This window comes from Trifolium pratense, linkage group LG3 (assembly GCF_020283565.1).
Source record: "Trifolium pratense cultivar HEN17-A07 linkage group LG3, ARS_RC_1.1, whole genome shotgun sequence".
Classification (NCBI taxonomy): domain Eukaryota; kingdom Viridiplantae; phylum Streptophyta; class Magnoliopsida; order Fabales; family Fabaceae; genus Trifolium; species Trifolium pratense.
In genome coordinates, this window is record NC_060061.1 from 25,238,705 (window position 1) to 25,382,883 (window position 144,179).

Genomic DNA, 144,179 nt, shown 5'->3' on the forward strand with positions numbered 1-144,179 from the left:
GAGGCTTTGGCCGCACTCACCAACATAGTGGTTAGAGATCATCAACCTGGAAGAGAGGTAGAGATGAGGTTGGAAAGGTTCATGAAGCAGAAACCGCCAACATTTACCGGAGGTTACAACCCGGATGGAGCTCACAAGTGGCTGGAGGAACTTGAAATAATTTTTGAAGCAATGGATTGTTCCGAGGAAGGGAAGACAACCCTTGGAACATATGTGTTGCGTGAGGAAGCGAATGTGTGGTGGAAGAACGCCAAGTTGAGGCTAGGACCCGGTGGTATGGCTATACCATGGGCAATGTTTAAAAGAGAATTTTTGGTTAAGTATTTTCCTGTGGATGTGAAGAACAAGAAAGTGGTGGAATTCATGGAACTGAAACAGGGGAATATGACGGTAGCTGATTATGCCGTCAAGTTTGAGACTTTGTGTGCGTTTAGTCCGCACTACAACACTTTGGAAGCGGAGGACGACAAGTGCGTGAAGTTTGAAAGTGGTCTACGTCCAGACATTAAACATATGATTGGATTTTCACAGATAAGGGATTTTGCGACCCTTGTGAACAAGAGTAGGATTTGTGATGAAGATGGTAGGGCAAAGGTGAACTGCTACAAAGCTGTGAATGACCAAAAAGGGAAAGGACAAGAGCGCGGAAAACCTTATGACAACCGCGGTAAGGGGAATACAAGTGGTGGTAAGAAGCCGGTGAATGGGAATTGTTACAACTGTGGAGAAAGGGGTCATATGTCATATGATTGCCCGAAGAAGGGAGATAGGTGTAAGAATTGTGGAAAGCTGGGCCACAAGACCGAAGTGTGTAGGACAAAGGTGGTGTGTTTCAACTGTGGTGAGGAAGGTCACAAGAGTCCGACTTGTAAGAAGCCCAAGAAGGTGATGGGCAAGGTGTTTGCTTTGAGTGGAGAGGATGCTAGCCTTGAGGACAATCTCATTAGAGGTACGTGTTTCATCTATGACACTCCTTTAATTGCGATTATAGATACGGGAGCGACGCATTCTTTTATTTCTTTGGATTGTGCGAAGCGTCTTAGTATTCCTTTAACGGATATGATGGGTAGGATGGAAATAGAAACTCCTGCTAATGGTTCAGTGATTACCCGACAAGTATGTCGTAATTGCCCCGTAACCATTTTTGATAAGCACTTTGGTATGGATTTAGTGTGTATTCCACTTAGTAGTATGGATGTAATTTTTGGTATGAATTGGTTAATCTTCAACCGAATTCATATCAACTGTCGTGAGAAGGCCGTTGTTTTTCCGAAGCCGGAGGAGAACTTGCATTTGATGAGCGGGAAGGAAGTATCGGAAGCATTGAAAGAACATGCCGAGATGTTCATGATGTTTGCATCATTGAAACTCGAAGGAGGAGTTAAGACAGAAGAGTTACCGATCGTTTGTGAATTCCCAGATGTGTTTCCGGATGATATATCTGACGTGCCTCCAAAGCGAGAGGTAGAGTTTTCTATCGACCTAGTACCTGGAACTAGTCCGATATCGATGGCGCCGTATCGAATGTCAGCGTCTGAGTTGAATGAATTGAAGAAGCAACTTGAAGAGCTGCTTGAGAAGAGGTTTGTTCGACCGAGTGTTTCGCCATGGGGAGCGCCGGTGTTGCTTGTGAAGAAGAAAGATGGAAGCATGAGATTATGTATAGACTATCGTCAGTTGAACAAAGTGACGATCAAGAATAAATATCCACTTCCGAGGATAGATGATTTGATGGATCAACTAGTTGGAGCTTGCGTGTTTAGTAAGATCGATTTGAGATCTGGATACCATCAGATTAGAGTGAAGACGGAAGACATACCTAAGACTGCATTTAGGACGAGGTATGGGCACTACGAGTATTCAGTTATGCCGTTTGGTGTGACCAATGCACCTGGAGTTTTCATGGAGTATATGAACCGAATTTTCCATTCATTTTTGGATAGATTCGTGGTGGTGTTCATCGACGACATTTTGATTTACTCAAAATCCGAGGAAGAGCACGAAGAGCACTTGAGGATTGTTTTGCAAGTCTTGAAGGAGAAGAAGTTGTATGCCAAGTTGTCGAAGTGTGAATTTTGGATGAAAGAGGTGAGTTTCCTAGGGCATATAATTTCAAGTGGAGGAATCGCGGTAGATCCTGCGAAGGTTGACGCTGTGTCACAGTGGGGAACGCCGGAATCTGTTTCAGAGATTAGAAGTTTCCTTGGTTTAGCCGGTTATTATAGAAGATTCATCGAAGGTTTTTCGAAGTTGGCTTTGCCGTTAACCAAGTTGACGAGGAAAGATCAAGCGTTTGTTTGGGATGGTAATTGTGAGAAGAGTTTCCAAGAGCTCAAGAGAAGATTGACTACTGCACCCGTGTTGATTTTACCCGATGCCAAAGAGTCGTTCGTCGTGTATTGCGATGCTTCGAAGTTAGGACTTGGTGGAGTGCTTATGCAAGGGGGTAATGTGGTAGCATATGCTTCAAGGCAACTGAAGGTTCACGAGAGGAACTATCCAACGCATGATTTGGAGTTAGCCGCAGTGGTGTTTGCTTTGAAAGTGTGGAGACACTACTTGTATGGATCGAGGTTTGAAGTGTTTAGTGATCACAAGAGTCTGAGATACTTATTCGACCAGAAGGAGTTGAATATGAGGCAACGAAGATGGCTCGAATTCTTAAAGGACTACGATTTTGAATTGAGTTATCACCCCGGAAAAGCCAATGTGGTGGCCGATGCATTAAGTAGGAAAACTTTGCATATGTCATCATTGATGGTTGTAACACCCAAACCCATTATTTATATATTTCTACCTTAGTAAAATCATTTTCAAAATACGCAACGGAAAATCACATTTAATTTATTGAATGTCGGTTCGAGTATTACACTCCTCTATCAGAATAATACTAATGTAATTAATTAGTAAAAGTAGTGTTTATACAAATCTTTGAATCAAATAATGTATTTATTGATTATACAAAACAACCTAGACAATAGACTTTATATACAATATAAAACCCTTTCCCGTGTCACAATCAGAGCAGAGCTTCACCGACGACTCGACATCGAATACCACAAAATCCTGTAAAATCTGGACCCCCAACGGTCCAGCACATAACACATAAAAGAGAGTTAGATAACATACTCAAAATATAAGTGTAAGTAAATGGTACTTAAACACTTCTTCATAAAAACATGCATAATCATACATTATACATATACATCACCATCATTCATGCATATTCATATATCATGCATATACTTCATTTATCACCTAATCAATCATCCACAAAATACACCAAACATATAGTTTCACGTCGTCTCGGACAATACCAAAACATCAACAATTATCACATAACTCAATTACAAATAGGAATATACATAAAGTTCCTAATGTAATCTAACACCACAAATACATTGTTCAGATTATGGTCATGACGGACCCTGCGTTGTTCATTTTATAGTCATGACGGACTCTGCTCCTCTCATACGGATTAACAATCAACATTTACCAAGTATGTGTCAAACATCATTTATTATAAAATGCACACATAATCCCTAATGCAATCTAATGCTTCACATTCATGTTATGTCCTCTAGACACCTCTAATGCATGTGGTACCATCGTCTTTATCAGAGTATTTCACCTCCGATATCCGTCTTTATCAAACAAATATAGTTCGATATCCTTCTTTATTGGACAAGCCAATATCCCTAAATATTCATGATGCATGCACTCAAACTCATGAATATATTCATCAACAATTTTGGCATATAGCCCGTCAACAATAACGTGGAACACTATCCAACGTCCGTCTTTATTAAGATAATCAATACCTTAATATCCGTCTTTATTAGAATAACATAATTCTAATATCCTTCTTTATTAAGTTGATTAACACCTTAATATACTTCATTTATACTTCATACATGATTAACAATCAATTAACGATTAGCAATGAGCATTATAAGCGTCAACAAGTGCATAAGAACACAGTTAATCCATGTTATAAACAATCAATAGCATTTAAAACCATTAAACAACAGTTCAGGTAATACCCCTGCTAACACAGAGTACTCATACTATACCAGAGGACCCCTACTACAAATAACAGTTCAGGTAATACCCCTACTAACACATAAAACCCCTACTATCATGCAAGAACCCCTGCTAGCACATAGAACCCCTACTAGCACGTAGAACCCCTACTATCATGCAAGAACCCCTACTATCATGCAGATGACTCCTGCTAACACAGAGGAAAGAAATCTACTCAAAAAATCCAAGTTTGATGTTCTAAATCCCAAATAAGTTTGTTTTCAAGTGTAACAAACATGTGTAAACACAAAAGGACGGTTCATTTCATAGATCTACATCATAAACATCGAAAAAGTAAGAATTGAACACTTTTACTCAAAACACTCAAGAACACAAAGTTCTTGAGTTTAATCATCCATAAACTTCGTTTTTATCCAATAAATTCGTTCATACATCATGATAAAAGCATGTTAAACATGTTATGAACCTTAGAATCGATTTCCATTAAGAAAATCCATTCAAACTAAAACGAAAATGGGGTGGAGGAAGTTCGGGTGAGGAGAAATCGACATTCTCCCCTTCCTCGAGTCACCCACGAATATGAAATCTACTCTCTTACCTGGATTCGATGAAAACTCGAAGATTTGCTCTTGAATCCCTTCCTTTCTCTGAGCCCTAGCTCCTTGAGCTCTCCCTTCTCTCTAAGCTTCACAAGAACAAGAGAAAAATGATATTTCTCTCTCTACCCATGACTATATGGGCGCCCCCCACTAGTCCACAAGGCCCAATGGGCCTCAAGCCCAATAGCTTGGCCCAACTCGCGTTAACTCTCACTAACTCGCGCGTTAACTAAAACTCTCGATAAATAACATAAAGTTACTATCTTACTTAAAAACCACATCACCAAATAATTAAACACTTAAATAGTGAATAATAAATTTGGGTCGTTACAACTCTCCCCTACTTAAAAGATTTTCGCCCTCGAAAATTACGCAACTAAAACAACTCCGGATAACTCCTGTATCCGACCCTCCAACGAAACGTTCAAAACACTACACATTACTAAGTTTGACAAAATTAGTTTAACTCATCCAACACAATTTTTGTCCATTTATCAACAAGAGATCAAGGACGGCCAGTTCCTCAATTTGTCGATAAATATTCAACAATCATGATATCGGCACAAACCATTCTTATCAAACCGCTAAAACGTCAACTTCGCACGAAACATCCATAGACTCACATTCTACGACCTCACAACGTTACCCCCAAAATAGGTACAACCAATCGAACTCTCCGAAAGATACTTCCGTGGAATACTTCCACAACTCCATAATTCTCTGATTCCCTCATGAATCACTTAACTGTGCTACACCACTTATTCATATTCGAATCTTATTCCAACTTATCACTTGATAAATCAATTCCAACAATCACTTGATGACCAACATTCTCAATCTTCCTCGACACATCCTAGAAATTATCGTTTCTAACCGTCAAATTCATTTTCTCACATAACCCTAGTCATTGAGTCAAATCCCAATACGACTACTCCGTTCCCGAGTAATCTCTCATCCAACCTTTGCATTCCTTAACGCAAACATTCCCAATACCACTTCTCCTTAATCCCTTAGCAATTTTCTATTTCAAAATTATACCACCGCCTAAAATTGGTTCTCCAACAATCATCACTTCTATCTCATTGGTTCCAAAACGACATCTTCAATTCGCCCACAAATCATCTTGCATTGCAACAAGCATACTATTCTCTGTTTATTCACCCATCGGTTTCTTATTCACCTCCGACCTCTACCAATCATCATCTCTCTATGGATAGCTATCTTTAAACTCCTCCTTAGTACATTCGATACCAAAATCAAACTCTTGAATTAAGTCCACAAAGCTCCAAATACTCGTCATACGATCTAATCCCATCCATTAAATTTTAATCAACCTTTGTCTTAGTATTCTTACTAATGACTCCTTGTCTACTCTCAATATGACATTTATAGAAAATTTCCAAAAATTCTCGTCCAAAATACATCTTAAGTTATGCACCAAGTCACTACCGTTCCTTCATCCATGATGAAACAATTTAAAATCCTTTACTTCATTGTCACCGATTACGACCATACTACATCAACATCCACGATGCATCTAACAAAACTAGTCTCTACCGACTCTTCCATTCCACAAATCCAAATTCCTTAGCAAATACTTACTCACTCTTATCTTGTGGGCACTACCAAATGCTCTCTGACACTTACCTTAGGCATCACCTTCAACTCCTTACTATATGTGCTCAAACACAACATCTACTCACATGTGCGGTAATCCTTTTCGCAAACTCTCACCTAACACAAGTCACTTCCAACATGACCTCCTATACTCATTCTTCTCACGTCCCTCAACGGCTAACTTCCTTATTCTTCATCATTCAAAAATGATACCTCTCATTTAGCTTCGTCTCAACCTCTAAGACTCTACGTTCTCGTTCAACATGTGACACAATTTGTCCGGTCATTATCCAAATCCAATCACTCTTTCTTCGACAAGCCTCTCACAAAATCTTTCGAATTGTTATCCTACTTCCATCTTCGAATAAACTCAACTACTCATACAATCCTCACTTCCAACGATTCAACAAACATACCAATCCTATTATGATATTTCTCAATTCCATTCTCATCTCATTTGAGAATTCACTTCTTTTTCCTTGATTAATTAACACTAACGGTTCACTAATTTTAATATCTATTTCTCAAGCTTCTCAAACCTCTTCTAGAAATCACCTCACACACTAGGCTTAGAACCCCGAATTGTTCAACCAATTCAACCTACTACCAAATGCACGACTCACATAAAACTTCTTACTCAGGAATCCGGTACAACATCCGATCCACTTGGATGACAACTTACTTCAAAATCATCACCTCCTCAAGAATCTTAATCACTCCCTCTCCTTCATATTCGACTCATTTCGATCAAACAGGTACTTTAACTTTGGTCCACAAAACACGCCTCCATACTTTTAGTGCAACACACGATTTCCAATCATTCCGAATACTCTTCATCTCACTTAACCAATCTCACTAACGCCTCACGGCGAAACACTTAGTCTGACAACTTCACTTCTAGTAGTTTCTCACAACTTGTTGCTCCCATTCATTCCACTTCGAACAACGTCACCACTTCCTGAATATTCCGCTTCAAGAACATCTCTACTCATCTCATCTTCTCACGTTCGAAACATCTCGGAGGGACATAACCTTCTCCCCCACTTATCTCAAACCCACCTACACTCTTCCACTATAACTTCTGGTGCTCACACCTAACGGTTCTATCGTCTCTAAACATATTCTTCCTAAGAAGAAACTAGTATCGACATCGTTTACACGCATGTCGCATACAAGGGACAAAACCTAACCCACGATACCTAAACACTCACACAAAATCATGCAAGCATTCAAGTAACCTATACTTCCCTCACTTCTCAAAGTTAGGAAATCAAAACAACACAAGAAAAATGAACATTGCATAGCAATAATTCATACTCACATTCAATCAACTTAGGACAAGACATCAACAAAATAAATTTCTTGTCTGGCTCCCTCGCTTAGCAAAAGCTAGCGAGCTCCCGGCGAGACAAGTCAAAAACATTCACAGGATTTAGCAAGACTTAGCGAGACTCAGCGAGGTCCATTCTTCGCCTAGCGAGCACATCCAAAAATCTGGGTGCTCTGCTACGGTTTTGAACTTACGCTCACTAAACTCTCGTTTTCTCGACTCACTAATCCACAAAATCCAAAACATCAAGCATATAACATCATTATATACTTGAAAGTACAAATTAGAATCATGCATCACAATTACAACATAGGATTATGAGATCTTCATGTTTTTACTCATAAAACGCATAGCAATTCAAATGCCTAGTAATCATCTAGCACATGTTATAAACAAACATATAACAAACACATACCAGGACACATTAATATCCTACTCTTCTCACCATTTTGAAAATTAATTTTCACTTACCCAAAAGAAAATAACTATATATTTTCACCAAAATCTTCAAGAAATAATATTAGTTTTTAAAATTATTTCAAATCGTTACCACATGCAGTTTTATATCATGCCAGATCGTCACATGCAGTTTTACATCATGCCGGATCATCACATGCAGTTTTATATCATGCCGGATCGTCAACAATTAGCAAACAAGCATCAATCAACCAAGTTTAAACTACACAAAAAGGTTAAACTCTACGCATATACAACTATTATAAACATAGAAGTATAACACTCACACAACTACTCACAAAAAGAATGGATAATCTAATCCAATTCACATCACTCATAGTTCCTAAACGAACAACATGAATGATTTCACAAAACAAGCACAACAAAATTGTTAGACAAACACGACTGACACACAATACTCACTTGGTCTGACTGCACAGACCTGCTCTGATCGACACATAACCCACACAGTCCGAAGACAACGGGGCTCTGATACCAATTGTAACACCCAAACCCATTATTTATATATTTCTACCTTAGTAAAATCTTTTTCAAAATACGCAACGGAAAATCACATTTAATTTATTGAATGTCGGTTCGAGTATTACACTCCTCTATCAGAATAATACTAATGTAATTAATTAGTAAAAGTAGTGTTTATACAAATCTTTGAATCAAATAATGTATTTATTGATTATACAAAACAACCTAGACAATAGACTTTATATACAATATAAAACCCTTTCCCGTGTCACAATCAGAGCAGAGCTTCACCGACGACTCGACATCGAATACCACAAAATCCTGTAAAATCTGGACCCCCAACGGTCCAGCACATAACACATAAAAGAGAGTTAGATAACATACTCAAAATATAAGTGTAAGTAAATGGTACTTAAACACTTCTTCATAAAAACATGCATAATCATACATTATACATATACATCACCATCATTCATGCATATTCATATATCATGCATATACTTCATTTATCACCTAATCAATCATCCACAAAATACACCAAACATATAGTTTCACGTCGTCTCGGACAATACCAAAACATCAACAATTATCACATAACTCAATTACAAATAGGAATATACATAAAGTTCCTAATGTAATCTAACACCACAAATACATTGTTCAGATTATGGTCATGACGGACCCTGCGTTGTTCATTTTATAGTCATGACGGACTCTGCTCCTCTCATACGGATTAACAATCAACATTTACCAAGTATGTGTCAAACATCATTTATTATAAAATGCACACATAATCCCTAATGCAATCTAATGCTTCACATTCATGTTATGTCCTCTAGACACCTCTAATGCATGTGGTACCATCGTCTTTATCAGAGTATTTCACCTCCGATATCCGTCTTTATCAAACAAATATAGTTCGATATCCTTCTTTATTGGACAAGCCAATATCCCTAAATATTCATGATGCATGCACTCAAACTCATGAATATATTCATCAACAATTTTGGCATATAGCCCGTCAACAATAACGTGGAACACTATCCAACGTCCGTCTTTATTAAGATAATCAATACCTTAATATCCGTCTTTATTAGAATAACATAATTCTAATATCCTTCTTTATTAAGTTGATTAACACCTTAATATACTTCATTTATACTTCATACATGATTAACAATCAATTAACGATTAGCAATGAGCATTATAAGCGTCAACAAGTGCATAAGAACACAGTTAATCCATGTTATAAACAATCAATAGCATTTAAAACCATTAAACAACAGTTCAGGTAATACCCCTGCTAACACAGAGTACTCATACTATACCAGAGGACCCCTACTACAAATAACAGTTCAGGTAATACCCCTACTAACACATAAAACCCCTACTATCATGCAAGAACCCCTGCTAGCACATAGAACCCCTACTAGCACGTAGAACCCCTACTATCATGCAAGAACCCCTACTATCATGCAGATGACTCCTGCTAACACAGAGGAAAGAAATCTACTCAAAAAATCCAAGTTTGATGTTCTAAATCCCAAATAAGTTTGTTTTCAAGTGTAACAAACATGTGTAAACACAAAAGGACGGTTCATTTCATAGATCTACATCATAAACATCGAAAAAGTAAGAATTGAACACTTTTACTCAAAACACTCAAGAACACAAAGTTCTTGAGTTTAATCATCCATAAACTTCGTTTTTATCCAATAAATTCGTTCATACATCATGATAAAAGCATGTTAAACATGTTATGAACCTTAGAATCGATTTCCATTAAGAAAATCCATTCAAACTAAAACGAAAATGGGGTGGAGGAAGTTCGGGTGAGGAGAAATCGACATTCTCCCCTTCCTCGAGTCACCCACGAATATGAAATCTACTCTCTTACCTGGATTCGATGAAAACTCGAAGATTTGCTCTTGAATCCCTTCCTTTCTCTGAGCCCTAGCTCCTTGAGCTCTCCCTTCTCTCTAAGCTTCACAAGAACAAGAGAAAAATGATATTTCTCTCTCTACCCATGACTATATGGGCGCCCCCCACTAGTCCACAAGGCCCAATGGGCCTCAAGCCCAATAGCTTGGCCCAACTCGCGTTAACTCTCACTAACTCGCGCGTTAACTAAAACTCTCGATAAATAACATAAAGTTACTATCTTACTTAAAAACCACATCACCAAATAATTAAACACTTAAATAGTGAATAATAAATTTGGGTCGTTACAATGGTGAGAGAGTTGGAGTTGATTGAAGAATTCCGAGACTTGAGTCTTGTGTGTGAGGTTACTTCTTCAAGTGTGAAGCTTGGAATGTTAAGATTGACGAATCCTTTTCTCGAAGATATTAAAGAACGTCAGAAATCGGATAAGAGATTGATGGAGAAGATGGTACTCATTAATGAAGGCAAGGAGACCAATATCAGGATTGACGAAAGTGGAGTCATGAGATTTCACGGAAGAGTTTGTGTACCGGATGTACCCGAATTAAAGAGAATGATCATGGAAGAAGGTCACAGAAGTGGTTTGAGTATTCATCCTGGAGTAACCAAGATGTATCAGGATTTGAGGAAGTTGTTTTGGTGGCCGGGAATGAAGAGGCAAATTTCTGAATTTGTTTATTCATGCTTAACTTGTCAGAAATCGAAGATCAAACATCAGAAGCCGTTTGGTTTGTTGCAACCAATGTTTATACCCGAATGGAAATGGGATAGCATTGCGATGGATTTTGTGGGAGGTTTACCGAAGACCAAGAAAAGTAACGAGGTGATTTGGGTAGTGGTAGATCGTCTGACGAAGTGTGCTCACTTCATTGCTATCAGGAAAGGTACTTTGGTGCCTAAGTTGGCCGAGATTTATGTGGAGCAGATTGTGAAGCTACATGGTATTCCAACAAGTATTATTTCGGATAGAGATCCGAGATTTACTTCTAGATTTTGGGAAAGCTTGCAAGAAGCTTTAGGAACGAAGTTGAGGTTGAGTTCAGCGTATCACCCTCAGACAGATGGTCAGTCGGAGAGGACGATACAATCCTTAGAGGATTTGTTGAGGGCTTGTGTTTTGGAGCAAAACGTGAATTGGGATTCTTGTTTGCCGTTGGTAGAGTTTACATACAACAACAGTTACCATTCTAGTATCGGAATGGCACCGTTTGAGGCTTTGTATGGGAGAAGGTGTAGGACACCTCTGTGTTGGTATGAAACTGGAGAAGGTGCAATTCTTGGACCAGAGATTGTACAAGAGACAACAGAGAAGATTCGGATGATTCGTGAGAAGATGAAAGCGTCTCAGAGTCGACAGAAGAGTTATCATGATAAGAGGAGGAAGGACATTGAATTCCAAGAAGGGGATCATGTATTCCTACGAGTTACATCGACTACTGGAGTAGGACGTGCGTTGAAGTCAAGGAAGTTGACATCGAGGTTTATTGGACCGTTTGAGATTTTGAAGCGAGTTGGGAAAGTTGCGTATAGGATTGCATTACCGCCATCATTGGCGAATTTGCACGATGTTTTCCATGTATCACAGTTGCGCAAGTATGTGTCTGATCCGACACACGTGATTGAATCGGACGATGTTCAAGTGAGGGATGACTTGACCATCGAGACTGTGCCTTTGAGAATCGAAGGGAGAGAAGTGAAGAGGTTGAGAAACAAAGAGATTGCATCCGTGAAAGTCGTGTGGGGAGGACCGGCTGGTGAGAATGCAACGTGGGAGTTGGAAAGCAAGATGAGAGATTCGTATCCCGATCTGTTTCTAGGTAATTTCGAGGGCGAAATTCTTTTAAGGGGGGTAGGATTGTAACGACCCATTTTTCGTATTCGTATATTTTATTAAATGTATTTTATTTATTAATTGGCTTTTATTATTTTAGTGAGCGACGAATAATTATTTAGCCGAACGTAAGTTATTAGACGCGAGAACCATTGTTTTGGGCTTATGGGCGTGAGAGGCAATGGGCCTAAGCCAATTGGGCTTGGTTCATGACCATGGAAAGTAGTATAAGTAACAAGTCAAACACATGAATAGTTTCACAATTCATTTTCTTTGAACTTTGAGTGAGTAAGAGCAAGAGCAAAACCATAGAACAAGGGCTAGGGTTTGATCAAGAGAGAAAGCTTGAGCAAGAGAAGGCTTGGATCATCATCTTTGCTTAAGGTAAGAGATTAGAATTCATGATTCTTGAGTGACAAGGAGGGGGGAGATTGTCTATGTCTCCGTTCCCGAACTCTCCCACTCAATTTCTTTTAGACTTTTGATAAGCTTTTGTATGTGAGTGTGATGTTCTTCATCATCACTTTGTATGTGTTAATCACTAGCTTGATTTCATGATAAATATGTATGTGTTTGGATCATGTTGAAAAAGTTTATGAAAGTTACTTAAAACCCAAGAAATTGGCATGATTTTGATTATTTGAGGTGTTTGGATGTTTAGAAGGGATGATTAATGTTCCTTGATACCATATATGTTTGGAATGGCTGTTTATAAGAATTTATAACATGTTTGGATGAATTTTTGAGTTGATTTGAGGTTAAACCGCCTTAGATAACTCAAGAACAGATATTTCTGGTGTAGTTCGCTACGGGTTCGCTACGGCTTCGCTTAGCGAATAAGTTCGCTACCTGTTCGCTACGGCTTCGCTTAGCGAATAAGTTCGCTACCTGTTCGCCATGTACCTGTAACCCTCTGATGTAGTTCGCTACGGGTTCGCTACGGGTTCGCTACGGGTTCGCTACGGATTCGCTTAGCGAACAGCACTGTGACAGCAACTTTTTGATAATTGTTTTAAATGCAATTAGGCACTTGTAACATGGTTTAAGGGTATCCTTACATGATTGTTGATACATGTTGATACTGTTAATGCTTATTGTTAATCGTTATATGATTGATAAACGGGTATGCAATAAGTTGTAGCTTAAGTGAGCAATGTTGTGTTTTGGCATTAATTTGCAATGTTAAGTGAATGTGTTAGGATTGTGTTCCCGCATTCATAAAAGAGTAGCTTCGAGCTAGAGAATATCATATGGTTGATATGTGTATACATGCATGCATTCATGATTGTATGTGAACATTGGAAACTTGGGTTCCAATAACGAAAATGGATTATGTGTCCATAATGAAGCCGAGGATCGGATTAGATGAATCCATGAGTCCGGAGTTGCTATCCAACAGGATATAAAACTGTGTTGGCTTATCCAAGGGAGATAAGATGGTTCGGTAAGTTCCGACATATCCAGCATGATATAAAACTGTTCTTGGTCCACCGTTGGTGAGACATCTTGGTACCACATGCATTTAGTTATGTCTAGGGATGGCATGACAGTGAATTAATTGGCATTAGATACCTTAGGGTAAATGCGCATATATTTGATAAATGGTATGTGACATTATTTGGTTGAAATTGTGTTGAACCTTATTAATTGATAATCGTTTAGTGCGATGCTTTGGCGTGAGTTAGAATATGTATGATGTAGTTCGAAAGTGCAAGACCTTTCTTATGCTCGTATGATATGCGATTATGTTTTTCTAACTCTCTGCTTTGTGTTATTTGCTGGACCTTTGGGGGTTCAGATATTCAGGCTGAGGACTGTGCCGACGTTTAGACTGCTGTTGTAGCGTGGTGTGGAAATACCTTTTGGTGAGGAGACTTAGCATAGATTACTCCTCTTAGTACTAGCTTTTGACTAGAGTTTGTAAATAGTAAATGCTCTGGTAATGTAACATCGAGTCGGGGTTTACGCTTGGATTTCATCGTATATCGGTGTTACCTTTTTGATATGCTAGTTCTTGTATAAGTGACATCCTTAGGGATGAATATGGCTTATGTATATATATATATATATATATGTATATATATATATGCCTACTTGGTTTGTTATGATTCCGCTGTTGCTTTTCATGTTAAACTTCATGACGCTCTGTGTGTATGCTTGTGTTTTAATTACCGCGTGGCACTCTGCCTTTACACTTGTTGAAAAGTTTTTAAAATTACGTTTTTAAGGGTAGTATGGGTTAGGGTGTTACAGACTTAATGTATCCAAGATGGTGTAGTATTAAATTGGAACATGGTTTCTTAAATGTTGGTTCTCCCCAACTACTTTTGACATGTATTTTTTTAACAATCACTTTTGACATGTTATAACGTTTTAACAAAAAAAAATGTTATCATGGGAGATGAAATATCTTATAAAAAAAATAGGATTTGAAATATGTAAGAATTACGGTTTTAAATCATAATGAAACCTTTTTTGAATTTCTCTCACTCTTATGGTCTCTTTCTTAGTTAACTCACGACTATCTTTCCCGTGAAAAATTGGAAACTATATTTCACGAATCCATGAAATAATTTAATAAAAAAGTGACTAGACAAGTTCTTGAGGGAAACATGGCAAAAATGCATACAAAATGAATAAACTAATCATATTACTTTTGTATTCTCATGAGTAACAATCCAGTTCTTTGGCAAATTATGTGCGTTGTCCTTCCATAATCTGTAGTTGGCCCAAATGCAGTCCTAAAAACAGCACTACAAAGGTTTAACATTTTAATTTGGATCATATCTCAACCACTCAAACATTTATGGAAGAAGGACCACTCAAACCAAACTGCAAATTTACCAAGATTTAGAAGTCAGCTCATGAAAAACTTATAGTAATTACTGTTTATCGATGAAGTTGTTATTCATTGCATAATGACAATATTAAATAAAAAGATTTCCACTTTGATTTGTTAAAAAAATTCATAAGCTGTAACTGAAAATGATTTCACTTGAACTGAACTAGCAATGGAACAAAAAATGAGAACACTTGGTAGGTAGCATTTAAAAAAACATGCTTTCACTATAATTAAGATATTTGTCAAGCATACTGACTAGAAGACGAGCACTAGTATAGAAACACTATAAGCCATCAAGCTGATTATCAAAACAACTTTTGTTGTGAATATTTTTAAATACTGTTACATAAAAGTGTAGCTAACAGAACACTAGTACACAAGAAGTTATAGCATAAGAGTCCCACATCGCATAGTCGAAAGAACAACAGAGCCCATGTCAAATATAAAACCCACAGCAAGGATGTATTTCAACTCATACCTTTCTCGGCCTTTTGGCTAAGATCAAGTGTAGTATCTGTTCTTATCAGTTTAATATCTAATATGTGGGCCAATGGTCCACGCGATATTAAATTTATATCTTGAGGGGGAGGTTCCACTAAACTAGCTTGCTATTGGGACTCTCATGTGTCGCTTCTGTGTTGCACTATTGCAATTGCCTGGCGCACCCCACCAATTCAACATCAAAAATTTTCTCTTATTTTATTTATGCGCCTAATATTCCTTCATTTAACCTTACATGTGTTTGAAAATACACAAGTTTGTAAGGGTCGGTAGTCATGTCTAGTAAATGAAAGAAAATTAAATTGCGGGGACGATTTTCATATTTATGAGCGTAAATGATTTTACATGAAAGGTTCAACTCATTACCAAAAATAAATACTCATTTCAATACTCATATATGACATAGAATTTCTCCGCAAAGAGAGTATAAGATATTATAGTCAATAAGATATTACTTTTAATTATAAATAAAGTTTATTGCGGAGGCTTATCTTCCCTAAATGGCACCCCAGTAGGAACCCACAAAAAATGATGGTTCAAGGGGCTAGGCTCACCAGGTGTTGTGGGCTGGAGGTGCAGCGGCCTGTAATCCCTCCACTGTTAGGAGTAGGAGGTGTTCGCTGCTCTGTGAAACCAGCCTCACGCTGTACCCTCCTTTCTAAGACCCACAAGACTCGTGCCTTCGCTCAAGTCCCATGGCTCAACTCTCAACTTGGAGCGGGCAGGCCAGCATGGTGCACAAACCAGTCCAACCTGTTAAGCCTAAGCCATGTTCCATCACCTTGTTGCCCCCACTCGGGTCACAAGCTGTCGCTACTCAGCTCGGCGAACTTACTAGCATGTCAAGCCTTTATAAACACTTACTTGTGCCATATTCTAGCCGATGTGGGACTTAATGTATCCAAGATGGTGTAGTATTAAATTGGAACATGGTTTCTTAAATGTTGGTTCTCCCCAACTACTTTTGACATGTATTTTTTTAACAATCACTTTTGACATGTTATAACGTTTTAACAAAAAAAAAATGTTATCATGGGAGATGAAATATCTTATAAAAAAAATAGGATTTGAAATATGTAAGAATTACGGTTTTAAATCATAATGAAACCTTTTTTGAATTTCTCTCACTCTTATGGTCTCTTTTTTAGTTAACTCACGACTATCTTTCCCGTGAAAAATTGGAAACTATATTTCACGAATCCATGAAATAATTTAATAAAAAAGTGACTAGACAAGTTCTTGAGGGAAACATGGCAAAAATGCATACAAAATGAATAAACTAATCATATTACTTTTGTATTCTCATGAGTAACAATCCAGTTCTTTGGCAAATTATGTGCGTTGTCCTTCCATAATCTGTAGTTGGCCCAAATGCAGTCCTAAAAACAGCACTACAAAGGTTTAACATTTTAATTTGGATCATATCTCAACCACTCAAACATTTATGGAAGAAGGACCACTCAAACCAAACTGCAAATTTACCAAGATTTAGAAGCCAGCTCATGAAAAACTTATAGTAATTACTGTTTACCGATGAAGTTGTTATTCATTGCATAATGACAATATTAAATAAAAAGATTTCCACTTTGATTTGTTAAAAAAATTCATAAGCTGTAACTGAAAATGATTTCACTTGAACTGAACTAGCAATGGAACAAAAAATGAGAACACTTGGTAGGTAGCATTTAAAAAAACATGCTTTCACTATAATTAAGATATTTGTCAAGCATACTGACTAGAAGACGAGCACTAGTATAGAAACACTATAAGCCATCAAGCTGATTATCAAAACAACTTTTGTTGTGAATATTTTTAAATACTGTTACATAAAAGTGTAGCTAACAGAACACTAGTACACAAGAAGTTATAGCATAAGAGTCCCACATCGCATAGTCGAAAGAACAACAGAGCCCATGTCAAATATAAAACCCACAACAAGGATGTATTTCAACTCATACCTTTCTCGGCCTTTTGGCTAAGATCAAGTGTAGTATCTGTTCTTATCAGTTTAATATCTAATATGTGGGCCAATGGTCCACGCGATATTAAATATATATCTTGAGGGGGAGGTTCCACTAAACTAGCTTGCTATTGGGACTCTCATGTGTCGCTTCTGTGTTGCACTATTGCAATTGCCTGGCGCACTCCACCAATTCAACATCAAAAATTTTCTCTTATTTTATTTATGCGCCTAATATTCCTTCATTTAACCTTACATGTGTTTGAAAATACACAAGTTTGTAAGGGTCGGTAGTCATGTCTAGTAAATGAAAGAAAATTAAATTGCGGGGACGATTTTCATATTTATGAGCGTAAATGATTTTACATGAAAGGTTCAACTCATTACCAAAAATAAATACTCATTTCAATACTCATATATGACATAGAATTTCTCCGCAAAGAGAGTATAAGATATTATAGTCAATAAGATATTACTTTTAATTATAAATAAAGTTTATTGCGGGGGCTTATCTTCCCTAAATGGCACCCCCAGTAGGAACCCACAAAAAATGATGGTTCAAGGGGCTAGGCTCACCAGGTGTTGTGGGCTGGAGGTGCAGCGGCCTGTAATCCCTCCACTGTTAGGAGTAGGAGGTGTTCGCTGCTCTGTGAAACCAGCCTCACGCTGTACCCTCCTTTCTAAGACCCACAAGACTCGTGCCTTCGCTCAAGTCCCATGGCTCAACTCTCAACTTGGAGCGGGCAGGCCAGCATGGTGCACAAACCAGTCCAACCTGTTAAGCCTAAGCCATGTTCCATCACCTTGTTGCCCCCACTCGGGTCACAAGCTGTCGCTACTCAGCTCGGCGAACTTACTAGCATGTCAAGCCTTTATAAACACTTACTTGTGTCATATTCTAGCCGATGTGGGACTTAATGTATCCAAGATGGTGTAGTATTAAATTGGAACATGGTTTCTTAAATGTTGGTTCTCCCCAACTACTTTTGACATGTATTTTTTTAACAATCACTTTTGACATGTTATAACGTTTTAACAAAAAAAAAAGTTATCATGGGAGATGAAATATCTTATAAAAAAAATAGGATTTGAAATATGTAAGAATTACGGTTTTAAATCATAATGAAACCTTTTTTGAATTTCTCTCACTCTTATGGTCTCTTTTTTAGTTAACTCACGACTATCTTTCCCGTGAAAAATTGGAAACTATATTTCACGAATCCATGAAATAATTTAATAAAAAAGTGACTTGACAAGTTCTTGAGGGAAACATGGCAAAAATGCATACAAAATGAATAAACTAATCATATTACTTTTGTATTCTCATGAGTAACAATCCAGTTCTTTGGCAAATTATGTGCGTTGTCCTTCCATAATATGTAGTTGGCCCAAATGTAGTCCTAAAATCAGCACTACAAAGGTTTAACATTTTAATTTGGATCATATCTCAACCACTCAAACATTTATGGAAGAAGGACCACTCAAACCAAACTGCAAATTTACCAAGATTTAGAAGCCAGCTCATGAAAAACTTATAGTAATTACTGTTTACCGATGAAGTTGTTATTCATTGCATAATGACAATATTAAATAAAAAGATTTCCACTTTGATTTGTTAAAAAAATTCATAAGCTGTAACTGAAAATGATTTCACTTGAACTGAACTAGCAATGGAACAAAAAATGAGAACACTTGGTAGGTAGCATTTAAAAAAACATGCTTTCACTATAATTAAGATATTTGTCAAGCATACTGACTAGAAGACGAGCACTAGTATAGAAACACTATAAGCCATCAAGCTGATTATCAAAACAACTTTTGTTGTGAATATTTTTAAATACTGTTACATAAAAGTGTAGCTAACAGAACACTAGTACACAAGAAGTTATAGCATAAGAGTCCCACATCGCATAGTCGAAAGAACAACAGAGCCCATGTCAAATATAAAACCCACAGCAAGGATGTATTTCAACTCATACCTTTCTCGGCCTTTTGGCTAAGATCAAGTGTAGTATCTGTTCTTATCAGTTTAATATCTAATATGTGGGCCAATGGTCCACGCGATATTAAATATATATCTTGAGGGGGAGGTTCCACTAAACTAGCTTGCTATTGGGACTCTCATGTGTCGCTTCTGTGTTGCACTATTGCAATTGCCTGGCGCACTCCACCAATTCAACATCAAAAATTTTCTCTTATTTTATTTATGCGCCTAATATTCCTTCATTTAACCTTACATGTGTTTGAAAATACACAAGTTTGTAAGGGTCGGTAGTCATGTCTAGTAAATGAAAGAAAATTAAATTGCGGGGACGATTTTCATATTTATGAGCGTAAATGATTTTACATGAAAGGTTCAACTCATTACCAAAAATAAATACTCATTTCAATACTCATATATGACATAGAATTTCTCCGCAAAGAGAGTATAAGATATTATAGTCAATAAGATATTACTTTTAATTATAAATAAAGTTTATTGCGGAGGCTTATCTTCCCTAAATGGCACCCCAGTAGGAACCCACAAAAAATGATGGTTCAAGGGGCTAGGCTCACCAGGTGTTGTGGGCTGGAGGTGCAGCGGCCTGTAATCCCTCCACTGTTAGGAGTAGGAGGTGTTCGCTGCTCTGTGAAACCAGCCTCACGCTGTACCCTCCTTTCTAAGACCCACAAGACTCGTGCCTTCGCTCAAGTCCCATGGCTCAACTCTCAACTTGGAGCGGGCAGGCCAGCATGGTGCACAAACCAGTCCAACCTGTTAAGCCTAAGCCATGTTCCATCACCTTGTTGCCCCCACTCGGGTCACAAGCTGTCGCTACTCAGCTCGGCGAACTTACTAGCATGTCAAGCCTTTATAAACACTTACTTGTGCCATATTCTAGCCGATGTGGGACTTAATGTATCCAAGATGGTGTAGTATTAAATTGGAACATGGTTTCTTAAATGTTGGTTCTCCCCAACTACTTTTGACATGTATTTTTTTAACAATCACTTTTGACATGTTATAACGTTTTAACAAAAAAAAAATGTTATCATGGGAGATGAAATATCTTATAAAAAAAATAGGATTTGAAATATGTAAGAATTACGGTTTTAAATCATAATGAAACCTTTTTTGAATTTCTCTCACTCTTATGGTCTCTTTTTTAGTTAACTCACGACTATCTTTCCCGTGAAAAATTGGAAACTATATTTCACGAATCCATGAAATAATTTAATAAAAAAGTGACTAGACAAGTTCTTGAGGGAAACATGGCAAAAATGCATACAAAATGAATAAACTAATCATATTACTTTTGTATTCTCATGAGTAACAATCCAGTTCTTTGGCAAATTATGTGCGTTGTCCTTCCATAATCTGTAGTTGGCCCAAATGCAGTCCTAAAAACAGCACTACAAAGGTTTAACATTTTAATTTGGATCATATCTCAACCACTCAAACATTTATGGAAGAAGGACCACTCAAACCAAACTGCAAATTTACCAAGATTTAGAAGTCAGCTCATGAAAAACTTATAGTAATTACTGTTTACCGATGAAGTTGTTATTCATTGCATAATGACAATATTAAATAAAAAGATTTCCACTTTGATTTGTTAAAAAAATTCATAAGCTGTAACTGAAAATGATTTCACTTGAACTGAACTAGCAATGGAACAAAAAATGAGAACACTTGGTAGGTAGCATTTAAAAAAACATGCTTTCACTATAATTAAGATATTTGTCAAGCATACTGACTAGAAGACGAGCACTAGTATAGAAACACTATAAGCCATCAAGCTGATTATCAAAACAACTTTTGTTGTGAATATTTTTAAATACTGTTACATAAAAGTGTAGCTAACAGAACACTAGTACACAAGAAGTTATAGCATAAGAGTCCCACATCGCATAGTCGAAAGAACAACAGAGCCCATGTCAAATATAAAACCCACAACAAGGATGTATTTCAACTCATACCTTTCTCGGCCTTTTGGCTAAGATCAAGTGTAGTATCTGTTCTTATCAGTTTAATATCTAATATGTGGGCCAATGGTCCACGCGATATTAAATATATATCTTGAGGGGGAGGTTCCACTAAACTAGCTTGCTATTGGGACTCTCATGTGTCGCTTCTGTGTTGCACTATTGCAATTGCCTGGCGCACTCCACCAATTCAACATCAAAAATTTTCTCTTATTTTATTTATGCGCCTAATATTCCTTCATTTAACCTTACATGTGTTTGAAAATACACAAGTTTGTAAGGGTCGGTAGTCATGTCTAGTAAATGAAAGAAAATTAAATTGCGGGGACGATTTTCATATTTATGAGCGTAAATGATTTTACATGAAAGGTTCAACTCATTACCAAAAATAAATACTCATTTCAATACTCATATATGACATAGAATTTCTCCGCAAAGAGAGTATAAGATATTATAGTCAATAAGATATTACTTTTAATTATAAATAAAGTTTATTGCGGGGGCTTATCTTCCCTAAATGGCACCCCCAGTAGGAACCCACAAAAAATGATGGTTCAAGGGGCTAGGCTCACCAGGTGTTGTGGGCTGGAGGTGCAGCGGCCTGTAATCCCTCCACTGTTAGGAGTAGGAGGTGTTCGCTGCTCTGTGAAACCAGCCTCACGCTGTACCCTCCTTTCTAAGACCCACAAGACTCGTGCCTTCGCTCAAGTCCCATGGCTCAACTCTCAACTTGGAGCGGGCAGGCCAGCATGGTGCACAAACCAGTCCAACATGTTAAGCCTAAGCCATGTTCCATCACCTTGTTGCCCCCACTCGGGTCACAAGCTGTCGCTACTCAGCTCGGCGAACTTACTAGCATGTCAAGCCTTTATAAACACTTACTTGTGTCATATTCTAGCCGATGTGGGACTTAATGTATCCAAGATGGTGTAGTATTAAATTGGAACATGGTTTCTTAAATGTTGGTTCTCCCCAACTACTTTTGACATGTATTTTTTTAACAATCACTTTTGACATGTTATAACGTTTTAACAAAAAAAAAGTTATCATGGGAGATGAAATATCTTATAAAAAAAATAGGATTTGAAATATGTAAGAATTACGGTTTTAAATCATAATGAAACCTTTTTTGAATTTCTCTCACTCTTATGGTCTCTTTTTTAGTTAACTCACGACTATCTTTCCCGTGAAAAATTGGAAACTATATTTCACGAATCCATGAAATAATTTAATAAAAAAGTGACTAGACAAGTTCTTGAGGGAAACATGGCAAAAATGCATACAAAATGAATAAACTAATCATATTACTTTTGTATTCTCATGAGTAACAATCCAGTTCTTTGGCAAATTATGTGCGTTGTCCTTCCATAATATGTAGTTGGCCCAAATGTAGTCCTAAAATCAGCACTACAAAGGTTTAACATTTTAATTTGGATCATATCTCAACCACTCAAACATTTATGGAAGAAGGACCACTCAAACCAAACTGCAAATTTACCAAGATTTAGAAGCCAGCTCATGAAAAACTTATAGTAATTACTGTTTACCGATGAAGTTGTTATTCATTGCATAATGACAATATTAAATAAAAAGATTTCCACTTTGATTTGTTAAAAAAATTCATAAGCTGTAACTGAAAATGATTTCACTTGAACTGAACTAGCAATGGAACAAAAAATGAGAACACTTGGTAGGTAGCATTTAAAAAAACATGCTTTCACTATAATTAAGATATTTGTCAAGCATACTGACTAGAAGACGAGCACTAGTATAGAAACACTATAAGCCATCAAGCTGATTATCAAAACAACTTTTGTTGTGAATATTTTTAAATACTGTTACATAAAAGTGTAGCTAACAGAACACTAGTACACAAGAAGTTATAGCATAAGAGTCCCACATCGCATAGTCGAAAGAACAACAGAGCCCATGTCAAATATAAAACCCACAGCAAGGATGTATTTCAACTCATACCTTTCTCGGCCTTTTGGCTAAGATCAAGTGTAGTATCTGTTCTTATCAGTTTAATATCTAATATGTGGGCCAATGGTCCACGCGATATTAAATATATATCTTGAGGGGGAGGTTCCACTAAACTAGCTTGCTATTGGGACTCTCATGTGTCGCTTCTGTGTTGCACTATTGCAATTGCCTGGCGCACTCCACCAATTCAACATCAAAAATTTTCTCTTATTTTATTTATGCGCCTAATATTCCTTCATTTAACCTTACATGTGTTTGAAAATACACAAGTTTGTAAGGGTCGGTAGTCATGTCTAGTAAATGAAAGAAAATTAAATTGCGGGGACGATTTTCATATTTATGAGCGTAAATGATTTTACATGAAAGGTTCAACTCATTACCAAAAATAAATACTCATTTCAATACTCATATATGACATAGAATTTCTCCGCAAAGAGAGTATAAGATATTATAGTCAATAAGATATTACTTTTAATTATAAATAAAGTTTATTGCGGGGGCTTATCTTCCCTAAATGGCACCCCCAGTAGGAACCCACAAAAAATGATGGTTCAAGGGGCTAGGCTCACCAGGTGTTGTGGGCTGGAGGTGCAGCGGCCTGTAATCCCTCCACTGTTAGGAGTAGGAGGTGTTCGCTGCTCTGTGAAACCAGCCTCACGCTGTACCCTCCTTTCTAAGACCCACAAGACTCGTGCCTTCGCTCAAGTCCCATGGCTCAACTCTCAACTTGGAGCGGGCAGGCCAGCATGGTGCACAAACCAGTCCAACCTGTTAAGCCTAAGCCATGTTCCATCACCTTGTTGCCCCCACTCGGGTCACAAGCTGTCGCTACTCAGCTCGGCGAACTTACTAGCATGTCAAGCCTTTATAAACACTTACTTGTGTCATATTCTAGCCGATGTGGGACTTAATGTATCCAAGATGGTGTAGTATTAAATTGGAACATGGTTTCTTAAATGTTGGTTCTCCCCAACTACTTTTGACATGTATTTTTTTAACAATCACTTTTGACATGTTATAACGTTTTAACAAAAAAAAAAGTTATCATGGGAGATGAAATATCTTATAAAAAAAATAGGATTTGAAATATGTAAGAATTACGGTTTTAAATCATAATGAAACCTTTTTTGAATTTCTCTCACTCTTATGGTCTCTTTTTTAGTTAACTCACGACTATCTTTCCCGTGAAAAATTGGAAACTATATTTCACGAATCCATGAAATAATTTAATAAAAAAGTGACTTGACAAGTTCTTGAGGGAAACATGGCAAAAATGCATACAAAATGAATAAACTAATCATATTACTTTTGTATTCTCATGAGTAACAATCCAGTTCTTTGGCAAATTATGTGCGTTGTCCTTCCATAATATGTAGTTGGCCCAAATGTAGTCCTAAAATCAGCACTACAAAGGTTTAACATTTTAATTTGGATCATATCTCAACCACTCAAACATTTATGGAAGAAGGACCACTCAAACCAAACTGCAAATTTACCAAGATTTAGAAGCCAGCTCATGAAAAACTTATAGTAATTACTGTTTACCGATGAAGTTGTTATTCATTGCATAATGACAATATTAAATAAAAAGATTTCCACTTTGATTTGTTAAAAAAATTCATAAGCTGTAACTGAAAATGATTTCACTTGAACTGAACTAGCAATGGAACAAAAAATGAGAACACTTGGTAGGTAGCATTTAAAAAAACATGCTTTCACTATAATTAAGATATTTGTCAAGCATACTGACTAGAAGACGAGCACTAGTATAGAAACACTATAAGCCATCAAGCTGATTATCAAAACAACTTTTGTTGTGAATATTTTTAAATACTGTTACATAAAAGTGTAGCTAACAGAACACTAGTACACAAGAAGTTATAGCATAAGAGTCCCACATCGCATAGTCGAAAGAACAACAGAGCCCATGTCAAATATAAAACCCACAGCAAGGATGTATTTCAACTCATACCTTTCTCGGCCTTTTGGCTAAGATCAAGTGTAGTATCTGTTCTTATCAGTTTAATATCTAATATGTGGGCCAATGGTCCACGCGATATTAAATATATATCTTGAGGGGGAGGTTCCACTAAACTAGCTTGCTATTGGGACTCTCATGTGTCGCTTCTGTGTTGCACTATTGCAATTGCCTGGCGCACTCCACCAATTCAACATCAAAAATTTTCTCTTATTTTATTTATGCGCCTAATATTCCTTCATTTAACCTTACATGTGTTTGAAAATACACAAGTTTGTAAGGGTCGGTAGTCATGTCTAGTAAATGAAAGAAAATTAAATTGCGGGGACGATTTTCATATTTATGAGCGTAAATGATTTTACATGAAAGGTTCAACTCATTACCAAAAATAAATACTCATTTCAATACTCATATATGACATAGAATTTCTCCGCAAAGAGAGTATAAGATATTATAGTCAATAAGATATTACTTTTAATTATAAATAAAGTTTATTGCGGGGGCTTATCTTCCCTAAATGGCACCCCCAGTAGGAACCCACAAAAAATGATGGTTCAAGGGGCTAGGCTCACCAGGTGTTGTGGGCTGGAGGTGCAGCGGCCTGTAATCCCTCCACTGTTAGGAGTAGGAGGTGTTCGCTGCTCTGTGAAACCAGCCTCACGCTGTACCCTCCTTTCTAAGACCCACAAGACTCGTGCCTTCGCTCAAGTCCCATGGCTCAACTCTCAACTTGGAGCGGGCAGGCCAGCATGGTGCACAAACCAGTCCAACCTGTTAAGCCTAAGCCATGTTCCATCACCTTGTTGCCCCCACTCGGGTCACAAGCTGTCGCTACTCAGCTCGGCGAACTTACTAGCATGTCAAGCCTTTATAAACACTTACTTGTGTCATATTCTAGCCGATGTGGGACTTAATGTATCCAAGATGGTGTAGTATTAAATTGGAACATGGTTTCTTAAATGTTGGTTCTCCCCAACTACTTTTGACATGTATTTTTTTAACAATCACTTTTGACATGTTATAACGTTTTAACAAAAAAAAAAGTTATCATGGGAGATGAAATATCTTATAAAAAAAATAGGATTTGAAATATGTAAGAATTACGGTTTTAAATCATAATGAAACCTTTTTTGAATTTCTCTCACTCTTATGGTCTCTTTTTTAGTTAACTCACGACTATCTTTCCCGTGAAAAATTGGAAACTATATTTCACGAATCCATGAAATAATTTAATAAAAAAGTGACTAGACAAGTTCTTGAGGGAAACATGGCAAAAATGCATACAAAATGAATAAACTAATCATATTACTTTTGTATTCTCATGAGTAACAATCCAGTTCTTTGGCAAATTATGTGCGTTGTCCTTCCATAATATGTAGTTGGCCCAAATGTAGTCCTAAAATCAGCACTACAAAGGTTTAACATTTTAATTTGGATCATATCTCAACCACTCAAACATTTATGGAAGAAGGACCACTCAAACCAAACTGCAAATTTACCAAGATTTAGAAGCCAGCTCATGAAAAACTTATAGTAATTACTGTTTACCGATGAAGTTGTTATTCATTGCATAATGACAATATTAAATAAAAAGATTTCCACTTTGATTTGTTAAAAAAATTCATAAGCTGTAACTGAAAATGATTTCACTTGAACTGAACTAGCAATGGAACAAAAAATGAGAACACTTGGTAGGTAGCATTTAAAAAAACATGCTTTCACTATAATTAAGATATTTGTCAAGCATACTGACTAGAAGACGAGCACTAGTATAGAAACACTATAAGCCATCAAGCTGATTATCAAAACAACTTTTGTTGTGAATATTTTTAAATACTGTTACATAAAAGTGTAGCTAACAGAACACTAGTACACAAGAAGTTATAGCATAAGAGTCCCACATCGCATAGTCGAAAGAACAACAGAGCCCATGTCAAATATAAAACCCACAGCAAGGATGTATTTCAACTCATACCTTTCTCGGCCTTTTGGCTAAGATCAAGTGTAGTATCTGTTCTTATCAGTTTAATATCTAATATGTGGGCCAATGGTCCACGCGATATTAAATATATATCTTGAGGGGGAGGTTCCACTAAACTAGCTTGCTATTGGGACTCTCATGTGTCGCTTCTGTGTTGCACTATTGCAATTGCCTGGCGCACCCCACCAATTCAACATAAAAATTTTTCTCTTATTTTATTTATGCGCCTAATATTCCTTCATTTAACCTTACATGTGTTTGAAAATACACAAGTTTGTAAGGGTCGGTAGTCATGTCTAGTAAATGAAAGAAAATTAAATTGCGGGGACGATTTTCATATTTATGAGCGTAAATGATTTTACATGAAAGGTTCAACTCATTACCAAAAATAAATACTCATTTCAATACTCATATATGACATAGAATTTCTCCGCAATGAGAGTATAAGATATTATAGTCAATAAGATATTACTTTTAATTATAAATAAAGTTTATTGCGGGGGCTTATCTTCCCAAAATGGCACCCCCAGTAGGAACCCACAAAAAATGATGGTTCAAGGGGCTAGGCTCACCAGGTGTTGTGGGCTGGAGGTGCAGCGGCCTGTAATCCCTCCACTCTTAGGAGTAGGAGGTGTTCGCTGCTCTGTGAAACCAGCCTCACGCTGTACCCTCCTTTCTAAGACCCACAAGACTCGTGCCTTCGCTCAAGTCCCATGGCTCAACTCTCAACTTGGAGCGGGCAGGCCAGCATGGTGCACAAACCAGTCCAACCTGTTAAGCCTAAGCCATGTTCCATCACCTTGTTGCCCCCACTCGGGTCACAAGCTGTCGCTACTCAGCTCGGCGAACTTACTAGCATGTCAAGCCTTTATAAACACTTACTTGTGCCATATTCTAGCCGATGTGGGACTTAATGTATCCAAGATGGTGTAGTATTAAATTGGAACATGGTTTCTTAAATGTTGGTTCTCCCCAACTACTTTTGACATGTATTTTTTTAACAATCACTTTTGACATGTTATAACGTTTTAACAAAAAAAAAAAGTTATCATGGGAGATGAAATATCTTATAAAAAAAATAGGATTTGAAATATGTAAGAAGTACGGTTTTAAATCATAATGAAACCTTTTTTGAATTTCTCTCACTCTTATGGTCTCTTTTTTAGTTAACTCACGACTATCTTTCCCGTGAAAAATTGGAAACTATATTTCACGAATCCATGAAATAATTTAATAAAAAAGTGACTAGACAAGTTCTTGAGGGAAACATGGCAAAAATGCATACAAAATGAATAAACTAATCATATTACTTTTGTATTCTCATGAGTAACAATCCAGTTCTTTGGCAAATTATGTGCGTTGTCCTTCCATAATCTGTAGTTGGCCCAAATGCAGTCCTAAAAACAGCACTACAAAGGTTTAACATTTTAATTTGGATCATATCTCAACCACTCAAACATTTATGGAAGAAGGACCACTCAAACCAAACTGCAAATTTACCAAGATTTAGAAGCCAGCTCATGAAAAACTTATAGTAATTACTGTTTACCGATGAAGTTGTTATTCATTGCATAAATACAATATTAAATAAAAAGATTTCCACTTTGATTTGTTAAAAAAATTCATAAGCTGTAACTGAAAATGATTTCACTTGAACTGAACTAGCAATGGAACAAAAAATGAGAACACTTGGTAGGTAGCATTTAAAAAAACATGCTTTCACTATAATTAAGATATTTGTCAAGCATACTGACTAGAAGACGAGCACTAGTATAGAAACACTATAAGCCATCAAGCTGATTATCAAAACAACTTTTGTTGTGAATATTTTTAAATACTGTTACATAAAAGTGTAGCTAACAGAACACTAGTACACAAGAAGTTATAGCATAAGAGTCCCACATCGCATAGTCGAAAGAACAACAGAGCCCATGTCAAATATAAAACCCACGGCAAGGATGTATTTCAACTCATACCTTTCTCGGCCTTTTGGCTAAGATCAAGTGTAGTATCTGTTCTTATCAGTTTAATATCTAATATGTGGGCCAATGGTCCACGCGATATAAAATTTATATCTTGAGGGGGAGGTTCCACTAAAGTAGCTTGCTATTGGGACTCTCATGTGTCGCTTCTGTGTTGCACTATTGCAATTGCCTGGCGCACCCCACCAATTCAACATCAAAAATTTTCTCTTATTTTATTTATGCGCCTAATATTCCTTCATTTAACCTTACATGTGTTTGAAAATACACAAGTTTGTAAGGGTCGGTAGTCATGTCTAGTAAATGAAAGAAAATTAAATTGCGGGGACGATTTTCATATTTATGAGCGTAAATGATTTTACATGAAAGGTTCAACTCATTACCAAAAATAAATACTCATTTCAATACTCATATATGACATAGAATTTCTCCGCAAAGAGAGTATAAGATATTATAGTCAATAAGATATTACTTTTAATTATAAATAAAGTTTATTGCGGGGGCTTATCTTCCCTAAATGGCACCCCCAGTAGGAACCCACAAAAAATGATGGTTCAAGGGGCTAGGCTCACCAGGTGTTGTGGGCTGGAGGTGCAGCGGCCTGTAATCCCTCCACTGTTAGGAGTAGGAGGTGTTCGCTGCTCTGTGAAACCAGCCTCACGCTGTACCCTCCTTTCTAAGACCCACAAGACTCGTGTAACACCCAAACCCGTTATTTAATTAACTCTGCCTTTATAAAATCTTTTTCGAAAATACGCAGCGGAAAAATTGAAAATATGATTATAAAGCGCTGGTTTGAATATCACAAACTTCATTCAAAGATAATACTAATACATTTATCTAGTAAAATATTCGAATGAACTAAAAACAAAACCTCGCATCGAACGATGCGTTATTAGTTATACAAAACGGATACTTTTCAAATGAAAGCTTAAGACCAACAGAGTATACTAAGAGGACTACATGCATATACATATAAAAACCCCTTTTTCCCGTGTCTCAATCAGAGCAGAGCTTCACCATTGCACTCGGACGAGGCTAACACATAACCTGTCAACCTGGACCCCCAAAGGTCCAGCAATTAACACAAAGCAGAGAGTTAGAAAACATAAACATAAATATAAGTGTGAGTAGTATACTACACACTTCACACGCTATCATACATTTCTAACTCACGCACATACATCGTCAAATACGACTACCAATTAATCATTCATTTACAAACACACCAATCATATAGTTTCACGTCTTCTCGGACACTACCAAAGTGTTCATTTTATAGTCATGACGGCCTCTACACTTGTTCATTTTATAGTCATGACGGACTCTACACTTGTTCATTTTATAGTCATGACGGACTCTACACTTGTTCCAAGTCATGGCAAACAATCACCGTATTAAACAATTAGTAAATACCAAAGCTTAACACATACGGAAAACACATTACAATCCAATCAGATAATGTCACATAACAATTATCAAATACATGTGCATTTACCCTAATGCATCTAATGCCAATTATCCAATGTCATGTCATCCCTAGACACGACTAATGCATGTGGTACCAATTTTACATTGTTCAGATTTCAGTCATGACGGACTGTTCAGTTTTCAGTCATGTACGGACTGTTCAGATTATAGTCATGTACGGACTGTTCAGATTATAGTCATGTACGGACTCTACATCAGCAGTTTTACATCATGCAGGATAAGCGTCTCACCAATGGTGGACCAAACCAGTTTTACATCATGTTGGATGCTGCTATTCACCCCATTTAAGATGAACCCAGTTTTACATCTTGTTGGATGCTGCTATTCACCCCATTTAAGATGAACCCAGTTTTACATCTTGTTGGATGCGTCGGAACTTACCGAACCACCTTATCTCCCTTGGATAAGCTCAATAACAGTTTTATATCATGTAGGATATGGTTATCATCAACCATCTCTCCCATAAAGAGGAGTCACACAGTTTTATATCGTGTTTGGATATGGGCTCCAGATCTCGGATAACATAATCCCATCTTCGGCCACTTTTCATAAACATAGTCCATTTTCATCAATTATTGGAATTCACATGATTCCCATAACACAATTATTCATGAATGCATGATTACTTTTAAACACATCAAATACATGACGCTATCTAGCTCGAAGCTATTCATTCACTGATGCGGAAACACAATTCCAACATCTAACACACTAGGATAACACAATATCCTATCACTCCAATCATAATTATTCACATGATAATTATCTGCATAACCATTTTTATACACACAAGGTTTCATTTACACTTATGTCATAAAACATACATCATTCTCTTATCATTGCAAATTAATGATAAAACATCACATTGCTCACTTTAAGCTACAACTTATTGCATACACGTTTATCAATCATATAACGATCAACAATAAGCATTAATAGTATCAACATGTATCAACAATCATGTAAGGATACCCTTAAACCATGTTACAAGTGCCTAGTTACACTTATAAACATCAACAACAATTGCTGTCACAGAGGCCTTCGCTAAGCGAGGGCTTAGCGAGACATGGCGAACCTCACCAGGGGATCACCTGCTCATAGCGAGCTTCGGCGAGCTTCAGCGAACCTGTTCGCTACAGCGAACTCCTGGTCGCTTAGCGAACTATACCAGAAAAATATCTGTTCTTGAGTTTCAATAAGGCGGTTTAACCTCAAATCAACTCAAAAATCCATCTAGACATGTTATAAATTCTTATAAACAGCTAATTCAAGCATATATGGTATCAAGGAACATTAATCATCCCTTCCAAACATCCAAATACATCAAACAATCAAAATCATGTCAATTTCTTGCAAAATAAGCAAGTTTAACAAAACATGCAAATCATTGATCAAACATCTACATATACCCACTTTCAACTCCCCAAAGTTGTTTACCTCATCTACCATGAGTTCACTACACATGTTAGGATCAAAAGGATCCATTTTCCATTAAGAAAATCACCCACGAAACCCACAAGAAAATAGAGTGGAAAGAGTTTGGGAATGGAGGAATCGACATCCTCCCCTCTTTCGAATCACTCACGAATATGTAATCTAACTCTCGTACCTTAGCTCGACGAATCCACAAGCTTGCTCTTCTCTTTCTCTCCCACGAGCTCTACCTCTCCCTCATGAGCTCCTTGCCCTAGCTAAGCTCTCAATCTTCCTTTCTCATGAAACATAATTATGAGACTATTCATGGTTGACTTGCTACTTATAGCTCTCTCTATTCTCATGGATCAAAGCCCACTTGGCTTAGGCCCAATGCCTATTCCACGCCCAAAGGCCCAAACAACATAACTTCTCGCTCATTAACTTACGTTTGCGCTAAATGATTATTCGCCGCTTAATAATTTAATTATAAATCACGCCCTCGCGTAATAAAATAATTAAATAACGAATACTAAATTTTGGGTCGTTACAACTCGTGCCTTCGCTCAAGTCCCATGGCTCAACTCTCAACTTGGAGCGGGCAGACCAGCATGGTGCACAAACCAGTCCAACCTGTTAAGCCTAAGCCATGTTCCATCACCTTGTTGCCCCCACTCGGGTCACAAGCTGTCGCTACTCAGCTCGGCGAACTTACTAGCATGTCAAGCCTTTATAAACACTTACTTGTGCCATATTCTAGCCGATGTGGGACTTAATGTATCCAAGATGGTGTAGTATTAAATTGGAACATGGTTTCTTAAATGTTGGTTCTCCCCAACTACTTTTGACATGTATTTTTTTAACAATCACTTTTGACATGTTATAACGTTTTAACAAAAAAAAAAAGTTATCATGGGAGATGAAATATCTTATAAAAAAAATAGGATTTGAAATATGTAAGAAGTACGGTTTTAAATCATAATGAAACCTTTTTTGAATTTCTCTCACTCTTATGGTCTCTTTTTTAGTTAACTCACGACTATCTTTCCCGTGAAAAATTGGAAACTATATTTCACGAATCCATGAAATAATTTAATAAAAAAGTGACTAGACAAGTTCTTGAGGGAAACATGGCAAAAATGCATACAAAATGAATAAACTAATCATATTACTTTTGTATTCTCATGAGTAACAATCCAGTTCTTTGGCAAATTATGTGCGTTGTCCTTCCATAATCTGTAGTTGGCCCAAATGCAGTCCTAAAAACAGCACTACAAAGGTTTAACATTTTAATTTGGATCATATCTCAACCACTCAAACATTTATGGAAGAAGGACCACTCAAACCAAACTGCAAATTTACCAAGATTTAGAAGCCAGCTCATGAAAAACTTATAGTAATTACTGTTTACCGATGAAGTTGTTATTCATTGCATAAATACAATATTAAATAAAAAGATTTCCACTTTGATTTGTTAAAAAAATTCATAAGCTGTAACTGAAAATGATTTCACTTGAACTGAACTAGCAATGGAACAAAAAATGAGAACACTTGGTAGGTAGCATTTAAAAAAACATGCTTTCACTATAATTAAGATATTTGTCAAGCATACTGACTAGAAGACGAGCACTAGTATAGAAACACTATAAGCCATCAAGCTGATTATCAAAACAACTTTTGTTGTGAATATTTTTAAATACTGTTACATAAAAGTGTAGCTAACAGAACACTAGTACACAAGAAGTTATAGCATAAGAGTCCCACATCGCATAGTCGAAAGAACAACAGAGCCCATGTCAAATATAAAACCCACGGCAAGGATGTATTTCAACTCATACCTTTCTCGGCCTTTTGGCTAAGATCAAGTGTAGTATCTGTTCTTATCAGTTTAATATCTAATATGTGGGCCAATGGTCCACGCGATATAAAATTTATATCTTGAGGGGGAGGTTCCACTAAAGTAGCTTGCTATTGGGACTCTCATGTGTCGCTTCTGTGTTGCACTATTGCAATTGCCTGGCGCACCCCACCAATTCAACATCAAAAATTTTCTCTTATTTTATTTATGCGCCTAATATTCCTTCATTTAACCTTACATGTGTTTGAAAATACACAAGTTTGTAAGGGTCGGTAGTCATGTCTAGTAAATGAAAGAAAATTAAATTGCGGGGACGATTTTCATATTTATGAGCGTAAATGATTTTACATGAAAGGTTCAACTCATTACCAAAAATAAATACTCATTTCAATACTCATATATGACATAGAATTTCTCCGCAAAGAGAGTATAAGATATTATAGTCAATAAGATATTACTTTTAATTATAAATAAAGTTTATTGCGGGGGCTTATCTTCCCTAAATGGCACCCCCAGTAGGAACCCACAAAAAATGATGGTTCAAGGGGCTAGGCTCACCAGGTGTTGTGGGCTGGAGGTGCAGCGGCCTGTAATCCCTCCACTGTTAGGAGTAGGAGGTGTTCGCTGCTCTGTGAAACCAGCCTCACGCTGTACCCTCCTTTCTAAGACCCACAAGACTCGTGTAACACCCAAACCCGTTATTTAATTAACTCTGCCTTTATAAAATCTTTTTCGAAAATACGCAGCGGAAAAATTGAAAATATGATTATAAAGCGCTGGTTTGAATATCACAAACTTCATTCAAAGATAATACTAATACATTTATCTAGTAAAATATTCGAATGAACTAAAAACAAAACCTCGCATCGAACGATGCGTTATTAGTTATACAAAACGGATACTTTTCAAATGAAAGCTTAAGACCAACAGAGTATACTAAGAGGACTACATGCATATACATATAAAAACCCCTTTTTCCCGTGTCTCAATCAGAGCAGAGCTTCACCATTGCACTCGGACGAGGCTAACACATAACCTGTCAACCTGGACCCCCAAAGGTCCAGCAATTAACACAAAGCAGAGAGTTAGAAAACATAAACATAAATATAAGTGTGAGTAGTATACTACACACTTCACACGCTATCATACATTTCTAACTCACGCACATACATCGTCAAATACGACTACCAATTAATCATTCATTTACAAACACACCAATCATATAGTTTCACGTCTTCTCGGACACTACCAAAGTGTTCATTTTATAGTCATGACGGCCTCTACACTTGTTCATTTTATAGTCATGACGGACTCTACACTTGTTCATTTTATAGTCATGACGGACTCTACACTTGTTCCAAGTCATGGCAAACAATCACCGTATTAAACAATTAGTAAATACCAAAGCTTAACACATACGGAAAACACATTACAATCCAATCAGATAATGTCACATAACAATTATCAAATACATGTGCATTTACCCTAATGCATCTAATGCCAATTATCCAATGTCATGTCATCCCTAGACACGACTAATGCATGTGGTACCAATTTTACATTGTTCAGATTTCAGTCATGACGGACTGTTCAGTTTTCAGTCATGTACGGACTGTTCAGATTATAGTCATGTACGGACTGTTCAGATTATAGTCATGTACGGACTCTACATCAGCAGTTTTACATCATGCAGGATAAGCGTCTCACCAATGGTGGACCAAACCAGTTTTACATCATGTTGGATGCTGCTATTCACCCCATTTAAGATGAACCCAGTTTTACATCTTGTTGGATGCTGCTATTCACCCCATTTAAGATGAACCCAGTTTTACATCTTGTTGGATGCGTCGGAACTTACCGAACCACCTTATCTCCCTTGGATAAGCTCAATAACAGTTTTATATCATGTAGGATATGGTTATCATCAACCATCTCTCCCATAAAGAGGAGTCACACAGTTTTATATCGTGTTTGGATATGGGCTCCAGATCTCGGATAACATAATCCCATCTTCGGCCACTTTTCATAAACATAGTCCATTTTCATCAATTATTGGAATTCACATGATTCCCATAACACAATTATTCATGAATGCATGATTACTTTTAAACACATCAAATACATGACGCTATCTAGCTCGAAGCTATTCATTCACTGATGCGGAAACACAATTCCAACATCTAACACACTAGGATAACACAATATCCTATCACTCCAATCATAATTATTCACATGATAATTATCTGCATAACCATTTTTATACACACAAGGTTTCATTTACACTTATGTCATAAAACATACATCATTCTCTTATCATTGCAAATTAATGATAAAACATCACATTGCTCACTTTAAGCTACAACTTATTGCATACACGTTTATCAATCATATAACGATCAACAATAAGCATTAATAGTATCAACATGTATCAACAATCATGTAAGGATACCCTTAAACCATGTTACAAGTGCCTAGTTACACTTATAAACATCAACAACAATTGCTGTCACAGAGGCCTTCGCTAAGCGAGGGCTTAGCGAGACATGGCGAACCTCACCAGGGGATCACCTGCTCATAGCGAGCTTCGGCGAGCTTCAGCGAACCTGTTCGCTACAGCGAACTCCTGGTCGCTTAGCGAACTATACCAGAAAAATATCTGTTCTTGAGTTTCAATAAGGCGGTTTAACCTCAAATCAACTCAAAAATCCATCTAGACATGTTATAAATTCTTATAAACAGCTAATTCAAGCATATATGGTATCAAGGAACATTAATCATCCCTTCCAAACATCCAAATACATCAAACAATCAAAATCATGTCAATTTCTTGCAAAATAAGCAAGTTTAACAAAACATGCAAATCATTGATCAAACATCTACATATACCCACTTTCAACTCCCCAAAGTTGTTTACCTCATCTACCATGAGTTCACTACACATGTTAGGATCAAAAGGATCCATTTTCCATTAAGAAAATCACCCACGAAACCCACAAGAAAATAGAGTGGAAAGAGTTTGGGAATGGAGGAATCGACATCCTCCCCTCTTTCGAATCACTCACGAATATGTAATCTAACTCTCGTACCTTAGCTCGACGAATCCACAAGCTTGCTCTTCTCTTTCTCTCCCACGAGCTCTACCTCTCCCTCATGAGCTCCTTGCCCTAGCTAAGCTCTCAATCTTCCTTTCTCATGAAACATAATTATGAGACTATTCATGGTTGACTTGCTACTTATAGCTCTCTCTATTCTCATGGATCAAAGCCCACTTGGCTTAGGCCCAATGCCTATTCCACGCCCAAAGGCCCAAACAACATAACTTCTCGCTCATTAACTTACGTTTGCGCTAAATGATTATTCGCCGCTTAATAATTTAATTATAAATCACGCCCTCGCGTAATAAAATAATTAAATAACGAATACTAAATTTTGGGTCGTTACAACTCGTGCCTTCGCTCAAGTCCCATGGCTCAACTCTCAACTTGGAGCGGGCAGACCAGCATGGTGCACAAACCAGTCCAACCTGTTAAGCCTAAGCCATGTTCCATCACCTTGTTGCCCCCACTCGGGTCACAAGCTGTCGCTACTCAGCTCGGCGAACTTACTAGCATGTCAAGCCTTTATAAACACTTACTTGTGCCATATTCTAGCCGATGTGGGACTTAATGTATCCAAGATGGTGTAGTATTAAATTGGAACATGGTTTCTTAAATGTTGGTTCTCCCCAACTACTTTTGACATGTATTTTTTTAACAATCACTTTTGACATGTTATAACGTTTAACAAAAAAAAAAGTTATCATGGGAGATGAAATATCTTATAAAAAAAATAGGATTTGAAATATGTAAGTATTACGGTTTTAAATCATAATGAAACCTTTTTTGAATTTCTCTCACTCTTATGGTCTCTTTTTTAGTTAACTCACGACTATCTTTCCCGTGAAAAATTGGAAACTATATTTCACGAATCCATGAAATAATTTAATAAAAAAGTGACTAGACAAGTTCTTGAGGGAAACATGGCAAAAATGCATACAAAATGAATAAACTAATCATATTACTTTTGTATTCTCATGAGTAACAATCCAGTTCTTTGGCAAATTATGTGCGTTGTCCTTCCATAATCTGTAGTTGGCCCAAATGCAGTCCTAAAAACAGCACTACAAAGGTTTAACATTTTAATTTGGATCATATCTCAACCACTCAAACATTTATGGAAGAAGGACCACTCAAACCAAACTGCAAATTTACCAAGATTTAGAAGCCAGCTCATGAAAAACTTATAGTAATTACTGTTTACCGATGAAGTTGTTATTCATTGCATAATGACAATATTAAATAAAAAGATTTCCACTTTGATTTGTTAAAAAAATTCATAAGCTGTAACTGAAAATGATTTCACTTGAACTGAACTAGCAATGGAACAAAAAATGAGAACACTTGGTAGGTAGCATTTAAAAAAACATGCTTTCACTATAATTAAGATATTTGTCAAGCATACTGACTAGAAGACGAGCACTAGTATAGAAACACTATAAGCCATCAAGCTGATTATCAAAACAACTTTTGTTGTGAATATTTTTAAATACTGTTACATAAAAGTGTAGCTAACAGAACACTAGTACACAAGAAGTTATAGCATAAGAGTCCCACATCGCATAGTCGAAAGAACAACAGAGCCCATGTCAAATATAAAACCCACGGCAAGGATGTATTTCAACTCATACCTTTCTCGGCCTTTTGGCTAAGATCAAGTGTAGTAGCTGTTCTTATCAGTTTAATATCTAATATGTGGGCCAATGGTCCACGCGATATAAAATTTATATCTTGAGGGGGAGGTTCCACTAAAGTAGCTTGCTATTGGGACTCTCATGTGTCGCTTCTGCGTTGCACTATTGCAATTGCCTGGCGCACCCCACCAATTCAACATCAAAAATTTTCTCTTATTTTATTTATGCGCCTAATATTCCTTCATTTAACCTTACATGTGTTTGAAAATACACAAGTTTGTAAGGGTCGGTAGTCATGTCTAGTAAATGAAAGAAAATTAAATTGCGGGGACGATTTTCATATTTATGAGCGTAAATGATTTTACATGAAAGGTTCAACTCATTACCAAAAATAAATACTCATTTCAATACTCATATATGACATAGAATTTCTCCGCAAAGAGAGTATAAGATATTATAGTCAATAAGATATTACTTTTAATTATAAATAAAGTTTATTGCGGGGGCTTATCTTCCCTAAATGGCACCCCCAGTAGGAACCCACAAAAAATGATGGTTCAAGGGGCTAGGCTCACCAGGTGTTGTGGGCTGGAGATGCAGCGGCCTGTAATCCCTCCACTGTTAGGAGTAGGAGGTGTTCGCTGCTCTGTGAAACCAGCCTCACGCTGTACCCTCCTTTCTAAGACCCACAAGACTCGTGCCTTCGCTCAAGTCCCATGGCTCAACTCTCAACTTGGAGCGGGCAGACCATCATGGTGCACAAACCAGTCCAACCTGTTAAGCCTAAGCCATGTTCCATCACCTTGTTGCCCCCACTCGGGTCACAAGCTGTCGCTACTCAGCTCGGCGAACTTACTAGCATGTCAAGCCTTTATAAACACTTACTTGTGCCATATTCTAGCCGATGTGGGACTTAATGTATCCAAGATGGTGTAGTATTAAATTGGAACATGGTTTCTTAAATGTTGGTTCTCCCCAACTACTTTTGACATGTATTTTTTTAACAATCACTTTTGACATGTTATAACGTTTTAACAAAAAAAAAAGTTATCATGGGAGATGAAATATCTTATAAAAAAAATAGGATTTGAAATATGTAAGTATTACGGTTTTAAATCATAATGAAACCTTTTTTGAATTTCTCTCACTCTTATGGTCTCTTTTTTAGTTAACTCACGACTATCTTTCCCGTGAAAAATTGGAAACTATATTTCACGAATCCATGAAATAATTTAATAAAAAAGTGACTAGACAAGTTCTTGAGGGAAACATGGCAAAAATGCATACAAAATGAATAAACTAATCATATTACTTTTGTATTCTCATGAGTAACAATCCAGTTCTTTGGCAAATTATGTGCGTTGTCCTTCCATAATCTGTAGTTGGCCCAAATGCAGTCCTAAAAACAGCACTACAAAGGTTTAACATTTTAATTTGGATCATATCTCAACCACTCAAACATTTATGGAAGAAGGACCACTCAAACCAAACTGCAAATTTACCAAGATTTAGAAGCCAGCTCATGAAAAACTTATAGTAATTACTGTTTACCGATGAAGTTGTTATTCATTGCATAATCAAAACAACTTTTGTTGTGAATATTTATAAATACTGTTACATAATAGTGTAGCTAACAGAACACTAGTACACAAGAAGTTATAGCATAAGAGTCCCACATCGCATAGTCGAAAGAACAACAGAGCCCATGTCAAATATAAAACCCACAGCAAGGATGTATTTCAACTCATACCTTTCTCGGCCTTTTGGCTAAGATCAAGTGTAGTATCTGTTCTTATCAGTTTAATATCTAATATGTGGGCCAATGGTCCACGCGATATTAAATTTATATCTTGAGGGGGAGGTTCCACTAAACTAGCTTGCTATTGGGACTCTCATGTGTCGCTTTTGTGTTGCACTATTGCAATTGCCTGGCGCACCCCACCAATTCAACATCAAAAATTTTCTCTTATTTTATTTATGCGCCTAATATTCCTTCATTTAACCATACATGTGTTTGAAAACACACAAGTTTGTAAGGGTCGGTAGTCATGTCTAGTAAATGAAAGAAAATTAAATTGCGGGGACGATTTTCATATATATGAGCGTAAATGATTTTACATGAAAGGTTCAACTCATTACCAAAAATAAATACTCATTTCGATACTCATATATGACATAGAATTTCTCCGCAAAGAGAGTATAAGATATTATAGTCAATAAGATATTACTTTTAATTATAAATAAAGTTTATTGCGGAGGCTTATCTTCCCTAAATGGCACCTGAAGGTGTGAAAACACAAGAAGGGGGGGTTGAATTGTGTTTTAGTCAAGTTTAAAACTTTTTCAAGTTCTTATCTTAACTTCAACAGCAGCGGATAATTAATACAATAAAACAAGTTAAGAGATAGAGAGAGATCACACAAGCACTTTATACTGGTTCCTCTCACAAAACGAGAGTAGTCCAGTCCCCTTGCACTTCCAAGGGATTTCACTATAATCACACAAGATTACAACTGCTCAAGCACACAAGCAAGAGACTTCACCACAATGCTCAAGCACACAAGCAAGAGACTTCACCACAATGCTCAAGCACACAAGCAAGAGACTTCTCAAGTACAAATGTAATGAAAAATAGAATGAATACAACAGCTCTTAATCAGAACCTAGAAGAACAAATACTAAATATTTGAACTAAAAGTGCAACAACACAGTTCAGAGGTTCAGAGCTTTGTATGAGGAATTCAGAGTTTGTTCGTGCGAGATAATAATCCTTGATACCGATTACAACTGATTCCTTTAGTATATATATGACAAGAAAAGAGTCATTGCAAAGATGACCGTTGAAGTAGATAACCTTTTGTCTTCAAGCAGCCTGTCTTGATGCAGTTTGGTTGTATCTAAAACTGAGTAAGAGTTTCAGGTACTTTGACTACTGCAGAGAAGACTTTCCTTATTCAGCTAACACAACTGATGACCCACGTTCTCAAAAGAGGACAGACAAAAGGAGAGTAGCTGTTCTGATCAGGCTTGAAAGGTCCTTTTCTTCATTGGTAGAAGAGTTGACTTGCAACAGAGAATCTTTACAAACTTCAAGAAGATCATCAGAGATTGTTGAAGCTTAGACCTTAAGAAGTTCTGAAGACTTCATCGTCTGAAGATTACAACTTCTGAGTCTCACAATCTTCTGAACACTTGCAAACTTCTGAACTCCTTATCTTCTGATCTTCAATCAGAGTTTAATTGAGTCTAAGTCCTGCACACTTAAATTAAATTTTTAGTCCTTCCAATTGTTTATTAATACTTTGTTATCATCAAAACCTTAATAGATTTAGGGGCAAACATTTTTAAATCAATTTTGTTCCAACAATCTCCCCCTTTTTGATGATGACAAACATAAGTATTAATTGACAATTGTTGTTAAATTAACTTATCATGTTTCTCTTAGGTTTATGAGGTTTGCAAGCTCCCCCTAAGATTGATACTCCTTAAAGCCTAAACTTTAAGTTTTATCCATGATATTTTAATTTAGTATAAGATTAAGATAATTTGGAATAAAACAAATTTCATATCTTTCTTCAGAGTGAGAGGTTTGCAAGCTCTCCCCCTAAGTCTCATAAGGCTAAGTTAAAATTGCACTCTTAACTTATCCTTACTTATGAAATTTATTTCAGTTTCAACTTACTTAGTCTCCACATTGAAATACGTAAAACAACTTAAAAGAACCAACGTTTAACTTAACGGATAAAAGCGTGAGCGTGGTTTCAGCTTTGAAACTTATCACTTATCAATTAATGCGTAACCTACTCCCCCTTTTGTCATTATCAAAAAGTAAAAAAAAATGTAGATAACCAAGACAGTCAAAGAAGAAGAGTGGTTGTTACAAAGGTGAATTTATTTCAAAAACGAAAAACAACGCGCTAAAAAGGTTTATAAAAGGTAAACGAGTGAACACACATTCTACAAAAAAAATAGAAACAAAGATAAACAGAAGAATTAAGAAGAATGAGAAGATTTAGTTCACGTATTGCAGAGGTTCATAGAAAGAAAGAAGAAGAAGAACGCGAAAAAGATGAAAAAGATAAAGAAGACAACAAGAAACCACAAGATGCTGAAATTATAATCATTTCATCAGACTCGGAAGCTGAAGAAAATGAAGATGATGCTGACTACGTTGAGTTCTTGGCTGGCTATGTTCCAGAAGAAGAACAGGAAGAAGAAGAAGAGCAGAACCCAGAGCCTATAGAAATTTCATCAGAGGATGCTGAGGAGAAATCTGAGATTTCTTCTGAGTATTATCCATCTGACTAGGATTAGGTCGTCTTGTTCTTTTTACCAATGTACTCATTGTTGTCAGATCAGCAATAAAAAAAAATTTCGTTTAAATTCACCTTGTGTTTTTATGTTCTTGTTAATCGTAAAAAAAAACTTAAACCTCACACAAAAAATATCAAACAGAAGAAAATTAAAAAAGTGAAAATTCAAAATAAGATTGTTCAGACGAATTTAAAAACACAAACAGAACATCATAAGCAATTAATAATGTGCATAGAATCCTAAGGTTTTTGGAGAAAGGCTAAGAGCTGGTCAAATTTATCGTTCAGAGAACCCACGTTGGAAACTAGACCATCCACCTTAGATTCCAAATTGAGTTGAGCTGTCCTTTGCCTTTCCAAACCTTCTTGTTGTTCCCTCAGAGCTTCTTGAAGAATCTGCAGCTGATCTTCAACCAAAGGTGCCTTGCCTTTATCAGAGGAGGGTTCACCATCCTCTGGATAATCAATCATCAGAATATCAGCATCTGGAGCATCCTCTTGGTTCAGCTCAGGAATTTCTTCAGCAAGTCTTGCAGCAGCTTCAGCCAGACGTTCATTCTCAATCCTTTGATCCTCAAGACTCTTGAAAAGCTTGGAATCCACCCAGCACTCCTTAAAGGCAGTCATACGCCTTGCAGTAGCAGAAATAGCAGCCAGCTTAGCACGCTCATTCTCTTCATGGCTATACTCAGTCAATCTTTTCAAGCTAGCCCTTGCTAAGCTTTCCTTCATCAGACGCACCACTTCCAAATCCCGGTGTCCAATAACAGTCTTGATCTCATCACCCATTGCATCCAGAGCATTGCAGATTTTAGCCTTAATTAGTGACACCTCCATATCCACATCAGAGGGACACACCAAGAACCTGTCCTGAATGTGTGATAACCTAAGTAAATCATCATAAAGCTGATTGGAGAGGTTACCAAAAGGGTCAGAGGATGAGGGTGAGATAATGGCAATAGTAGAGTGTTTTGTTGATTCATTAGCAGGGTTGTTAATGATGACAACATCTGCCTCTGAAGGTTTAGGGGCACAAGTGTGAATACGTGCAGGAGAAGCATGCTCAGCACTTGGATTAGGATTGGGTTCAGGAGTTGATTCAGAAGATGTGTGGTCAGATGTTGATTCAGGATATATGTGTTCAGATGAAGGTTCAAGAGATATGTGGTCAGAGGTTGGTTCAGGGGATTTTTCAGGAGAGGGTTGTTTTGTAGGAGAGGCTTGATTAGAGGTAGGATTATCTGGTTGAGGTTCAGATGATGGAATGTCAGGTGATTTGGATTTAGTAGGTGATGAAGATTTGTGGGTTTCATGAGTAAGAGGTTGATTATTGAGGGGGTCAGGGCTAAGATGTTTTTCTAGTTCTGAGAGGGGGTTATCAGAGGTTGAAATGTTGGGAAGGATAGTTCTAAGAGGTTTGGTAAACCCTATTCCAATTTCAGCTTCGTTAAAGATGTACTTAGGAGACTTACCTTTGTAATCAGGAGCTTGTTTCTGATGCATCCTAGTACTCAGAGTTTCCTCATCAGACTGAGTTTCTGAATCAGACTGAGTTTCAGAAGAGTCACTTTCTTTACTTTCCTCTTCATCAACAACAATAGGCTCCTTTGATGATGTTGCAGCAGCTTTTCCAGAAATAGCTTCATGTTTCCTTTTCGTTCTTTGCTCAACAATAGTTTCTTCTACTTTAACCTTCTTCTGAGCAAGTAGATCAGGTTTTTCTTGTTCAGCTTTCCTCTTAGGTTTCCTCTTAGGATTGTACATGTTTACAGGAGCTGGAGGAACCATACTCCTATCAACAGTATACCCTTCTTTTCTAAGAACTTCCAGATAATCTTGAATGATGTGCTCAGCATCCATTTCAGAGATTACTGGATATCCATCCACATACAGGCGATCTTCAAGACGAGCTGTAAACTCTTGTGGAGGTTGAACCAATTTTGATGAAATAAGACGCATCTTGGTTAGAAAACTTGCATTCAGAATTTCAGGAGTAAACTTCTTTTCCACAAGTTCTGGATGGAACTTCTTCAGATTATGAACAACATGACCTTGATAAAGAAGATCTGAAAGTAATCTTGGATAAACGATAGTTGTTTTCCTCTGAGATTTGCTTGAGAAGATTGCTTCACAGATCCTCTCAAAGAAGTATTCTCCCAGATTCACCTTCGTTCCTTTCAAAAGGAAGTAGATCAGATGACGATGAGTCCAGGAGATTGTATCAGTACCACCAACTCTTGGACTGATAGCAGCTAGTATGATCTTGAATAGCACTCTGCAAACATCAGTCAAACCCTTGACTTTACCCTTCAGTTTCAGATCTGTACACATCAGAGCCAGAAGATCATCTCTGTACCTTGTGTCCTTCTCAAAAGCATCTAACTCTATCCCAGAGTTATCCAAACCAAGCAAAGCGTTGAAGTGAATAGGAGAGAAGGCCAGATTCATACCACAGATATTAGACCTAATCTGTTTTCCAGTAAACTCCAGTAAACCCATTTCTTTCCTAGATTTACCTTTTAAACTAGGATCTCTTTCAATAGCAGCACGTTCTTCCTGCTTAGCTTCAAACTTATCAAAGACCTTAGCCTTCATCCAGAATTTCTTCAAGAGATCTGGGTAAATAGGACCATTAAGCATGTCGAAGTACTTATCCCAGCCTTGAGTGGAGAAGTACTGTTTTACATCGAACCCATTCGCCTTTAAGCAATCAAAATCTATCATCTTCTCAGAGAGAAAGGTGAGTTCAGATTCTGGAAGCTCCATTTCGTTCCCAACGATTTGAAGATTTCTGAACATGAACGGAGGAATCTTTGATGAAGAAGAAGACGAAGAACCAGCCATGATGGAGTTTAGGTAAGGGTTAGATCTAACGTGAGAGAAAGAAAAATTTTGTTGGAGGTTTAGAGAGAAAAGAAAGTGTAGGTTGTGAGAGTGAGAAGTGTGCAAGTGTATTGTGAAAGTTTTATTTAAATGCACACAGTTAACACAAAAATGGCAAATTTGGGAAGTTATGCTATTTGACAAAAAGTTGAATACCAAAAGTCATCATTAACCACCCACTACCTGACACACGTAGACCACGTGCAGAAATTTACTCGGTAACTGCTATTTCAATGGACAACTGTTCAATAGTGAATACTAAACGTTTTCCATTTAAATAGTTCAGAGCCTCTGAGATTTTTAAAATAATCTATCAGAGTTAAGTATTTCAGAGCTTGTGTTTCAGATGTTCTGAATCATAAGTTCTGATATACATAACCTCTTACACTTTAATTGCCAAATAAAATTTTTCATTCAGAGATTGAAAACATGTTCAGATGTTTCTTTATAAAATCAAATCTTTCAACAGGTAAGGCTTTAGTAAAAATGTCAGCCCATTGATTTTCAGTATCAACAAACTTAATATCTATTATACCTCTCTGAACATAATCTCTGATAAAATGGTGTTTAATTTCAATATGTTTGGCTCTAGAGTGTAGGATAGGATTTTTAGATAAATGAATGGCTGCAGTGTTATCACAATATAAAGGAATATTGTGACTGCTTACCTGATAATCTTCTAACTGATATTTTAACCAGAGTAGTTGTGTGCAACACTTAGCTGCTGAAATGTATTCTGCTTCTGCTGTAGACAAAGCTATAGTAGTTTGTCTCTTACTAGCCCAGGAAATAAGGTTTTCACCAACAAATTGACAACTGCCACTTGTGGATTTTCTTTCAATTTTATCTCCAGCATAGTCAGCATCACAGAATCCATTTAGCACATAATCATTGGATTTCTTATAGAGAAGTCCAAGATTAGTTGTTCCTTTCAGATACCTAAAGATTCTCTTTACAGCAGTAAGATGAGATTCTCTAGGATCTGACTGGAATCTTGCACATAAGCAAACACTGAATAAAATATCTGGCCTAGAGGCTGTCAGATAGAGTAAGGAACCAATCATACCTCTGTAGACCTTTTGGTCTACTTTTCCTTCATCTTCTGACTTGCTCATGTTGGTAGTTGAATGCATAGGAGTGTTCATTATTTTGCAATCATCCAGGTTGAACTTCTTCAGAAGTTCCTTGGTGTATTTTGATTGATGAACATAAGTTCCTTCCTTCTTCTGATTAATTTGAATTCCTAGAAAGAACTTCAATTCTCCCATCATGCTCATTTCAAATTCATCCTGCATTATCTTAGAAAAATTCTTGCACAAGGAAGCATTAGTTGAACCAAAAATAATATCATCAACATAAATTTGAATGATTAAAATGTCATCTTTGGTTGTTTTTCTAAAGAGTGTGCAGTCAACCTTCCCTTTCTCAAAACCCTTTTCAAGAAGGAAATTACTGAGTCTATCATACCAAGCTCTTGGAGCTTGTTTCAGACCATACAGTGATTTCTTCAATCTGAAAACATGTTCTGGGTTTGAGACATCTTCAAAACCAGGAGGTTGTTTAACATACACTTCTTCAGAAATAAAACCATTTAAGAAAACACTTTTAACATCCATCTGATACAAGGTTATTCCATGATTAACAGCATAAGATAGAAGTAACCTGATTGCTTCAAGTCTAGCAACTGGTGCAAAGGTTTCAGTATAGTCAATCCCCTCTTGCTGACTATAACCTTGTGCAACCAATCTAGCCTTGTTTCTTACCACTTCACCTTGTTCATTCAGCTTGTTTCTGAATACCCATTTTGTTCCAATAATGTTCTTGTGTGAAGGTTTGGGCACTAGAGTCCATACATCATTCCTTTGAAATTGATTCAGCTCTTCTTGCATTGCTACAATCCAAGCATCATCTTTCAGAGCTTCATCAATCTTTGAAGGTTCCATCATAGAGATAAGACCAACTAAAGATTCCTCATTTCTCAGTTGAGATCTTGTCTTCCTTGGACTATCCTTGTTGCCTAAGATCAGTTCCTCTGGATGTGATGATTTGTATTTGAAAGTGTTTCTTGGGGGTTCATCATCTTCAGACTCATCAACAGCAGGTTCAGCAGTTGCTTCAGTTCTTTGTTGTTCAGAGTCTGTAGGAGCTGTCATGTTCAGAGGTTCTTCAGAGAATGGATGTTCTGAGTAGTTTGGAATATCTGAATACTGATCCTCTGATACCTGAAATCTAGAAAACCTTCCACAAGCTCTGACACTTGGTCAGGCTCTTTGTCATCAAACTTGACATGCATAGTTTCTTCCACAGTGTGTGTTTCAGAAATATACAGTCTGTATGCTTTTGAGCGTTCAGAATATCCTATAAAGATACCCTTATAACCTCTAGCATCAAATTTCTTTAGATGGACTTTGTTGTTTAAGATGTAACAAGTACATCCAAACTGATGAAAATAAGAAATGTCAGGCTTTCTTCCCTTGAACAATTCATAAGCCGTTTTGTTCAATTTAGATCTGATATAGATTCTATTTTGAACATAACATGCTGTGTTTACAGCTTCTGCCCATAAAAATTTTGCTACATTAGTTTCATGCATCATGGTTCTGGCCATTTCTTGCAGAGTTCTATTCTTCCTTTCTACAACCCCATTTTGTTGAGGAGTTCTAGGAGAAGAGAATTCATGCAAGATGCCATATTTTTCACAAAAGTTTTCAAAAGGTTCATTTTCAAATTCTCCACCATGATCACTTCTAACTTTTAAAATAGTGTAGCCTTTTTCATTTTGAATTTGTTTGCAGAAACACTAAACTCATCATATGCTTCATCTTTTGTTCTTAGGAATTTTACCCAAGTCCATCTACTGTAGTCATCAACAATCACTAATCCATACTTCTTTCCATTTATAGAGGCAGTGTTAACTGGCCCAAACAGATCAATGTGAAGAAGTTCCAATGGTCTTGAGGTAGAAACAATGCTCTTAGGTTTAAAAGAGGATTTTGTAATTTTTCCTTTTTGACAAGAACCACACAGTGTGTTTGAGTGATATTTGATTTTTGGTAAACCTCTGACAAGGTCAAGCTTGCTAAGCTTAGAGATTAACCTCCAGTTAGCATGGCCTAACCTCTTATGCCAGATCCATTTTTCTTCACTCAAGGTCAAAAGACACATCACTTTTTGTTCATTCAAATCAGAAAGATTAATTTTATAAACATTGTTCTTTCTCAGACCTTTGAATACCATGGAGTTATCAGATTGTTTAGACACAATACATGATTCCTTATTAAAGACAACTACATAACCATTGTCGCAAAATTGACTTATGCTCAATAAGTTATGTTTGAGTCCATCTACTAACCAAACATCATTAATAGATAGGGAAGAATTACCTACTGTACCTGTACCTATTATCTTTCCTTTTTGATTACCTCCAAAGCCAACAGATCCTCCTTCTTTCATAGTCAGCTTAGAAAATAGTTGTTTGTCACCAGTCATATGCCTTGAACATCCACTATCCAGATACCATGAGTGATTCATGATACTTCTTTGAGTGGCAGGCTGTATGAGAAACAACTTTAATCATTGCGGTAGAACTCTTCATCACAGTTAATGATAAAGTCATCCCAGTATTCTTCCTCTTCATTTCTCAAGTTCTGATTGTTAACTTGAGAACTTGTCAGCCATTTGTCTAGGACATAAGCCCTTCTTCCTTTGCATAGGACTTGTTTCCATGCTCTAGGTAGGACATATCCTTTCCTAGTTGGTAAATCTGAATGGTACATTATTTCAGCTTTTGGTACCCATCTTCTGGGTCCACGCTTGTTAGTCCACAAATGCTTACTATGTTGTTTAGTGTTAGAGAAAGATCTTGGTTTGGAATAATAACCTTTTTGAAACCTTTTCTTTGTTTGAGATCTGTTATTATTCCAGGATTTGGATTGTTTATGATTCCAGGGTTTGTATTTATCACCAATCCCATGTTCTGATTGATTATATCTACTGACTCTAGAATCATAAATAATCTGAGTCCTGTACTGCATCTGAGGTTTGGAGTTTGAATTTTTTCTTTTAAAAACTTCTGAGCTTTTAGATTGACTAGCTTCAGGTACTGAAGTTCCTTTGGATCCAGAATTTGAAGTCTCAGATTTTGAAGCTTTCAGAACATCTGAACTAATGTTCTCAGGTTCTGAACAACTTCTATCTTCTGAACTTTTCTTTTCAGATCCTGAGGAACTTGGTTCCTCTGAGCTGTCAGCTTCTAAATCACTCAGATCATCATTCTCATTTTCAACAGTACCAGGATTCTTTCCCTCTTCACTTGGTGGAACAACATAATAAACCCAAGATTTTCCAACCTTTTTGGCAAAGGTCTTCAGCTTTGAATATGTTCTACCATATTCATAGCCAAGTCCTTCTCCTCTATGTCTCAAAACATTATAAATTCTATTAGCAGCTTTGCTCTTCCCAAGGTTGAGATGCACAAACTGTTGAAGAGCTATTTCCTGCTCATCAATAGGTTTGTGACAAACAGCACAACCCTTTTCAAAGTCATTCACTCTATTCAGAGTTTCTTGATATAGACCTTGAAAATGTTCTGCTTGTTCAGTCAGAGTGTTAAGCTTTTCTTGTAAAACTTTTTGTTTACTTAACACTCTGAGATGTTTCTCAATGACCTTGTTAAGTGCAGTTATAAGTTGAGATTTAGAACAGTCAGAAAATACCTCATCTGTCACTTCTGAATCTGATTCTGATTCATCCTCTGAGTCTGCATCTGAGTCGGTTGAAGCCATCAGGGCTAGATTTGCCTCTTCCTCTTCCTCAACTTCTTCCTCAGATGATAGCTCTTCAAAAGTAGCCATCAGACTCTTTTTCAATTTGCTCTTAAATTATTGCTTCTTTGAGCTGTATCTTTTGCTTTTGTCTTTAGCAGACATTTCTGGACAGTCAGCAATAAAGTGTCCTGGCTTCTTACAGTTGAAGCAGTTCTTCTGATCATCCTTTTTGCTGACAAAATTTCTGGAGCTGTTTCCTCTGAAATTTCTTTTGTTAAACCTGTTCCATTGCTGAAACTTGGTGAATAAAGCAAACTCATCTTCACCCATTTCCTCCTCTTGGCCATCTGCAGAAGATTCCTCTTCAAGGTCAAGAAGCTGAGTCTTAAGAGCTTTAGAAGGAGTCCTAGTTGACTGTAAAGCCACAGACTTGGACTTCTTCTTAGCTTCTGAATCAGCATTCAGAACCATCTCATGGCTTCTGAGATTGCTTATCAGAGCCTCAAGACTCAGAGTCTTGAGATTTTGAGCTTCTTCTATTGTAGTGACCTTAGGTCTCCAAGCAATAGGAAGACTTCTCAGAATCTTCTGAACATGGTCATAGGTGGAATAACTCCTCTTAAGAGCTTTAAGACCAGATACAAGGATTTGAAACCTTGTAAACATAGTCTCAATGTTTTCATCTTGTTGCATAGTGAATAGTTCATATTGCCTTATCAAGAGACTAGCCTTAGCCTCTTGAACCTTTTCATTACCATCATAGGTAGCACACATAGAATCAAAGATAGATTTAGCAGTAGACTTGTTTTCTATTCTTACATAATCTTCATGTCTAATAGCACCAACAACAATGTCCTTTACTCTATGATACTTAGTGTAGATTTTTAAGTTAGCTGGTGTGAGTAACTTTCTATGCTCAATGGACAATCTTCCATGTTCATTTAAGTTTTCAAAAGTTACTCCCAGCTCAACCAAATCCCACTACTCATGATCAATAGCAGTAATATTGCTATACAGTCTTTCCTTCCACCACTCAAATAATGATGCATCACCATTGAATATAGGGGCTTTCCTATTGCCACTATGTTCATGTGATTCATTACTCAAGTAGTCAAAACCAAAAGCATTTCTAGGACCACCACCAACACCACTGGCATCACCGGCTTCACCGGTTGTTCTAGTGCTACTATCGTCTCCTCCAGACATAGTGTTCTCACAAGATCTTTACTGTCTCACTGTTAAGTGAAAGTAACAGACCAGTGCTCTAGATACCAATTGAAGGTGTGAAAACACAAGAAGGGGGGTTGAATTGTGTTTTAGTCAAGTTTAAAACTTTTTCAAGTTCTTATCTTAACTTCAACAGCAGCGGATAAATAACACAATAAAACAAGTTAAGAGATAGAGAGAGATCACACAAGCACTTTATACTGGTTCCTCTCACAAAACGAGAGTAGTCCAGTCCCCTTGCACTTCCAAGGGATTTCACTATAATCACACAAGATTACAACTGCTCAAGCACACAAGCAAGAGACTTCACCACAATGCTCAAGCACACAAGCAAGAGACTTCACCACAATGCTCAAGCACACAAGCAAGAGACTTCACCACAATGCTCAAGCACACAAGCAAGAGACTTCTCAAGTACAAATGTAATGAAAAATAGAATGAATACAACAGCTCTTAATCAGAACCTAGAAGAACAAATACTAAATATTTGAACTAAAAGTGCAACAACACAGTTCAGAGGTTCAGAGCTTTGTATGAGGAATTCAGAGTTTGTTCGTGCGAGATAATAATCCTTGATACCGATTACAACTGATTCCTTTAGTATATATATGACAAGAAAAGAGTCGTTGCAAAGATGACCGTTGAAGTAGATAACCTTTTGTCTTCAAGCAGCCTGTCTTGATGCAGTTTGGTTGTATCTAAAACTGAGTAAGAGTTTCAGGTACTTTGACTACTGCAGAGAAGACTTTCCTTATTCAGCTAACACAACTGATGACCCACGTTCTCAAAAGAGGACAGACAAAAGGAGAGTAGCTGTTCTGATCAGGCTTGAAAGGTCCTTTTCTTCATTGGTAGAAGAGTTGACTTGCAACAGAGAATCTTTACAAACTTCAAGAAGATCATTAGAGATTGATGAAGCTTAGACCTTAAGAAGTTCTGAAGACTTCATCGTCTGAAGATTACAACTTCTGAGTCTCACAATCTTCTGAACACTTGCAAACTTCTGAACTCCTTATCTTCTGATCTTCAATCAGAGTTTAATTGAGTCTAAGTCCTGCACACTTAAATTAAATTTTTAGTCCTTCCAATTGTTTATTAATACTTTGTTATCATCAAAACCTTAATAGATTTAGGGGCAAACATTTTTAAATCAATTTTGTTCCAACAGCACCCCAGTAGGAACCCACAAAAAATGATGGTTCAAGGGGCTAGGCTCACCAGGTGTTGTGGGCTGGAGGTGCAGCGGCCTGTAATCCCTCCACTGTTAGGAGTAGGAGGTGTTCGCTGCTCTGTGAAACCAGCCTCACGCTGTACCCTCCTTTCTAAGACCCACAAGACTCGTGCCTTCGCTCAAGTCCCATGGCTCAACTCTCAACTTGGAGCGGGCAGGCCAGCATGGTGCACAAACCAGTCCAACCTGTTAAGACTAAGCCATGTTCCATCACCTTGTTGCCCCCACTCGGGTCACAAGCTGTCGCTACTCAGCTCGGCGAACTTACTAGCATGTCAAGCCTTTATAAACACTTACTTGTGCCATATTCTAGCCGATGTGGGACTTAATGTATCCAAGATGGTGTAGTATTAAATTGGAACATGGTTTCTTAAATGTTGGTTCTCCCCAACTACTTTTGACATGTATTTTTTTAACAATCACTTTTGACATGTTATAACGTTTTAACAAAAAAAAATGTTATCATGGGAGATGAAATATCTTATAAAAAAAATAGGATTTGAAATATGTAAGAATTACGGTTTTAAATCATAATGAAACCTTTTTTGAATTTCTCTCACTCTTATGGTCTCTCACTCTTATGGTCTCTGTTTTAAGAATTACGGTTGTAAGAATTACGGTTTTTAATTCATAAGCTGTAATTGAAAATGATTTCACTTGAATTGAACTAGCAATGGAACAAAAAATGAGAACACTTGGTAGGTAGCATTTAAAAAAACATGCATTCACTATAATTAAGATATTTGTCAAGCATACTGACTAGAAGACGAGCACTAGTATAGAAACACTATAAGCCATCAAGCTGATTATCAAAACAACTTTTGTTGTGAATATTTTTTAATACTGTTACATAAAAGTGTAGCTAACAGAACACTAGTACACAAGAAGTTATAGCATAAGAGTCCCACATCGCATAGTCAAAAGAGCAACAGAGCCCATGTCAAATATAAAACCCGCATCAAGGATGTATTTCAACTCATACCTTTCTCGGCCTTTTGGCTAAGATCAAGTGTAGTATCTGTTCTTATCAGTTTAATATCTAATATGTGGGCCAATGGTCCACGCGATATTAAATTTATATCTTGAGGGGGAGATTCCACTAAACTAGCTTGCTATTGGGACTCTCATGTGTCGCTTTTGTGTTGCACTACTGCAATTGCCTGGCGCACCCCACCAATTCAACATCAAAAAATTTCTCTTATTTTATTTATGCGCCTAATATTTCTTCATTTAACCTTACATGTGTTTGAAAATACACAAGTTTGTAAGGGTCGGTAGTCATGTCTAGTAAATGAAAGAAAATTAAATTGCGGGGACGATTTTCATATTTATGAGAGTAAATGATTTTACATGAAAGGTTCAACTCATTACCAAAAATAAATACTCATTTCAATACTCATATATGACATAGAATTTCTCCGCAAAGAGAGTATAAGATATTATAGTCAATAAGATATTACTTTTAATTATAAATAAAGTTTATTGCGGAGGCTCATCTTCCCTAAATGGCACCCCAGTAGGAACCCACAAAAAATGATGGTTCAAGGGGCTAGGCTCACCAGGTGTTGTGGGCTGAAGGTGCAGCGGCTTGTAATCCCTCCACTGTTAGGAATAGGAGGTGTTCGCTGCTCTGTGAAACCAGCCTCACGCTGTACCCTCCTTTCTAAGACCCACAAGACTCGTGCCTTCGCTCAAGTCCCATGGCTCAACTCTCAACTTGGAGCGGGCAGGCCAGCATGGTGCACAAACCAGACCAACCTGTTAAGCCTAAGCCATGTTCCATCACCTTGTTGCCCCCACTCGGGTCACAAGTTGTCGCTACTCAGCTCGGCGAACTTACTAGCATGTCAAGCCTTTATAAACACTTACTTGTGCCATATTCTAGCCGATGTGGGACTTAATGTATCCAAGATGGTGTAGTATTAAATTGGAACATGGTTTCTTAAATGTTGGTTCTCCCCAACTACTTTTGACATGTATTTTTTTAACAATCACTTTTGACATGTTATAACGTTTTAACAAAAAAAAATGTTATCATGGGAGATGAAATATCTTATAAAAAAAATAGGATTTGAAATATGTAAGAATTACGGTTTTAAATCATAATGAAACCTTTTTTGAATTTCTCTCACTCTTATGGTCTCTCACTCTTATGGTCTTTGTTTTAAGAATTACGGTTGTAAGAATTACGGTTTTTAATTCATAAGCTGTAATTGAAAATGATTTCACTTGAATTGAACTAGCAATGGAACAAAAAATGAGAACACTTGGTAGGTAGCATTTAAAAAAACATGCATTCACTATAATTAAGATATTTGTCAAGCATACTGACTAGAAGACGAGCACTAGTATAGAAACACTATAAGCCATCAAGCTGATTATCAAAACAACTTTTGTTGTGAATATTTTTTAATACTGTTACATAAAAGTGTAGCTAACAGAACACTAGTACACAAGAAGTTATAGCATAAGAGTCCCACATCGCATAGTCAAAAGAGCAACAGAGCCCATGTCAAATATAAAACCCGCATCAAGGATGTATTTCAACTCATACCTTTCTCGGCCTTTTGGCTAAGATCAAGTGTAGTATCTGTTCTTATCAGTTTAATATCTAATATGTGGGCCAATGGTCCACGCGATATTAAATTTATATCTTGAGGGGGAGATTCCACTAAACTAGCTTGCTATTGGGACTCTCATGTGTCGCTTTTGTGTTGCACTACTGCAATTGCCTGGCGCACCCCACCAATTCAACATCAAAAAATTTCTCTTATTTTATTTATGCGCCTAATATTTCTTCATTTAACCTTACATGTGTTTGAAAATACACAAGTTTGTAAGGGTCGGTAGTCATGTCTAGTAAATGAAAGAAAATTAAATTGCGGGGACGATTTTCATATTTATGAGCGTAAATGATTTTACATGAAAGGTTCAACTCATTACCAAAAATAAATACACATTTCAATACTCATATATGACATAGAATTTCTCCGCAAAGAGAGTATAAGATATTATAGTCAATAAGATATTACTTTTAATTATAAATAAAGTTTATTGCGGAGGCTCATCTTCCCTAAATGGCACCCCAGTAGGAACCCACAAAAAATGATGGTTCAAGGGGCTAGGCTCACCAGGTGTTGTGGGCTGGAGGTGCAGCGGCTTGTAATCCCTCCACTGTTAGGAATAGGAGGTGTTCGCTGCTCTGTGAAACCAGCCTCACGCTGTACCCTCCTTTCTAAGACCCACAAGACTCGTGCCTTCGCTCAAGTCCCATGGCTCAACTCTCAACTTGGAGCGGGCAGGCCAGCATGGTGCACAAACCAGACCAACCTGTTAAGCCTAAGCCATGTTCCATCACCTTGTTGCCCCCACTCGGGTCACAAGTTGTCGCTACTCAGCTCGGCGAACTTACTAGCATGTCAAGCCTTTATAAACACTTACTTGTGCCATATTCTAGCCGATGTGGGACTTAATGTATCCAAGATGGTGTAGTATTAAATTGGAACATGGTTTCTTAAATGTTGGTTCTCCCCAACTACTTTTGACATGTATTTTTTTAACAATCACTTTTGACATGTTATAACGTTTTAACAAAAAAAAATGTTATCATGGGAGATGAAATATCTTATAAAAAAAATAGGATTTGAAATATGTAAGAATTACGGTTTTAAATCATAATGAAACCTTTTTTGAATTTCTCTCACTCTTATGGTCTCTCACTCTATGGTCTTTGTTTTAAGAATTACGGTTGTAAGAATTACGGTTTTTAATTCATAAGCTGTAATTGAAAATGATTTCACTTGAATTGAACTAGCAATGGAACAAAAAATGAGAACACTTGGTAGGTAGCATTTAAAAAAACATGCATTCACTATAATTAAGATATTTGTCAAGCATACTGACTAGAAGACGAGCACTAGTTTAGAAACACTATAAGCCATCAAGCTGATTATCAAAACAACATTTGTTGTGAATATTTTTTAATACTGTTACATAAAAGTGTAGCTAACAGAACACTAGTACACAAGAAGTTATAGCATAAGAGTCCCACATCGCATAGTCAAAAGAGCAACAGAGCCCATTTCAAATATAAAACCCGCATCAAGGATGTATTTCAACTCATACCTTTCTCGGCCTTTTGGCTAAGATCAAGTGTAGTATCTGTTCTTATCAGTTTAATATCTAATATGTGGGCCAATGGTCCACGCGATATTAAATTTATATCTTGAGGGGGAGATTCCACTAAACTAGCTTGCTATTGGGACTCTCATGTGTCGCTTTTGTGTTGCACTACTGCAATTGCCTGGCGCACCCCACCAATTCAACATCAAAAAATTTCTCTTATTTTATTTATGCGCCTAATATTTCTTCATTTAACCTTACATGTGTTTGAAAATACACAAGTTTGTAAGGGTCGGTAGTCATGTCTAGTAAATGAAAGAAAATTAAATTGCGGGGACGATTTTCATATTTATGAGCGTAAATGATTTTACATGAAAGGTTCAACTCATTACCAAAAATAAATACACATTTCAATACTCATATATGACATAGAATTTCTCCGCAAAGAGAGTATAAGATATTATAGTCAATAAGATATTACTTTTAATTATAAATAAAGTTTATTGCGGAGGCTCATCTTCCCTAAATGGCACCCCAGTAGGAACCCACAAAAAATGATGGTTCAAGGGGCTAGGCTCACCAGGTGTTGTGGGCTGGAGGTGCAGCGGCCTGTAATCCCTCCACTGTTAGGAATAGGAGGTGTTCGCTGCTCTGTGAAACCAGCCTCACGATGTACCCTCCTTTCTAAGACCCACAAGACTCGTGCCTTCGCTCAAGTCCCATGGCTCAACTCTCAACTTGGAGCGGGCAGGCCAGCATGGTGCACAAACCAGACCAACCTGTTAAGCCTAAGCCATGTTCCATCACCTTGTTGCCCCCACTCGGGTCACAAGTTGTCGCTACTCAGCTCGGCGAACTTACTAGCATGTCAAGCCTTTATAAACACTTACTTGTGCCATATTCTAGCCGATGTGGGACTTAATGTATCCAAGATGGTGTAGTATTAAATTGGAACATGGTTTCTTAAATGTTGGTTCTCCCCAACTACTTTTGACATGTATTTTTTTAACAATCACTTTTGACATGTTATAACGTTTTAACAAAAAAAAATGTTATCATGGGAGATGAAATATCTTATAAAAAAAATAGGATTTGAAATATGTAAGAATTATGGTTTTAAATCATAATGAAACCTTTTTTGAATTTCTCTCACTCTTATGGTCTCTTTTTTAGTTAACTCACGGCTATCTTTCCCGTGAAAAATTGGAAACTATATTTCACGAATCCATGAAATAATTTAATAAAAAAGTGACTAGACAAGTTCTTGAGGGAAACATGGCAAAAATGCATACAAAATGAATAAACTAATCATATTACTTCTGCATTCTCATGAGTAACAATCCAGTTCTTTGGCAAATTATGTGCGTTGTCCTTCCATAATCTGTAGTTGGCCCAAATGCAGTCCTAAAAACAGCACTACAAAGGTTTAACATTTTAATTTGGATCATATCTCAACCACTCAAACATTTATGGAAGAAGGACCACTCAAACCAAACTGCATATTTACCAAGATTTAGAAGCCAGCTCATGAAAAACTTATAGTAATTACTATTTACCGATGAAGTTGTTATTCATTGTATAATGACAATATTAAATAAAAAGATTTCCACTTTGATTTGTTAAAAAAATTCATAAGCTATAATTGAAAATGATTTTACTTGAACTGAACTAGCAATGGAACAAAAAATGAGAACACTTGGTAGGTAGCATTTAAAAAAACATGCTTTCACTATAATTAAGATATTTGTCAAGCATACTGACTAGAAGACGAGCACTAGTATAGAAACACTATAAGCCATCAAGCTGATTATCAAAACAACTTTTGTTGTGAATATTTTTTAATACTGTTACATAAAAGTGTAGCTAACAGAACACTAGTACACAAGAAGTTATAGCATAAGAGTCCCACATCGCATACTCAAAAGAGCAACAGAGCCCATGTCAAATATAAAACCCGCATCAAGGATGTATTTCAACTCATACCTTTCTCGGCCTTTTGGCTAAGATCAAGTGTAGTATCTGTTCTTATCAGTTTAATATCTAATATGTGGGCCAATGGTCCACGCGATATTAAATTTATATCTTGAGGGGGAGATTCCACTAAACTAGCTTGCTATTGGGACTCTCATGTGTCGCTTTTGTGTTGCACTACTGCAATTGCCTGGCGCACCCCACCAATTCAACATCAAAAATTTTCTCTTATTTTATTTATGCGCCTAATATTTCTTCATTTAACCTTACATGTGTTTGAAAATACACAAGTTTGTAAGGGTCGGTAGTCATGTCTAGTAAATGAAAGAAAATTAAATTGCGGGGACGATTTTCATATTTATGAGCGTAAATGATTTTACATGAAAGGTTCAACTCATTACCAAAAATAAATACTCATTTCAATACTCATATATGACATAGAATTTCTCCGCAAAGAGAGTATAAGATATTATAGTCAATAAGATATTACTTTTAATTATAAATAAAGTTTATTGCGGAGGCTCATCTTCCCTAAATGGCACCCCAGTAGGAACCCACAAAAAATGATGGTTCAAGGGGCTAGGCTCACCAGGTGTTGTGGGCTGGAGGTGCAGCGGCCTGTAATCCCTCCACTGTTAGGAATAGGAGGTGTTCGCTGCTCTGTGAAACCAGCCTCACGTTGTACCCTCCTTTCTAAGACCCACAAGACTCGTGCCTTCGCTCAAGTCCCATGGCTCAACTCTCAACTTGGAGCGGGCAGGCCAGCATGGTGCACAAACCAGACCAACCTGTTAAGCCTAAGCCATGTTCCATCACCTTGTTGCCCCCACTCGGGTCACAAGTTGTCGCTACTCAGCTCGGCGAACTTACTAGCATGTCAAGCCTTTATAAACACTTACTTGTGCCATATTCTAGCCGATGTGGGACTTAATGTATCCAAGATGGTGTAGTATTAAATTGGAACATGGTTTCTTAAATGTTGGTTCTCCCCAACTACTTTTGACATGTATTTTTTTAACAATCACTTTTGACATGTTATAACGTTTTAACAAAAAAAAATGTTATCATGGGAGATGAAATATCTTATAAAAAAAATAGGATTTGAAATATGTAAGAATTATGGTTTTAAATCATAATGAAACCTTTTTTGAATTTCTCTCACTCTTATGGTCTCTTTTTTAGTTAACTCACGGCTATCTTTCCCGTGAAAAATTGGAAACTATATTTCACGAATCCATGAAATAATTTAATAAAAAAGTGACTAGACAAGTTCTTGAGGGAAACATGGCAAAAATGCATACAAAATGAATAAACTAATCATATTACTTCTGCATTCTCATGAGTAACAATCCAGTTCTTTGGCAAATTATGTGCGTTGTCCTTCCATAATCTGTAGTTGGCCCAAATGCAGTCCTAAAAACAGCACTACAAAGGTTTAACATTTTAATTTGGATCATATCTCAACCACTCAAACATTTATGGAAGAAGGACCACTCAAACCAAACTGCATATTTACCAAGATTTAGAAGCCAGCTCATGAAAAACTTATAGTAATTACTATTTACCGATGAAGTTGTTATTCATTGTATAATGACAATATTAAATAAAAAGATTTCCACTTTGATTTGTTAAAAAAATTCATAAGCTATAATTGAAAATGATTTTACTTGAACTGAACTAGCAATGGAACAAAAAATGAGAACACTTGGTAGGTAGCATTTAAAAAAACATGCTTTCACTATAATTAAGATATTTGTCAAGCATACTGACTAGAAGACGAGCACTAGTATAGAAACACTATAAGCCATCAAGCTGATTATCAAAACAACTTTTGTTGTGAATATTTTTTAATACTGTTACATAAAAGTGTAGCTAACAGAACACTAGTACACAAGAAGTTATAGCATAAGAGTCCCACATCGCATACTCAAAAGAGCAACAGAGCCCATGTCAAATATAAAACCCGCATCAAGGATGTATTTCAACTCATACCTTTCTCGGCCTTTTGGCTAAGATCAAGTGTAGTATCTGTTCTTATCAGTTTAATATCTAATATGTGGGCCAATGGTCCACGCGATATTAAATTTATATCTTGAGGGGGAGATTCCACTAAACTAGCTTGCTATTGGGACTCTCATGTGTCGCTTTTGTGTTGCACTACTGCAATTGCCTGGCGCACCCCACCAATTCAACATCAAAAATTTTCTCTTATTTTATTTATGCGCCTAATATTTCTTCATTTAACCTTACATGTGTTTGAAAATACACAAGTTTGTAAGGGTCGGTAGTCATGTCTAGTAAATGAAAGAAAATTAAATTGCGGGGACGATTTTCATATTTATGAGCGTAAATGATTTTACATGAAAGGTTCAACTCATTACCAAAAATAAATACTCATTTCAATACTCATATATGACATAGAATTTCTCCGCAAAGAGAGTATAAGATATTATAGTCAATAAGATATTACTTTTAATTATAAATAAAGTTTATTGCGGAGGCTCATCTTCCCTAAATGGCACCCCAGTAGGAACCCACAAAAAATGATGGTTCAAGGGGCTAGGCTCACCAGGTGTTGTGGGCTGGAGGTGCAGCGGCCTGTAATCCCTCCACTGTTAGGAATAGGAGGTGTTCGCTGCTCTGTGAAACCAGCCTCACGTTGTACCCTCCTTTCTAAGACCCACAAGACTCGTGCCTTCGCTCAAGTCCCATGGCTCAACTCTCAACTTGGAGCGGGCAGGCCAGCATGGTGCACAAACCAGACCAACCTGTTAAGCCTAAGCCATGTTCCATCACCTTGTTGCCCCCACTCGGGTCACAAGCTGTCGCTACTCAGCTCGGCGAACTTACTAGCATGTCAAGCCTTTATAAACACTTACTTGTGCCATATTCTAGCCGATGTGGGACTTAATGTATCCAAGATGGTGTAGTATTAAATTGGAACATGGTTTCTTAAATGTTGGTTCTCCCCAACTACTTTTGACATGTATTTTTTTAACAATCACTTTTGACATGTTATAACGTTTTAACAAAAAAAAATGTTATCATGGGAGATGAAATATCTTATAAAAAAAATAGGATTCGAAATATGTAAGAATTACGGTTTTAAATCATAATGAAACCTTTTTTGAATTTCTCTCACTCTTATGGTCTCTTTTTTAGTTAACTCACGGCTATCTTTCCCGTGAAAAATTGGAAACTATATTTCACGAATCCATGAAATAATTTAATAAAAAACTGACTAGACAAGTTCTTGAGGGAAACATGGCAAAAATGCATACAAAATGAATAAACTAATCATATTACTTCTGCATTCTCATGAGTAACAATCCAGTTCTTTGGCAAATTATGTGCGTTGTCCTTCCAAAATCTATAGTTGGCCCAAATGCAGTCCTAAAAACAGCACTACAAAGGTTTAACATTTTAATTTGGATCATATCTCAACCACTCAAACATTTATGGAAGAAGGACCACTCAAACCAAACTGCAAATTTACCAAGATTTAGAAGCCAGCTCATGAAAAACTTATAGTAATTACTGTTTACCGATGAAGTTGTTATTCATTGCATAATGACAATATTAAATAAAAAGATTTCCACTTTGATTTGTTAAAAAAATTCATAAGCTGTAATTGAAAATGATTTCACTTGAACTGAACTAGCAATGGAACAAAAAATGAGAACACTTGGTAGGTAGCATTTAAAAAACATGCTTTCACTATAATTAAGATATTTGTCAAGCATACTGACTAGAAGACGAGCACTAGTATAGAAACACTATAAGCCATCAAGCTGATTATCAAAACAACTTTTGTTGTGAATATTTTTTAATACTGTTACATAAAAGTGTAGCTAACAGAACACTAGTACACAAGAAGTTATAGCATAAGAGTCCCACATCGCATACTCAAAAGAGCAACAGAGCCCATGTCAAATATAAAACCCGCATCAAGGATGTATTTCAACTCATACCTTTCTCGGCCTTTTGGCTAAGATCAAGTGTAGTATCTGTTCTTATCAGTTTAATATCTAATATGTGGGCCAATGGTCCACGCGATATTAAATTTATATCTTGAGGGGGAGATTCCACTAAACTAGCTTGCTATTGGGACTCTCATGTGTCGCTTTTGTGTTGCACTACTGCAATTGCCTGGCGCACCCCACCAATTCAACATCAAAAATTTTCTCTTATTTTATTTATGCGCCTAATATTTCTTCATTTAACCTTACATGTGTTTGAAAATACACAAGTTTGTAAGGGTCGGTAGTCATGTCTAGTAAATGAAAGAAAATTAAATTGCGGGGACGATTTTCATATTTATGAGCGTAAATGATTTTACATGAAAGGTTCAACTCATTACCAAAAATAAATACTCATTTCAATACTCATATATGACATAGAATTTCTCCGCAAAGAGAGTATAAGATATTATAGTCAATAAGATATTACTTTTAATTATAAATAAAGTTTATTGCGGAGGCTCATCTTCCCTAAATGGCACCCCAGTAGGAACCCACAAAAAATGATGGTTCAAGGGGCTAGGCTCACCAGGTGTTGTGGGCTGGAGGTGCAGCGGCCTGTAATCCCTCCACTGTTAGGAATAGGAGGTGTTCGCTGCTCTGTGAAACCAGCCTCACGTTGTACCCTCCTTTCTAAGACCCACAAGACTCGTGCCTTCGCTCAAGTCCCATGGCTCAACTCTCAACTTGGAGCGGGCAGGCCAGCATGGTGCACAAACCAGACCAACCTGTTAAGCCTAAGCCATGTTCCATCACCTTGTTGCCCCCACTCGGGTCACAAGCTGTCGCTACTCAGCTCGGCGAACTTACTAGCATGTCAAGCCTTTATAAACACTTACTTGTGCCATATTCTAGCCGATGTGGGACTTAATGTATCCAAGATGGTGTAGTATTAAATTGGAACATGGTTTCTTAAATGTTGGTTCTCCCCAACTACTTTTGACATGTATTTTTTTAACAATCACTTTTGACATGTTATAACGTTTTAACAAAAAAAAATGTTATCATGGGAGATGAAATATCTTATAAAAAAAATAGGATTTGAAATATGTAAGAATTACGGTTTTAAATCATAATGAAACCTTTTTTGAATTTCTCTCACTCTTATGGTCTCTTTTTTAGTTAACTCACGGCTATCTTTCCCGTGAAAAATTGGAAACTATATTTCACGAATCCATGAAATAATTTAATAAAAAACTGACTAGACAAGTTCTTGAGGGAAACATGGCAAAAATGCATACAAAATGAATAAACTAATCATATTACTTCTGCATTCTCATGAGTAACAATCCAGTTCTTTGGCAAATTATGTGCGTTGTCCTTCCAAAATCTATAGTTGGCCCAAATGCAGTCCTAAAAACAGCACTACAAAGGTTTAACATTTTAATTTGGATCATATCTCAACCACTCAAACATTTATGGAAGAAGGACCACTCAAACCAAACTGCAAATTTACCAAGATTTAGAAGCCAGCTCATGAAAAACTTATAGTAATTACTGTTTACCGATGAAGTTGTTATTCATTGCATAATGACAATATTAAATAAAAAGATTTCCACTTTGATTTGTTAAAAAAATTCATAAGCTGTAATTGAAAATGATTTCACTTGAACTGAACTAGCAATGGAACAAAAAATGAGAACACTTGGTAGGTAGCATTTAAAAAACATGCTTTCACTATAATTAAGATATTTGTCAAGCATACTGACTAGAAGACGAGCACTAGTATAGAAACACTATAAGCCATCAAGCTGATTATCAAAACAACTTTTGTTGTGAATATTTTTAAATACTGTTACATAAAAGTGTAGCTAACAGAACACTAGTAGACAAGAAGTTATAGCATAAGAGTCCCACATCGCAAAGTCAAAAGAGCAACAGAGCCCATGTCAAATATAAAACCCGCAGCAAGGATGTATTTCAACTCATACCTTTCTCGGCCTTTTGGCTAAGATCAAGTGTAGTATCTGTTCTTATCAGTTTAATATCTGATATGTGGGCCAATGGTCCACGCGATATTAAATTTATTTCTTGAGGGGGAGAGTCCACTAAACTAGCTTGCTATTGGGACTCTCATGTGTCGCTTTTGTGTTGCACTACTGCAATTGCCTGGCGCACCCCACCAATTCAACATCAAAAATTTTCTCTTATTTTATTTATGCGCCTAATATTTCTTCATTTAACCTTATATGTGTTTGAAAATACACAAGTTTGTAAGGGTTGGTAGTCATGTCTAGTAAATGAAAGAAAATTAAATTGCGGGGACGATTTTCATATTTATGAGCGTAAATGATTTTACATGAAAGGTTCAACTCATTACCAAAAATAAATACTCATTTCAATACTCATATATGACATAGAATTTCTCCGCAAAGAGAGTATAAGATATTATAGTCAATAAGATATTACTTTTAATTATAAATAAAGTTTATTGCGGAGGCTCATCTTCCCTAAATGGCACCCCAGTAGGAACCCACAAAAAATGATGGTTCAAGGGGCTAGGCTCACCAGGTGTTGTGGGCTGGAGGTGCAGCGGCTTGTAATCCCTCCATTGTTAGGAGTAGGAGGTGTTCGCTGCTCTGTGAAACCAGCCTCACGCTGTACCCTCCTTTCTAAGACCCACAAGACTCGTGCCTTCGCTCAAGTCCCATGGCTCAACTCTCAACTTGGAGCGGGCAGGCCAGCATGGTGCACAAATCAGTCCAACCTGTTAAGCCTAAGCCATGTTCCATCACCTTGTTGCCCCCACTCGGGTCACAAGCTGTCGCTACTCAGCTCGGCGAACTTACTAGCATGTCAAGCCTTTATAAACACTTACTTGTGCCATATTCTAGCCGATGTGGGACTTAATGTATCCAAGATGGTGTAGTATTAAATTGGAACATGGTTTCTTAAATGTTGGTTCTCCCCAACTACTTTTGACATGTATTTTTTTAACAATCACTTTTGACTTTGTTATAACGTTTTAACAAAAAAAAATGTTATCATGGGAGATGAAATATCATATAAAAAAAATAGGATTTGAAATATGTAAGAATTACGGTTTTAAATCATAATGAAACCTTTTTTGAATTTCTCTCACTCTTATGGTCTCTTTTTTAGTTAACTCACGGCTATCTTTCCCGTGAAAAATTGGAAACTATATTTCACGAATCCATGAAATAATTTAATAAAAAAGTGACTCGACAAGTTCTTGAGGGAAACATGGCAAAAATGCATACAAAATGAATAAACTAATCATATTACTTCTGCATTCTCATGAGTAACAGTCCAGTTCTTTGGCAAATTATGTGCGTTGTCTTTCCATAATCTGCAGTTGGCCCAAATGCAGTCCTAAAAACAGCACTACAAAGGTTTAACATTTTAATTTGGATCATATCCCAACCACTCAAACATTTATGGAAGAAGGACCACTCAAACCAAACTGCAAATTTACCAAGATTTAGAAGCCAGCTCATGAAAAACTTATAGTAATTACTGTTTACCGATGAAGTTGTTATTCATTGCATAATGACAATATTAAATAAAAAGATTTCCACTTTGATTTGTTAAAAAAATTCATAAGCTGTAATTGAAAATGATTTCACTTGAACTGAACTTGCAATGGAACAAAAAATGAGAACACTTGGTAGGTAGCATTTAAAAAAACATGGTTTCACTATAATTAAGATATTTGTCAAGCATACTGAGTAGAAGCCGAGCACTAGTATAGAAACACTATAAGCCATCAAGGTGATTATCAAAACAACTTTTGTTGTGAATATTTTTAAATACTGTTACATAAAAGTGTAGCTAAAAGAACACTAGTAGACAAGAAGTTATTGCATAAGAGTCCCACATCGCATAGTCAAAAGAGCAACAGAGCCCATGTCAAATATAAAACCCGCAGCAAGGATGTATTTCAACTCATACCTTTCTCGGCCTTTTGGCTAAGACCAAGTGTAGTATCAGTTCTTATCAGTTTAATATTTTATATGTGGGCCAATGGTCCACGCGATATTAAATTTATTTCTTGAGGGGGAGAGTCCACTAAACTAGCTTGCTATTGGGACTCTCATGTGTCGCTTTTGTGTTGCACTACTGCAATTGCCTGGCGCACCCCACCAATTCAACATCAAAAAATTTCTCTTATTTTATTTATGCGCCTAATATTTCTTCATTTAACCTTACATGTGTTTGAAAATACACAAGTTTGTAAGGGTCGGTAGTCATGTCTAGTAAATGAAAGAAAATTAAATTGCGGGGACGATTTTCATATTTATGAGCGTAAATGATTTTACATGAAAGGTTCAACTCATTACCAAAAATAAATACTCATTTCAATACTCATATATGACATAGAATTTCTCCGCAAAGAGAGTATAAGATATTACTTTTAATTATAAATAAAGTTTATTGCGGAGGCTCATCTTCCCTAAATGGCACCCCAGTAGGAACCCACAAAAAATGAAGGTTCAAGGGGCTAGGCTCACCAGGTGTTGTGGGCTGGAGGTGCAGCGGCCTGTAATCCCTCCATTGTTAGGAGTAGGAGGTGTTCGCTGCTCTGTGAAACCAGCCTCACGCTGTACCCTCCTTTCTAAGACCCACAAGACTCGTGCCTTCGCTCAAGTCCCATGGCTCAACTCTCAACTTGGAGCGGGCAGGCCAGCATGGTGCACAAATCAGTCCAACCTGTTAAGCCTAAGCCATGTTCCATCACCTTGTTGCCCCCACTCGGGTCACAAGCTGTCGCTACTCAGCTCGGCGAACTTACTAGCATGTCAAGCCTTTATAAACACTTACTTGTGCCATATTCTAGCCGATGTGGGACTTAATGTATCCAAGATAGTGTAGTATTAAATTGGAACATGGTTTCTTAAATGATGGTTCTCCCCAACTACTTTTGACATGTATTTTTTTTAACAATCACTTTTGACATGTTATAACGTTTTAACAAAAAAAAAATGTTATCATGGGAGATGAAATATCTTATAAAAAAAATAGGATTTGAAATATGTAAGAATTACGGTTTTAAATCATAATGAAACCTTTTTTGAATTTCTCTCACTCTTATGGTCTCTTTTTTAGTTAACTCACGGCTATCTTTCTCGTGAAAAATTGGAAACTATATTTCACGAATCCATGAAATAATTTAATAAAAAAGTGACTAGACAAGTTCTTGAGGGAAACATGGCAAAAATGCATACAAAATGAATAAACTAATCATATTACTTCTGCTTTCTCATGAGTAACAGTCCAGTTCTTTGGCAAATTATGTGCGTTGTCCTTCCATAATCTGCAGTTGGCCCAAATGCAGTCCTAAAAACAGCACTACAAAGGTTTAACATTTTAATTTGGACCATATCTCAACCACTCAAACATTTATGGAAGAAGGACCACTCAAACCAAACTGCAAATTTACCAAGATTTAGAAGCCAGCTCATGAAAAACTTATAGTAATTACTGTTTACCGATGAAGTTGTTATTCATTGCATAATGACAATATTAAATAAAAAGATTTCCACTTTGATTTGTTAAAAAAATTCATAAGCTGTAATTGAAAATGATTTCACTTGAACTGAACTAGCAATGGAACAAAAAATGAGAACACTTGGTAGGTAGCATTTAAAAAAACATGCTTTCACTATAATTAAGATATTTGTCAAGCATACTGACTAGAAGACGAGCACTAGTATAGAAACACTATAAGCCATCAAGCTGATTATCAAAACAACTTTTGTTGTGAATATTTTTAAATACTGTTACATAAAAGTGTAGCTAACAGAACACTAGTACACAAGAGGTTATAGCATAAGAGTCCCACATCGCATAGTCAAAAGAGCAACAGAGCCCATGTCAAATATAAAACCCGCAGCAAGGATGTATTTCAACTCATACCTTTCTCGGCCTTTTGGCTAAGATCAAGTGTAGTATATGTTCTTATCAGTTTAATATCTGATATGTGGGCCAATGGTCCACGCGATATTAAATTTATTTCTTGAGGGGGAGAGTCCACTAAACTAGCTTGCTATTGGGACTCTCATGTGTCGCTTTTGTGTTGCACTACTGCAATTTCCTGGCGCACCCCACCAATTCAACATCAAAAATTTTCTCTTATTTTATTTATGCGCCTAATATTTCTTCATTTAACCTTACATGTGTTTGAAAATACACAAGTTTGTAAGGGTCGGTAGTCATGTCTAGTAAATGAAAGAAAATTAAATTGCGGGGACGATTTTCATATTTATGAGCATAAAGGATTTTACATGAAAGGTTCAACTCATTACCAAAAATAAATACTCATTTCAATACTCATATATGACATAGAATTTCTCCGCAAAGAGAGTATAAGATATTATAGTCAATAAGATATTACTTTTAATTATAAATAAAGTTTATTGCGGAGGCTCATCTTCCCTAAATGGCATCCAAGTAGGAACCCACAAAAAATGATGGTTCAAGGGGCTAGGCTCACCAGGTGTTGTGGGCTGGAGGTGCAGCGGCCTGTAATCCCTCCACTGTTAGGAGTAGGAGGTGTTCGCTGCTCTGTGAAATCAGCCTCACGCTGTACCCTCCTTTCTAAGACCCACAAGACTCGTGCCTTCGCTCAAGTCCCATGTCTCAACTCTCAACTTGGAGCGGGCAGGCCAGCATGGTGCACAAACCAGTCCAACCTGTTAAGCCTAAGCCATGTTCCATCACCTTGTTGCCCCCACTCGGGTCACAAGCTGTCGCTACTCAGCTCGTCGAACTTACTAGCATGTCAAGCCTTTATAAACACTTACTTGTGCCATATTCTAGCCGATGTGGGACTTAATGTATCCAAGATGGTGTAGTATTAAATTGGAACATGGTTTCTTAAATGATGGTTCTCCCGAACTACTTTTGACATGTATTTTTTTTAACAATCACATTTGACATGTTATAACGTTTTAACAAAAAAAAATGTTATCATGGGAGATGAAATATCTTATAAAAAAAATAGGATTTGAAATATGTAAGAATTACGGTTTTAAATCATAATGAAACCTTTTTTGAATTTCTCTCACTCTTATGGTCTCTTTTTTAGTTAACTCACGGCTATCTTTCCCGTGAAAAATTGGAAACTATATTTCACGAATCCATGAAATAATTTAATAAAAAAGTGACTAGACAAGTTCTTGAGGGAAACATGGCAAAAATGCATACAAAATGAATAAACTAATCATATTACTTCTGCATTCTCATGAGTAACAGTCCAGTTCTTTGGCAAATTATGTGCGTTGTCCTTCCATAATCTGCAGTTGGCCCAAATGCAGTCCTAAAAACAGCACTACAAAGGTTTAACATTTTAATTTGGATCATATCTCAACCACTCAAACATTTATGGAAGAAGGACCACTCAAACCAAACTGCAAATTTACCAAGATTTAGAAGCCAACTCATGAAAAACTTATAGTAATTACTGTTTACCGATGAAGTTGTTATTCATTGCATAATGACAATATTAAATACAAAGATTTCCACTTTGATTTGTTAAAAAAATTCATAAGCTGTAATTGAAAATGATTTCACTTGAACTGAACTAGCAATGGAACAAAAAATGAGAACACTTGGTAGGTAGCATTTAAAAAAACATGCTTTCACTATAATTAAGATATTTGTCAAGCATACTAAGTAGAAGACGAGCACTAGTATAGAAACACTATAAGCCATCAAGCTGATTATCAAAACAACTTTTGTTGTGAATGTTTTTAAATACTGTTACATAAAAGTGTAGCTAACAGAACACTAGTAGACAAGAAGTTATAGCATTAGAGTCCGACATCGCATAGTCAAAAGAGCAACAGAGCCCATGTCAAATATAAAACCCGCAGCAAGGATGTATTTCAACTCATACCTTTCTCGGCCTTTTGGCTAAGATCAAGTGTAGTATCTGTTCTTATCAGTTTAATATCTGATATGTGGGCCAATGGTCCACGCGATATTAAATTTATTTCTTGAGGGGGAGAGTGTAACACCCAAACCCGTTATTTAATTAACTCTGCCTTTATAAAATCTTTTTCGAAAATACGCAGCGGAAAAATTGAAAATCTGATTTATAAAGCGCTGGTTTGAATATCACAAACTTCATTCAAAGATAATACTAATACATTTATCTAGTAAAATATTCGAATGAACTAAAAACAAAACCTCGCATCGAACGATGCGTTATTAGTTATACAAAACGGATACTTTTCAAATGAAAACTTAAGACCAACAGAGTATACTAAGAGGACTACATGCATATACATATAAAAACCCCTTTTTCCCGTGTCTCAATCAGAGCAGAGCTTCACCATTGCACTCGGACGAGGCTAACATATAACCTGTCAACCTGGACCCCCAAAGGTCCAGCAAATAACACAAAGCAGAGAGTTAGAAAACATAAACATAAATATAAGTGTGAGTAGTATACTACACACTTCACACGCTATCATACATTTCTAACTCGCGCACATACATCGTCAAATACGACTACCAATTAATCATTCATTTACAAACACACCAATCATATAGTTTCACGTCTTCTCGGACACTACCAAAGTGTTCATTTTATAGTCATGACGGACTTTACACTTGTTCATTTTATAGTCATGACGGACTCTACACTTGTTCATTTTATAGTCATGACGGACTCTGCTCACATACCAAGACATGGCAACAATCATAGTATTAAACAATTAGTAAATACCAAAGCTTAACACATACGGAAAACACATTACAATCCAATCAGATAATGTCACTTAACAATTATCAAATACATGTGCATTTACCCTAATGCATCTAATGCTAATTATCCAATGTCATGTCATCCCTAGACACGACTAATGCATGTGGTACCATTTCCACGTTGTTCAGATTTCAGTCATGACGGACTGTTCAGATTATAGTCATGTACGGACTGTTCAGATTATAGTCATGTACGGACTGTTCAGATTATAGTCATGCACGGACTCTACATCAGTTTTACATCATGCAGGATGCTGTCAGTTTTACATCATGCAGGATGCTCGTCACCCCATTTAAGATGAACTAACAGTTTTACATCATGTTGGATGCGTCGGAACTTACCGAACCACCTTATCTCCCTTGGATAAGCTCAATAACAGTTTTATATCATGTAGGATATGGTTATCATCAACCATCTCTCCCATAAAGAGGAGTCACACAGTTTTATATCATGTTTGGATATGGGCTCCAGATCTCGGATAACATAATCCCATCTTCGGCCACTTTTCATAAACATAGTCCATTTTCATCAATCATTGGAATTCACATGATTCCCATAACACAATTATTCATGAATGCATGATTACTTTTAAACACATCAAATACATGACGCTATCTAGCTTGAAGCTATTCATTCACTGATGCGGAAACACAATTCCAACATCTAACACATTAGGATAACACAATATCCTATCACTCAAATCATAATTATTCACATGATAATTATCTGCATAACCATTTTTATACACATAAAGTTTCATTTACACTTATGTCATAAAACACACATCATTTCCTTAACATTGCAAATTAATGCTAAAACATCACATTGCTCACTTTAAGCTACAACTTATTGCATACACGTTTATCAATCATATAACGATTAACAATAAGTATTAACAGTATCAACATGTATCAATAATCATGTAAGGACACCCTTAAACCATGTTACAAGTGCCTAATTACACTTACGAACATCAACAAAATTGCTGTCACAGAGGCCTTCGCTAAGCGAGGGCTTAGCGAGACATGGCGAACCTCACCAGGAAGTCACCTGCTCATGGCGAGCATTGGCGAGCTTCAACGAACTATTCGCTTAAGCGAAGCTCAGTTCGCTTAGCGAACTACACCAGAAAAATATCTGTTCTTGAGTTTCTCTAAGGCGGTTTAACATGGAATCCACTCAAAAATCCATCTAGACATGTTATAAATTCTTATAAACAGCTAATTCAAGCATATATGGTATCTATGAACATTAATTAACACTCACAAACACCCACATACATCACACTTACAAATTCATACCAATTTCTTGCATTTTAAGCAAGTTTAACAAAACATGCAAATCATTGATCAAACATCTACATATACCCACTTTCAACTCCCCAAAGTTGTTTACCTCATCTACCATGAGTTCACTACACATGTTAGGATCAAAAGAATCCATTTTCCATTAAGAAAATCACCCACAAAACCCACAAGAAAATAGAGTGGAAAGAGTTTGGGAATGGAGGAATCGACATCCTCCCCTCTTTCGAATCACTCACGAATATGTAATCTAACTCTCGTACCTTAGCTCGACGAATCCACAAGCTTGCTCTTTTCTTTCTCTCCCACGAGCTCTCCCTCTCCCTCATGAGCTCCTCCTCTTGCTCTTTCTCAAAAATTGTAACTTATGAGACTATTCATGGTTGACTTGCTACTTATAGCTCTCTCTATTCTCATGGATCAAAGCCCAATTGGCTAAGCCCAATAACCACTTACACGCCCCAAGGCCCAATCAACATAACTTCTCGCTCATTAACTTACGTTCCCGCTAAATGATTATTCGCCGCTTAATAATTTAATTATAAATCACGCCCTCGCGTAATAAAATAATTAAATAACGAATACTAAATTTTGGGTCGTTACAATTCTCCCCCACTTAAAAATATTTTCGCCCTCGAAAATGGCTCGACTAAGAACAACCTCGGATGAACTCTCTCATCCGACTTTCTAATTCCAACTTACATTCTAACCAATGGGTTTCCTCATACTACCTTAACCAAAACATACAAAACACTTCATGCAAATTCGCCCATGATGGCGGCAAAGCAATCCTATACGTCACTTTTCCGAATCATTTTACTTCCCTCGGTATTCCTTTTATACCATCTCCGGTCAAAATAACACTTCTTCCGGATTCACACCAACAATCATTCAAATTCCAAACAAACCAAGTCTGACAAAATCAGTTTATTCCAATCTACACAATGAAGTTTACTACCAACAATAGATCAAGGATAGCTAATCCCTCGATTTGTCGATAGATAGTCAACAATCGTGACAACGGTATAAATCGTTCTTATCAAACTACTTAAAAAATTTCTCTTAACATCTTTCGGTACTCGCAGCACCACTCCAAAACAAAACCACTTAACCCAAAATACTCCGAAAGACCCTTCCGTTGCATACTTCACAACTTTTCAAATTCCATAAGTTCTTAACTGCGTCGAATCTCACTCCAACCATTCATTCGGTAGTACAACTTCTACACTCATTTGTTGTCCAACTTCTCAAAGTTCTTAACACATTCCAAAAATATATTATCTCCAACCGTCAAATTCTTTTCCTTCGCAATTCCCAAATCGTTGCGTCGAACCCCATCATAACTGTTTTATTTTCCAAACACGACAATCACTTATGTGTGAGATAGTCCTTTCCGCAAATTCTTACTTGACATAAGTCACTTTCTTACGTCTCTCTAATACTCGTGCTCGACACGTTTCCAAAGGCTAACTTTCTTATCCCCAAACATCCAAAGGTAACACTTCGCACTTAGCTTATCATCAACCTCTAAGGTTTCATCCAATCTTAGACACTAGTTGTCTGATTATCGTCCAAATGGATTCATTTCCTTCCTCTATTTCTAAGCTTCTCAAATCCTTCCAAGAAATGACTACTCGGTTCAAACATACTCAACCTTTATAAATCCTTCCTAGGCTCTTCTTGATCACCTAGTAATTCTGTATTTAAATCTCAGCTACTATCAAAAGTTGATTCCAAACAACCATGATCTCCGTCTTGTTGATTCCAACACAACTCTCATCAGATTCCTCTGAAAACTTTTCATCAACAAAGCTTCCATCTTTATCACTCTTCCTCCTCTTTGAGGATGAACCATCAAGTGAAAGACAACCAAACAATGGAACATTCTTGCTACGAGTTCCGCTAGAAACACCACCAGTCCCACTTATTGTAATCGAGTTTTTAGTTCCCTAACCACACCTTCCATCCTTGACATCAATCTCCCACTTAACTTAACTCTCAAGGTATCCACCATTCGCATACTCGTCGTATGATCATCACTAGGTTTTCTTACCCTCGACGCACACGTCTTCTCCGTCTCCCAGCAACGGTTTTTACTTAACATTCAATCTTCTCCATCGTTCCCCAATGGCCACATTCTCCCTACGGCTAAACAACTTCATTCCGACTCACTCCGAAATGATCATCTGATACTTCCTCCAAAATATTCTCCAAATAAGAACTCCACTTCGAACAACGCTACTCAATCTTAAACAATCCACTTCAAGAACATCTCTATTCGTCCTTACTTCTCGCGTTCGAAACATCTTGGAGAGACAAAATCTTCTCCCCCACTTATCTCAAACCCACCTTTACACTTCCACTAGAACATCCGGTGTAAGCACCTAACCGTCCTATCGATTCCAAATCTATTCCTCCCAAGAGAAATCTAATACCGACAGCATTCACATGCATGTCGTATGAAAAGGGTAAACATAAGGTAAGATATCTAAGCATCAACTCAAAACCCCGGTGCAGTCCTCTTGACATACACACCACTGCAAAATACATAAACACACTATTCCCGTCTATGCTAACGTAACAACCTACGTAACAACTAGCATACATAATTACTACCACATGTCTATACATATATTTATAACTAAACTATATGTAAGACAATGAAACATCCATGTACACAAGACATCGAGTCAAGTACATGCATTACATTTCGTTTGTTCGCATACTTACAACATCTACTCAAACATGTATAAAACATAGCATGTTCTAAAACAAGTTCTCATCATGAGAATACATTCACATAGTTCAATTAAAGAACCACACTAAGTACTAGTAATCAATCTACCACATGTTATAAACAAACATATAACAACACACATTAGGATCTACTTACATCCTACTCCTTTCTCACTCTAGTGAGAAAATTCATTTTCACTTACTCAAAAGAAAATAATCTTATGTTTTCAACAAAATCTTCATCACATGCAGTTTTACATCATGCTGGATCATTAACAATTAGCAATAAGCATCTACAAACCAAAAGTTCAAACCACACAAATTTTTAAAACTTTAAGCATAAAAATAATCAACCACTACTTGACTTGATAACTTATAACAATGATGAGTATCAATCGCATCAAGTACACACAACAAGAAAAGACAGACACAACTGGCACACATGCTCACTCGATCTGACTGCTCAGACCGGCTCTGATTGACACATAACCTCACAGTCCGAAGACGACCTGCTCTGATACCACTTTGTAACACCCAAACCCGTTATTTAATTAACTCTGCCTTTATAAAATCTTTTTCGAAAATACGCAGCGGAAAAATTGAAAATCTGATTTATAAAGCGCTGGTTTGAATATCACAAACTTCATTCAAAGATAATACTAATACATTTATCTAGTAAAATATTCGAATGAACTAAAAACAAAACCTCGCATCGAACGATGCGTTATTAGTTATACAAAACGGATACTTTTCAAATGAAAACTTAAGACCAACAGAGTATACTAAGAGGACTACATGCATATACATATAAAAACCCCTTTTTCCCGTGTCTCAATCAGAGCAGAGCTTCACCATTGCACTCGGACGAGGCTAACATATAACCTGTCAACCTGGACCCCCAAAGGTCCAGCAAATAACACAAAGCAGAGAGTTAGAAAACATAAACATAAATATAAGTGTGAGTAGTATACTACACACTTCACACGCTATCATACATTTCTAACTCGCGCACATACATCGTCAAATACGACTACCAATTAATCATTCATTTACAAACACACCAATCATATAGTTTCACGTCTTCTCGGACACTACCAAAGTGTTCATTTTATAGTCATGACGGACTTTACACTTGTTCATTTTATAGTCATGACGGACTCTACACTTGTTCATTTTATAGTCATGACGGACTCTGCTCACATACCAAGACATGGCAACAATCATAGTATTAAACAATTAGTAAATACCAAAGCTTAACACATACGGAAAACACATTACAATCCAATCAGATAATGTCACTTAACAATTATCAAATACATGTGCATTTACCCTAATGCATCTAATGCCAATTATCCAATGTCATGTCATCCCTAGACACGACTAATGCATGTGGTACCATTTCCACGTTGTTCAGATTTCAGTCATGACGGACTGTTCAGATTATAGTCATGTACGGACTGTTCAGATTATAGTCATGTACGGACTGTTCAGATTATAGTCATGCACGGACTCTACATCAGTTTTACATCATGCAGGATGCTGTCAGTTTTACATCATGCAGGATGCTCGTCACCCCATTTAAGATGAACTAACAGTTTTACATCATGTTGGATGCGTCGGAACTTACCGAACCACCTTATCTCCCTTGGATAAGCTCAATAACAGTTTTATATCATGTAGGATATGGTTATCATCAACCATCTCTCCCATAAAGAGGAGTCACACAGTTTTATATCATGTTTGGATATGGGCTCCAGATCTCGGATAACATAATCCTATCTTCGGCCACTTTTCATAAACATAGTCCATTTTCATCAATCATTGGAATTCACATGATTCCCATAACACAATTATTCATGAATGCATGATTACTTTTAAACACATCAAATACATGACGCTATCTAGCTTGAAGCTATTCATTCACTGATGCGGAAACACAATTCCAACATCTAACACATTAGGATAACACAATATCCTATCACTCAAATCATAATTATTCACATGATAATTATCTGCATAACCATTTTTATACACATAAAGTTTCATTTACACTTATGTCATAAAACACACATCATTTCCTTAACATTGCAAATTAATGCTAAAACATCACATTGCTCACTTTAAGCTACAACTTATTGCATACACGTTTATCAATCATATAACGATTAACAATAAGTATTAAAAGTATCAACATGTATCAATAATCATGTAAGGACACCCTTAAACCATGTTACAAGTGCCTAATTACACTTACGAACATCAACAAAATTGCTGTCACAGAGGCCTTCGCTAAGCGAGGGCTTAGCGAGACATGGCAAACCTCACCAGGAAGTCACCTGCTCATGGCGAGCATTGGCGAGCTTCAACGAACTATTCGCTTAAGCGAAGCTCAGTTCGCTTAGCGAACTACACCAGAAAAATATCTGTTCTTGAGTTTCTCTAAGGCGGTTTAACATGGAATCCACTCAAAAATCCATCTAGACATGTTATAAATTCTTATAAACAGCTAATTCAAGCATATATGGTATCTATGAACATTAATTAACACTCACAAACACCCACATACATCACACTTACAAATTCATACCAATTTCTTGCATTTTAAGCAAGTTTAACAAAACATGCAAATCATTGATCAAACATCTACATATACCCACTTTCAACTCCCCAAAGTTGTTTACCTCATCTACCATGAGTTCACTACACATGTTAGGATCAAAAGAATCCATTTTCCATTAAGAAAATCACCCACAAAACCCACAAGAAAATAGAGTGGAAAGAGTTTGGGAATGGAGGAATCGACATCCTCCCCTCTTTCGAATCACTCACGAATATGTAATCTAACTCTCGTACCTTAGCTCGACGAATCCACAAGCTTGCTCTTCTCTTTCTCTCCCACGAGCTCTCCCTCTCCCTCATGAGCTCCTCCTCTTGCTCTTTCTCAAAAATTGTAACTTATGAGACTATTCATGGTTGACTTGCTACTTATAGCTCTCTCTATTCTCATGGATCAAAGCCCAATTGGCTAAGCCCAATAACCACTTACACGCCCCAAGGCCCAATCAACATAACTTCTCGCTCATTAACTTACGTTCCCGCTAAATGATTATTCGCCGCTTAATAATTTAATTATAAATCACGCCCTCGCGTAATAAAATAATTAAATAACGAATACTAAATTTTGGGTCGTTACAATTCTCCCCCACTTAAAAATATTTTCGCCCTCGAAAATGGCTCGACTAAGAACAACCTCGGATGAACTCTCTCATCCGACTTTCTAATTCCAACTTACATTCTAACCAATGGGTTTCCTCATACTACCTTAACCAAAACATACAAAACACTTCATGCAAATTCGCCCATGATGGCGGCAAAGCAATCCTATACGTCACTTTTCCGAATCATTTTACTTCCCTCGGTATTCCTTTTATACCATCTCCGGTCAAAATAACACTTCTTCCGGATTCACACCAACAATCATTCAAATTCCAAACAAACCAAGTCTGACAAAATCAGTTTATTCCAATCTACACAATGAAGTTTACTACCAACAATAGATCAAGGATAGCTAATCCCTCGATTTGTCGATAGATAGTCAACAATCGTGACAACGGTATAAATCGTTCTTATCAAACTACTTAAAAATTTTCTCTTAACATCTTTCGGTACTCGCAGCACCACTCCAAAACAAAACCACTTAACCCAAAATACTCCGAAAGACCCTTCCGTTGCATACTTCACAACTTTTCAAATTCCATAAGTTCTTAACTGCGTCGAATCTCACTCCAACCATTCATTCGGTAGTACAACTTCTACACTCATTTGTTGTCCAACTTCTCAAAGTTCTTAACACATTCCAAAAATATATTATCTCCAACCGTCAAATTCTTTTCCTTCGCAATTCCCAAATCGTTGCGTCGAACCCCATCATAACTGTTTTATTTTCCAAACACGACAATCACTTATGTGTGAGATAGTCCTTTCCGCAAATTCTTACTTGACATAAGTCACTTTCTTACGTCTCTCTAATACTCGTGCTCGACACGTTTCCAAAGGCTAACTTTCTTATCCCCAAACATCCAAAGGTAACACTTCGCACTTAGCTTATCATCAACCTCTAAGGTTTCATCCAATCTTAGACACTAGTTGTCTGATTATCGTCCAAATGGATTCATTTCCTTCCTCTATTTCTAAGCTTCTCAAATCCTTCCAAGAAATGACTACTCGGTTCAAACATACTCAACCTTTATAAATCCTTCCTAGGCTCTTCTTGATCACCTAGTAATTCTGTATTTAAATCTCAGCTACTATCAAAAGTTGATTCCAAACAACCATGATCTCCGTCTTGTTGATTCCAACACAACTCTCATCAGATTCCTCTGAAAACTTTTCATCAACAAAGCTTCCATCTTTATCACTCTTCCTCCTCTTTGAGGATGAACCATCAAGTGAAAGACAACCAAACAATGGAACATTCTTGCTACGAGTTCCGCTAGAAACACCACCAGTCCCACTTATTGTAATCGAGTTTTCAGTTCCCTAACCACACCTTCCATCCTTGACATCAATCTCCCACTTAACTTAACTCTCAAGGTATCCACCATTCGCATACTCGTCGTATGATCATCACTAGGTTTTCTTACCCTCGACGCACACGTCTTCTCCGTCTCCCAGCAACGGTTTTTACTTAACATTCAATCTTCTCCATCGTTCCCCAATGGCCACATTCTCCCTACGGCTAAACAACTTCATTCCGACTCACTCCAAAATGATCATCTGATACTTCCTCCAAAATATTCTCCAAATAAGAACTCCACTTCGAACAACGCTACTCAATCTTAAACAATCCACTTCAAGAACATCTCTATTCGTCCTTACTTCTCGCGTTCGAAACATCTTGGAGAGACAAAATCTTCTCCCCCACTTATCTCAAACCCACCTTTACACTTCCACTAGAACATCCGGTGTAAGAACCTAACCGTCCTATCGATTCCAAATCTATTCCTCCCAAGAGAAATCTAATACCGACAGCATTCACATGCATGTCGTATGAAAAGGGTAAACATAAGGTAAGATATCTAAGCATCAACTCAAAACCCCGGTGCAGTCCTCTTGACATACACACCACTGCAAAATACATAAACACACTATTCCCGTCTATGCTAACGTAACAACCTACGTAACAACTAGCATACATAATTACTACCACATGTCTATACATATATTTATAACTAAACTATATGTAAGACAATGAAACATCCATGTACACAAGACATCGAGTCAAGTACATGCATTACATTTCGTTTGTTCGCATACTTACAACATCTACTCAAACATGTATAAAACATAGCATGTTCTAAAACAAGTTCTCATCATGAGAATACATTCACATAGTTCAATTAAAGAACCACACTAAGTACTAGTAATCAATCTACCACATGTTATAAACAAACATATAACAACACACATTAGGATCTACTTACATCCTACTCCTTTCTCACTCTAGTGAGAAAATTCATTTTCACTTACTCAAAAGAAAATAATCTTATGTTTTCAACAAAATCTTCATCACATGCAGTTTTACATCATGCTGGATCATTAACAATTAGCAATAAGCATCTACAAACCAAAAGTTCAAACCACACAAATTTTTAAAACTTTAAGCATAAAAATACTCAACCACTACTTGACTTGATAACTTATAACAATGATGAGTATCAATCGCATCAAGTACACACAACAAGAAAAGACAAACACAACTGGCACACATGCTCACTCGATCTGACTGCTCAGACCGGCTCTGATTGACACATAACCTCACAGTCCGAAGACGACCTGCTCTGATACCACTTTGTAACACCCAAACCCGTTATTTAATTAACTCTGCCTTTATAAAATCTTTTTCGAAAATACGCAGCGGAAAAATTGAAAATCTGATTTATAAAGCGCTGGTTTGAATATCACAAACTTCATTCAAAGATAATACTAATACATTTATCTAGTAAAATATTCGAATGAACTAAAAACAAAACCTCGCATCGAACGATGCGTTATTAGTTATACAAAACGGATACTTTTCAAATGAAAACTTAAGACCAACAGAGTATACTAAGAGGACTACATGCATATACATATAAAAACCCCTTTTTCCCGTGTCTCAATCAGAGCAGAGCTTCACCATTGCACTCGGACGAGGCTAACATATAACCTGTCAACCTGGACCCCCAAAGGTCCAGCAAATAACACAAAGCAGAGAGTTAGAAAACATAAACATAAATATAAGTGTGAGTAGTATACTACACACTTCACACGCTATCATACATTTCTAACTCGCGCACATACATCGTCAAATACGACTACCAATTAATCATTCATTTACAAACACACCAATCATATAGTTTCACGTCTTCTCGGACACTACCAAAGTGTTCATTTTATAGTCATGACGGACTTTACACTTGTTCATTTTATAGTCATGACGGACTCTACACTTGTTCATTTTATAGTCATGACGGACTCTGCTCACATACCAAGACATGGCAACAATCATAGTATTAAACAATTAGTAAATACCAAAGCTTAACACATACGGAAAACACATTACAATCCAATCAGATAATGTCACTTAACAATTATCAAATACATGTGCATTTACCCTAATGCATCTAATGCCAATTATCCAATGTCATGTCATCCCTAGACACGACTAATGCATGTGGTACCATTTCCACGTTGTTCAGATTTCAGTCATGACGGACTGTTCAGATTATAGTCATGTACGGACTGTTCAGATTATAGTCATGTACGGACTGTTCAGATTATAGTAATGCACGGACTCTACATCAGTTTTACATCATGCAGGATGCTGTCAGTTTTACATCATGCAGGATGCTCGTCACCCCATTTAAGATGAACTAACAGTTTTACATCATGTTGGATGCGTCGGAACTTACCGAACCACCTTATCTCCCTTGGATAAGCTCAATAACAGTTTTATATCATGTAGGATATGGTTATCATCAACCATCTCTCCCATAAAGAGGAGTCACACAGTTTTATATCATGTTTGGATATGGGCTCCAGATCTCGGATAACATAATCCCATCTTCGGCCACTTTTCATAAACATAGTCCATTTTCATCAATCATTGGAATTCACATGATTCCCATAACACAATTATTCATGAATGCATGATTACTTTTAAACACATCAAATACATGACGCTATCTAGCTTGAAGCTATTCATTCACTGATGCGGAAACACAATTCCAACATCTAACACATTAGGATAACACAATATCCTATCACTCAAATCATAATTATTCACATGATAATTATCTGCATAACCATTTTTATACACATAAAGTTTCATTTACACTTATGTCATAAAACACACATCATTTCCTTAACATTGCAAATTAATGCTAAAACATCACATTGCTCACTTTAAGCTACAACTTATTGCATACACGTTTATCAATCATATAACGATTAACAATAAGTATTAACAGTATCAACATGTATCAATAATCATGTAAGGACACCCTTAAACCATGTTACAAGTGCCTAATTACACTTACGAACATCAACAAAATTGCTGTCACAGAGGCCTTCGCTAAGCGAGGGCTTAGCGAGACATGGCGAACCTCACCAGGAAGTCACCTGCTCATGGCGAGCATTGGCGAGCTTCAACGAACTATTCGCTTAAGCGAAGCTCAGTTCGCTTAGCGAACTACACCAGAAAAATATCTGTTCTTGAGTTTCTCTAAGGCGGTTTAACATGGAATCCACTCAAAAATCCATCTAGACATGTTATAAATTCTTATAAACAGCTAATTCAAGCATATATGGTATCTATGAACATTAATTAACACTCACAAACACCCACATACATCACACTTACAAATTCATACCAATTTCTTGCATTTTAAGCAAGTTTAACAAAACATGCAAATCATTGATCAAACATCTACATATACCCACTTTCAACTCCCCAAAGTTGTTTACCTCATCTACCATGAGTTCACTACACATGTTAGGATCAAAAGAATCCATTTTCCATTAAGAAAATCACCCACAAAACCCACAAGAAAATAGAGTGGAAAGAGTTTGGGAATGGAGGAATCGACATCCTCCCCTCTTTCGAATCACTCACGAATATGTAATCTAACTCTCGTACCTTAGCTCGACGAATCCACAAGCTTGCTCTTCTCTTTCTCTCCCACGAGCTCTCCCTCTCCCTCATGAGCTCCTCCTCTTGCTCTTTCTCAAAAATTGTAACTTATGAGACTATTCATGGTTGACTTGCTACTTATAGCTCTCTCTATTCTCATGGATCAAAGCCCAATTGGCTAAGCCCAATAACCACTTACACGCCCCAAGGCCCAATCAACATAACTTCTCGCTCATTAACTTACGTTCCCGCTAAATGATTATTCGCCGCTTAATAATTTAATTATAAATCACGCCCTCGCGTAATAAAATAATTAAATAACGAATACTAAATTTTGGGTCGTTACAGAGAGTCCACTAAACTAGCTTGCTATTGGGACTCTCATGTGTCGCTTTTGTGTTGCACTACTGCAATTGCCTGGCGCACCCCACCAATTCAACATCAAAAAATTTCTCTTATTTTATTTATGCGCCTAATATTTCTTCATTTAACCTTACATGTGTTTGAAAATACACAAGTTTGTAAGGGTCGGTAGTCATGTCTAGTAAATGAAAGAAAATTAAATTGCGGGGACGATTTTCATATTTATGAGCGTAAATGATTTTACATGAAAGGTTCAACTCATTACCAAAAATAAATACTCATTTCAATACTCATATATGACATAGAATTTCTCCGCAAAGAGAGTATAAGATATTATAGTCAATAAGATATTACTTTTAATTATAAATAAAGTTTATTGCGGAGGCTCATCTTCCCTAAATGGCACCCCAGTAGGAACACACAAAAAATGATGGTTCAAGGGGCTAGGCTCACCAGGTGTTGTGGGCTGGAGATGCAGCGGCCTGTAATCCCTCCACTGTTAGGAGTAGGAGGTGTTCGCTGCTCTGTGAAACCAGCCTCACGCTGTACCCTCCTTTCTAAGACCCACAAGACTCGTGCCTTCGCTCAAGTCCCATGGCTCAACTCTCAACTTGGAGCGGGCAGGCCAGCATGGTGCACAAACCAGTCCAACCTGTTAAGCCTAAGCCATGTTCCATCACCTTGTTGCCCCCACTCGGGTCACAAGCTGTCGCTACTCAGCTCGGCGAACTTACTAGCATGTCAAGCCTTTATAAACACTTACTTGTGCCATATTCTAGCCGATGTGGGACTTAATGTATCCAAGATGGTGTAGTATTAAATTGGAACATGGTTTCTTAAATGTTGGTTCTCCCCAACTACTTTTGACATGTATTTTTTTAACAATCACTTTTGACATGTTATAACGTTTTAAAAAAAAAAATGTTATCATGGGAGATGAAATATCTTATAAAAAAAATAGGATTTGAAATATGTAAGAATTACGGTTTTAAATCATAATGAAACCTTTTTTGAATTTCTCTCACTCTTATGGTCTCTTTTTTAGTTAACTCACGGCTATCTTTCCCGTGAATAATTGGAAACTATATTTCACGAATCCATGAAATAATTTAATAAAAAAGTGACTAGACAAGTTCTTGAGGGAAACATGGCAAAAATGATTACAAAATGAATAAACTAATCATATTACTTCTGCATTCTCATGAGTAACAGTCCAGTTCTTTGGCAAATTATGTGCGTTGTCCTTCCATAATCTGCAGTTGGCCCAAATGCAGTCCTAAAAACAGCACTACAAAGGTTTAACATTTTAATTTGGATCATATCTCAACCACTCAAACATTTATGGAAGAAGGACCACTCAAACCAAACTGCAAATTTACCAAGATTTAGAAGCCAGCTCATGAAAAACTTATAGTAATTACTGTTTACCGATGAAGTTGTTATTCATTGCATAATGACAATATTAAATAAAAAGATTTCCACTTTGATTTGTTAAAAAAATTCATAAGCTGTAATTGAAAATGATTTCACTTGAACTGAACTAGCAATGGAACAAAAAATGAGAACACTTGGTAGGTAGCATTTAAAAAAACATGCTTTCACTATAATTAAGATATTTGTCAAGCATACTGACTAGAAGACGAGCACTAGTATAGAAACACTATAAGCCATCAAGCTGATTATCAAAACAACTTTTGTTGTGAATATTTTTAAATACTGTTACATAAAAGTGTAGCTCACAGAACACTAGTAGACAAGAAGTTATAGCATAAGAGTCCCACATCGCACAGTCAAAAGAGCAACAGAGCCCATGTCAAATATAAAACCCGCAGCAAGGATGTATTTCAACTCATACCTTTCTCGGCCTTTTGGCTAAGATCAAGTGTAGTATCTGTTCTTATCAGTTTAATATCTGATATGTGGGCCAATGGTCCACGCGATATTAAATTTATTTCTTGAAGGGGAGAGTCCACTAAAATAGCTTGCTATTGGGACTCTCATGTGTCGCTTTTGTGTTGCACTACTGCAATTGCCTGGCGCTACCCACCAATTCAACATCAAAAAATTTCTCTTATTTTATTTATGCGCCTAATATTCCTTCATTTAACCTTACATGTGTTTGCAAATACACAAGTTTGTAAGGGTCGGTAGTCATGTCTAGTAAATGAAAGAAAATTAAATTGCGGGGACGATTTTCATATTTTTGAGCGTAAATGATTTTACATGAAAGGTTCAATACTCATATATGACATAGAATTTCTCCGCAAAGAGAGTATAAGATATTATAGTCAATAAGATATTACTTTTAATTATAAATAAAGTTTATTGCGGAGGCTCGTCTTCCCTAAATGGCACCCCAATAGGAACCCACAAAAAATGATGGTTCAAGGGGCTAGGCTCACCAGGTGTTGTGGGCTAGAGGTGCAGCGGCCTGTAATCCCTCCACTGTTAGGAGTAGGAGGTATTCGCTGCTCTGTGAAACCAGCCTCACGCTGTACCCTCCTTTCTAAGACCCACAAGACTCGTGCCTTCGCTCAAGTCCCATGGCTCAACTCTCAACTTGGAGCGGGCAGGCCAGCATGGTGCACAAACCAGTCCAACCTGTTAAGCCTAAGCCATGTTCCATCACCTTGTTGCCCCCACTCGGGTCACAAGCTGTCGCTACTCAGCTCGGCGAACTTACTAGCATGTCAAGCCTTTATAAACACTTACGTGTGCCATATTCTATCCGATGTGGGACTCAATGTATCCAAGATGGTGTAGTATTAAATTGGAACATGGTTTCTTAAATGTTGGTTCTCCCCAACTACTTTTGACATGTATTTTTTTAATAATCACTTTTGACATGTTATAACGTTTTAAAAAAAAAAATGTTATCATGGGTGTTGAAATATCTTATAAAAAAAATAGGATTTGAAATATGTAAGAATTACGGTTTTAAATCATAATGAAACCTTTTTTGAATTTCCCTCACTCTTATGGTCTCCTTTTTAGTTAACTCACGGCTATCTTTCCCGTGAATAATTGGAAACTATATTTCACGAATCCATGAAATAATTTAATAAAAAAGTGACTAGACAAGTTCTTGAGGGAAACATGGCAAAAATGATTACAAAATGAATAAACTAATCATATTACTTCTGCATTCTCATGAGTAACAGTCCAGTTCTTTGGCAAATTATGTGCGTTGTCCTTCCATAATCTGCAGTTGGCCCAAATGCAGTCCTAAAAACAGCACTACAAAGGTTTAACATTTTAATTTGGATCATATCTCAACCACTCAAACATTTATGGAAGAAGGACCACTCAAACCAAACTGCAAATTTACCAAGATTTAGAAGCCAGCTCATGAAAAACTTATAGTAATTACTGTTTACCGATGAAGTTGTTATTCATTGCATAATGAAAATATTAAATAAAAGATTTCCACTTTGATTTGTTAAAAAAATTCATAAGCTGTAATTGAAAATGATTTCACTTGAACTGAACTAGCAATGGAACAAAAAATGAGAACACTTGGTAGGTAGCATTTAAAAAAACATGCTTTCACTATAATTAAGATATTTGTCAAGCATACTGACTAGAAGACAAGCACTAGTATAAAAACACTATAAGCCATCAAGCTGATTATCAAAACAACTTTTGTTGTGAATATTTTTAAATACTGTTACATAAAAGTGTAGCTCACAGAACACTAGTAGACAAGAAGTTATAGCATAAGAGTCCCACATCGCACAGTCAAAAGAGCAACAGAGCCCATGTCAAATATAAAACCCGCAGCAAGGATGTATTTCAACTCATACCTTTCTCGGCCTTTTGGCTAAGATCAAGTGTAGTATCTGTTCTTATCAGTTTAATATCTGATATGTGGGCCAATGGTCCACGCGATATTAAATTTATTTCTTGAAGGGGAGAGTCCACTAAAATAGCTTGCTATTGGGACTCTCATGTGTCGCTTTTGTGTTGCACTACTGCAATTGCCTGGCGCTACCCACCAATTCAACATCAAAAAATTTCTCTTATTTTATTTATGCGCCTAATATTCCTTCATTTAACCTTACATGTGTTTGCAAATACACAAGTTTGTAAGGGTCGGTAGTCATGTCTAGTAAATGAAAGAAAATTAAATTGCGGGGACGATTTTCATATTTTTGAGCGTAAATGATTTTACATGAAAGGTTCAATACTCATATATGACATAGAATTTCTCCGCAAAGAGAGTATAAGATATTATAGTCAATAAGATATTACTTTTAATTATAAATAAAGTTTATTGCGGAGGCTCATCTTCCCTAAATGGCACCCCAATAGGAACCCACAAAAAATGATGGTTCAAGGGGCTAGGCTCACCAGGTGTTGTGGGCTGGAGGTGCAGCGGCCTGTAATCCCTCCACTGTTAGGAGTAGGAGGTGTTCGCTGCTCTGTGAAACCAGCCTCACGCTGTACCCTCCTTTCTAAGACCCACAAGACTCGTGCCTTCGCTCAAGTCCCATGGCTCAACTCTCAACTTGGAGCGGGCAGGCCAGCATGGTGCACAAACCAGTCCAACCTGTTAAGCCTAAGCCATGTTCCATCACCTTGTTGCCCCCACTCGGGTCACAAGCTGTCGCTACTCAGCTCGGCGAACTTACTAGCATGTCAAGCCTTTATAAACACTTACTTGTGCCATATTCTAGCCGATGTGGGACTCAATGTATCCAAGATGGTGTAGTATTAAATTGGAACATGGTTTCTTAAATGTTGGTTCTCCCCAACTACTTTTGACATGTATTTTTTTAACAATCACTTTTGACATGTTATAACGTTTTAACAAAAAAAAATGTTATCATGGGTGATGAAATATCTTATAAAAAAAATAGGATTTGAAATATGTAAGAATTACGGTTTTAAATCATAATGAAACCTTTTTTGAATTTCCCTCACTCTTATGGTCTCCTTTTTAGTTAACTCACGGCTATCTTTCCCGTGAATAATTGGAAACTATATTTCACGAATCCATGAAATAATTTAATAAAAAAGTGACTAGACAAGTTCTTGAGGGAAACATGGCAAAAATGATTACAAAATGAATAAACTAATCATATTACTTCTGCATTCTCATGAGTAACAGTCCAGTTCTTTGGCAAATTATGTGTGTTGTCCTTCCATAATCTGCAGTTGGCCCAAATGCAGTCCTAAAAACAGCACTACAAAGGTTTAACATTTTAATTTGGATCATATCTCAACCACTCAAACATTTATGGAAGAAGGACCACTCAAACCAAACTGCAAATTTACCAAGATTTAGAAGCCAGCTCATGAAAAACTTATAGTAATTACTGTTTACCGATGAAGTTGTTATTCATTGCATAATGAAAATATTAAATAAAAAGATTTCCACTTTGATTTGTTAAAAAAATTCATAAGCTGTAATTGAAAATGATTTCACTTGAACTGAACTAGCAATGGAACAAAAAATGAGAACACTTGGTAGGTAGCATTTAAAAAAACATGCTTTCACTATAATTAAGATATTTGTCAAGCATACTGACTAGAAGACAAGCACTAGTATAAAAACACTATAAGCCATCAAGCTGATTATCAAAACAACTTTTGTTGTGAATATTTTTAAATACTGTTACATAAAAGTGTAGCTCACAGAACACTAGTAGACAAGAAGTTATAGCATAAGAGTCCCACATCGCACAGTCAAAAGAGCAACAGAGCCCATGTCAAATATAAAACCCGCAGCAAGGATGTATTTCAACTCATACCTTTCTCGGCCTTTTGGCTAAGATCAAGTGTAGTATTTGTTCTTATCAGTTTAATATCTGATATGTGGGCCAATGGTCCACGCGATATTAAATTTATTTCTTGAAGGGGAGAGTCCACTAAAATAGCTTGCTATTGGGACTCTCATGTGTCGCTTTTGTGTTGCACTACTGCAATTGCCTGGCGCTACCCACCAATTCAACATCAAAAAATTTCTCTTATTTTATTTATGCGCCTAATATTCCTTCATTTAACCTTACATGTGTTTGCAAATACACAAGTTTGTAAGGGTCGGTAGTCATGTCTAGTAAATGAAAGAAAATAAAATTGTGGGGACGATTTTCATATTTTTGAGCGTAAATGATTTTACATGAAAGGTTCAATACTCATACATGACATAGAATTTCTCCGCAAAGAGAGTATAAGATATTATAGTCAATAAGATATTACTTTTAATTATAAATAAAGTTTATTGCGGAGGCTCATCTTCCCTAAATGGCACCCCAATAGGAACCCACAAAAAATGATGGTTCAAGGGGCTAGGCTCACCAGGTGTTGTGGGCTGGAGGTGCAGCGGCCTGTAATCCCTCCACTGTTAGGAGTAGGAGGTGTTCGCTGCTCTGTGAAACCAGCCTCACGCTGTACCCTCCTTTCTAAGACTCACAAGACTCGTGCCTTCGCTCAAGTCCCATGGCTCAACTCTCAACTTGGAGCGGGCAGGCCAGCATGGTGCACAAACCAGTCCAACCTGTTAAGCCTAAGCCATGTTCCATCACCTTGTTGCCCCCACTCGGGTCACAAGCTGTCGCTACTCAGCTCGGCGAACTTACTAGCATGTCAAGCCTTTATAAACACTTACTTGTGCCATATTCTAGCCGATGTGGGACTCAATGTATCCAAGATGGTGTAGTATTAAATTGGAACATGGTTTCTTAAATGTTGGTTCTCCCCAACTACTTTTGACATGTATTTTTTTAACAATCACTTTTGACATGTTATAACGTTTTAACAAAAAAAAAATGTTATCATGGGTGTTGAAACTATCTTATAAAAAAAATAGGATTTGAAATATGTAAGAATTACGGTTTTAAATCATAATGAAACCTTTTTTGAATTTCCCTCACTCTTATGGTCTCCTTTTTAGTTAACTCACGGCTATCTTTCCCGTGAATAATTGGAAACTATATTTCACGAATCCATGAAATAATTTAATAAAAAAGTGACTAGACAAGTTCTTGAGGGAAACATGGCAAAAATGATTACAAAATGAATAAACTAATCATATTACTTCTGCATTCTCATGAGTAACAGTCCAGTTCTTTGGCAAATTATGTGTGTTGTCCTTCCATAATCTGCAGTTGGCCCAAATGCAGTCCTAAAAACAGCACTACAAAGGTTTAACATTTTAATTTGGATCATATCTCAACCACTCAAACATTTATGGAAGAAGGACCACTCAAACCAAACTGCAAATTTACCAAGATTTAGAAGCCAGCTCATGAAAAACTTATAGTAATTACTGTTTACCGATGAAGTTGTTATTCATTGCATAATGAAAATATTAAATAAAAAGATTTCCACTTTGATTTGTTAAAAAAATTCATAAGCTGTAATTGAAAATGATTTCACTTGAACTGAACTAGCAATGGAACAAAAAATGAGAACACTTGGTAGGTAGCATTTAAAAAAACATGCTTTCACTATAATTAAGATATTTGTCAAGCATACTGACTAGAAGACAAGCACTAGTATAAAAACACTATAAGCCATCAAGCTGATTATCAAAACAACTTTTGTTGTGAATATTTTTAAATACTGTTACATAAAAGTGTAGCTCACAGAACACTAGTAGACAAGAAGTTATAGCATAAGAGTCCCACATCGCACAGTCAAAAGAGCAACAGAGCCCATGTCAAATATAAAACCCGCAGCAAGGATGTATTTCAACTCATACCTTTCTCGGCCTTTTGGCTAAGATCAAGTGTAGTATTTGTTCTTATCAGTTTAATATCTGATATGTGGGCCAATGGTCCACGCGATATTAAATTTATTTCTTGAAGGGGAGAGTCCACTAAAATAGCTTGCTATTGGGACTCTCATGTGTCGCTTTTGTGTTGCACTACTGCAATTGCCTGGCGCTACCCACCAATTCAACATCAAAAAATTTCTCTTATTTTATTTATGCGCCTAATATTCCTTCATTTAACCTTACATGTGTTTGCAAATACACAAGTTTGTAAGGGTCGGTAGTCATGTCTAGTAAATGAAAGAAAATTAAATTGTGGGGACGATTTTCATATTTTTGAGCGTAAATGATTTTACATGAAAGGTTCAATACTCATACATGACATAGAATTTCTCCGCAAAGAGAGTATAAGATATTATAGTCAATAAGATATTACTTTTAATTATAAATAAAGTTTATTGCGGAGGCTCATCTTCCCTAAATGGCACCCCAATAGGAACCCACAAAAAATGATGGTTCAAGGGGCTAGGCTCACCAGGTGTTGTGGGCTGGAGGTGCAGCGGCCTGTAATCCCTCCACTGTTAGGAGTAGGAGGTGTTCGCTGCTCTGTGAAACCAGCCTCACGCTGTACCCTCCTTTCTAAGACTCACAAGACTCGTGCCTTCGCTCAAGTCCCATGGCTCAACTCTCAACTTGGAGCGGGCAGGCCAGCATGGTGCACAAACCAGTCCAACCTGTTAAGCCTAAGCCATGTTCCATCACCTTGTTGCCCCCACTCGGGTCACAAGCTGTCGCTACTCAGCTCGGCGAACTTACTAGCATGTCAAGCCTTTATAAACACTTACTTGTGCCATATTCTAGCCGATGTGGGACTCAATGTATCCAAGATGGTGTAGTATTAAATTGGAACATGGTTTCTTAAATGTTGGTTCTCCCCAACTACTTTTGACATGTATTTTTTTAACAATCACTTTTGACATGTTATAACGTTTTAACAAAAAAAATGTTATCATGGGTGTTGAAACTATCTTATAAAAAAAATAGGATTTGAAATATGTAAGAATTACGGTTTTAAATCATAATGAAACCTTTTTTGAATTTCCCTCACTCTTATGGTCTCCTTTTTAGTTAACTCACGGCTATCTTTCCCGTGAATAATTGGAAACTATATTTCACGAATCCATGAAATAATTTAATAAAAAAGTGACTAGACAAGTTCTTGAGGGAAACATGGCAAAAATGATTACAAAATGAATAAACTAATCATATTACTTCTGCATTCTCATGAGTAACAGTCCAGTTCTTTGGCAAATTATGTGTGTTGTCCTTCCATAATCTGCAGTTGGCCCAAATGCAGTCCTAAAAACAGCACTACAAAGGTTTAACATTTTAATTTGGATCATATCTCAACCACTCAAACATTTATGGAAGAAGGACCACTCAAACCAAACTGCAAATTTACCAAGATTTAGAAGCCAGCTCATGAAAAACTTATAGTAATTACTGTTTACCGATGAAGTTGTTATTCATTGCATAATGACAATATTAAATAAAAAGATTTCCACTTTGATTTGTTAAAAAAATTCATAAGCTGTAATTGAAAATGATTTCACTTGAACTGAACTAGCAATGGAACAAAAAATGAGAACACTTGGTAGGTAGCATTTAAAAAAACATGCTTTCACTATAATTAAGATATTTGTCAAGCATACTGACTAGAAGACAAGCACTAGTATAAAAACACTATAAGCCATCAAGCTGATTATCAAAACAACTTTTGTTGTGAATATTTTTAAATACTGTTACATAAAAGTGTAGCTCACAGAACACTAGTAGACAAGAAGTTATAGCATAAGAGTCCCACATCGCACAGTCAAAAGAGCAACAGAGCCCATGTCAAATATAAAACCCGCAGCAAGGATGTATTTCAACTCATACCTTTCTCGGCCTTTTGGCTAAGATCAAGTGTAGTATCTGTTCTTATCAGTTTAATATCTGATATGTGGGCCAATGGTCCACGCGATATTAAATTTATTTCTTGAAGGGGAGAGTCCACTAAAATAGCTTGCTATTGGGACTCTCATGTGTCGCTTTTGTGTTGCACTACTGCAATTGCCTGGCGCTACCCACCAATTCAACATCAAAAAATTTCTCTTATTTTATTTATGCGCCTAATATTCCTTCATTTAACCTTACATGTGTTTGCAAATACACAAGTTTGTAAGGGTCGGTAGTCATGTCTAGTAAATGAAAGAAAATTAAATTGCGGGGACGATTTTCATATTTTTGAGCGTAAATGATTTTACATGAAAGGTTCAATACTCATATATGACATAGAATTTCTCCGCAAAGAGAGTATAAGATATTATAGTCAATAAGATATTACTTTTAATTATAAATAAAGTTTATTGCGGAGGCTCGTCTTCCCTAAATGGCACCCCAATAGGAACCCACAAAAAATGATGGTTCAAGGGGCTAGGCTCACCAGGTGTTGTGGGCTAGAGGTGCAGCGGCCTGTAATCCCTCCACTGTTAGGAGTAGGAGGTATTCGCTGCTCTGTGAAACCAGCCTCACGCTGTACCCTCCTTTCTAAGACCCACAAGACTCGTGCCTTCGCTCAAGTCCCATGGCTCAACTCTCAACTTGGAGCGGGCAGGCCAGCATGGTGCACAAACCAGTCCAACCTGTTAAGCCTAAGCCATGTTCCATCACCTTGTTGCCCCCACTCGGGTCACAAGCTGTCGCTACTCAGCTCGGCGAACTTACTAGCATGTCAAGCCTTTATAAACACTTACGTGTGCCATATTCTAGCCGATGTGGGACTCAATGTATCCAAGATGGTGTAGTATTAAATTGGAACATGGTTTCTTAAATGTTGGTTCTCCCCAACTACTTTTGACATGTATTTTTTTAACAATCACTTTTGACATGTTATAACGTTTTAACAAAAAAAATGTTATCATGGGTGTTGAAACTATCTTATAAAAAAAATAGGATTTGAAATATGTAAGAATTACGGTTTTAAATCATAATGAAACCTTTTTTGAATTTCCCTCACTCTTATGGTCTCCTTTTTAGTTAACTCACGGCTATCTTTCCCGTGAATAATTGGAAACTATATTTCACGAATCCATGAAATAATTTAATAAAAAAGTGACTAGACAAGTTCTTGAGGGAAACATGGCAAAAATGATTACAAAATGAATAAACTAATCATATTACTTCTGCATTCTCATGAGTAACAGTCCAGTTCTTTGGCAAATTATGTGTGTTGTCCTTCCATAATCTGCAGTTGGCCCAAATGCAGTCCTAAAAACAGCACTACAAAGGTTTAACATTTTAATTTGGATCATATCTCAACCACTCAAACATTTATGGAAGAAGGACCACTCAAACCAAACTGCAAATTTACCAAGATTTAGAAGCCAGCTCATGAAAAACTTATAGTAATTACTGTTTACCGATGAAGTTGTTATTCATTGCATAATGACAATATTAAATAAAAAGATTTCCACTTTGATTTGTTAAAAAAATTCATAAGCTGTAATTGAAAATGATTTCACTTGAACTGAACTAGCAATGGAACAAAAAATGAGAACACTTGGTAGGTAGCATTTAAAAAAACATGCTTTCACTATAATTAAGATATTTGTCAAGCATACTGACTAGAAGACAAGCACTAGTATAAAAACACTATAAGCCATCAAGCTGATTATCAAAACAACTTTTGTTGTGAATATTTTTAAATACTGTTACATAAAAGTGTAGCTCACAGAACACTAGTAGACAAGAAGTTATAGCATAAGAGTCCCACATCGCACAGTCAAAAGAGCAACAGAGCCCATGTCAAATATAAAACCCGCAGCAAGGATGTATTTCAACTCATACCTTTCTCGGCCTTTTGGCTAAGATCAAGTGTAGTATTTGTTCTTATCAGTTTAATATCTGATATGTGGGCCAATGGTCCACGCGATATTAAATTTATTTCTTGAAGGGGAGAGTCCACTAAAATAGCTTGCTATTGGGACTCTCATGTGTCGCTTTTGTGTTGCACTACTGCAATTGCCTGGCGCTACCCACCAATTCAACATCAAAAAATTTCTCTTATTTTATTTATGCGCCTAATATTCCTTCATTTAACCTTACATGTGTTTGCAAATACACAAGTTTGTAAGGGTCGGTAGTCATGTCTAGTAAATGAAAGAAAATAAAATTGTGGGGACGATTTTCATATTTTTGAGCGTAAATGATTTTACATGAAAGGTTCAATACTCATACATGACATAGAATTTCTCCGCAAAGAGAGTATAAGATATTATAGTCAATAAGATATTACTTTTAATTATAAATAAAGTTTATTGCGGAGGCTCATCTTCCCTAAATGGCACCCCAATAGGAACCCACAAAAAATGATGGTTCAAGGGGCTAGGCTCACCAGGTGTTGTGGGCTGGAGGTGCAGCGGCCTGTAATCCCTCCACTGTTAGGAGTAGGAGGTGTTCGCTGCTCTGTGAAACCAGCCTCACGCTGTACCCTCCTTTCTAAGACTCACAAGACTCGTGCCTTCGCTCAAGTCCCATGGCTCAACTCTCAACTTGGAGCGGGCAGGCCAGCATGGTGCACAAACCAGTCCAACCTGTTAAGCCTAAGCCATGTTCCATCACCTTGTTGCCCCCACTCGGGTCACAAGCTGTCGCTACTCAGCTCGGCGAACTTACTAGCATGTCAAGCCTTTATAAACACTTACTTGTGCCATATTCTAGCCGATGTGGGACTTAATGTATCCAAGATGGTGTAGTATTAAATTGGAACATGGTTTCTTAAATGTTGGTTCTCCCCAACTACTTTTGACATGTATTTTTTTAACAATCACTTTTGACATGTTATAACGTTTTAAAAAAAAAAATGTTATCATGGGTGATGAAACATCTTATAAAAAAAATAGGATTTGAAATATGTAAGAATTACGGTTTTAAATCATAATGAAACCTTTTTTGAATTTCTCTCACTCTTATGGTCTCTTTTTTTAGTTAACTCACGGCTATCTTTCCCGTGAATAATTGGAAACTATATTTCACGAATCCATGAAATAATTTAATAAAAAAGTGACTAGACAAGTTCTTGAGGGAAACATGGCAAAAATGATTACAAAATGAATAAACTAATCATATTACTTCTGCATTCTCATGAGTAACAGTCCAGTTCTTTGGCAAATTATGTGTGTTGTCCTTCCATAATCTGCAGTTGGCCCAAATGCAGTCCTAAAAACAGCACTACAAAGGTTTAACATTTTAATTTGGATCATATCTCAACCACTCAAACATTTATGGAAGAAGGACCACTCAAACCAAACTGCAAATTTACCAAGATTTAGAAGCCAGCTCATGAAAAACTTATAGTAATTACTGTTTACCGATGAAGTTGTTATTCATTGCATAATGACAATATTAAATAAAAAGATTTCCACTTTGATTTGTTAAAAAAATTCATAAGCTGTAATTGAAAATGATTTCACTTGAACTGAACTAGCAATGGAACAAAAAATGAGAACACTTGGTAGGTAGCATTTAAAAAAACATGCTTTCACTATAATTAAGATATTTGTCAAGCATACTGACTAGAAGACAAGCACTAGTATAGAAACACTATAAGCCATCAAGCTGATTATCAAAACAACTTTTGTTGTGAATATTTTTAAATACTGTTACATAAAAGTGTAGCTCACAGAACACTAGTAGACAAGAAGTTATAGCATAAGAGTCCCACATCGCACAGTCAAAAGAGCAACAGAGCCCATGTCAAATATAAAACCCGCAGCAAGGATGTATTTCAACTCATACCTTTCTCGGCCTTTTGGCTAAGATCAAGTGTAGTATCTGTTCTTATCAGTTTAATATCTGATATGTGGGCCAATGGTCCACGCGATATTAAATTTATTTCTTGAAGGGGAGAGTCCACTAAAATAGCTTGCTATTGGGACTCTCATGTGTCGCTTTTGTGTTGCACTACTGCAATTGCCTGGCGCTACCCACCAATTCAACATCAAAAAATTTCTCTTATTTTATTTATGCGCCTAATATTCCTTCATTTAACCTTACATGTGTTTGCAAATACACAAGTTTGTAAGGGTCGGTAGTCATGTCTAGTAAATGAAAGAAAATTAAATTGCGGGGACGATTTTCATATTTTTGAGCGTAAATGATTTTACATGAAAGGTTCAATACTCATATATGACATAGAATTTCTCCGCAAAGAGAGTATAAGATATTATAGTCAATAAGATATTACTTTTAATTATAAATAAAGTTTATTGCGGAGGCTCATCTTCCCTAAATGGCACCCCAATAGGAACCCACAAAAAATGATGGTTCAAGGGGCTAGGCTCACCAGGTGTTGTGGGCTGGAGGTGCAGCGGCCTGTAATCCCTCCACTGTTAGGAGTAGGAGGTGTTCGCTGCTCTGTGAAACCAGCCTCACGCTGTACCCTCCTTTCTAAGACCCACAAGACTCGTGCCTTCTCTCAAGTCCCATGGCTCAACTCTCAACTTGGAGCGGGCAGGCCAGCATGGTGCACAAACCAGTCCAACCTGTTAAGCCTAAGCCATGTTCCATCACCTTGTTGCCCCCACTCGGGTCACAAGCTGTCGCTACTCAGCTCGGCGAACTTACTAGCATGTCAAGCCTTTATAAACACTTACTTGTGCCATATTCTAGCCGATGTGGGACTTAATGTATCCAAGATGGTGTAGTATTAAATTGGAACATGGTTTCTTAAATGTTGGTTCTCCCCAACTACTTTTGACATGTATTTTTTTAACAATCACTTTTGACATGTTATAACGTTTTAACAAAAAAAAAATGTTATCATGGGTGATGAAACATCTTATAAAAAAAATAGGATTTGAAATATGTAAGAATTACGGTTTTAAATCATAATGAAACCTTTTTTGAATTTCTCTCACTCTTATGGTCTCTTTTTTAGTTAACTCACGGCTATCTTTCCCGTGAATAATTGGAAACTATATTTCACGAATCCATGAAATAATTTAATAAAAAAGTGACTAGACAAGTTCTTGAGGGAAACATGGCAAAAATGATTACAAAATGAATAAACTAATCATATTACTTCTGCATTCTCATGAGTAACAGTCCAGTTCTTTGGCAAATTATGTGTGTTGTCCTTCCATAATCTGCAGTTGGCCCAAATGCAGTCCTAAAAACAGCACTACAAAGGTTTAACATTTTAATTTGGATCATATCTCAACCACTCAAACATTTATGGAAGAAGGACCACTCAAACCAAACTGCAAATTTACCAAGATTTAGAAGCCAGCTCATGAAAAACTTATAGTAATTACTGTTTACCGATGAAGTTGTTATTCATTGCATAATGACAATATTAAATAAAAAGATTTCCACTTTGATTTGTTAAAAAAATTCATGAGCTGTAATTGAAAATGATTTCACTTGAACTGAACTAGCAATGGAACAAAAAATGAGAACACTTGGTAGGTAGCATTTAAAAAAAACATGCTTTCACTATAATTAAGATATTTGTCAAGCATACTGACTAGAAGACAAGCACTAGTATAGAAACACTATAAGCCATCAAGCTGATTATCAAAACAACTTTTGTTGTGAATATTTTTAAATACTGTTACATAAAAGTGTAGCTCACAGAACACTAGTAGACAAGAAGTTATAGCATAAGAGTCCCACATCGCACAGTCAAAAGAGCAACAGAGCCCATGTCAAATATAAAACCCGCAGCAAGGATGTATTTCAACTCATACCTTTCTCGGCCTTTTGGCTAAGATCAAGTGTAGTATCTGTTCTTATCAGTTTAATATCTGATATGTGGGCCAATGGTCCACGCGATATTAAATTTATTTCTTGAAGGGGAGAGTCCACTAAAATAGCTTGCTATTGGGACTCTCATGTGTCGCTTTTGTGTTGCACTACTGCAATTGCCTGGCGCTACCCACCAATTCAACATCAAAAAATTTCTCTTATTTTATTTATGCGCCTAATATTCCTTCATTTAACCTTACATGTATTTGCAAATACACAAGTTTGTAAGGGTCGGTAGTCATGTCTAGTAAATGAAAGAAAATTAAATTGCGGGGACGATTTTCATATTTTTTAGCGTAAATGATTTTACATGAAAGGTTCAATACTCATATATGACATAGAATTTCTCCGCAAAGAGAGTATAAGATATTATAGTCAATAAGATATTACTTTTAATTATATATAAAGTTTATTGTGGAGGCTCGTCTTCCCTAAATGGCACCCCAATAGGAACCCACAAAAAATGATGGTTCAAGGGGCTAGGCTCACCAGGTGTTGTGGGCTGGAGGTGCAGCGGCCTGTAATCCCTCCACTGTTAGGAGTAGGAGGTGTTCGCTGCTCTGTGAAACCAGCCTCACGCTGTACCCTCCTTTCTAAGACCCACAAGACTCGTGCCTTCGCTCAAGTCCCATGGCTCAACTCTCAACTTGGAGCGGGCAGGCCAGCATGGTGCACAAACCAGTCCAACCTGTTAAGCCTAAGCCATGTTCCATCACCTTGTTGCCCCCACTCGGGTCACAAGTTGTCGCTACTCAGCTCGGCGAACTTACTAGCATGTCAAGCCTTTATAAACACTTACTTGTGCCATATTCTAGCCGATGTGGGACTTAATGTATCCAAGATGGTGTAGTATTAAATTGGAACATGGTTTCTTAAATGTTGGTTCTCCCCAACTACTTTTGACATGTATTTTTTTAACAATCACTTTTGACATGTTATAACGTTTTAACAAAAAAAAAATGTTATCATGGGTGATGAAACATCTTATAAAAAAAATAGGATTTGAAATATGTAAGAATTACGGTTTTAAATCATAATGAAACCTTTTTTGAATTTCCCTCACTCTTATGGTCTCCTTTTTAGTTAACTCACGGCTATCTTTCCCGTGAATAATTGGAAACTATATTTCACGAATCCATGAAATAATTTAATAAAAAAGTGACTAGACAAGTTCTTGAGGGAAACATGGAAAAAATGATTACAAAATGAATAAACTAATCATATTACTTCTGCATTCTCATGAGTAACAGTCCAGTTCTTTGGCAAATTATGTGCGTTGTCCTTCCATAATCTGCAGTTGGCCCAAATGCAGTCCTAAAAACAGCACTACAAAGGTTTAACATTTTAATTTGGATCATATCTCAACCACTCAAACATTTATGGAAGAAGGACCACTCAAACCAAACTGCAAATTTACCAAGATTTAGAAGCCAGCTCATGAAAAACTTATAGTAATTACTGTTTACCGATGAAGTTGTTATTCATTGCATAATGACAATATTAAATAAAAAGATTTCCACTTTGATTTGTTAAAAAAATTCATAAGCTGTAATTGAAAATGATTTCACTTGAACTGAACTAGCAATGGAACAAAAAATGAGAACACTTGGTAGGTAGCATTTAAAAAAACATGCTTTCACTATAATTAAGATATTTGTCAAGCATACTGACTAGAAGACAAGCACTAGTATAAAAACACTATAAGCCATCAAGCTGATTATCAAAACAACTTTTGTTGTGAATATTTTTAAATACTGTTACATAAAAGTGTAGCTCACAGAACACTAGTAGACAAGAAGTTATAGCATAAGAGTCCCACATCGCACAGTCAAAAGAGCAACAGAGCCCATGTCAAATATAAAACCCGCAGCAAGGATGTATTTCAACTCATACCTTTCTCGGCCTTTTGGCTAAGATCAAGTGTAGTATTTGTTCTTATCAGTTTAATATCTGATATGTGGGCCAATGGTCCACGCGATATTAAATTTATTTCTTGAAGGGGAGAGTCCACTAAAATTGCTTGCTATTGGGACTCTCATGTGTGGCTTTTGTGTTGCACTACTGCAATTGCCTGGCGCTACCCACCAATTCAACATCAAAAAATTTCTCTTATTTTATTTATGCGCCTAATATTCCTTCATTTAACCTTACATGTGTTTGCAAATACACAAGTTTGTAAGGGTCGGTAGTCATGTCTAGTAAATGAAAGAAAATTAAATTGCGGGGACGATTTTCATATTTTTTAGCGTAAATGATTTTACATGAAAGGTTCAATACTCATATATGACATAGAATTTCTCCGCAAAGAGAGTATAAGATATTATAGTCAATAAGATATTACTTTTAATTATAAATAAAGTTTATTGCGGAGGCTCATCTTCCCTAAATGGCACCCCAATAGGAACCCACAAAAAATGATGGTTCAAGGGGCTAGGCTCACCAGGTGTTGTGGGCTGGAGGTGCAGCGGCCTGTAATCCCTCCACTGTTAGGAGTTGGAGGTGTTCGCTGCTCTGTGAAACCAGCCTCACGCTGTACCCTCCTTTCTAAGACCCACAAGACTCGTGCCTTCGCTCAAGTCCCATGGCTCAACTCTCAACTTGGAGCGGGCAGGCCAGCATGGTGCACAAACCAGTCCAACCTGTTAAGCCTAAGCCATGTTCCATCACCTTGTTGCCCCCACTCGGGTCACAAGCTGTCGCTACTCAGCTCGGCGAACTTACTAGCATGTCAAGCCTTTATAAACACTTACTTGTGCCATATTCTAGCCGATGTGGGACTTAATGTATCCAAGATGGTGTAGTATTAAATTGGAACATGGTTTCTTAAATGTTGGTTCTCCCCAACTACTTTTGACATGTATTTTTTTAACAATCACTTTTGACATGTTATAACGTTTTAACAAAAAAAAAATGTTATCATGGGTGATGAAACATCTTATAGAAAAAATAGGATTTGAAATATGTAAGAATTACGGTTTTAAATCATAATGAAACCTTTTTTGAATTTCTCTCACTCTTATGGTCTCTTTTTTAGTTAACTCACGGCTATCTTTCCCGTGAATAATTGGAAACTATATTTCACGAATCCATGAAATAATTTAATAAAAAAGTGACTAGACAAGTTCTTGAGGGAAACATGGCAAAAATGATTACAAAATGAATAAACTAATCATATTACTTCTGCATTCTCATGAGTAACAGTCCAGTTCTTTGGCAAATTATGTGTGTTGTCCTTCCATAATCTGCAGTTGGCCCAAATGCAGTCCTAAAAACAGCACTACAAAGGTTTAACATTTTAATTTGGATCATATCTCAACCACTCAAACATTTATGGAAGAAGGACCACTCAAACCAAACTGCAAATTTACCAAGATTTAGAAGCCAGCTCATGAAAAACTTATAGTAATTACTGTTTACCGATGAAGTTGTTATTCATTGCATAATGACAATATTAAATAAAAAGATTTCCACTTTGATTTGTTAAAAAAATTCATGAGCTGTAATTGAAAATGATTTCACTTGAACTGAACTAGCAATGGAACAAAAAATGAGAACACTTGGTAGGTAGCATTTAAAAAAAACATGCTTTCACTATAATTAAGATATTTGTCAAGCATACTGACTAGAAGACAAGCACTAGTATAGAAACACTATAAGCCATCAAGCTGATTATCAAAACAACTTTTGTTGTGAATATTTTTAAATATTGTTACATAAAAGTGTAGCTCACAGAACACTAGTAGACAAGAAGTTATAGCATAAGAGTCCCACATCGCACAGTCAAAAGAGCAACAGAGCCCATGTCAAATATAAAACCCGCAGCAAGGATGTATTTCAACTCATACCTTTCTCGGCCTTTTGGCTAAGATCAAGTGTAGTATCTGTTCTTATCAGTTTAATATCTGATATGTGGGCCAATGGTCCACGCGATATTAAATTTATTTCTTGAAGGGGAGAGTCCACTAAAATAGCTTGCTATTGGGACTCTCATGTGTCGCTTTTGTGTTGCACTACTGCAATTGCCTGGCGCTACCCACCAATTCAACATCAAAAAATTTCTCTTATTTTATTTATGCGCCTAATATTCCTTCATTTAACCTTACATGTATTTGCAAATACACAAGTTTGTAAGGGTCGGTAGTCATGTCTAGTAAATGAAAGAAAATTAAATTGCGGGGACGATTTTCATATTTTTTAGCGTAAATGATTTTACATGAAAGGTTCAATACTCATATATAACATAGAATTTCTCCGCAAAGAGAGTATAAGATATTATAGTCAATAAGATATTACTTTTAATTATATATAAAGTTTAATGTGGAGGCTCGTCTTCCCTAAATGGCACCCCAATAGGAACCCACAAAAAATGATGGTTCAAGGGGCTAAGCTCACCAGGTGTTGTGGGCTGGAGGTGCAGCGGCCTGTAATCCCTCCACTGTTAGGAGTAGGAGGTGTTCGCTGCTCTGTGAAACCAGCCTCACGCTGTACCCTCCTTTCTAAGACCCACAAGACTCGTGCCTTCGCTCAAGTCCCATGGCTCAACTCTCAACTTGGAGCGGGCAGGCCAGCATGGTGCACAAACCAGTCCAACCTGTTAAGCCTAAGCCATGTTCCATCACCTTGTTGCCCCCACTCGGGTCACAAGCTGTCGCTACTCAGCTCGGTGAACTTACTAGCATGTCAAGCCTTTATAAACACTTACTTGTGCCATATTCTATCCGATGTGGGACTCAATGTATCCAAGATGGTGTAGTATTAAATTGGAACATGGTTTCTTAAATGTTGGTTCTCTCCAACTACTTTTGACATGTATTTTTTTAACAATCACTTTTGACAAACGTTTTAACAAAAAAAAATGTTATCATGGGTGTTGAAATATCTTATAAAAAAAATAGGATTTGAAATATGTAAGAATTACGGTTTTAAATCATAATGAAACCTTTTTTGAATTTCTCTCACTCTTATGGTCTCTTTTTTAGTTAACTCACGGCTATCTTTCCCGTGAATAATTGGAAACTATATTTCACGAATCCATGAAATAATTTAATAAAAAAGTGACTAGACAAGTTCTTGAGGGAAACATGGCAAAAATGATTACAAAATGAATAAACTAATCATATTACTTCTGCATTCTCATGAGTAACAGTCCAGTTCTTTGGCAAATTATGTGCGTTGTCCTTCCATAATCTGCAGTTGGCCCAAATGCAGTCCTAAAAACAGCACTACAAAGGTTTAACATTTTAATTTGGATCATATCTCAACCACTCAAACATTTATGGAAGAAGGACCACTCAAACCAAACTGCAAATTTACCAAGATTTAGAAGCCAGCTCATGAAAAACTTATAGTAATTACTGTTTACCGATGAAGTTGTTATTCATTGCATAATGACAATATTAAATAAAAAGATTTCCACTTTGATTTGTTAAAAAAATTCATAAGCTGTAATTGAAAATGATTTCACTTGAACTGAACTAGCAATGGAACAAAAAATGAGAACACTTGGTAGGTAGCATTTAAAAAAAACATGCTTTCACTATAATTAAGATATTTGTCAAGCATACTGACTAGAAGACAAGCACTAGTATAGAAACACTCTAAGCCATCAAGCTGATTATCAAAACAACTTTTGTTGTGAATATTTTTAAATACTGTTACATAAAAGTGTAGCTAACAGAACACTAGTAGACAAGAAGTTATAGCATAAGAGTCCCACATCGCACAGTCAAAAGAGCAACAGAGCCCATGTCAAATATAAAACCCGCAGCAAGGATGTATTTCAACTCATACCTTTCTCGGCCTTTTGGCTAAGATCAAGTGTAGTATCTGTTCTTATCAGTTTAATATCTGATATGTGGGCCAATGGTCCACGCGATATTAAATTTATTTCTTGAAGGGGAGAGTCCACTAAAATAGCTTGCTATTGGGACTCTCATGTGTCGCTTTTGTGTTGCACTACTGCAATTGCCTGGCGCTACCCACCAATTCAACATCAAAAAATTTCTCTTATTTTATTTATGCGCCTAATATTCCTTCATTTAACCTTACATGTGTTTGCAAATACACAAGTTTGTAAGGGTCGGTAGTCATGTCTAGTAAATGAAAGAAAATTAAATTGCGGGGACGATTTTCATATTTTTGAGCGTAAATGATTTTACATGAAAGGTTCAATTCATTACCAAAAAAAATACTCATTTCAATACTCATATATGACATAGAATTTCTCCGCAAAGAGAGTATAAGATAATATAGTCAATAAGATATTACTTTTAATTATAAATAAAGTTTATTGCGGAGGCTCGTCTTCCCTAAATGGCACCCCAATAGGAATCCACAAAAAATGATGGTTCAAGGGGCTAGGCTCACCAGGTGTTGTGGGCTGGAGGTGCAGCGGCCTGTAATCCCTCCACTGTTAGGAGGAGGAGGTGTTCGCTGCTCTGTGAAACCAACCTCACGTTGTAACCTCCTTTCTAAGACCCACAAGACTCGTGCCTTCGCTCAAGTCCCATGGCTCAATTCTCAACTTGGAGCGGGCAGGCCATGTGAATATATGCCTTGACAGGAACAATGTTGTTTTTGATGATTGACAAAAGAAGTTTAAGAATGACAAAGAATGCAAAAAGCGGAAAAGTTGAGTAAACTTTCAAGACTTGGATTATAGAATTATTGGATTGTAATCCATCTATTTTTAGGATCTTTATGTGAGTAGTAGAAAAAGCTTTCTTGAAAATATATCACACACTCACAATAATTTTCATTTAAATAAAATTTTGCATGAAAATATTTTTGCATGAAAAGTCATAATTTATTAGTAAAATTGCATAATTGTTTTTTTCATTTAAATCATGATTTCGCGTGATCTCTTACTAAAAAGTCATAACTGATTTTATTGTGACTTATTCAATTAGCTCATAATATTGTTTCAACGTGTCTTAATTCTTAGCAAATGCTAATTGAGAGATAATTGATATATTTCCTGAATTGTTTCTAACGGCTACTTTACACTTAATTACCAACGGCTATTTGTTCTTAAGGCAGCTCACTTTCATTTGTCCAATATAAATAGGTGTCTTACGATAGCTCATGATAAGGACTGAATTTTGCATAATATTATATCAAAAATAATACTCATCACTCTCATTATTTTACACTTGCTAATATATTATCTTGAGAGCTTTTTTATACTACATAGTTTACTTGTAGTACTTGTGCTTCAATTTGTTTTATCTACACATATGGTATAATATCTTGTAACTCAATTTATTCCACTTGTATTGGGTGTGATCTCAAGGTTTTCAAGAGAGGTGATATCTCTTGGTTTAGAGGCTCTTGCACAAGGGAGGTGATATCCCATTGTTTGTGTTGAGAGTTCTCGGTTGTAAAGGTTATTAGCTTATCCTGTTATAAAAGCTTGGTGTAGTGAAATCTCAAGGTGCTTTCCTTGGGGATTGGAGTAGGCCCTTTGTTTTTGGCCGAACCAGGATAATTTCTTTGTGTTTTTCTTCTTACCCTTTCATCTCTTTTATTTCTCACTACAAGTTATTTTATTTGGTTAAAATATTTTAAGTGCTTATTTTTAATCATTTTTTAGCACACAATTCACCCCCCCCCTCTTGTGTCGTTTGGAGTCACTTGAACAACAAGTGGCATCAGAGCTTGGACTCTTGTTTAAAGACTAATCGTCTCAAGAGCCAAGATGACTTCAAACAATTTTTATGTGGAAATTTCCATAAATAGACCACCACCCTTCAATGGTGAATGGTATGGTTATTGGAAAGAAAAAATGAAAATTTTTCTTCAAGGTATAGACCTTGATATATGGGATGCCGTGGAAAATGGTCCTTTTATTCCCACTCGTTTAGTTAATAATGTAGTGGTGAATAAACCAAGAAATCTTTGGACCAAAAAGGAAAAAGAAAAGGTACAATACAATTTGAAGGCTAAAACAATCATAAGTATTGCTTTAAGCATGGATGAGTTTTACCGAGTTTCAAATTGTAGTACCGCCAAGGAAATGTGGGACACCCTTCAAGTGACCCATGAGGGAACTCCCGAGGTCAAGAGGGCAAGAATGAACACATTAACTCGTGACTATGAACTATTTAGGATGAAATCGGAAGAAAATATAAAAGATATGCAAACACGATTCATCCACATAGTTAATCATCTCCGAGCACTTGGAAAAACTTTCAATAATGAGGATTTAATTAACAAAGTTCTTGGATGTCTAAATCGGAGTTGGCAACCCAAAGTGACTGCCATTTCAGAATCTAGAGATTTAGCATCTATGGACTTGGCTACTCTTTTTGGAAAACTGCAGGAACACGAGATGCAACTAAATCGACTCATAGAAAATGAAGAAGGAGAAAAGAAAAAGAAAGGGCATGCTTTAGCTGCAACTACCAAAAATAGTGACTTTGAAGGTGGTGACAGTTCTGATGAAGATGACGTGAACATGGCTTTAATGTTTCAAAATTTCAAAAAGTTCATGCGACACCAAGCTAAACCAAAACAATTTCGAAATTCTCAAAAGAAAAGTGATGAAGGAACCTCTTTCAATCCAACATGCTATAAGTGTGGTAAGAAAGGTCATATAAAATCTGAGTGTCTGCTATATCAAAAGAAACATGAGAAATTAGATAGAAGACCACAAATAGAATCTAAAGGGAGAAGGGCTTACATTTCAATGGACGATAACGACACGGATTCATCCGACGAATCAGATAATGAGGAAGCAAATCTATGTCTCATGGTTAATCAAGAAGAAGAGGTAAATTCATTTGAATCTGAGCCCAACTTTACTTATGATGAGTTGCTTTTTATTTGTGAAGAATTAAACAAAGAGTCTAGTAAATTTAAAAAAATTGTTTCTACTTCTAAGAAAACTATTTCCACTCTTGAATCAAAAATTGAAGTTTTAAATAAGGAAATAGATATTCTTAAAGAGAAACAAGTTTTTGTAAGTAATGTCTCTACTTACACCCCTTGTGAAAACAACAAAGAAAATATTGAATGTAATGAATGCAATATATTGAAAGATAAAGTTGAAGATTTGAATAATGTTCTTGCAAAATTCACAATGGGTAGAGACAAACTAGACATCATTTTGGGCAATCAAAAGGCAAGCTATAATAAAGTCGGTTTGGGTTATCAACCAAAAAGACACACTTTACCTTTTAAAAGAAATTTTAGCTCAAACAAGACTTCTAGTAGACCTTTTGTTAAATGTTTCTATTGCAACAAAAATGGTCATACTTCATCTATTTGTAATTTAAGAAAGAACCAATATTTAAATAATAGGTGGGAAGGAATCTCAAATGGCACTTTGCCTAAAGCTAACTCTAAAGGACCCAAAATGATTTGGGTACCAAAAGCCAAAAATTGATTTTGTGTTGTAGGTGTGCTTGGAGTCCAATAACTCAAATATTATATTTTTAATGGCTATTCAAAGCACATGAAATGGGAGAAAAATGAGTTGTCCCTATCATCACCAAAAAGTGGCTATGTATCGCAAGGCGATGTTATTGAAAGTTCTCCAAAAAGAAATTGCAAATTCAAGAGAAGCAAAACTGGTTTACTCTTTTCACTTTATTAATTTTTATGATTTATTTTTTCTGAATATATGCCTTGCCATGATTATTTCTTTCCCGCTTTTTGATAATGCCAAAAGGGGGAGAGTTGTGTGATTTGCATGTTTCAGGGGGAGTAGTTTGTAGATGTTTGCATATAGAAAGGGGGAGAATAATCTGCGCTTATTTCTGATATATATTTTATTATTAATTATTGTTATTCTAACCCTCCATTGAGCAAATCCCACCATGAGATGTTTGTCATCATCAAAAAGGGGGAGAATGTGAATATATGCCTTGACAGGAACAATGTTGTTTTTGATGATTGACAAAAGAAGTTTAAGAATGACAAAGAATGCAAAAAGCGGAAAAGTTGAGTAAACTTTCAAGACTTGGATTATAGAATTATTGGATTGTAATCCATCTATTTTTAGGATCTTTATGTGAGTAGTAGAAAAAGCTTTCTTGAAAATATATCACACACTCACAATAATTTTCATTTAAATAAAATTTTGCATGAAAATATTTTTGCATGAAAAGTCATAATTTATTAGTAAAATTGCATAATTGTTTTTTTCATTTAAATCATGATTTCGCGTGATCTCTTACTAAAAAGTCATAACTGATTTTATTGTGACTTATTCAATTAGCTCATAATATTGTTTCAACGTGTCTTAATTCTTAGCAAATGCTAATTGAGAGATAATTGATATATTTCCTGAATTGTTTCTAACGGCTACTTTACACTTAATTACCAACGGCTATTTGTTCTTAAGGCAGCTCACTTTCATTTGTCCAATATAAATAGGTGTCTTACGATAGCTCATGATAAGGACTGAATTTTGCATAATATTATATCAAAAATAATACTCATCACTCTCATTATTTTACACTTGCTAATATATTATCTTGAGAGCTTTTTTATACTACATAGTTTACTTGTAGTACTTGTGCTTCAATTTGTTTTATCTACACATATGGTATAATATCTTGTAACTCAATTTATTCCACTTGTATTGGGTGTGATCTCAAGGTTTTCAAGAGAGGTGATATCTCTTGGTTTAGAGGCTCTTGCACAAGGGAGGTGATATCCCATTGTTTGTGTTGAGAGTTCTCGGTTGTAAAGGTTATTAGCTTATCCTGTTATAAAAGCTTGGTGTAGTGAAATCTCAAGGTGCTTTCCTTGGGGACTGGAGTAGGCCCTTTGTTTTTGGCCGAACCAGGATAATTTCTTTGTGTTTTTCTTCTTACCCTTTCATCTCTTTTATTTCTCACTACAAGTTATTTTATTTGGTTAAAATATTTTAAGTGCTTATTTTTAATCATTTTTTAGCACACAATTCACCCCCCCCTCTTGTGTCGTTTGGAGTCACTTGAACAACAGGCCAGCATGGTGCACAAACTAGTCCAACCTGTTAAGCCTAAGCCATGTTCCATCACCTTGTTGCCCCCACTCGGGTCACAAGCTATCGCTACTCAGCTCGGCGAACTTACTAGCATGTCAAGCCTTTAGAAACACTTACTTGTGCCATATTCTAGCCGATGTGGGACTTAATGTATCCAAGATGGTGTAGTATTAAATTGGAACATGGTTTCTTAAATGTTGGTTCTCCCCAACTACTTTTGACATGTATTTTTTTAACAATCACTTTTGACATGTTATAATGTTTTAACAAAAAAAAAATGTTATCATGGGTGATGAAACATCTTATAAAAAAAATAGGATTTGAAATATGTAAGAATTACGGTTTTAAATCATAATGAAACCTTTTTTGAATTTCCCTCACTCTTATGGTCTCCTTTTTAGTTAACTCACGGCTATCTTTCCCGTGAATAATTGGAAACTATATTTCACGAATCCATGAAATAATTTAATAAAAAAGTGACTAGACAAGTTCTTGAGGGAAACATGGAAAAAATGATTACAAAATGAATAAACTAATCATATTACTTCTGCATTCTCATGAGTAACAGTCCAGTTCTTTGGCAAATTATGTGCGTTGTCCTTCCATAATCTGCAGTTGGCCCAAATGCAGTCCTAAAAACAGCACTACAAAGGTTTAACATTTTAATTTGGATCATATCTCAACCACTCAAACATTTATGGAAGAAGGACCACTCAAACCAAACTGCAAATTTACCAAGATTTAGAAGTCAGCTCATGAAAAACTTATAGTAATTACTGTTTACCGATGAAGTTGTTATTCATTGCATAATGACAATATTAAATAAAAAGATTTCCACTTTGATTTGTTAAAAAAATTCATAAGCTGTAATTGAAAATGATTTCACTTGAACTGAACTAGCAATGGAACAAAAAATGAGAACACTTGGTAGGTAGCATTTAAAAAAACATGCTTTCACTATAATTAAGATATTTGTCAAGCATACTGACTAGAAGACAAGCACTAGTATAAAAACACTATAAGCCATCAAGCTGATTATCAAAACAACTTTTGTTGTGAATATTTTTAAATACTGTTACATAAAAGTGTAGCTCACAGAACACTAGTAGACAAGAAGTTATAGCATAAGAGTCCCACATCGCATAGTCAAAAGAGCAACAGAGCCCATGTCAAAGATAAAACCCGCAGCAAGGATGTATTTCAACTCATACCTTTCTCGGCCTTTTGGCTAAGATCAAGTGTAGTATTTGTTCTTATCAGTTTAATATCTGATATGTGGGCCAATGGTCCACGCGATATTAAATTTATTTCTTGAAGGGGAGAGTCCACTAAAATTGCTTGCTATTGGGACTCTCATGTGTCGCTTTTGTGTTGCACTACTGCAATTGCCTGGCGCTACCCACCAATTCAACATCAAAAAATTTCTCTTATTTTATTTATGCGCCTAATATTCCTTCATTTAACCTTACATGTGTTTGCAAATACACAAGTTTGTAAGGGTCGGTAGTCATGTCTAGTAAATGAAAGAAAATTAAATTGCGGGGACGATTTTCATATTTTTGAGCGTAAATGATTTTACATGAAAGGTTCAATACTCATATATGACATAGAATTTCTCCGCAAAGTGAGTATAAGATATTATAGTCAATAAGATATTACTTTTAATTATAAATAAAGTTTATTGCGGAGGCTCATCTTCCCTAAATGGCACCCCAATAGGAACCCACAAAAAATGATGGTTCAAGGGGCTAGGCTCACCAGGTGTTGTGGGCTGGAGGTGCAGCGGCCTGTAATCCCTCCACTGTTAGGAGTTGGACGTGTTCGCTGCTCTGTGAAACCAGCCTCACGTTGTACCCTCCTTTCTAAGACCCACAAGACTCGTGCCTTCGCTCAAGTCCCATGGCTCAACTCTCAACTTGGAGCGGGCAGGCCAGCATGGTGCACAAACCAGTCCAACCTGTTAAGCCTAAGCCATGTTCCATCACCTTGTTGCCCCCACTCGGGTCACAAGCTGTCGCTACTCAGCTCGGCGAACTTACTAGCATGTCAAGCCTTTATAAACACTTACTTGTGCCATATTCTAGCCGATGTGGGACTTAATGTATCCAAGATGGTGTAGTATTAAATTGGAACATGGTTTCTTAAATGTTGGTTCTCCCCAACTACTTTTGACATGTATTTTTTTAACAATCACTTTTGACATGTTATAACGTTTTAACAAAAAAAAAATGTTATCATGGGTGATGAAACATCTTATAAAAAAAATAGGATTTGAAATATGTAAGAATTACGGTTTTAAATCATAATGAAACCTTTTTTGAATTTCTCTCACTCTTATGGTCTCTTTTTTAGTTAACTCACGGCTATCTTTCCCGTGAATAATTGGAAACTATATTTCACGAATCCATGAAATAATTTAATAAAAAAGTGACTAGACAAGTTCTTGAGGGAAACATGGCAAAAATGATTACAAAATGAATAAACTAATCATATTACTTCTGCATTCTCATGAGTAACAGTCCAGTTCTTTGGCAAATTATGTGTGTTGTCCTTCCATAATCTGCAGTTGGCCCAAATGCAGTCCTAAAAACAGCACTACAAAGGTTTAACATTTTAATTTGGATCATATCTCAACCACTCAAACATTTATGGAAGAAGGACCACTCAAACCAAACTGCAAATTTACCAAGATTTAGAAGCCAGCTCATGAAAAACTTATAGTAATTACTGTTTACCGATGAAGTTGTTATTCATTGCATAATGACAATATTAAATAAAAAGATTTCCACTTTGATTTGTTAAAAAAATTCATGAGCTGTAATTGAAAATGATTTCACTTGAACTGAACTAGCAATGGAACAAAAAATGAGAACACTTGGTAGGTAGCATTTAAAAAAAACATGCTTTCACTATAATTAAGATATTTGTCAAGCATACTGACTAAAAGACAAGCACTAGTATAGAAACACTCTAAGTCATCAAGCTGATTATCAAAACAACTTTTGTTGTGAATATTTTTAAATACTGTTACATAAAAGTGTAGCTAACAGAACACTAGTAGACAAGAAGTTATAGCATAAGAGTCCCACATCGCACAGTCAAAAGAGCAACAGAGCCCATGTCAAATATAAAACCCGCAGCAAGGATGTATTTCAACTCATACCTTTCTCGGCCTTTTGGCTAAGATCAAGTGTAGTATCTGTTCTTATCAGTTTAATATCTGATATGTGGGCCAATGGTCCACGCGATATTAAATTTATTTCTTGAAGGGGAGAGTCCACTAAAATAGCTTGCTATTGGGACTCTCATGTGTCGCTTTTGTGTTGCACTACTGCAATTGCCTGGAGCTACCCACCAATTCAACATCAAAAAATTTCTCTTATTTTATTTATGCGCCTAATATTCCTTCATTTAACCTTACATGTATTTGCAAATACACAAGTTTGTAAGGGTCGGTAGTCATGTCTAGTAAATGAAAGAAAATTAAATTGCGGGGACGATTTTCATATTTTTTAGCGTAAATGATTTTACATGAAAGGTTCAATACTCATATATGACATAGAATTTCTCCGCAAAGAGAGTATAAGATATTATAGTCAATAAGATATTACTTTTAATTATATATAAAGTTTATTGTGGAGGCTCGTCTTCCCTAAATGGCACCCCAATAGGAACCCACAAAAAATGATGGTTCAAGGGGCTAGGCTCACCAGGTGTTGTGGGCTGGAGGTGCAGCGGCCTGTAATCCCTCCACTGTTAGGAGTAGGAGGTGTTCGCTGCTCTGTGAAACCAGCCTCACGCTGTACCCTCCTTTCTAAGACCCACAAGACTCGTGCCTTCGCTCAAGTCCCATGGCTCAACTCTCAACTTGGAGCGGGCAGGCCAGCATGGTGCACAAACCAGTCCAACCTGTTAAGCCTAAGCCATGTTCCATTACCTTGTTGCCCCCACTCGGGTCACAAGCTGTCGCTACTCAGCTCGGTGAACTTACTAGCATGTCAAGCCTTTATAAACACTTACTTGTGCCATATTCTATCCGATGTGGGACTCAATGTATCCAAGATGGTGTAGTATTAAATTGGAACATGGTTTCTTAAATGTTGGTTCTCCCCAACTACTTTTGACATGTATTTTTTTAACAATCACTTTTGACATGTTATAACGTTTTAACAAAAAAAAATGTTATCATGGGTGTTGAAATATCTTATAAAAAAAATAGGATTTGAAATATGTAAGAATTACGGTTTTAAATCATAATGAACCTTTTTTGAATTTCTCTCACTCTTATGGTCTCTTTTTTAGTTAACTCATGGCTATCTTTCCCGTGAATAATTGGAAACTATATTTCACGAATCCATGAAATAATTTAATAAAAAAGTGACTAGACAAGTTCTTGAGGGAAACATGGCAAAAATGATTACAAAATGAATAAACTAATCATATTACTTCTGCATTCTCATGAGTAACAGTCCAGTTCTTTGGCAAATTATGTGCGTTGTCCTTCCATAATCTGCAGTTGGCCCAAATGCAGTCCTAAAAACAGCACTACAAAGGTTTAACATTTTAATTTGGATCATATCTCAACCACTCAAACATTTATGGAAGAAGGACCACTCAAACCAAACTGCAAATTTACCAAGATTTAGAAGCCAGCTCATGAAAAACTTATAGTAATTACTGTTTACCGATGAAGTTGTTATTCATTGCATAATGACAATATTAAATAAAAAGATTTCCACTTTGATTTGTTAAAAAAATTCATAAGCTGTAATTGAAAATGATTTCACTTGAACTGAACTAGCAATGGAACAAAAAATGAGAACACTTGGTAGGTAGCATTTAAAAAAAACATGCTTTCACTATAATTAAGATATTTGTCAAGCATACTGACTAGAAGACAAGCACTAGTATAGAAACACTCTAAGCCATCAAGCTGATTATCAAAACAACTTTTGTTGTGAATATTTTTAAATACTGTTACATAAAAGTGTAGCTAACAGAACACTAGTAGACAAGAAGTTATAGCATAAGAGTCCCACATCGCACAGTCAAAAGAGCAACAGAGCCCATGTCAAATATAAAACCCGCAGCAAGGATGTATTTCAACTCATACCTTTCTCGGCCTTTTGGCTAAGATCAAGTGTAGTATCTGTTCTTATCAGTTTAATATCTGATATGTGGGCCAATGGTCCACGCGATATTAAATTTATTTCTTGAAGGGGAGAGTCCACTAAAATAGCTTGCTATTGGGACTCTCATGTGTCGCTTTTGTGTTGCACTACTGCAATTGCCTGGCGCTACCCACCAATTCAACATCAAAAAATTTCTCTTATTTTATTTATGCGCCTAATATTCCTTCATTTAACCTTACATGTGTTTGCAAATACACAAGTTTGTAAGGGTCGGTAGTCATGTCTAGTAAATGAAAGAAAATTAAATTGCGGGGACGATTTTCATATTTTTGAGCGTAAATGATTTTACATGAAAGGTTCAATTCATTACCAAAAAAAATACTCTTTTCAATACTCATATATGACATAGAATTTCTCCGCAAAGAGAGTATAAGATAATATAGTCAATAAGATATTACTTTTAATTATAAATAAAGTTTATTGCGGAGGCTCGTCTTCCCTAAATGGCACCCCAATAGGAATCCACAAAAAATGATGGTTCAAGGGGCTAGGCTCACCAGGTGTTGTGGGCTGGAGGTGCAGCGGCCTGTAATCCCTCCACTGTTAGGAGGAGGAGGTGTTCGCTGCTCTGTGAAACCAACCTCACGTTGTACCCTCCTTTCTAAGACCCACAAGACTCGTGCCTTCGCTCAAGTCCCATGGCTCAATTCTCAACTTGGAGCGGGCAGGCCAGCATGGTGCACAAACTAGTCCAACCTGTTAAGCCTAAGCCATGTTCCATCACCTTGTTGCCCCCACTCGGGTCACAAGCTATCGCTACTCAGCTCGGCGAACTTACTAGCATGTCAAGCCTTTAGAAACACTTACTTGTGCCATATTCTAGCCGATGTGGGACTTAATGTATCCAAGATGGTGTAGTATTAAATTGGAACATGGTTTCTTAAATGTTGGTTCTCCCCAACTACTTTTGACATGTATTTTTTTAACAATCACTTTTGACATGTTATAACGTTTTAACAAAAAAAAATGTTATCATGGGAGATGAAATATATTATAAAAAAAATAGGATTTGAAATATGTAAGAATTACGGTTTTAAATCATAATGAAACCTTTTTTGAATTTCTCTCACTCTTATGGTCTCTTTTTTAGTTAACTCACGGCTATCTTTCCCGTGAAAAATTGGAAACTATATTTCACGAATCCATGAAATAATTTAATAAAAAAGTGACTAGAAAAGTTCTTGAGGGAAACATGGCAAAAATGCATACAAAATGAATAAACTAACCATATTACTTCTGCATTCTCATGAGTAACAGTCCAGTTCTTTGGCAAATTATGTGCGTTGTCCTTCCATAATCTGCAGTTGGCCCAAATGCAGTCCTAAAAACAGCACTACAAAGGTTTAACATTTTAATTTGGATCATATCTCAACCACTCAAACATTTATGGAAGAAGGACCACTCAAACCAAACTGCAAATTTACCAAGATTTAGAAGCCAGCTCATGAAAAACTTATAGTAATTACTGTTTACCGATGAAGTTGTTATTCATTGCATAATGAAAATATTAAATAAAAAGATTTCCACTTTGATTTGTTAAAAAAATTCATAAGCTGTAATTGAAAATGATTTCACTTGAACTGAACTAGCAATGGAACAAAAAATGAGAACACTTGGTAGGTAGCATTTAAAAAAACATGCTTTCACTATAATTAAGATATTTGTCAAGCATACTGACTAGAAGACAAGCACTAGTATAGAAACACTATAAGCCATCAAGCTGATTATCAAAACAACTTTTGTTGTGAATATTTTTAAATACTATTACATAAAAGTGTAGCTCACAGAACACTAGTAGACAAGAAGTTATAGCATAAGAGTCCCACATCGCACAGTCAAAAGAGCAACAGAGCCCATGTCAAATATAAAACCCGCAGCAAGGATGTATTTCAACTCATACCTTTCTCGGCCTTTTGGCTAAGATCAAGTGTAGTATCTGTTCTTATCAGTTTAATATCTGATATGTGGGCCAATGGTCCACGCGATATTAAATTTATTTCTTGAGGGGGAGAGTCCACTAAACTAGCTTGCTATTGGGACTCTCATGTGTCGCTTTTGTGTTGCACTACTGCAATTGCCTGGCGCACCCCACCAATTCAACATCAAAAAATTTCTCTTATTTTATTTATGCCCATAACACCTGGTGAGCCTAGCACAAAAATAATCAAGAACATAATAAATAACGAACCAAGTGTACGATAGTTAACAAGATAAAACATAAAAGCTTTAAAACAAAAGCAAATAATGTGCATAGAAGCCTAGTGTTTTTGGAGAAGGGCTATGATCATATCAAATTTGTTGTTCAGAGTGTCCACTTTGGAATCCAGCTTATCCACCTTGGTTGCAAGAACTTGGTGTTCGTACCTCTGCTCTTCAATAGCTTGCTCCAAGACCCTCAGATGATCCACATTTGCTTCCATAGGAGCTTTTCCTTTATCAGATGAAGATTCACCATCCTCTGAATAGTCAATCATAAGCACTTGTTCCTCTATCATTGGCACTTGTTCTTGAGTGAGCAATGCAGCCTCTTGAGCGATCCTCTCAGTTTCTATCCTCTGATCCTCTAAGCACTTGAACAATTTGGAGTCCACCCAGCAGTTGTTGAGCACATGCCGAAGCATATCATCAGCAGCTTGCCTTGCAGATAAAGCTGCAGCCTTAGAGATCTCAGCTTCTTCATGATTAAACATGGTCAATCTCTTCAGACTAGCTCTAGCAAGAGAATCCCTCAGTAGACTTACAACCTCCATGTCCCGTTTACCAATCCCAGCTTTGATGTCCTTCCCAACCATATCTAGAGCATCACAAATCTTGGCCTTGATAGCAGAAACCTCATCATCCACATCAGATGGACATACTAAGAACCTGTTCTTAAGTTTAGACAACCTTAAAAGATCATCATAAAGCTGATTGGATAGGCTTCCAAAAGGGTCAGATGTTGTAGGATAGGTAAAAGGGATTGTGTAAAGCTTGGGTGATTCAGAAGCAGAGTTGGTGTTATGAACAATAGTTACTTCTGAAGGACAAGGAGCACAAGTGTGAACACGTTCAGGAGATACATGTTCAGTACTTGAGGTTGGGTTTGGTTCAGAATTTTGTTCAGAGTTTGTGGGTTCAGAAGTTGGTTCAGGAGATTTGATAGGAGAGGTTTGTTTGGGTTGTTCAGTGGGAGAGTGTATGGGTTCAGGAGATATTTCTGGTTGTGGATCAGATGATTGTTTGGCAGATGTTTCTATTTGGGATTGAGTTTGTGGTGATGGTGATTTTGGTTTGGTGGTTTCGTGAGAGAAAGGGTGATTGTTTAGAGAATCAGGGCTAAGATGTTTTTCTAGTTCATGAAGGGGATCTTCAGAAAGAACTTGTTTGTCCTTCTGTTGAGACTTATCAGAGGAGGTAAGTTTTGAAAGATTTTTCTTACCTTCTTTGATCAGCTCATCAGTTGAACAACTTTGTTCCTCTGAGTCTGAAATATTGATGGGGTCAGGGTGAATGGTTCTAAGAGGTTTGGTGAAACCTAATCCAATTTCAGCTTCATTAAAAGAGATCTTAGGAGTCTTACCTTTTGAAACAGGAACTTGTTTCTTTCTCAGCCTATCAGCAAGAGTTTCCTCATCAGAGTGTGTCTCTTTTGAATCATCTTCATCATCATCCAGCTTAAGTTTCCTCTTAGGAGCTCTAGAGGATTCCTCAGCAACCTTTTCAGCAGGTGCTTCATGCTTCTTCTTTGTTCTTTGTTCAGCAACAGATTGCTCTACCTTGATTTTCTTCTGAGCAAGAAGATCTGGCTGAACTTGTTCCTCTTGAGTCTCAGCCTTTCTTTTGGACTTCCTCTACCTAGGTTTGTACAAACTGACAATTGGCTCCTTTGGTACCATTTCCCTAGTAACAGTATATCCTTCTCCCTTAAGCCTTTCCAAGTAGTTCTGAATTACTTCTTCACAGTCCAATTCAGAAACTATTGGATAACCACCTACATAAAAGGGATCTTCTGTGCGTACTTGGAAATCTTGAGAAGGTTGAACCACCTTAGTGTTGATGAGATGCATTTTGGCTAAGAAGTTTGCAGTCAGAACTTCTGGCATCATCTTATTCTCAACAAGTTCTGGATAAAACTTCTGAAGCTGCTTTACGATTCTCCCTTGAAAAAGTAAGTCAGACAGCAATCTAGGATGAACAATGGTTGTTCTCCTCTAAGACTTGCTGAAGAAAATAGCTTCACATACCCTTTCAAATAGGTAATCTCCCAGATTAACCTTTCTATCAGTAAGAAGAAAATAAATCAAATGACGATGAGGCCAAGAGATTGTATCAGTACCACCTAATCTTGGACAGATAGATGATATGATTATCTTAAACAAAACCCTGCACTCATCAGTCATTCCCTTGACTTTACCCTTCAGCTTCAATTCGATAAACATCCTGTGCAGAAGATCTTCTCTGAATCTAGTATCCTTTTCAAAATCATACCAGAGTTTGTCAACCCAAGTAGAGCGTTGAAGTGAACCTTTGAGAAGGTGAGATTTATGCCGCAGACGTTAGACCTAATCTGAGTACCAGTAAACTCAAGAAGACCCATCTCCTTTCTAGATTTTCCTTTCAGACTTGGATTTCTTTCAATAGCTAGGAGTTCTTCTTGCTTTGCTTCGACCTTGGTGAAGACCTTAGCTTTCATCCAGAAGTGCTTATGGAGATCTAGATAGATTGGACCGTTCAACATCTCGAAATACCTGTCCCAACCTTGAGAAGTGAAATATGGTTTCACATCATACCCATTAGCTTTCAAGCTATTGAAATCGACCATCTTCTCAGGCAAAAGAGTTAAAAGCGATTCTGAGAATTCCATCTCGTTCCCAACATATTCCATGTTCTTGAAGATGAAAGGTGGAATAGTGATAGGATTCGTTGAAGTTGAAGTTGAAGTTGAAGCAGACATGATGAAGGTTTAGGTTAGGGTTGATGCTAACGAGAGAGAAAGAAAATTTTGTTGGAGGTTTAGAGAGATGAAAAGTGTATGTTGTGAGAGTGAAAAGTGTCCAAGTGTATTGTGTAAGTTTATTTAAATGCGTACAGTTAACACAAAAATGGCAAACAAGGGAAGCTACGCTTATTGACAAAAATTTGAATACTAAAAGTCATCATAAACCACCCACTACCTGACACACATAAGCCACGTGTAAAAGATTACTTGGTAACTGCCATCTTAGTGAACAACTGTTCAGTAGCGAATATTGAACGTTTTCCACTTAGATAGGTCAGAGCCTCTGAGTTGAAAAGATTCTATCAGGGCCAAGTACTTCAGAGTTTTTGTATTCAGATGTTCTGAAGCAGAAATTCTGATGTACACAACCTCTTACACCTTAGAAGCCAAAAAAAAAAATTTATTCAGAGATTGAAAACATGTTCAGATGTTTCTTTATAAAATCAAATCTTTCAACGGGTAAGGCTTTAGTAAATATGTCAGCCCATTGATTTTCAGTATCAACGAACTTAATATCTATTATGCCTCTCTGAACATAATCTCTGATGAAATGATGTTTAATTTCAATATGTTTGGCTCTAGAGTGAAGGATAGGATTTTTAGATAAATGAATGGCTGCAGTATTATCACAATATAAAGGAATATTGTGACTGCTTACTTGATAATCTTCTAACTGATATTTTAACCAGAGTAGTTGTGTGCAACACTTAGCTGCTGAAATGTATTCTGCTTCTGCTGTAGACAATGCTATAATAGTTTGTCTTTTACTAGCCCGGGAGATAAGGTTTTCACCAACAAATTGACAATTGCCACTTGTGGATTTTCTTTCAATTTTATCTCCGGCATAGTCGGCATCACAGAATCCATTTAGCACATAATCATTGGATTTCTTATAGAGAAGTCCAAGATTAGTTGTTCCTTTCAGATACCTAAAGATTCTCTTTACATCAGTAAGATGAGACTCTCTAGGATCTGACTGGAATCTTGCACATAAACAGACACTGAATAAAATATCAGGCCTAGAGGCTGTCAGATAGAGTAAGGAACCAATCATACCTCTGTAGACCTTTTGATCTACTTTTCCTTCATCTTCTGTTTTGCTCATGTTGGTTGTTGAATGCATAGGAGTGTTCATTATCTTGCAATCATCTAGATTGAACTTCTTCAGAAGTTCTTTGGTGTATTTAGATTGATGAACATAAGTTCCTTCCTTCTTCTGATTAATTTGAATTCCAAGGAAGAACTTCAATTCTCCCATCATGCTCATTTCAAATTCATCCTGCATTATCTTAGAGAAATTCTTGCACAAGGAAGCATTAGTTGAACCAAAGATAATATCATCAACATAAATCTGAATGATTAAAATATCTTCTTTGGTTGTTTTTCTAAAGAGTGTGCAGTCAACCTTCCCTTTCTCAAAACCCTTTTTAAGAAGGAAATTACTGAGTCTATCATACCAAGCTCTTGGAGCTTGTTTCAGACCATACAGTGATTTCTTCAATCTAAAAACATGTTCTGGGTTTGAGATATCTTCAAAACCAGGAGGTTGTTTGACATACACTTCTTCAGAAATGAAACCATTTAAGAAAGCACTTTTAACATCCATCTGATACAGAGTTATTCCATGATTAACAGCATAAGATAGAAGTAACCTGATAGCTTCAAGCCTAGCTACTGGTGCAAAAGTTTCAGTATAGTCAATCCCCTCTTGCTGACTATACCCTTGTGCAACCAGTCTAGCTTTGTTTCTTACCACTTCACCTTGCTCATTCAGCTTGTTTCTGAATACCCATTTTGTTCCAATAATGTTCTTGTGTGAAGGTTTGGGCACTAGAGTCCATACATCATTTCTTTGAAATTGATTCAGCTCTACTTGCATTGCCACTATCCAAGCATCATCTTGCAGAGCTTCATCAACTTTTGAGGGTTCCATCATTGAGATAAGACCAACCAAGGATTCCTCACTTCTTAGTTAAGATCTTGTTTTTCTTGGACTATCTTTGTTTCCTAGGATCAGTTCCTCTGGATGAGATGATTTGTATTTGAAAGTGTTTCTTGGGGGTTCATCATCTTCAGACTCAACAATAGCAGGTTCAGAAGCTGCTTCATTACTTTGATGTTCAGAGTCTGTTGGAACTATCATGTTCAGAGGTTCTTCAGAGAGTGGATGTTCTGAGTAGTTTGGAATGTCTGAATATTGATCCTCTGATACCTGAAATTTAGAAAAACCTTCCACAAGCTCTGACACTTGGTCAGGCTCTTTGTCATCAAATTTGACATGCATAGTTTCTTCCACAGTATGTGTTTCAGAAATATACAGTCTGTATGCTTTTGAGCGTTCAGAGTATCCTATAAAGATACCCTTATAACCTCTAGCATCAAATGTCTTTAGATGGACTTTATTGTTTAGAATGTAACAAGTACATCCAAACTGATGAAAATAAGAAATGTCAGGTTTTCTTCCCTTGAACAGTTCATAAGTTGTTTTGTTCAACTTAGATCTGATATAGATTCTATTTTGAACATAACATGCTGTGTTTACAGCTTCTGCCCATAAAAACTTTGCTACTTTTGTTTCGTGCATCATGGTTCTGGCCATTTCTTGCAGAGTTCTATTCTTCCTTTCGACAACCCCATTTTGTTGAGGAGTTCTAGGAGAAGAGAATTCATGCAATATGCCATAATTTTCACAAAAGGTTTCAAAAGGTTCATTTTCAAACTCCCCGCCATGATCACTTCTAACTTTTAAAATGGTGTAGCCTTTTTCATTTTGAATTTGTTTGCAGAAGATGCTAAACTCATCATAAGCTTCATTTTTAGTTCTTAGGAATTTCACCCAAGTCCATCTACTGTAATCATCCACAATTACTAATCCATAATTCTTACCATTGATAGAGGCAGTGTTAACTGGCCCAAACAGATCAATGTGAAGAAGTTCCAAAGGTCTTGAGGTAGAAACAATGTTCTTAGGCTTAAAAGATGATTTAGTAATCTTTCCTTTTTGGCATGGACCACAAAGTGTGTTTGAGTGATATTTAATTTTTGGTAAACCTCTGACAAGGTCAAGCTTGCTAAGCTTAGAGATTAACCTCCAGTTAGCATGGCCTAACCTCTTATGCCAGATCCATTTTTCTTCACTCAATGTCAAAAGACAAACCACTTTTTGTTCATTCAAATCAGAAAGATTAATTTTATAGACATTGTTCTTTCTCATTCCTTTGAATACAATGGAGTTGTCAGATTGTTTAGACACAGTACATGATTCCTTATTAAAGACAACTACATAACCATTGTCGCAAAATTGACTTATGCTCAATAAGTTATGTTTAAGTCCATCTACTAACCAAACATCATTAATAGATAGGGAAGAGTTACCTACTGTACCTGTACCTATTATCTTTCCTTTTTGGTTTCCTCCAAAGCCAACAGAGCCTCCCTCTTTAAGAGTCGGCTTTGAAAATAGTCGTTTGTCACCAGTCATATGTCTTGAGCATCCACTGTCCAGATACCATGAATGATTCATGATTCCTCCTTGAGTGGTGAGCTGTATGAGAAACAACTTTAATCATTGTGGTAGAACTCTTCATCACAGTTAATGACAAAATCATCCCAGTATTCTTCTTCTTCATTTCTCAAGTTCTGATTGCAGACTTGAGAACCTGTTAGCCATTTGTCTAAGACATAAGCCTTTCTTCCTCTGCATTGGACTTGTTTCCACATTCTAGGCAGGACATATCCTTTCCTAGTTGGTAAATCTGAATGATACATTATTTCAGCTTTTGGTACCCATTTGCTTCTGGGTCCACGCTTGCTAGTCCTCAAATGCTTGCTATGTTGTTGAGTGTTAGAGAAGGACTTTGGTTTGGAATAATAACTTTTTTGAAATTTTTTCTTCGTTTGAGAGTTGTTATTATTCCAGGACTTGGATTGTTTATGATTCCAGAATTTGTATCTATCACCAATCCATTGTTCTGATTGGTTATATCTTCTAACTCTAGAATCATAAATAATCTGAGTCCTGTATTGCCTCTGAGGTTTGAAGTTTGATTCTTTTCTTTTAAAAACTTTTGAGCTTTTAGATTGACTTGCCTCAGGTACTAAAGTTCCTTTGGTTCCAGAAGTTGAAGCCATAGATTTAGAAGTATTCAGAATATCTGATTTAATATTCTCAGGTTCTGAACAGCTTCTATCTACTGAGCTTTTTCTTCCAGATCCTGAGGAACTTCGTTCCTCTGAGCTATCAGTTTCCAAGTTTCTCAGATCATCAGCCTCATTCCCTATAGCACCAAAATTCTTCCCCTCTTCACTTTGGGGTACAACATAATAAACCCAAGATTTTCCAACCTTTTTGTGATAAGTTTTTAGCTTCGAATATGTTCTACAATATTCATAGCCAATTCCTTCTCCTCTATGTCTCATGACATTATAAATTAAATTTGCAGCTTTGCTCTTTCCAAAGTTGAGATGCACAAACTGTTGAAGAGCCAATTCCTGCTCATCAATGGGTTTGTGACAAACAGCACAACCTTTTTCAAAGTCATTTACTCTGTTCAGAGTTTCTTGATATAGACCTTGAAAATGACCTTCCTGTTCACTCAGAGCATTAAGTCTTTCTTGTAAAGCTTTTTGTTTGCTTAACACTCTGAGATGTTTCTCAATAACTTTGTTAAGCGCAGTTAAAAGTTGAGTTTTAGAACAATCAGAAAATACCTCATCTGTAACTTCTGAATCTGACTCTGACTCATCCTCTGAGTCTATTGAAGCCATTAGTGCTAGATTTGCCTCTTCTTCTTCTTCAACTTCCTCCTCAGATGATAGCTCCTCAAATGTAGCCATCAGACTCTTTTTCAACTTGCTCTTAAATTGTTGCTTCTTTGAGCTGTATCTCTTACTTTTGTCTTTGGAAGACATTTCTGGACAGTCAGCAATGAAGTGTCCTAGCTTCTTACTGTTGAAGCAGTTCTTTTGATCATCTTTCTTGCTGACCGAATTCCTTGAGTTGTTACCTCTGAAGTTCTTTTTGTTAAACCTGTTCCACTGTTGAAACTTGGTGAATAGGGCAAACTCATCTTCACCCATTTCTTCCTCTTGACCATCTGCAGAAGATTCCTCCTCAATGTCAAGAAGCTGAGTCTTAAGAGCTTTGGAAGAAATCCTAGTTGACTGTAAAGCCACAGACTTGGACTTCTTCTTAGCTTCTGAATCAGCATCCAGAACCATCTCATGGCTTCTGAGATTGCTTATCAGAGCCTCAAGACTCAGAGTCTTGAGATTTTGAGTTTCCTCAATTGCAGTGACTTTGGGTCTCCATGCAAGAGGAAGACTTCTCAGAATCTTCTGAACATGGTCATAGGTGGAGTAGCTCCTCTTCAGAACTTTGAGACCAGATACAAGAGTTTGAAACCTTGTGAACATGGTTTCAATATTTTCATCTTGTTGCATAGTGAAGAGTTCATACTATCTTATCAAGAGACTAGCCTTAGCCTCTTGAACTTTCTTATTACCATCATAGGTAGCACACATAGAGTCAAAGATAGATTTAGCTGAGGACTTGTTTTCTATTCTGACATAATCCTCATGTCTAATAGCACCAACAACAATGTCCTTTACTTTGTGATGCTTAGTGTAGATTTTTAGGTTAGCTGGTGTGAGTAACTTTCTGTGCTCAATGGACAACCTTCCATGTTCATTCAAGTTTTCAAAAGTTACTCCCAACTCAACCAAATCCCACAACTCATGATCAATAGCAGTGATATTGCTATAAAGTCTTTCCTTCCACCATTCAAATAATGAAGCATCACCATTGAATATAGGGGTTTTTCTATTGCCACTATGTTCATATGATTCATTATTTAAATAGTCATGACCAAAAGCAGCTCCTCTACTGCTTTCACCAGTTCTAGTACTTTCGTCTCCTCCATACATAATGTTTTCACAAGATCTTTACTGTCTCACTGTTAAGTGAAAGTAACAGACCAGTGCTCTGATACCAATTGAAGGTGTGAAAACACAAGAAGGGGGGGTTGAATTGTGTTTTAGCCAAGTTAAAACTTTTTCAAAGTTCTTAACTTAGCTACGTTAGCAGCAGATAAACAACACAAAAATAACGAGATCAGAGAGAGAAAGCACACAAGCAATTTATACTGGTTCCCCTCACAAAACGAGAGTAGTCCAGTCCCCTTGCACTTCCAAGGGATTTCACTATAATCACACAAGATTACAAATGCTCAAGCTCACAAGCAAGAGACTTCACCATAATGCTTAAGCACACAAGCTTAAGACTTCTCACTTAAGCACACAAGCTTAAGACTACTCAAACTTACAAAGTAAATAGAGTTTGATGATTGAATACAACTGCTCTTAAGAGAACCTTAAGAATCAAATACAGTGAGTACAAAGTATTTGGACTTAGAGTTAAAAAACACTAGTTCAGAGGTTCAGAGCTTGTATTCGCAAATGTGAAAATGTTGAGCGCGAGTTGTAATACTTGATATTTTTGCAAGCTGATTCTTCCAGTATATATACGACTTAAGAAAGAGTCGTTGCAAAGATAACCGTTGATGAAGATAACCTTTTGTCTTCATGCATCTGTCTTGATGCAGTTTGGTCGTTTCTAAAACTGAGTAAGAGTTTCAGCAACTTTGACCAAGTGCAGAGAAGACTTTCCTTATTCAGCTAAGAAGTCTGATAACCCACGTTCTCCATTGTGGACAGACAAAAATGTAAGTAGCTGTTCTGATCAAGTTTGAGAGGTCCTTTTCTTCATTGGTAGGAGAGTTGACCTTCAAATTCGAATCTTCACACACCAAGATATACCTCAGAGTTTGATTCACTTCAGACTTTAGCAAGTTCTGATGTCTTCATCCTCTGATGCATGTATCTTTTGAAGATTCTTATCTTCTGAGTTCTTGCGAACTTCTGAGAACTTGTCTTCTGAGCTTTCTTCAGAGCTTGTCTGAGACTAAGTTCTGCACACTTAAAATAAATTTTTAGTACTTCCAATTGTATATTAATACTTTGTTATCATCAAAACCTTAATAGATTTAGGGGCAAACATTTTTAAATCAATTTTGTTCCAACAGCGCATAGTGCCTGGAGCATCATTCTTAGAACTTGGTCTGGGTCTTTTGTCCATTTGTTTTAGAACTTTGTTGAACTGTCTTCCCAGCAACACCATGGCTTCAGAGATACTTTCATTAGATTCTTCATCCTCCTCCAGATCTTCTTCATCATTTTTGGATGAAAAAGCAATGCTTTTGTTTTTCTTTTCAATTCTTTCATTTGCAGCACTTTCATAAGTTTGAAGTGATCCAACAAGCTCATCAAGCTTCATCTGAGATATGTCTTTGGCTTCTTCCATAGCTGTGACTTTCATATCAAACTTCTTTGGAAGTGACCTGAGCATCTTTCTCACTAACTTTTCTTCAGGAATTTTTTCCCCCAAAGAATCAAACTGATTATCATAATCAAGGATAGTCATGTGAAATTCTTGAATTGTCTCCTCATCCTTCATACGTAGATTTTCAAACTGAGTAGTGAGGATCTGCAATCTAGACATTTTTACCTTAGAAGTACCTTCATGAACAATTTCAAGAATCTTTCAAGCCTCCTTTGCAGAGACACATTTTTTAATGAGCTTGAAGATGTGTTTGTCCACCCCATTGTATAGTGCATACAATGCTTTTGAGTTTGCTAGAGCAAGCTCATCTTCTTCTTTAGACCAATTCTCCTCCGCTTTTAATACAAGTGTTGACTTTCCATCTTTGTCTACAATCACAGGGGGGTCCCATCCTTTCAGAACAGCTTTCCAAGTTTTGCTATCCATGGATTTCAAGAAAGCCATCATGCGTGATTTCCAATAGTCATAGTTGGAGGCACCAACGAGAAGCGGTGATCTGCTAACAAGCCCTCCTTCTTTGTCCATGTTGCCAGACAAACTCCCTGGAGCTCACCCTATAACCAGAAAGGGTGCCTGCTCTGATGCCAATTGAAATCTGGCACGCAGTGAACACTATGCTGCACAAGATGCTATAGCATGTGCTGCAGCAAGACAGGCGCAGAATAAAATAAAGCAATAAACAACAGAATAATAAATAACACAGATCATTTGTTAACCCAGTTCAGTGCAACGTCACCTACTCTAGGGGATACCAATCCAGGAATGAATCCACTATAATAGCTCTAGTTCAAAGCCCTCGACCAACACCCGGTACTTGATTTATCGCCTAGACACTACCCGTGAAATCCTATCTAAGAACCTCTTAGATAATGAGACCCCATCCCAAATTCCCTCTAACAACACGTACCATGTTGCTGTCAATAATAATAATCAAGATGGAGACACTCTCCTAGAAACTAGTTCACACTCTTGCTTAAAAGCTTTTGAGTGAATCACACACGCTAACTCCGTACTTCAAAGCTTAGGAGTAGCTTACAATAAACAACCAAATTGACACAAGAAAGGCTTCAGGAAACTTGCATCAAATTGACACAAGAAAGGCTGACAAAAGACAAAAACTCTAAACCCTAAAAACGCACACTTTTTGTAATACAAGGTTTAGAACACACGAGTTGTAAAGGCTTGAGACTTCACATATTTATAGTCTTCAATTGTCTTGATGTGCAAGCTAGGTCTTCAGACAAACACAGCTGTAAAAATTGCGGCCAACCCTATATTATTTTCAGAAATATAATTTGTTTGTCACACAAAAATATAAATTATTATTTTCAAAAATATAACAAGTTATATTTTTGTTTTCAATAATAATTCTCAAACCGCCTTCAGGAAAACTTGTAGAACAAGCCACGTCTTGAATACTCGCACGTGCTTGGATATAAAAACGACTTAAATCTTCCTTTGATTTGAAAAAGAAATTCTGCGCAAAACAGAGTATCAAGATGTTGTACGATGATGCTACAGCATCGCGATCCAGCATCTGGCTGGTTGGCTTTTACAAAATTTTAGCCAATCTCAAAAACCCAACAAATATCGCTTGGACCGTTGACCCACATATCATATATTAAACTGATAAGAACAGATACTACACTTAATCTTAGCCAAAAGGCCGAGAAAGGTATGAGTTGAAATACATCCTTGCTGCGGGTTTTATATTTGACATGGGCTCTGTTGCTCTTTTGACTATGCGATGTGCGACTTTTATGCTACAACTTCTAGTCTACTAGTGTTCTGTTAGCTACACTTTTATGTAACAGTAATTAAACCACCAAAAAAGAGGGATAAAACACTTTAAGACATTGGCATTTGACTATTTAAAAATATTCACAACAAAAGTTGTTTTGATAATCAGTTTAATGGCTTATAGTGTTTCTATACTAGTGCTCGTCTTCTAGTCAGTATGCCTGACAAATATCTTAATTATAGTGAAAGCATGTTTTTTTAAATGCTACCTACCAAGTCTTCTCATTTTTTGTTCCATTGCTAGTTCAGTTCAAGTGAAATCATTTTCAATTACAGCTTATGAATTTTTTTAACAAATCAAAGTGGAAATCTTTTTATTTAATATTGTCATTATGCAATGAATAACAACTTCATCGGTAAGCTTGTTCAAAAAAAAAAAACAACTTCATCGGTAAACATTAATTTCTATAAGTTTTTCATGAGCTGGCTTCTAAATCTTGGTAAATTTGCAGTTTGGTTTGAGTGGTCCTTATTCCATAAATGTTTGAGTGGTTGAGATATGATCCAAATTAAAATGTTAAACCTTTGTAGTGCTGTTTTTAGGACTGCAATTGGGCCAACTGCAGATTATGGAAGGACAACGCACATAATTCGCCAAAGAACTGGCTTGTTACTCATGAGAATGTAGAAAAGATATGATTAGTTTATTCATTTGTGTATGCATTTTTGCCATGTTTCCCTCAAACACTTGTTTAGTCACTTTTTTATTAAATTATTTCATACATTCGTGAAATATAGTTTCCAATTTTTCACGGGAAAGATAGCCGTGAGTTAACTAAAAAAGAGATCATAAGAGTGAGAGAAATTCAAATAAGGTTTCATTATGATGTTAAAACCGTAATTCTTACATATTTCAAATCCTTTTTTTTTATAAGATATTTCATCTCCCATGCTAACATTTTTTTTTGTTTTTTTTTTGAAACAAACATTTTTTTTTGTTAAAACGTTATAACATGTCAAAAGTGATTGTTAAAAAAATACATGTCAAAAGTAGTTGGGGAGAACCAACATTTAAGAAACCATGTTCCAATTTAATACTACACAATCTTGGATACATTAAGTCCCACATCGGCTAGAATATGGCACAAGTAAGTGTTTATAAAGGCTTGACATGCTAGTAAGTTCGCGGAGCTGAGTAGCGGTAGCTTGTGACTCGAGTGGGGGCAACAAGGTGATGGAACATGGCTTAGGCTTAACATGTTGGACTGGTTTGTGCACCATGTTGGCCTGCCCGCTCAAAGTTGAGAGTTGAGCCATGGGACTTGAGCGAAGGCACGAGTCTTGTGGGTCTTAGACAGGAGGGTACAGCGTGAGGCTGGTTTCACAGAGCAGCGAACACCTCCTACTCCTAACAGTGGAGGGATTACAGGCCGCTGCACCTCCAGCCCACAACACCTGGTGAGCCTAGCCCCTTGAACCATCATTTTTTGTGGGTTCCTATTGGGGTGCCATTTAGGGAAGATGAGCCTCCACAATAAACTTTATTTATAATTAAAAGTAATATCTTATTGACTATAATATTTTATACTCTCTTTGCGGAGAAACTCTATGTCATATATGAGTATTGAAATGAGTATTTTTTTTTTGGTAATGAATTGAACCTTTCATGTAAAATCATTTACGCTCATAAATATGAAAATCGTCCCCGCAATTTAATTTTATTTCATTTACTAGACATGACTACCGACCCTTACAAACTTGTGTATAAACACATGTAAGGTTAAATGAAGGAATATTAGACGCGTAAATAAAATAAGTAAATAGAAAATAAGAAGAAAGAAAATAAGAGAGAAATTTTGATTTTGAATTGGTGGTGTAACGACCCAAATTTATTATTCACTATTTAAGTGTTTAATTATTTGGTGACGTGGTTTTTAAGTAAGATAGTAACTTTAAGTTATTTATCGAGAGTTTTAGTTAACGCGTGAGTTAGTGAGAGTTAACGCGAGTTGGGCCAAGCTATTGGGCTTGAGGCCCAATGGGCCTTGGACTTAAGGTGGGGGGCGCTATATGAGGCCCTTAGAGAGAGAAAGAATTCATTCTTTCTTGTTTTTGGGAGAAGTAGAGAGAAGGGAGAGCAAGAGGAGAGCTAGGGCAAGAGCTTGGAGGAGGGATTCGAGGAGAAATCGTTGAGCTTTCGTCGGATTAAGGTAAGAGAGTAGATTTCATATTCGTGGGTGACTCGAGGAAGGGGAGAATGTCGATTTCTCCTCACCCGAACTTCCTCCACCCCATTTTCGTTTTAGCTTAGAACGGATTTTCTTGATGGAAATCGTTCCTAAGGTTCTTAATATGTTTAACATGCTTTTAATATGATTAATGGACGGATTTAATGGTTAAAAAACGAGTTTATGAAAGATTAAACTCAAGAACTTTGTGTTCTTGAGAGTTTTGATGAAAAAGTGTTCAATCTTTACTTTTTCGATGTTTATGATGTAGATCTGAGAAATGAACTGTCCTTTTGTGTTTATCCATGTTTGTTATGCTTGAATACAAACTCTTTTGGGATTTATAACATGAAAAATGGGATTTTGGGTGATTTGGTGTAGAAAACGCAAGCAGTTTCGCCCCAGGCGCCAGAATTTCGCCTGAAACGGCAGAACAGAGAGCAAACTAGTTGCTTCAGCAATTTTTCCGCCCCAGGCGAAAATATTTCGCCCCAGGCGAAAAATACTTCAAATCTCACAAATTTTCATCTGTTATCTTCCTTTGCATGTAGTTTCAAATCAGTGTCTTATTCTTCATGATAATGGTATTCTTACATGATTGTTGATGCATGTTGATGCTTATAATGCTCATTGCTAATCGTTGATTGATTGTTAATCATGTATGAAGTATAAATGAAGAATATTAAGGTTTTGTTAAATCTTAATGATGAAGTATGTTGGATAGTGTTCCACATAGTAAATGAAGAGCTTTATGCTATATAACTGTGAGTGAATTCATGAAAAACATATACATGCATTCATGAATTAAATAGGATATTGGATATTCCAATAAAGAAGTATATCGGATTATATTTATCTGATAAAGAAGGATATTAGAGGTGAGATACTCTAATAAAGAAGATGGTACCACATGCATTAGATATGTCTAGGGTGACATTGCATGAAGTTGACGCATTAGAATGCATTAGGTTATGTGTACATTTATGTGGTAAGTGATATGTGACACATACTTGACTAATTGTGATAAGTGATAATTGATTGTGTGGGTATTCGATTATATGTGTTTATGTACTTATAATTGAATGGTAGATTGTTGAAGAATATGTATGAATGTATGATATATGCATGATTATTGAAGAAGTGTTTAAGTACCATTTACTTACACTTGTATATTTTGAGTATGTTATCTAACTCTCTTTTATGTGTTATGTGCTGGACCGTTGGGGGTCCAGATTTACAGGTTTTTGTGGTATTCGATGTCGAGTCGTTGGTGAAGCTCTGCTCTGATTGTGACACGGGAAAAAGGGTTGTATTTAGACTATAGAGTCTTTATAACTTTTGATATTTATTTGTAAAACTATACCTTTTGATAAAGAGGATTATTTTGTATAAAGCATTTTTACTAATTAACAACATTAGTATTATTTTGATTGAAGAATGTAATACTCGAACCACAACTTTTATAATATCAAACATTACTTTCCGTTGCGTATTTTGAAAAAGATTTTACTAAAGATAGAAATATATAAATAATGGGTTTGGGTGTTACAGGTGGGGTGCGTCAGGCAATTGCAGTAGTGCAACACAAAAGCGACATATGAGAGTCCCAATAGCAAGCTATTTTAGTGGACTATCCCCTTCAAGAAATAAATTTAATATCGCGTGGACCATTGGCCCACATATCAGATATTAAACTGATAAGAACAGATACTACACTTGATCTTAGCCAAAAGGCCGAGAAAGGTATGAGTTGAAATACATCCTTGCTGCGGGTTTTATATTTGACATGGGCTCTGTTGCTCTTTTGACTATGCGATGTGGGACTCTTATGCTATAACTTCTTGTCTACTAGTGTTCTGTTAGATACACTTTTATGTAACAGTATTTAAAAATATTCACAACAAAAGTTGTTTTGATAATCAGCTTGATGGCTTATAGTGTTTCTATACTAGTGTTCGTCTTCTACTCAGTATGCTTGACAAATATCTTAATTATAGTGAAAGCATGTTTTTTTAAATGCTACCTACCAAGTGTTCTCATTTTTTGTTCCATTGCTAGTTCAGTTCAAGTGAAATCATTTTCAATTACAGCTTATGAATTTTTTTAACAAATCAAAGTGGAAATCTTTTTATTTAATATTGTCATTATGCAATGAATAACAACTTCATCGGTAAACAATAATTACTATAAGTTTTTCATGAGCTGGCTTCTAAATCTTGGTAAATTTGCAGTTTGGTTTGAGTGGTCCTTCTTCCATAAATGTTTGAGTGGTTGAGATATGATCCAAATTAAAATGTTAAACCTTTGTAGTGCTATTTTTAGGAATGCATTTGGGCCAACTACAGATTATGGAAGGACAACACACATAATTCGCCAAAGAACACATAATTCGCCAAAGAACTGGACTGTTACTCATGAGAATGCAGAAGTAATATGATTAGTTTATTCATTTTGTATGCATTTTTGCCATGTTTCCCTCAAGAACTTGTCTAGTCACTTTTTTATTAAATTATTTCATGGATTCGTGAAATATAGTTTCCAATTTTTCACGGGAAAGATAGCCGTGAGTTAACTAAAAAAGAGACCATAAGAGTGAGAGAAATTCAAAAAAGGTTTCATTATGATTTAAAACCGTAATTCTTACATATTTCAAATCCTATTTTTTTTTATAAGATATTTCATCTCCCATGATAACATTTTTTTTTGTTAAAACGTTATAACATGTCAAAAGTAGTTGGGGAGAACCAACATTTAAGAAACCATGTTCCAATTTAATACTACACCATCTTGGATACATTAAGTCCCACATCGGCTAGAATATGGCACAAGTAAGTGTTTATAAAGGCTTGACATGCTAGTAAGTTCGCCGAGTTGAGTAGCGATAGCTTGTGACCCGAGTGGGGGCACAAGGTGATGGAACATGGCTTAGGCTTAACAGGTTGGGCTGGTTTGTGCACCATGTTGGCCTGCCCGCTCCAAGTTGAGAGTTGAGCCATGGGACTTGAGCGAAGGCACGAGTCTTGTGGGTCTTAGACAGGAGGGTACAGCGTGAGGCTGGTTTGACAGAGCAGCGAACACCTCCTACTCCTAATAGTGGAGGGATTACAGGCCGCTGCACCTCCAGCCCACAACACCTGGTGAGCCTAGCCCCTTGAACCATCATTTTTTGTGGGTTCCTATTAGGGTGCCATTTAGGGAAGATGAGCCTCCGCAATAAACTTTATTTATAATTAAAAGTAATATCTTTCAAATCCCAGAATCACCCATCTTAAAAATTTATAAAATTATTACAGGAAAAAAAAGTAAAATCTTACACAATTATTTACTCCTTTATGTTTATTTTAGGTTTCAAGTTACTAACAGCGCTAGTCACCTCTTGACTTAGTAAACTACCTTATTCGTAGTGTCAAGCCTTCCCTTCCTGTATAGCTGGTCGACTAGACTAAGTCAACTTGTTCGTGGGTGGAAAGGCTGGAGCGTGGAAGCCGGGAAGAACGAGCCCTTAAATTCTTCTATTCTGACATCTTTCAGAGACTACAAACTAGCGATAGTTAAAAAGAGCGAAGTGTAGCCGTGTTTAAGCCAAAGGCGATAGTTATTCCCATGTTTACTGAGCTATATCTCTATCTATTAGTTAACACATAAATGACGAACTTGAAACCTAAAATAAACATAAGAGACCAAATATACAATTAAGCCAAAAAAAAATTAGCAAGGTATCTTTGGGGAGTATCCACTTCCTAAGTAGCGGACAAGGGTATTTTGATAAATTCATATAGCGCGAGAAAATGGGTAAAGTTGCAAAAGAAATTCTCTTATATAATTGGCTTGCTCACATAATTTGATGCAGATAACCGTGCAGTTTAAGGAAAAAGGATTAACGATTCTTTGTTCCAATTTGAAACCTGCGCAAGAAAAAGAGCTCGTGCTGCCTGTATAGAATTTGTTGGTTCACATGATTTGATGTACAAAACCATGCAGTTTAAGGAAAAGGGTTCACAATTCTTTGTCCCAATTTGTCCATTTTGAATCATCGTTTTGCCTCTGTATAATTTGAATTCACGTTGGAACATACTCACTTTATTCAAAATTATAAAATAAATACAGTATAAAATAAAAATAAAAAAGGTCAAATTTTCTAAATCTCTACGAACTCAACACAACAGTCTCACAGGAATTTCTCTTTATACAAAGTCCCTAACTGTCTAAACTCTGTGATGTTGCAAATGTAACCAACTAAACGACACATTGAGTTTATTTTCTTCGATTAAATTACACTAGACAATTTACTATAAGATTAAGAACACATAATTTTTTTTTTATTTGGTAAGAAATAACAAAATTTAAACATCTAATTGGCTATACATGGGAGAATGTGACAGACCAACTATTATAATTAATTATACGACCAGTAAAAATATCTAAGTATTCCTGCATTATGCTTCAAAAAAAAGTAGAGTAAACTGTTGCCATTAAGAATCTCCAAATGACTTAAATTCGGGTGACATTTCTCTTGATCTTTGGCTCCATGTGTATGCGAAATTGCTTCACGAAAGAGAGGAACTTCTCTTATAGAACAAAGAGAATGCCTAAGAGAGAAAAAGAAGGCATAAAATCAGTTGAAATCCTAACAGAAAATCTAACAACATAACAACTGATTTATCACCATAAAACAACTAACTAAAAAATAGGAAAAAAGACATATGCTAACAGCCCCCCTTAAGCTGGAGCAAAGAAATCATGTTCGGCTTATTGACCATAAACTTGAAGGTGGCAGGTAGCAAGGAGAACCAACTGCATAATCACGCGTAGCTAGCTTCTTTTCTCTGAATAATGCTCTGTTTTTTTAACAAGTCTTTGTTAGAATCGAACATGTAATGTCCTATTCTTTAATTTAATTTAACGATGTTTTGGCTGTACATGATCGAATTCTGGGCAGGTGTGGTTTTATATGAAGGCTGGTATGCTTGCAGATTGCACCAATTGAACACAAGGATCTTGGTTTACATAATGGTGTATTAATTTGGTGAGGGTGTGGTAAAATTGTATGGGAGTGGGTTAGCTCTCATTATTGTTATTCAAGTGCTCATATCAGTTTAATTGTACCAATGTAATCTTTAATATATGAAAAGTTAATATTTTTTAAATAAAAAAAAATGCATTTGTTTTACAATGAGAATTTTGTGATTTAAATATGATATATATTTTGTCGTGTTACTATCAAGTGTGTATCAAACACATGAAAGGAAAAAACAATCATATCTTGGTTTTTATCATGTGTGCATCAAACACATATGATAAGTGTTATCCTGCCGCTATCATGTTCTATCCTTATCCAACTCGTTAACATATCATGTCTCTATCCTATTCTATGCACCAAACGGGCCCTAACAGTTTCTTTCTTGAACTTACAAGAGATGACTGCAGTGCCGAGAAAAATTGTAAAACCTGTGATTGATTTGCGGTAATCTGGGCAACCTGCCCAATCACTGTCACAGTCTTCTGTATTTTCTTTTATCATCATCATCATCTCCTCAAGCTAATTTGGGTTGAGACTTGAGCTCTTGGACTCTCTTTTCTGTCTCTCTTAAAGCTTTCCCATAAATGCTGATCAACTGGGGAAAAAAGAAATACAAATCTCACTTATAATAAAGTCTGCATTATAGTACCGTATGACACAAATTGTCTAATAAATCACAATAAAAATGAGGGAGATAAAAAAATTGTCCCAAGATATATCCCCACTTTAATATTTATGTATGTTCATTTATAGAGGAAATACATAACGAAGTACACATTGGACTTCTAACTCTTCAAAAAAACACAGCAAATGTCAATACAACCTTGAGCTATCATATTAATTAGTGAAATAAATTGGGCAGTTGCAATCAATTCAGTTTGAGAATACAGACTTTCCCTTGATGGGAATAAGCAGAAGTAGAACTACTTGTATGTTTGAAGGTGTGGCCAATATTTTTTCAATCACTATGTATGTATAATTTTTAAAGCAAGCCCACTCAAACAAAGGAATATGTATGTCCCTTCATTGAAATTTTTGCAATCTAGATAAGAGTGTGTATGTATGGATGCATGCATGTATCTCCCCAACAATGAGGTCTCTAAAGACCCATGGATGATTGAACAGAAAAAGTGTGTTTCTTCACGGTCATATTCGATAATTTTATGAAGTGGCAAGAACAGAAGTTTGTTTGTGAAGTTACCTCATCAACTTCTTCAGGTGATATAATAAATGGTGGAGACATCATGATAAGATCTCCTGCTACCCGAACTAACATCCCACGCTTTTGACATTGTGCTCCGAAATAAGCACCTACTCCTGTAATGTTGTACATCAAGTGTCAGAATCAGAACAAACTGGTAAATATGCCTACATCCACATGAAAACAGCATGCCTGTTCAAAGTTTAAACCACTGAACTGATTTACCACAATAAAGAAGAGTAAAGCAGCAAAATGAGCCATTATAGACCTAAAATCAAATTTATCTATCAATTTTTTATAGACTCTAAACTTGAAAGGAGGCAGCCCACTTAATGTTTATATCCCACTCAGATTGTAATTGTTTATCAAATGATAGCCATATATAAATAGTATGCTGCTTAAACGACTCATAATATATAAATTAATGGGGCAAAGGAATGGGTGAGCAATATAAGTCTTGAACTTGCCCCATTCAGGAGGAAATGGATCATTGGGCGATTTGTTGTCAGCGAACTCAGTCGCTAGGATCAAGCCTGTTCCCCGTATCTGCAAATGTAGAAGTGTCACATTTTTCATGCATTTATAACAACCACAAACTGAAAATTAACCAGCAAATAATATAAACCTCTCCAATGATGGGACTGTCAGAAAAAGCTTTTAAGCCATCTTGGAACCTTGGAGCTATCTTGTTCACAACGGCAACAATATTTCTCTCCCTGTGAATATAAGGAATTATCACATTCGATAGCTAAACAATGAAATAATATGCTTCATATTAGTTTTAAAATGGTAAAAGTAAAGGAACACACTTGTAGATTTTGAGTGCTTCAAGTGCAACAGCACAGGGCACGGGTGATCCAGAATAAGTGAACCCGTGAGAAAATGAACCTAAAACAAGCAAGCATGTGTCAAAAATACTAATTCTAAAGATGAGGTGTTGAATCTGTGTCAAAAAAAAAATATGAGGTGTTGAATAAATGGAAATGAACCATTATACCAAGTTTGCTGCTTTGTGAATGTATTACTTCTGCAATTTCTGGGCTCACAAGGATAGCTCCAATTGGCAAGTATCCAGAAGAGAGCGCCTAGAAGTCAAACAGAAAATTAGGAACATAGTGCAAACTTCTAAAATTATGAAGATGTAAATCTGTAATTAGAGCTGTTAATTTTACCTTTGCCAAGGAAACAAGATCTGGCTTAATGTTATATTTGTCCGAACCAAACATTGTCCCAAGCCTCCCAAAGGCACAAATCACCTTCAAAAGAAAACATAAGGAGCCATATAAGACAGCAAGCAGAATTGAAAACTCCAAACAAGATATCTTATACAATAATATTTGAAGAGTCAAGGAAGTACCTCATCCGCAATAAAAAGTATATCATACTTCTTGACAACAGCTTGGATCTACATAAGAATTAAATGTTACAAAGAAATTTTTAGAAGTGGAAAATGGCATCAGTTCCATCCCATTCCATATATTCATCATCCTCTACTTTATTCAATTCATTCCACCTTTTATAAGCTTTTTCAGAGTTTAAACAATAAAAATCATAAAAACAAAACTACGGTCAACAATGAATTATTATATAGGTAGTAGTGAGATGTTTACATAAAAATACACCTATTTATATATACTTAGTAATACTTGTATAAAAAAAAATGGAACAGATATTAGAATTACTAGTTTAAGCAGAAGCCCCATATTACTTATTTTTAGGTAAATTAAGAGCATTATAAGACATCATAGTGACTAGTAGATATCAGAGGGACATCTAGCAGCACTAATCCTATGCCTCTTTGCTGAGTATACCTTATCAAAATAAGTTGCTGGTGGAAGTATGACACCTCCAGCCCCCATCACTGGTTCCGCAATAAATGCAGCAATCTGTAACCCAAAAAAATGTATAGGTCAGTGATAACATTGACATTCCGGTACAAGGAAACACTTTGCATGAATATTAATATATTATTACCGTCTCTGGACCCTCTTTCAGAATTAGCTCCTCCAAATTCTTGGCCAATCTGGTCGAAAATTCTTCCTCTGTCTCACCTGAGATGTCATAAACATGCATAATATTTATACCTTAAGATAGATATCTAACATATTATCAAACAATATGTCCATCTAAATAATAACCTGGAAGATGATACCGCCAGTAGTGTGGACAATCAGTATGCAAAACAAAAGGAGCTGGCAAATCAAACTTTTGATGCAAAGGCGATAGACTGAAATACACATTGTCAAAATAATTGAATAAAGAATTATTTATAAATAACGTAAACATAAGCACAAGTTTACTGGAAAAACTGGTTGTTCGTGGTACCCTGAAAGACTGGCTGCTATGGTTGTTGAACCATGATACCTGACAAAATGCAGAAATACATAAGCTATTATGCATACTATTCAGATATATTAGAGACAACATAATTGATTGAGATGTCATGCATACGATTTAGTCCGAGCTATGAATTTCTTCTTATTTGGTTTTCCAAGTGCATTGTAATAATACCATACAATTTTGACCTGTGAGAAAAGATATATATTAAGGTGAAATATAGCTAAAATTTATTCTACATAAACAGTGTACTTCAATATATGTTGTATGCGGTATATGTTTTCGAGTTTATAGTTTTGATGCTAAGCTTCTATTTTGCAGAGAAAGTAAATACATTTGATTTGAAACATCAATCTTACAGTGTAATTAAACTTTATAGGAGAAAACATGAGACACTAACAAATAAGAGGCTTATTAATCTAACACACCTGAGTGTCGTTGGCTTCTGATCCACTATTAACAAAAAAAGCTTTAGCCATTTTTCTGGCTGTAAAAAATTCTAGCAGTTCCTTGGCTAGATCCTGTATGTGGAAATATATATTATTAAAAAATCAAAATGGAAATCAAATAATTCAACATCAATTGTGTACAAGAGAAGAATGTAATTGATTTTTTGCAGTGAAAGGCACCTAGAAGGTCCCACAACTAAAAGGGTAAAATCCACTTCCCGCTATGGCCAGGTTCGGTGTAAGATATATTCCACTGCTGATGTATCGAAAGAATTATTACCCTGAATTTACAAGAGGCTTCCATCTAATTGAAAAATTATACTCTCCATTGAGATATAAAAAGAGTTACACTTAGTTCATTAGAATTTAAGCAACCATGTTGGTAGTGACAACAACTATGAAAGATCTACAAAAATACATTTTCCTCTCTGAAAATTTTAATGTCACATGTAGATAATTTTAACACCTACCATCAACTTTGGAACATTGTAAAGCACTGTGAACCAGGATAAATCTTCATATGCAATCTACTTTATCGCTCATATTAAGAAGCTTTTGTCCAAATTACATACATCTTCAAGAAGTTTTTGTTCAAACATAAATTCCAACAATTAATTGATAAAATAGCTTCAATACTAGAGAAGTTTTGATACTCATGATGTACAGTCCATTCATTGTTACTATTAATTTATTTTTTTTTCAATTTTAGGATGTATATTTAAAGAAAAGTATAATAATTATATGTTTTTCAATAACAAGAAAGAGCAAAAACCTCATTCAAATAAAGATGTTTTATTTTAGTGCTTTCTTGAAAGTTAAAAAATAATAGCTTCTAAAAAGAAGCTACAGTAAAGTTATATTATAAAATTACTTGTTTTTCAAGCTTGAACAAACAAGCCTGTACTCCTTAGTGGGGCTTCGTTAAGTCATTCTCCATGCATGCATGAACTACCTAAGGCTAGATTGTGCATCTTCTTCCAATTGGTTTTAGCCAGACATTTCCTCCAATGAAATTCATTATTAATTTTATCTTGCCTTGTGGCTAATGTGGAGGATCTCTTGTACAAAAGGGAACAGCAAATGAAAGAAATAAATAATGCAAAAGCAAATTATAAATTATAATTATAAATAAGAAAAATAAGCAAGCATAAAATAATGTTTGAGTAAGCTATAATAGATTGATGTGAATACCAATGTAGGTTTTGTGGTTCGATTCCAAAAGGAATGGTAAAATGGCAACTTCTTCAATTGTGCATTTGCAGCATCAACAAGGCGCTGCTCACTTCCCCCTGCAAAATAAAATGCATGCATTTGCTGTCAAAGTAAATCCCTTCCTTTCACAAAAACCTAGTTTACATTTGCAATAACTTTCCTATGTTAATATAATGTGTTGAAACAGATAATATTTGGGTAATGTTGAGTGTCTAGGCTTGCACATTGGTCATTTTTGTTAATTTTAACAAGACAACATAAATATAAATATTCTACAATTATCTAACAGAAATCTAACCAAATACATCTGAGACACAGCAATATTGTGTATGTAAGGAGAAATAAAGGATTACACCTCTGTGTTTGTGTTAGGAATAACACTCCCACAGTTCCAGCTTTTAAAGTATATAGCAGAAGAATGAACAAAAGTGGTACTAATTAACTATGTGTTTCCATTATTTAGTTAGTTGCTGTTTTAGTTGTTTGAGTTAGTTTAGGAATTAAGCTTTTGTAGCCCTTGTGGTAGTTAGGTTTAGTTAGGGTGTTAGTTGGTAGTTATCCTTTTGTAACTTTGGAGGTCTATATAAGGATGCCCAAGTGTAGCTCGGAGGTTAGGATTTATTTTGTTTATTTGACTAGATTACCGGTGTGCAGAGAGTAGAGTCTCTCTTGTGTATAAATACCAGGTACGAAGAATTCCCTTTTTGCGTGTGTTTCTTCTCAAAAAACCTAGCAGTTAGTAAGCAAGTAGAATTAAAGACACCAGAAAGTGAAATTTGTGGACTAGAGAAAGCAGAGTTAAGGTCTCTAGACCACTTCAGTGTAGTTCATTCATTCAATTCCAATAGGGAATTCTTTTGTTTCCTTCTCTCAAATCTAGTTCTTATCAAACTGACAATATCTTTCTTTTATTATATCGAAACCACAGTTTAAAATACTTCTATCGTTGCTCAGCACAAGCTACCAGAAGTATAAAAATACCGGACCTTTACACAATTCAACCACAAACCTACCTCAAATCAACACAGCAAGTGAAACACACCCCGTGACCTTGCA

General features: G+C 36.4%; 2 protein-coding genes, 36 non-coding genes and 2 pseudogenes across 40 annotated transcripts in view; 37 read left to right on the forward strand and 3 right to left on the reverse strand.

The window, feature by feature from the left end:
- Positions 1-15,620: 15,620 nt before the first annotated feature.
- LOC123919115 lies at positions 15,621-15,816 on the forward strand. The gene has a single exon (XR_006813044.1). It is a non-coding gene; the product is annotated as a U2 spliceosomal RNA (small nuclear RNA).
- Positions 15,817-17,601: 1,785 nt separating this feature from the next.
- On the forward strand, positions 17,602-17,797 carry LOC123919122. The gene has a single exon (XR_006813051.1). It is a non-coding gene; the product is annotated as a U2 spliceosomal RNA (small nuclear RNA).
- Positions 17,798-19,582: 1,785 nt separating this feature from the next.
- Positions 19,583-19,778, forward strand: LOC123919123. Its single transcript, XR_006813052.1, has one exon. It is a non-coding gene; the product is annotated as a U2 spliceosomal RNA (small nuclear RNA).
- A 1,785-nt stretch (positions 19,779-21,563) lies between these two features.
- On the forward strand, positions 21,564-21,759 carry LOC123919124. The gene has a single exon (XR_006813053.1). It is a non-coding gene; the product is annotated as a U2 spliceosomal RNA (small nuclear RNA).
- A 1,784-nt stretch (positions 21,760-23,543) lies between these two features.
- LOC123919125 lies at positions 23,544-23,739 on the forward strand. Its single transcript, XR_006813054.1, has one exon. It is a non-coding gene; the product is annotated as a U2 spliceosomal RNA (small nuclear RNA).
- A 1,785-nt stretch (positions 23,740-25,524) lies between these two features.
- LOC123919126 lies at positions 25,525-25,720 on the forward strand. The gene has a single exon (XR_006813055.1). It is a non-coding gene; the product is annotated as a U2 spliceosomal RNA (small nuclear RNA).
- Positions 25,721-27,505: 1,785 nt separating this feature from the next.
- LOC123919120 lies at positions 27,506-27,701 on the forward strand. Its single transcript, XR_006813049.1, has one exon. It is a non-coding gene; the product is annotated as a U2 spliceosomal RNA (small nuclear RNA).
- Positions 27,702-29,487: 1,786 nt separating this feature from the next.
- On the forward strand, positions 29,488-29,683 carry LOC123919116. The gene has a single exon (XR_006813045.1). It is a non-coding gene; the product is annotated as a U2 spliceosomal RNA (small nuclear RNA).
- A 4,552-nt stretch (positions 29,684-34,235) lies between these two features.
- On the forward strand, positions 34,236-34,431 carry LOC123919117. Its single transcript, XR_006813046.1, has one exon. It is a non-coding gene; the product is annotated as a U2 spliceosomal RNA (small nuclear RNA).
- Positions 34,432-38,981: 4,550 nt separating this feature from the next.
- LOC123919128 lies at positions 38,982-39,177 on the forward strand. Its single transcript, XR_006813057.1, has one exon. It is a non-coding gene; the product is annotated as a U2 spliceosomal RNA (small nuclear RNA).
- A 1,557-nt stretch (positions 39,178-40,734) lies between these two features.
- LOC123919112 lies at positions 40,735-40,930 on the forward strand. The gene has a single exon (XR_006813041.1). It is a non-coding gene; the product is annotated as a U2 spliceosomal RNA (small nuclear RNA).
- A 13,456-nt stretch (positions 40,931-54,386) lies between these two features.
- Positions 54,387-54,582, forward strand: LOC123919104. The gene has a single exon (XR_006813034.1). It is a non-coding gene; the product is annotated as a U2 spliceosomal RNA (small nuclear RNA).
- A 1,376-nt stretch (positions 54,583-55,958) lies between these two features.
- Positions 55,959-56,154, forward strand: LOC123919106. Its single transcript, XR_006813035.1, has one exon. It is a non-coding gene; the product is annotated as a U2 spliceosomal RNA (small nuclear RNA).
- A 1,375-nt stretch (positions 56,155-57,529) lies between these two features.
- Positions 57,530-57,725, forward strand: LOC123919108. The gene has a single exon (XR_006813037.1). It is a non-coding gene; the product is annotated as a U2 spliceosomal RNA (small nuclear RNA).
- A 1,784-nt stretch (positions 57,726-59,509) lies between these two features.
- LOC123919109 lies at positions 59,510-59,705 on the forward strand. The gene has a single exon (XR_006813038.1). It is a non-coding gene; the product is annotated as a U2 spliceosomal RNA (small nuclear RNA).
- A 1,784-nt stretch (positions 59,706-61,489) lies between these two features.
- Positions 61,490-61,685, forward strand: LOC123919110. Its single transcript, XR_006813039.1, has one exon. It is a non-coding gene; the product is annotated as a U2 spliceosomal RNA (small nuclear RNA).
- A 1,783-nt stretch (positions 61,686-63,468) lies between these two features.
- Positions 63,469-63,664, forward strand: LOC123919111. Its single transcript, XR_006813040.1, has one exon. It is a non-coding gene; the product is annotated as a U2 spliceosomal RNA (small nuclear RNA).
- Positions 63,665-65,447: 1,783 nt separating this feature from the next.
- LOC123919287 lies at positions 65,448-65,643 on the forward strand. Its single transcript, XR_006813194.1, has one exon. It is a non-coding gene; the product is annotated as a U2 spliceosomal RNA (small nuclear RNA).
- A 1,785-nt stretch (positions 65,644-67,428) lies between these two features.
- Positions 67,429-67,624, forward strand: LOC123919119. The gene has a single exon (XR_006813048.1). It is a non-coding gene; the product is annotated as a U2 spliceosomal RNA (small nuclear RNA).
- Positions 67,625-69,393: 1,769 nt separating this feature from the next.
- On the forward strand, positions 69,394-69,589 carry LOC123919096. The gene has a single exon (XR_006813026.1). It is a non-coding gene; the product is annotated as a U2 spliceosomal RNA (small nuclear RNA).
- Positions 69,590-71,374: 1,785 nt separating this feature from the next.
- On the forward strand, positions 71,375-71,542 carry LOC123919132 (annotated as a pseudogene).
- A 15,136-nt stretch (positions 71,543-86,678) lies between these two features.
- LOC123919271 lies at positions 86,679-86,874 on the forward strand. The gene has a single exon (XR_006813179.1). It is a non-coding gene; the product is annotated as a U2 spliceosomal RNA (small nuclear RNA).
- A 1,752-nt stretch (positions 86,875-88,626) lies between these two features.
- Positions 88,627-88,822, forward strand: LOC123919272. Its single transcript, XR_006813180.1, has one exon. It is a non-coding gene; the product is annotated as a U2 spliceosomal RNA (small nuclear RNA).
- A 1,754-nt stretch (positions 88,823-90,576) lies between these two features.
- Positions 90,577-90,772, forward strand: LOC123919091. Its single transcript, XR_006813021.1, has one exon. It is a non-coding gene; the product is annotated as a U2 spliceosomal RNA (small nuclear RNA).
- A 1,756-nt stretch (positions 90,773-92,528) lies between these two features.
- Positions 92,529-92,724, forward strand: LOC123919092. Its single transcript, XR_006813022.1, has one exon. It is a non-coding gene; the product is annotated as a U2 spliceosomal RNA (small nuclear RNA).
- Positions 92,725-94,478: 1,754 nt separating this feature from the next.
- Positions 94,479-94,674, forward strand: LOC123919274. Its single transcript, XR_006813181.1, has one exon. It is a non-coding gene; the product is annotated as a U2 spliceosomal RNA (small nuclear RNA).
- A 1,754-nt stretch (positions 94,675-96,428) lies between these two features.
- LOC123919093 lies at positions 96,429-96,624 on the forward strand. Its single transcript, XR_006813023.1, has one exon. It is a non-coding gene; the product is annotated as a U2 spliceosomal RNA (small nuclear RNA).
- A 1,754-nt stretch (positions 96,625-98,378) lies between these two features.
- On the forward strand, positions 98,379-98,574 carry LOC123919275. The gene has a single exon (XR_006813182.1). It is a non-coding gene; the product is annotated as a U2 spliceosomal RNA (small nuclear RNA).
- Positions 98,575-100,330: 1,756 nt separating this feature from the next.
- On the forward strand, positions 100,331-100,526 carry LOC123919276. The gene has a single exon (XR_006813183.1). It is a non-coding gene; the product is annotated as a U2 spliceosomal RNA (small nuclear RNA).
- A 1,755-nt stretch (positions 100,527-102,281) lies between these two features.
- Positions 102,282-102,477, forward strand: LOC123919103. The gene has a single exon (XR_006813033.1). It is a non-coding gene; the product is annotated as a U2 spliceosomal RNA (small nuclear RNA).
- Positions 102,478-104,233: 1,756 nt separating this feature from the next.
- On the forward strand, positions 104,234-104,429 carry LOC123919277. Its single transcript, XR_006813184.1, has one exon. It is a non-coding gene; the product is annotated as a U2 spliceosomal RNA (small nuclear RNA).
- Positions 104,430-106,178: 1,749 nt separating this feature from the next.
- Positions 106,179-106,374, forward strand: LOC123919278. The gene has a single exon (XR_006813185.1). It is a non-coding gene; the product is annotated as a U2 spliceosomal RNA (small nuclear RNA).
- A 1,714-nt stretch (positions 106,375-108,088) lies between these two features.
- Positions 108,089-109,777, forward strand: LOC123914840. The gene has a single exon (XM_045966006.1). The coding sequence runs from the start codon at positions 108,089-108,091 to the stop codon at positions 109,775-109,777; it is 1,689 nt and encodes a 562-aa protein (XP_045821962.1).
- Positions 109,778-112,574: 2,797 nt separating this feature from the next.
- LOC123919101 lies at positions 112,575-112,770 on the forward strand. The gene has a single exon (XR_006813031.1). It is a non-coding gene; the product is annotated as a U2 spliceosomal RNA (small nuclear RNA).
- A 1,756-nt stretch (positions 112,771-114,526) lies between these two features.
- On the forward strand, positions 114,527-114,722 carry LOC123919094. The gene has a single exon (XR_006813024.1). It is a non-coding gene; the product is annotated as a U2 spliceosomal RNA (small nuclear RNA).
- A 1,754-nt stretch (positions 114,723-116,476) lies between these two features.
- Positions 116,477-116,672, forward strand: LOC123919279. Its single transcript, XR_006813186.1, has one exon. It is a non-coding gene; the product is annotated as a U2 spliceosomal RNA (small nuclear RNA).
- A 1,783-nt stretch (positions 116,673-118,455) lies between these two features.
- LOC123919288 lies at positions 118,456-118,651 on the forward strand. Its single transcript, XR_006813195.1, has one exon. It is a non-coding gene; the product is annotated as a U2 spliceosomal RNA (small nuclear RNA).
- An 11,789-nt stretch (positions 118,652-130,440) lies between these two features.
- LOC123919135 lies at positions 130,441-130,615 on the reverse strand (annotated as a pseudogene).
- A 3,840-nt stretch (positions 130,616-134,455) lies between these two features.
- Positions 134,456-134,651, reverse strand: LOC123919097. Its single transcript, XR_006813027.1, has one exon. It is a non-coding gene; the product is annotated as a U2 spliceosomal RNA (small nuclear RNA).
- Positions 134,652-137,198: 2,547 nt separating this feature from the next.
- The window catches only part of LOC123917638 (gamma aminobutyrate transaminase 1, mitochondrial-like), a 9,129-nt gene continuing 2,148 nt past the window's right edge, over positions 137,199-144,179 (reverse strand). The window contains exons 5-20 of one of the 3 annotated variants that reach the window (XR_006812505.1): positions 143,103-143,200; positions 141,891-141,983; positions 141,577-141,650; positions 141,451-141,489; positions 141,264-141,352; positions 141,100-141,176; positions 140,937-141,011; positions 140,483-140,530; positions 140,298-140,381; positions 140,123-140,210; positions 139,935-140,013; positions 139,751-139,841; positions 139,593-139,671; positions 139,126-139,241; positions 138,353-138,519; positions 137,199-137,493 (exon numbers count right to left, since the gene is read on the reverse strand). Coding sequence is in view for 1 of the 3 variants with exons in the window: in XM_045969408.1 (XP_045825364.1) it covers positions 138,439-138,519; positions 139,126-139,241; positions 139,593-139,671; positions 139,751-139,841; positions 139,935-140,013; positions 140,123-140,210; positions 140,298-140,381; positions 140,483-140,530; positions 140,937-141,011; positions 141,100-141,176; positions 141,264-141,352; positions 141,451-141,489; positions 141,577-141,650; positions 141,891-141,983; positions 143,103-143,200 (1,211 nt within the window). In the remaining 2 variants the exon portion in view is untranslated. Of the gene's footprint in view, positions 137,494-138,083; positions 138,520-139,125; positions 139,242-139,592; positions 139,672-139,750; positions 139,842-139,934; positions 140,014-140,122; positions 140,211-140,297; positions 140,382-140,482; positions 140,531-140,936; positions 141,012-141,099; positions 141,177-141,263; positions 141,353-141,450; positions 141,490-141,576; positions 141,651-141,890; positions 141,984-143,102; positions 143,201-144,179 lie in introns of those variants that run through there. The other 2 variants (XR_006812504.1, XM_045969408.1) reach the window with 2 other exon arrangements.

What these genes read in the sequence shown, in the direction of transcription:
- LOC123914840 (XM_045966006.1), top strand. Translation starts at nt 108,089, where the DNA reads ATGACTTCAAACAATTTTTATGTGGAAATTTCCATAAATAGACCACCA.